General features: G+C 32.7%; 1 protein-coding gene and 3 pseudogenes across 2 annotated transcripts; 2 read left to right on the plus strand and 2 right to left on the minus strand.

Moving 5' to 3' along the window:
- Positions 1 to 70,213: 70,213 nt before the first annotated feature.
- On the minus strand, positions 70,214 to 71,659 carry LOC143049504 (uncharacterized; annotated as a pseudogene).
- A 2,038-nt stretch (positions 71,660 to 73,697) lies between these two features.
- LOC143049506 (uncharacterized) lies at positions 73,698 to 74,548 on the minus strand (annotated as a pseudogene).
- A 9,850-nt stretch (positions 74,549 to 84,398) lies between these two features.
- On the plus strand, positions 84,399 to 103,053 carry LOC143049507 (uncharacterized; annotated as a pseudogene).
- Positions 103,054 to 107,374: 4,321 nt separating this feature from the next.
- On the plus strand, positions 107,375 to 121,567 carry LOC143047717 (cysteine sulfinic acid decarboxylase-like). Of its 2 annotated transcripts, XM_076220929.1 has the most exons (15): positions 107,375 to 107,460; positions 108,830 to 108,923; positions 112,220 to 112,353; positions 112,969 to 113,062; positions 113,617 to 113,707; positions 115,199 to 115,305; positions 116,142 to 116,392; positions 116,777 to 116,893; positions 117,650 to 117,714; positions 117,956 to 118,034; positions 119,068 to 119,149; positions 119,439 to 119,556; positions 119,800 to 119,854; positions 120,483 to 120,572; positions 121,286 to 121,567. In XM_076220929.1, the coding sequence occupies exons 2-15, from the start codon at positions 108,899 to 108,901 to the stop codon at positions 121,463 to 121,465; spliced, it is 1,488 nt and encodes a 495-aa protein (XP_076077044.1). In that variant the 5' UTR covers positions 107,375 to 107,460; positions 108,830 to 108,898; the 3' UTR covers positions 121,466 to 121,567. The 2 variants fall into 2 exon arrangements, with proteins under 2 accessions (XP_076077044.1, XP_076077042.1); XM_076220927.1 differs by lacking the exons at positions 107,375 to 107,460; positions 108,830 to 108,923 and adding an exon at positions 109,771 to 109,891.
- Positions 121,568 to 121,896: the final 329 nt, after the last annotated feature.

Raw genomic sequence — 121,896 nt, forward strand, 5'->3', positions numbered from 1 at the left:
GCTCATCTGACACTGAACTTCAAAGACCTGCTCCTCTTCGCAATAGGTAACTTTATCATTATGTTTGAATATAATATATTTAATATAAACATTAAAGAGGATGATTTATTATATGCCATAAAAGATAAGTTGTTTACAAAACACATTATTTGCAAAATATTCGGCCCGGAACGGAGAAATAGCTCGGCACAGCCTCGCATTTCCCCGTTTCTAAGCCTCATCCTTATATCGTTGATATGTCAAGTCAATGCACTGACATTTTAACACAAAATTATAATGTTGTTAGCCATAGTAGTTCAAGAAAACGTTTTAAGCCTCAAATAAATAATTTGTATTGTAAATTTATAGTTGGAGTGTATAACATGTATACTGTTCACTTTTACAGTGTGCAAAATACAGTATTTTCCCATTAAATGTAAAGGAAAATAAGTTCATCATAGATACCATACTAAATTTTGTATATATGCCAGACGCGCAATTCGTCTACAAGAGACTCATCAGTGACTCTCGAATCCAAAAAAGTTAAAGTCATAAGAAACGAGTGACCGTTGAAAAATAATATTCTTCCAATTCTTGAACCAATGCATAAACATCATAAACTTAGTCTTCTGTGCACGATTTTTTTTTTTCAATCGGTCAGTGTTGTTGTGAAAATATGGCAGGTAATTAAAGTTCGTGTTGTGAAGCCGAAGTTTAACGATTGTCACCTGTTTGTCAACAATCGAATAATAATCAACAAAAAAGCATGGTAATTGAGCACGTGTTTAACTTGTAAATACAGATAATAGTTTATTTTAAGGACATCCATGCGTATTGTGATCAGCGGATTTTTACGAGAAGGGTCACACTGAGGTCACTTTGCATACGGAAAATATGTCGGGGGAATTGCTTCCTTTCCAGGAAGCAATTAAAATAAAGTAAACTTCTTCCAAATATGAATAAATTAAAGAATTTTCTTCAGAAAAAGTATATCTTATGAGTTTTACAATGAAAACTATCCATTGAGTTATAAAAAAACGTATGCATTATTTTTTTTTATTTGAGGTTTCATATGACTTTAAAAAGGCCAAAAAAAGTACGAAATTGGAGAGAATTTATTATTAAATGTCTCTACACACATTAATTTATGCTGTAAATATGCCATAAATGAGCATACCATTGATTTATACTAAATGGTCCAGTAATGTTATTTTCATTGAAGATGGGCTTCCATACTTTTGTAGGAAAGTAGCAAACTTAATTCACTTAAAACATACTGCGGGGTGTATTTTAATATCAACAGTAGCTTGTACCTCGTTAGTTTCTCCTCTCCCTTTTTAAATCTGTTTTTCAGGATTTTGGGAACTTGGAAAAACAGAAGATTTTTTTAAGCATAAGACTACTAATTGAAAGAATATTGGACCTTTTCTATATTTTATAATACTCATCACAAGGAAGATTTTGATGTATATCATGGTATGCTATATAAACTAAATATGAAGTTATTGAACTTTTTAGTTGATCTTAAATTTGACTTTTGCGGAACCTTAAAACAAGTATATAAATTTAGGTATTATTCATATAATCCTTCTAGGATGTGCTCGAACTTAATTGCTGAACACAGGTGTTTTAGGACTTTTTGTGAACAATGAATTATAGCTGATCATAGAAACAAGTGAGTAATCTATGTTAAAAAATTTATAACAAAAATCTCTGTATTTGAGTCTGTGTATTGTCTACAAAAATCTGTTCACCAATCTGGAATTACACTATTCATGATAATGCTTTGAACGAGGTTTCCCCTTAATATATATATATATATGCACACAATGGTCCATCTCTATTATTCTTCATCTTTGCTGTTTTGATAATATTGCAGTTTGAAAAAATTGTAATTGACAGGCCACAGAAGGAGTCGTAAACCTTTAGTGACTTTTTTTTAGAATTTAAAGGTTTTTAATGGTATCATAGAAAAGCAAGTGAGTAATCTATGTTTAAAATGTTATAACCATAAACCTGTAATAAACAGGTTGAGGATAACTTTACATTTGAAAGAATGTTACCCCATATAGTCCGTTGTTACTCATTTTGGGAAATTGAAGATGACCAATATAGGATCCAAAGATTTAGGCATTTATATATGATTTGTATAATTTTGTGCACCAACACTTACATAAAATTGTATTTCATGCAAAAGTAGACATAATGAGCCAGGCATCCCCGCTAGGTATAACTTTCTGTATAAACTACTGTTGTGTACGACGTCAACAGCTGATTTTGCATCAAGCAGTGCTACACATAAAGGTGTTTTCCTGTATACTGCATCGATAATCACTTCATTAAGCAGAAGAGCGCAAAATAACGATGACATTTTAGACGTGAATCCTCTCTGAAATTAGTTTTGGATGTGTTCCTTAAGGAATGTTTCTTTGATTTTGCCTATAACAGGAAGAACTGTAATTCCTCTGTGGGTAAACCTTTCATTTTGAAAATCGGTGATTAAATTCCCATCTTGATGTTATCTGGGATAACACATAATATACAGATGTTGTTCATTTTTTTTGTCTGGTCCACCATGGATGAAGTGTTCCAGTGTTATTAAATAAATGTCAGGAGCTTTATTTTTTAATGGCATTCTGACCTTTTAAAATTAAAAAAGAAATCGGAATAGAGTTATCGAGACATGATTCCATGATGAAATCAATGTTTGAATCCTTGTAGGTATAGTGATCTGAGTATTCATAATTTCAGCATACTTCTCACCCCTCTGTATAGCAATCTCATGCCACCTTGCTCTATGTAGTTCAGATATATGGTGTTTTACACATATCCTCAGTGACTGATATAATCTTGCATCCAGTTCATGTTAAGTTATGGGCATAGAAAAGGAAAGAACCGAATACAAGATAATATCTATACGTTATAGAAACCAAAATGTGGACTACTATGCACAATGCAATGCACAAGAGCTCACTGGATAAAGTGCGCAGTTGTTTCTTATACAACTACTCTGGAGCTCATAAAATGAATGTAATCAACATTATTGTCATCCGAGATATATAATCTTATTTTTACCATTGTAATGAAAAAGTAAGCACAAACATACCAACACACTTGATTGTTATACGATGATGACTGATGTACCCATATTTTGACTATTTTATTTATTGTGTCTGTTTAGTTTACGCATTAATGTAAATATAACGGAATTTGATGAGACTGTCATCAAAGTGAGAGGGTTAGCGCTATAAAATCAGGTTTAATCCACCGTTTTTTACAATTGAAAATGCCTGTACTAAGTCAGGAATATGACAGTTCTTGTCCATTCATTTTTGATGCGTTTTGTTTTTTGATTTTGCCATGTGATTATGGACTTGCCGAATTGATTTTCCTCTAAGTTCGGTATTTTTGTGATCTTACTTTTTGACCTATTTGACCTTTCCCTTGAAAATCGATAAAGCGAAGGAGTGTTCCATCAATATGATCCCATGGTAATGCTTATGTTTTTTTTTAATGTTTTCTCGTACTCAACAACCCAAAATGCATACATGTAATTCCAATATTAAAATATAAATATAAAAACAAATCCACATTTTGGTACTTATGGGTGGGAGAGGGGGAACTTATCAAGATCCTCATCAACCCAAACAGGCAATAGGCAATATGTATTGCCTGACCAAACATAGCCCTTAAACCAACCACCACTTGGATATAGAAAGAATGAGGATGTATCACATGTACTTCCGGCAAAGATATTAACCAATGAGGTTATACACATATCCTCAGTGATTGATATAATCTTGCAACCAGTTCATGTTAAGTTATGGGCATAGAAAACTCTATAGTCCATACAGCATATTTGCAGGCCAATCTTAAATTACACCACTAGCAAGGCTTTCCCCGAAGTAATAGTATTCATAATACTAACAAAAAAATATCTTTTAACACTTTTATTAAATATTATTCCTTAATTACTTTAAAACACTTGATACATGCACACAGTTCTGTATAAATACTTCATAATCCAATAAATTCTTATGAATTTGACCGCATAGACTTTTAAAAATTGAGTTAAGGCAATGACATCATATCAAAATGAACATTGTCATTATTTAATAACATCTTTGGCATATGGAAAGCTTGTAAGCAAAGGGACTTCACCTCCAAGTGTAAACTATGCTGGCTTGTCTCTTTCTTTACTGTTGTTGAATCAAACACACATTTTACTTCCTAATCAGGAACATTGACAATTGTATTTCCACTTAATTCTTGACAACTCTGCTGAAAATATATTAACCAATAACAAGCTGTTTATTGTACTTAAGACAGCATTAGTCACACTTCGAAAAGGAAAAATCCCTTTGCCTACAATCCACGTGGAAAAACCACTAGGGAATCAGTGTCCCTCGAACTGTAGACAAAGAAATTTAAATTAAAAAATTTAACCATAAATAAAATTTTATTCATTTGTACTAGTATACAAAATCATTCAACATTATATTTATTAAACAAAACAAAAAAAAAACAATCATTATTTAATCTGCTAAGACAACAGATTTATGTGACATATTTTAACACATCAATGCAATTATATACACATCCACATGAAATTACGGACAAATTATTAGAATTACTTAATAGGTTCATTTGACCATAAAGCTGCTTCCATCAATTATTATTATTATTATTATATTTTTTTTAATACCGTGCCATATTGACTTATTTTGCCTTTCTCAACACAGACATACATAATTTAGTGTTATATCCGTATTTTCCCCATTCATTAAATAATATCAAGTGACATGTCACACTTAATTATTTCACTTTCTCAATATTTCTTTTCTATTCTAACAAAGTCTTTAAAGAGCATTTTTATCAGTATGTCCGATGTAATTATCAATGAAAAGTGCACAACACTCAAAAGAAACAAAAGAAACTATTTACGCTATAAACAATTTATTATTCTCCTTTCAATTCAGGTTCCCAAAATGGCCAGAACCCCCACTTCCACATATATTTTATATAGCAATAGAACTTTGTCCTGCGTTTACGGCATAACAAATATCTGACCACCTGGGTTGATAATAACTACCGGCCAAGGTCCAAATCCCAAAACATTTTGCCACCAAGGTCAAACATTACTATCTAGTTCTATCAAGAAGCCGCCAAGGCAAATACAAATGACCACCAAGGTCTTGACGCCCCAAAGGCTAGTATTTTTAATCTAATATTGCCATCAAGGCAAATGTAAAAAATTATAAAAATGACCACCTAGGTCTATTGCCACCAAGGCATATATAAATGACCACCTAGGTCTATTGCCACCAAGGCATATATAAATGACCACCTAGGTCTTTTGCCACCAAGGCATATATTTATGACCACCAAGGTCTTAAAGCCACTAAGGCTATATTGCCACCAAGGTTATATTGCCACCAAGGCAAATGTAAGTAGTAAGTAAAAGTTAAAGAATATAGTTACTTTGCCGACAACACGTGGAGCAAGACCTTCCCACAGCTTGGATATTGAAAGAATGAGGATGTATCACATGTACTTCCACCAAAGATATCAACCAATAAGGTTATTTTCTTTGAGTTGCACTTTTACCAGATTTTGGTTTTCCATTTTCTGTCCATTCAAATAAGGCTTTTTTGTTGCTTAAAAGTGCAAGAGTTATCTCATCGTTCCAGATGCGAGTATTTTTCTGTGTGTATACGGTTTGGACTTTTTGGCAAATTTTTTTCTTGCACTATAGTTAAGGCATGAATGCGATTTTTGACGTCATTTTTCGTCTTTAGCTTCAGCTAATTGATTTTTTATTTTGTAATTTAAGTTTGATACTTTTCCAAATATATTTTAAACCAATTATGTTTGATATTTTCTCTCCAGAGTAAAGAAACTCAACCGTTTTAACGTGCATGCGTGGTCACTAAGTTGGTCTAATTCAGTTGAGGTCATCAACTGATTTTGCGGTCAAATCACACTCCTGAAATAATTCATCAAGGCTATTTTTCTCAAAATTAAAAAGCCTTGTATTGGCTGAGGGTCTATCTAAGGTTCTTCTGAATTATTCAATAGATATATAATACAACCATTTTATATCATTCTCGTCGTTTTCTCTGTTACATTGGTGAAACATGGGGTATATTCACGTTTACTTTTCTGCATTGGGTATAGGGGAGGGTTGAGATCTCACAAACATGTTTAACCCCGCCGCATGTTGGCGCCTGTCCCAAGTCAGGAGCCTCTGGCCTAACACTCTTGTATTTTAACTTTTAGTTTCTTGTGTACAATTTGGAGTTTAGTATAGCGTTCATTATCACTGAACTAGTATATATTTGTTTAGGGGCCAGCAGAAGGACGCCTCCGGGTGCGGGAATTTCTCGTTGCATTGAAGACCTGTTGGTGACTTTCTGCTGTTGTCTGCTCTATGGTCGGGTTGTTGTCTCTTTGGCACATTCCCCATTTCCATTCTCAATTTTACTAAACGTGCAACTTTTGTATTTTTCATAACTTCATATGAACAAATTTGCCTTTTTTATTGTTAAAGGGAGGGAAAAAAAAGAAAAAATCCACAATGAAGATAGTAAAGAAAAGAGACCACCAAATCTATTATAGGAAATAGAAGAATTAGCCAGTTCTTTTCTGTGAGAAAAGATACATTATGTGTCAAGGTACAAGATGAACTGTTTGCATACAAGTTTATTTAAGAAATGAATGCTTCTTTTTGTAAGTCATTGGGGTGTAAAAGCTTTGACCGAAGTACATTTTGTATGAAGCGCGGAAGCATTTTTTTTTTTTATTATTTATTTCACCTGTGCACTTTATTGTGGGACCACGTGTTATCATGAATGATAAGTTTTATTGAGTGATGCAATTGCTTGAGGAAAAACACGTGATGTGCCGTTAGCCAATCAGAATGTAGTTTTATAATGAAACATACATGTAATATAATTATTACATACATACATAGAGAAAAAAGAGTTATAAATGAATATTAAATATACATATAATATAAATAGTTAAAGCAGGTATCAAATTTTTCACATAAAACTTCAAAGGACTGAGACGCTTAAGAATCATAAATTACATTTAAAATTTCCGACAAATCATGATTTTTTTTTGCATTCATTATTTCCATCTATCGATCATTTCTGTGTCCTCGGAAGCGCTGAGGTTCCACTTAAATAGCACATGCAATTTCTGCTTTTGTCTTATTTGCAATAACTGCATTTGATGTTCGTTCAGTTTCTAAAATAAAAATTGGCTCATGCATTTTGTTTAATGTGCCATTTTTAACAAAACCACTAATGATATTTAGTCTATTTTCTTTGAATTTTGTTTCAAAATTTTGTAGTTCTTTATCTAATTTCTTCCCTCCTAATGTGATATGACTGGAATCGTTACACGTTTGTTATACTTTCGGTTTCTAATTATTCTTTTAAAAAGAATATATCTCATTTGTCAAGTCTGGACTATACGTATTGTCATCATAGATCTGCGCCGCTCAAATCCATTAATTGTGGCATACGTTTATTTATCTTAATAATAAAATAAAATTTTAGTAAGCCACTGGCTTGATTGTATGCACATGATCTCAAAATTGCAACGAGGGCAGATGTTTTCGTTACTAGAAAAGCTGCATATAGTAGTGGACCATTTGAACCATACGCGTATGGTCGGACAATATGAATATATATTCGTTGATTATAAGCGGGTCGGACCATATGAGTATTTGGACCATATAATTATGTTTTCAAATATGCATTAGAAAACTTTCACAAATTTAAATGCAATAAACTTAATCTTAAACAAGAGGCTCTCAAGAGCCTGAATCGCTCACTTTAATTCTTTTGGTTAAATCTCTCATCAATGATTATTTTGGCTTTTCAATTTATTTAAATGTTTTTTGGATCGTCCTATTTTCTTCAAAAGCCAAAAAAAAATAATCATTTTCTCCTATGTTCTATTTTAGCCATAGGAGCTATGTTTCTTGACATACAAGGAAATAAAATATAAAATTTATACTAGATACTCTGAAACTCATTTAGCCTAAGTTTGGCTGAAATTGATACAGCAGTTTCAAAGGAGAAGATTTTTAAAGTAAGTCAACATGATGGAACAAATTGTGAAAAAAGTCTTTAAAGGGAAATAACTCCTTAAGTTTGACAATTTTGGTAAATTTGACTTAATTGAGATCTTACTTTGCTGAACATTATTGCTGTTTACAGTTTATTATGGCACCCTCAACGGAGTTGGGGTGACATTTTGTTATTGTTCGTTTCTTTTTTTCTTATGATTTTTATTTTTATTCTTCCATACTTTTTTGTCCAAGCTTTTTCTCAGAATTATATAGACCAAACTTGGTGGAACTATGCTATAATGTTGACCACCATGTAAAGTTGTGCACCTGACTTTGGAATGTGCAAGATGGCTGCCGTTACCATGGAAACGGAAAAAATGTGAAAAAATCTTGTTTTTTGTTTTGGTGAATTATTTGGACATGCTTACACTTAGAATCATTATTATTTAATACAATGTATGTGCCCAGTAAATACTACTTTTGGATGATTTTGGCACTCATTGGAACTACTATGTTGCCATGGAAACTACTCCAAAAATTTCAAAAATCTCAAAATGCTCCAAACTTCATGAAACTTCACGGTAACGACGAGCAACATTGGAAGATGTGGAATTTGGCGTTGGAATTTCCAAAATATCTGTTGTTACCATGAAAACAATGCAAAAAGGTCAAAACTTTGAATTTTCACAGAACATTCCAGAACATCAATGTTAAATTTATTCTAGAGACATTAAATGGTATATGATGGTATATATGATTATGGAGGGAAAACATTGCAGCGGGGGTTGACTTTGGAATATTCAAAATGGCCGCCGTTACCATAGTAACAGCAAAATTATGAAAAACTTCAAAATGCTTTAAATTTAATGAAACTTATAACAAATTTTGCCTAGCTTATGTAGACTTAACTTTTGAGTTTCGAATTTTCAAAATGGCCGCCGTTGCCATGGAAACAGCAAAAATTTTCTAAATGGCTGCCGCTGGCCTGGCAATAGGGAAAGGGTGCCATCCGCTATTGCTTGCAATGGCAAATCTAGTTTCTATCTATAGTTATATTCAAGATAATAAACAAAAACAGCAAAATTTCCTTAAAATTATCAATTCAGGGGCAGCAACCCAACAACAGATAGATCTTGACCTGATAAACAATATTATCCCAACGTCAGATTTGCTCTAAATGCTTTGGTTTTTGAGTTATAAGCCAAAAACTGCATTTGACCCCTATGTTCTATTTTTAGCAATGGCGACCATGTTTGTTGATAGATCATAACTTCGGATACAATTTACAAACTAGATACCCTAAGGAACATTCAATTAAAGTTTGGAAGTATTTGGCCTAGTAGTTTCAGAGGAGAAGATTTTTGTAAAAGATTACTAAGATTTACGAAAAATGGTTAAAAATTGACTATAAAGGGCAATAACTCCTAAAGGGGTCAACTGACCATTTCCGTCATGTTGACTTATTTGTAAATCTTACTTTGCTGAACATTATTCCTGTTTACAGATTATCTCTATAATAATATTCAAGATAATAACCAAAAACAGCAAAATTTCCTTAAAATTACTAATTCAGGGGCAGCAACCCAACAACGGGTTATCTGATTCATCTGAAAATTTCAGGGCAGATAGATCTTGACCTGATTAACAATATTACCTCATGTCAGATTTGCTCTAAATGCTTTGGTTTTTGAGTTATAAGCCAAAAACTGCATTTGACCCCTATGTTCTATTTTTAGCAATGGCGACCATGTTTGTTGATAGATCAAAACTTCGGATACAATTTATAAATTAGATACCCTAAGGAACATTCAGTTAAAGTTTGAAAGTATTTGGCCCAGTAGTTTCAGAGGAGAAGATTCTTGAAATAGTTTACGACAACAGACGACGGACGACGACGGACGCCAAGTGATGGTATAAGCTCACTTGTCCCTTCGAGACAGGTGAGCTAACAAAATGATGGTTACATAGAAGTGTATTCATAAATTTGAAAGGCTACATAAACATTAAATATAGAACCAAGCTAAAACTAGCAAACAATAACTAGCAAATAATAAGCCAGCGAACAATAAGGCGATATATCGAGAAACAAAAACAAAAAAAAAAAAGAATAACAACGATCGTTAAATCAAAAAATCTTTAAAAGGCAGAAAATCCGTGAAAATATTGCAATTTCAACTCTATCTGGAAATAGTTTTTATCCCATCCATTGATAAAACAAGTCACATCTCGTTTTAGTGTAATATTCAGTACCACAGCAAGGATTTGTATAGTGGCATGGGGTTGGGTCCATTCTTGGGCTTCTAGACAAAAATAATGTGGGGTGTCACGGAGTATGACTATATACGTCTTGAAGAGGAGAAACAGACGCTTCTTTTGCGCCAGGTATCGAAAGGCACTATTCTCAAAAATCAGAAACTAGAGCTCAAAATAAAAAAAATGGTAAACAAACAGGGGGTCGGCTCCGCCTATTCCAGGGCTTCTAGAGAAAAATAATAAGGTGTGTCACGGGCATGACTATACACTTCTTAAAGAAGAGAAACAGGCTCTTCTTTTGCGTCAGTTATCGAAGGGCCCTATGTTCAATAATTTGAAACTAGAGCTCAAATTTGAAAAAATGGTAAAAAAACAGAGGGGTTAGCCTATTCAAAGGCTCCTTGAGAGAAACTAGATACCATTGAGATGGGAGCCATCTCTGTGGACCCCGCTGTCAATAACGTGGGGTAAATAAATTGTATGGATAATCTGATATGAAGCATTATTTTCATTCAATTTGATTGTTTATGATACTCCACATCCATTTTTGGGGTATCATGACACATCGACACACACTCTGGTGTCACACACACTCTTGTGTCATGTACAAACCGACAGACAGACGGTCAAGTATAAAGTATGAAATATTAACGGTTCTCGAGAGGTAGAGCGGACACAATTTGTTAAGAACAACAAACGGATGGACAGACCGACGGACGGACCTTTGACACACACTCTGGTAACACACACTCTGGTGTCATGTACAAACCGACAGACAGACGGTCAAGTATAAAGTATGAAATATTAACGTTCTCGAGAGGTAGAGCGGACACAATTTGTTAAGAACAACGAACGGATGGACAGACCGACGGACTGACCTTTGACCTAGGATGCATACATTATGACACATTCTCTGGTGTTGGTTAATATATATAACAGTTGAAAATTTTTGTCAGGTATAAAATATGGAATAATAACAGCTGTCCTCTCAAAATATAGTGTGGGTCAAATTTGTTAGCGACGGACAGACCACCAGACAGACATACCTTTGACCTAGGAAGTTGTACATACATCATGACACACCCTCTGGTGTTGGTTAAAATGGATGTCAAGTATAATATTTGAAATCATAACGGTTCTCAAGATATAGAGCGGACACGATCTTCACCACAGGACACGGGGTTGTCAACTGAAACCAAAGTTTTTTTTTACCTTGACCTTTGACCTAGGAAGTTGTACATACATCATGACACGCCCTCTGGTGGTGGTTAAAATGGATGTCAAGTATAAACTTTGAAATCATAACGGTTCTCAAGATATAGAGCGGACACAATCTTCACCACAGGACACAGGGTTGTCAACTGAAACCAAAGTTTTTTTACCTTGACCTTTGACCTAGGAAGTTGTACATACATCATGACACGCCCTCTGGTGGTGGTTAATAAACATGTAAAGTATAAAATATGAAATCATAATGGTTCTCTAGATATGGAGCGGACACAAAGTTAGTGTTACGGACGGACGGACAGACTGATCACTATAGGGCGACCCGCCTAAATGTGGGGCCCTAATAATGAGGGGTGTCACGGGGTATGACTATATAGGTCTTGAAGAAGAGAAACATGAATGCAATAATATGTGCAAAAGGAAACCTTTTATTTGTAGAGGACTCAAGAGTCGTACAAGAGTTGCCAAACACAGATGTAAAACAGTATATCAAAGGAAAGAGAGTAATAATATACTGTGATAAAAGAAAAGACAATCCCAACAGAACAAGTCAACAAGCACGAAGATAAATCTTTTTTCTAAATGTTTTTGTTGGAAAGTCCTCAACAAACCTTTTCTCCCGTATTATCCCAAGTTCAAACCTATGATTAAAAATATTTAGACCTGCTATCCCCCTTAATTTAACAAAAATAGTTCACTGTACAGCCTTTGACAATGAGCAAACACTTTACCCGACAGTGGTTTTAATAAAAGCACAACATTTGAACATATTGTAAACACTCAAAAGACTGCAATAAGGAACCAAAACAACAACTGGTAATATGTAATTCATAGATTGCCAATAAGACTTTTCTTCAATATTTTTTTTTTCATAACTAATTTTATCTTTAACTTTATTAGTTGTTACTTTATCGTTTGATACAAAACTCATTCAAAACAATCAATTTCTTTTGGCCCCAGATGACTTTTAAAACGTATATATCATTGAAAAAGCTCCAAATTATCTCCGTTCGGTGCAAAAATGCCATGTTTTGGCATTAGAATTGTAATATCTTATTTTAACTCATTGGTGACCTATATTTTTTATTATCATTTTCAAATACGCTGTACTTAAACTAAACTATTGTAAAATTTAATCGATTTCTGTAATTTAGTTCTTTTTTTCCGATATTACCTTTATTTCTCCTATTAGTTCAACAGGAAAAAAGTACCTTTACATATATGCTTTTTTCGAAGGCGGATTGTGAGCGCAAATGGTTATATATAGAAAATAAAATGATTTAGACATGAGAGCCCCTCAATTTAACAAAAACAAATCACTGTATACCCGACAGTGCTTTTCATAATAGCACAACGTTTGAATATATTGAGCATTTGGTAAACTCCAAAAGACTGCAACGACCGGTTATATGTTATTCATAATGAATATTCAAATGAAAGTTTATCTAAATGTTCATAAACATGATAAAATAGCAATTTTATTGTTGTATTTCTAGATCTCTTCACTGATAATTTTGAGTTTTCTGTATTTGTAGGTCAGACATTTCAGTTTTCATGGTCATCATGCAACAGACCAATAATGAACAGAAAACTTAAAGTTGATATTTTTCTCCATAGTTCGACTTTTATTTTTTTAATTAAAAATAAAATGTGTTTTTTTCCTTCATAAGAAAGAGTAAATTTCAACATAATGACTATAATCAAAAAGGAGTCAAATCATCACGATCACAGATGCACAAGTACTTGATCATGTAAATGCAACAATGTAATAATCAACTGAAAGAAGGAAAGAATGAAAACAATATTATTATGTTGTTGTCCGAATAAACTTGCTTTGTTTTTCTCATTTGAATCGCTCCGTCCAATAAAGATGAACGGAGGAAGATCTTCGAAGAACGTAATGCAAACATGTTTTGTCTAAGAATTCCAGGAATATTTTAGTGAATGAAATAATTTATTGACTTGACTCTTATATAGTGGACTGAATAATTGTACACAGCAAGCAGTGAGAACAAAAAACTAAAACTTTAACAGAAAAGGTGTTTATTTGATAAATTTGTAAATATAAGCATAATATTATGTACACCACAAAGGTATATCAGTGAAATTGTTTGCACATTCATGTATTGCAATTAAACTATAACAAAGAAAACCGTACCTCTTGAAAAGAGTAAACTATTCAGTCAGAATATGAAATATTTTTTGCAGTTCCATTTTTTATAATAAAATAAACAAACAAGATTTCAAAACAATATTTTTTTTTATTTAGACATGTCCTCATTTTGTTTCAGTGAAAGGACTTTACTCTTTGATCGTAAACAATTTTACCCCAGTCAGATTTGCTCTAAATGCTTTGGTTTTTGAGTTATAAGCCAAAAACCGCATTTTACCCCTATGTTCAATTTTTAGCGATGGCGGCCATCTTGGTTGGTTGGCCCGGTCACGCCACACATTTTTTAAACAAGATACCCCAAATGATGATTGTGGCCAAGTTTGGATTAATTTGGCCCAGTAGTTTCAGAGGAGAAGATTTTTGAAAAAAGATTACTAATCTTTCCGAAAATTGTTAAAAATTGACTATAAAGGTCAATAACTCCTTAAGGGGTCAACTGACCATTTTGGTCATGTTGACTTATTTGTAAATCTTACTTTGCTGAACATTATTGCTGTTTACAGTTTATCTCTATCTATAATAACATTCAAGATAATAACCAAAAACAGCAAAAATTCCCTAAAATTACCAATTCAGGGGCAGCAACCCAACAACGGGTTGTCGGATTCATCTGAGTTATAAACAAAAAACTGCATTTTACCCCTATGTTCTATTTTTAGCCATGGCGGCCATCTTGGTTGGTTGACTGGGTCACGCCACACATTTTTTAAACTAGATACCCCAATGATGATTGTGGCAAAGTTTAGTTTAATTTGGCCCAGTAGTTTCAGAGGAGAAGATTTTTGTAAAAGTTAACGACGACGGACGCCAAGTGATGAGAAAAGCTCACTTGGCCCTTTGGGCCAGGTGAGCTAAAAATGACAAAAATTGGGATACAGCAGTCAACATTATTTTATCTTACTACCTATACAAAAAAAAAATATGTAACAAAGAATCACAAAAAGATATATAGACAAAGCACATTTAGCAAATATGAAACACGAGAAACTTTTATCATAGCACAGTGATGGGGTGTATTATAAGTACAGAGCCACCTTATGTGTAACAAAGAAACACAGAAAAGGTAAATAGCCAACTTAATAATTGTCTGAGCTTGCTCACATATCCCAAATTGTCACTGGACAAACATCATGTCACAAGATTCCTAAGTTCAGACTCATAACTCCCCAAAATCAACTGATAACAAGAGCTGTCAAAATGACAGTAAACCGGATTCTTCAACATTTACTTGTGTTCTGGTATTTGTCAATATTACAAGGACCAAAACTCCTAATAGGAAATTTTAAAAGGTTTGGTTGAACGGTTCATCAGTAAATGCACGGAAACAACATTTCTTAAACTTTCAAGAACCGTAACTCCTGAACGGTAAAAGTCAAAATCGTCATTATTGAACTTGACCTCCATTTTGTTTTCAGTAACAACATATCAAAATTTTAAAAGGTTTGGTTGAACGCTTCATGAGTAAATGCACGGACAACATTTGGTTGCCGCCCGCCCGCCCGCCGTACATCCCCAAATCAATAACCGACATTTTTGACACAAAAATCCGGTTAAAAATGTTCTTCTGATTATGCACATTAACATAGTATGTCCTCATTAACTACAAAGTTAATTGTCTCTCTGGTATACTTCGTCTCTCCTTCTTAAAATTATTTTATTGGGTTTCAGGGAAGTTGCGATTGCAAACTGTTGCAGTAGTATATTTAAGTGAACATTCTTAAGTTCAAAGGGGCATATATCACTGCTAGAAAAATATGAATCATAATTTCCTTTCGATCTGCACATATTACATGCAAAGTTTCATGAAATTTTGTTGTGTGGTTTCAGAGAAGTTGCGATGACAGAACAGGACTGTCAGACGGACGGGACAAAAACATAACACACGACACAATAAATTGCGTGGGGTATATAAATGAAAGACTAAAATACAAAGATGGGATGTACAAGTACGTAGCCACGTCAAATGGATATTACGAGAAAAAGAGTAAACCGTAAAAGTTATATTCCAAAAGACAAAATAAAAGAATAGTAGATCACGTTAAATAAACAACTTCCTTACACATTTACATGTAGTATACTTCAAAACCATCGTGTATAATGCGTTAAGGTGATGCAGAATATTTCATTAACAAGGACTTGATGTTTTCCGATGAACTTTGTCAAGTAAGAAAATGTTTTTTTTGTCATACCAAGACTCAACAACTTTCAGTGAATTTTACTGAGTCTTGAGTAGCACCCCCAAGCTCTTTAATACCGAATAAGTGGTTTATTGCTACTAAGGTGGGGGATTAATAATTTCAAAATTTAAATCGTCTCGTTTGTCATAGATTCTGGTACTGAGATGACAAAAAAAAAAGACAGAAGAAGCAGTGTCTGATGTTTCAATAATTTCAAATTCTGGGGAATATAATAACGGTACCAAATCAGAAAAGTAGGGATAATTAATGTTATCTATATCTAGCACTGAATAGGGTGACGCGTTGTCGCTACACTCCTTTAAAAATACATATGGCATAATTACATTGGCCTGAGGGTACAATGTAACTTGATAATTAGAGGATCAAAGGAATTAATTAAGACAATCAAAGGAAGGTATCTCTATATTTTATTATTTTGTTGGTTTTATGATTAAAACGACGTTTTTTGTTAGCTTGATATGAAGAAAAATATTTTTTCACCCTATCTTATATAATTTTTTTTAGAAAAGCACACTTGCTGAATCTAAGGATATTGCTAACTTTATTTCCACATCTGTACCTAGTGCTCAAATGTATAGCATTCTAAATGAAAACTGGAATCTACCTTGTTCTTTTCCTTTTCATAAACGTGAAATGGACGGGTTAAAAAGATGCTTCTCATAACCGTGGCTGAACTATTTCCCATACATTGTCTATTCAACTTCAAAAGAAAATTTATTGCAAATTTAGCGTTTTGTTCGCTACTGACGATAACCCCGGACACTTTGTTAAAAAAACATGTTCAGAATTGGGTAAAGCAAATGGTGAATGTTATTCTCACAAACAAACAAAAATACAGCCGAATAGCCTTGTAAGATCACAAAACTTTACCAACACACATGATAAGACGCGGCTAGTGGAATAGATGCAAGGGGTGATACAGCAATTGCAAAACGGGTAGATACGATCTGAAATTAAATAGTTAAACTAATCAAAAGATTATTTAGAGTAACCATATGCCGGATGAACAAAAAGTTTGCCATGTTTTGAAAAACATATGGTTTGGTATAACAAGAAAACTTCTCTAGCATTCAAAAACGTTTCTCACAACGTGTCTGTGGCTGATTTGTTTTACTCCCTGTTAGATAAATTCAAATATCTTAAAAAACCGTAGCTTGCTAGGTTTATTTCGTGAATAACCGCTAGAAAAAAAAAACTGTTTAATTCTTCTAATTCTCAAACCCAACATTTGCCATTTTTAATTTACATGATTTTCTCGTAAGCTTCCGTCAAATCCTAAGTTGACATTTCGTTACTAAGGCGCCGCCATGTTGACTTGCTGGAATTAGTAAATATGCAAATAATGCAATAGAATAAAAAATGAAACAAAATCTACCTCAAAAATCTGTTTTAATTTATACAATATCAAACGAATTTCTATGGCTCACCCCGTACGAAATAAGTAGTAGGATTCCACCTAGACACTGGTGGGATTGAAGTAGCAATCTACGTGCTCAGAGTCCCAAGATTCTATATAGAAAGTAGGCGGAAATGGAAAATGAGCAAAACTCTGAATGAATTTTTTATTATTCCTACTACCAAAATCCTACAACCTAGGTTGAATTCTATAAGTCTGTATGGATACTTTTCTGTTTAGAAAATCTGATTTGATTATTTATTTTGCTACTACATGTTCAAGATTCCCAACAGAATTAATTTATAATTTCCTACCAGAAAATATTTCTACATGGAAGTTATCTAAAACTGGATTCTTGTTTGCTCATAACACACATTTTGAAGTGTTGAACGCAAGCAATATTCAGTTCACAAATTCAAAAGTTGGAGGGGAAAGAATGAAAAGTTGTGTTGGAACACAATGCTGCAAGCAAGGGTCACACAACTACAATATAGAAATATAACGGAAAATATGGCTTATGAAGACTGAAGGTAATTCTTATACATTCGAGATGAATTTTTTATCTGCCTGCAAGAACATATTTAGTAATCACTTAATTTAACAATAGTGCATAATCTAACTCATCGTTTGTTAAATCATATCTACATCTTTATGAATAACACAATTTCTAGCTTGCATTTATTGCAGTTTCCTTGTTCATTCATTCTATTAAAAATGAATTTATATATATTCCATAAATTTCCTTTGTTCTTTGTTGTTGAGATTCAAAATTAAATCCTTGACCCAGTTGTGTATTTGTGAATACACACTTACATTTGGTGTATTTTTAGATTCCTACCAGAAAATATTTTTTCTGGGTGGAATTTTGAAAAATTCCTACCAGGTTTTCTAGTAGGGGTTTTATTTTCCTACAAAATTATTCTTGCTAATTTGCATATTTCTAGTAGGAATATACAATATTTTTTCTAAGACGTAGTTATAGTTGCAAAAGCAATAAAACAAAGAGCAACTTCGAGGGGGATAGGACCTTTATCGAGACTCCGGGATCGGGTGTTTTTAAGATCGGGATTTTGGGTTTGACCCTTTCGGGATCCGGGAATTCTTGTTTTCGAATTTCGAGACCTCGAGATTTCGTGTTTTTAAGCCCGGGATTTCGGGAGAGGACCCCTCCCACCCCCTCTCAACTTTGTTTGTGTTTCACTTTTCCAACTATGCACATGACCCCGACACATATTTTGTTAGAGTTATATGACGTTATGCAGAAAAAGAAAACAATGTCACCGTCAATTTGTGTAGGGGATCAAAAGGAAAAGAGTTTTAATTATTTTAAAACGGAGGTATCGTATGGAATTGTGAAAAACAACTATTCTTATTCAAAATTTTATTCATATCTATAATAAAATCAGTATTTAAGAGCACTTTGGAAACAGGTACAATGAAAAGAAATTTTACTCAACTGTATGAAGTAGAAACGCAGCCAAAACCAGATACAATTGACATGACTGGTGGTCACTAAAATTGATGTATAACAGTAAAAAATTATGGCTTCAAAATTTTGTAGAAATATGAAATAGGAAACCCGATTTCATTTAAGATTATTACCGTTCGTTTCCGTATTTGGATACGCAAAAGTCAAGTTATGGAAAATCGATGTTTTCGGCGAACAAAAAAGATGGCTGATTTTGTTTTGAACGAGAAGGATAAAGAAATGGCAATTACAATCTATTTTTGATAATGTTTGTATGTACTATTGAAACTATATTGGTCGAAAAACCTACAAATTTTAAAATTCAATTATAATAAAAGTATGACAAGTTGAAAAAAAATGCTTTAAACGTCAATCTTCTAACCGATTGATTTGGCAGACTTTTTGACGTTACGGACGACTGTAGTGCTACCTAATTAATTCCCCTTGCGATTGTTGCTGATTGAGCTTGACGAAAACGGACGTTTCCAAGGACTTGCTTTCCAACTGAGAATCTCACTCTTTTTTGGTAGGAATTTAAAGCAATTTTCCTACTATATTCCTTGTTAAATCTTTATGAAAGATTTCATACAGGACGTAACAAAAACGTTCAACTGTAACGTTTTCATTTGTATGACGTCACGTTTTGAAATGACTTACATGCGTCAAAAACATTAAAACTTTTGCGGAATTTTATTTTATTTTCATTTTGTTGATTTCTTCGAGGTCTTGTGCATTACTTCTTTTTATATGGCATCCGAATAACAAATAAAAGTTATTTTGTGTTTTTTTAACTGCAACTTTTAAAACAATAAAACGGCAAAAGGTTTGCAAATAGGTTCCAATACATGTGGAAATATCTCTGAGTCTGCGCTAAGTATAGATATATGGAGAATTTTATCACGCTGATGTTTACAAAGCGAAATAATCACGTCATATAAGAAAGCACATTTGTCCTTTACTTCTGTTAAAGTTGCTCCCCAGTTATTGACAAATCTACTGTAACCCTCGACTATTAGTTTCACCTTATCTAAGATTTCTATAAGCATACTCCCGGCCATTGCTTGTAATCGAAGGTTATATGATACATATGTGTGCTTAACAATCGCACGATATCATGTAACCAACATTTAATATACACGTTGGCAAAAAGGTATGTCTGATTGATAAACAAATACAATGACCGAACAAAAAACATACTTTTTATGGTAATTTTAATTACTTATACGAGATATAAATCGCTTACAGTATTCCATTTCCACTGTTTAAAACTGATGATGATTAGTACTTTTCTTTTCGGCAGTACTTGACCATTGCCAGAAAACCACTCATTTTTTTTTAATTTATAAGACGTAGAACTTTAGATAAACACTGATGCAGACGAATTTATCGTAAATGTTTACGCCGTCGTTATTCGGCGACCATGTGCATATTGGATAATAACCGGAGATTCGACCGCTTTTATCCAGGACATCGTAATTTGGATTATTTTGTGGGTGATTTGTGCCCTTAAACGTTCGGTGTACAACTAGACAAGAGTGGCAGAGGAAAATGAACAGAGATGCCCAATGTGGTTGGCATGATTGATGGAATATCGCCCGAGATATTGATATCCTCAACAGAGTCACATCAAGATTTTGTAGTGGCCGCAGAAAATGCCACTGTATCATAGTCAGGTACTATGCTTGCAATATAGAAAGATTCCTCTCGGGCCTATCTAATATTTTTAAAAGGACGAATATTAATATCATTTACTGAAATACTGTTCACATACTTAAGCAGACCGTTAACCGTCAAATGCGTCCCAGCGAATGGAAACGAAAGTTTAAAGTCATAATTAAAAATTGATTTATTTAATATTTAATGTATATCGCTTAAATTACATGCCATATGATAAATTCGTTGTCCACTTCTAATGAAAAAATAAACTACATACATGTTTAACTTTTGCAGGTTATCTGTGACAACGACAAAAACATCTGTTATTTCTAATATGACGTCACTTGGCGTTGAGGTTTAAACTTATTAGAATGTGTTGCATTTTGTAGAGTTATGTAATGTATTTCGGTTGTTTCCTGTAATTATACTGAAATGCAGTGAAGTTTAGCATTTGAAAGTTCATTGATAACATTCTGGCGTATCATAAACAAACAACTTGTAACGTCTCATTTCATTGGCCGAAAGATTCAAATACAACAACAATGTAGTGTGCACGTGAATTGACACAGGTGACCGACAATGGAATGTACCATGTTACTACGAACGTTAAAACAAGGATTTGTTTAGTTTACAAACCTTTGGTCAAAAGAATTAAATAAATCTTTTGTTAACTTCAAATAGTGGGGTCGAAATATTATACTGATATTTTGTATTAAGTAATATTCTAAGTTCTTTATGCAAGCAGCAACTCAATTATAGTGTACCGCATAATGAGAAATATAAGGATAAAATAAAATGCATGTGCCGCTTTTATACGGATGAATATATGAACCACTTTTAATTTCTTTCATACTGACGATAGGACTAAGGTTATAATCCTAACAGTGTCGTAGTCACTTATAATAAGTATCTCATAATAGTAATAATAGTGATAATACTGATCCGTTACAATAATTAATGATGGGTTGCACTGACATTCCTCTTTTATTATTTTCATGCTATAAAACATACACACAGTAGCTAAGCGTACCATAAACGGAGGAAATTGTCCCACAAAATAGAAACAAAATAACTTTAATCGTTTCATTTGTGCACCTGAATGAATTCAGTGAAGGCATGTTGTTGTAATAAATTGAAATGTTACATCGGCGAAGATTATTTCTTTTGCATGTGTTGAACAAAATAATAAATTAATACTTGCGAGAAATGTCGTAGTTTATAAGGAACAATTTTCGTTTGAATTGTTTTACATTGTCATTTCGGGGCCTTTTATGGCTGACTTTGCGGTATGGGATTTGCTCATTATTGAAAGCCGTATGGTGATCTATAGTTGTTAATTTCTGTGTTATTTTAGTCTCTTGTGGAGAGTTGTCTCATTGGCAATCATACAACATCTTCTTTTTATATATGTCTTTATAGTATACAATTTAGGTATTATCCCGCAGTTAAGATTTGTCACTTTTTAAAAACACATCCGTAAAAAAACGGACGCCCACCGGACAGAAGGGCAATCATACCACATCTTCTTTTTTAAATATAAATGTACTGTTTTCGATTTTAAATGGATGAACATTTAATTTTTAATTTTATACTGTAAGAATAGAGCTGCATACCATTGTTGAACTATTCGCTCAAGTACATGTAGTAAGTATTCGTATTGAACATGAAATACAAAACGAAACATGTATGATAAAATGATAAACAAAATATCAAGAAATTAAGGATGACTAAATGCATGTAACCTTTGTACTTGCATGGCTTTATGAGAATAAACTATCTATCTATCTACAAGAAGAAACTCAACTTTTTATCAAAACATTTTATGAATAAACACTTTTTTAAAAAACTGATTGTTTCTATTTACATGTACATATTTACAATATACAATTTACGTTCGTTTTTCAACCGAGAATAGCAAAACCTCATGAAGTATATCGCTGGAGTTTATTAACTACATTTAATTCCCCTGTGCCATGGTTTGCCATCTCCGTTTTTTTTTTAACAAAGCATGGTTGCATGGTTACATGTTAAGAATTTACTTACAATTTTGGGATTTTTTTCTCAAGTAAACGGAATCAGAAAAAAAATCACCATCCTATGTCGAAATATCTAAAACTTGTCAAAGAATATGAAAAGTGTTTGTAGAAAAGTACGGTTTCATTTTTCAAGTACAACGCTAATTCATCGAGTCCATTGAGTGAAAAAAGGCAGGATCATCAATTTGGGGGGAAGGGGGGGGGGGGTCAATTAAAAAAATATGTGGATTGAGTTTTTTTTTAATTTTTCATTGAACTTTTGATGTCGTCCCTTGATCCAGAGGACAAATTTGAATTAAATATTTCGATGTGAAAACGGTTAAGATTTTAAAGTTTAAAATTTTACTATCAATTGCAGAAAATTATAAAACCTACATTTATAAAAGCTAGAATTGTGATTGCATACTCAAGAACACAAATCATGACTTTTTGTACGCAAATACGACGATGGAAGCTTTAAACGACCTTGACCAGCTACGTGAATATTGATCAGTCCATTCAACGTTATAGTACGCGTGTTCTATTTTCGCAGGTGCGAGGTCGAAGGTTTGAATTGACCAATGAAAACGATCGTTCCTTAAAGAGTTAATCTAATAAAGTTTGTTTGAGTGATTACGTCGCAATACCTTTCGCTTAGCTTTACCGCATATGAGTATAGCTAATACTTCAGTTTTATCATGTACATCTTTTGTATAGTCATTATATAAAATTTACTGTTTGTTAAAGTATAAATTATTCTAAATAATAGGGATGTTCTGATACCTAACAGAAAACCCTGGCCGTTTTTGGCAGAACTTTTTTGAACTTTTGGTCCTCGATGCTGTTCAACTTTGTACTTGTTTCGGGTTTCAAACTTTTGTATCTGGGCGTCACTAGTAAGTCTTGTGTGGACAAAACGCACTTCTGGCGTATTAAAAAATTCTAACTTGTTGCCTTCTGTTAGCTATTATTCGTGTGTTTCTTTGTCAATTGTGTTCTATTTTTATATATTGTAGTCCTGTAATGTTGTGTTGTCATTTTAATGTTATATTTCATATGGCCATAAAAGAGGGAGGTTTGGCATGCCACAAATTCCTTTAAACATGTCCTGTACCAAGTCAGGAATATGACCATTATCATATTATATAGTTCGTTTCTGTTTGTGTTACATGTTAACGTTGTGTCGTTTGTTTTCTCTTATTTTTGAGTGTGAATTCACATTACTATAAGACGTGTCACGGTACTTTAAGTTATCTATCCCAAATTCATGTATTTGGTTTTGATGTTACATTTTTTATTCTCATAGGATTAGTCCGTTTCTTTGTGTGTGTGTGTGTGTTACATTTCATTGTTGTGTCGTTGTTCTCTTATATTTAATGCGTTTCCCTCAGTTTTAGTTTGTTACCCCGATTTTTTTTTTGTCCAGGGATTTATAAGTTTTGAACAGCGGTAAACTACTGTTGGCTTTATTTGTTTCCACTCAGGATTTCTTGGACATGACATGTCATGCTATAGACACGATTGGACTAGGCAAGAACTTGATTTTAGACCACAGTGATACATTTTGACTGATAGTATTTATCGAAACGAATTTCCACGAGTGACAACTTTCAAATCTGCTGATCTTATTAGACAAACAAAGGCTGCGAAAAGATTGCGATTGAGATTTAATATTTTACACCGAAACAGAAGTGTGTTTGTGGAATATGTTATAAGGACATTGAATTGTTTAAAGTAATTGGCAGCCTGGTTCGTCATCAAAGATGGATACTCATTTCGTTCAATTGTTGTGAAGGATTGGTAAAGAGATGGGCAGATTTGTTGTCAGTCGAATTGGCATGTCCATAAACAAATAAAATTCACGGGGGGTCAACTTCCTATTATTGGGTATACGGGGATGTGCCAAAAATATGGGTCATAATTTTGCGAGATTTTATATAAAAATGACCCTCCTTTTTATTGACATCCTATATTAAAATGTATTTACGTTTGATAACTTCTGGATCCACCACTGTTGGACACAAGTGTAATGTTAATAATATTTATTTTTATTTCAGAAAAAACACGAGTTTTGTATTTGCGAAATGCTTCAATTGTTTAAGATACAATTCATCTAGAAAAAAAAATGCTTTAGTGTACAATATACCTTGTACATAACTCACAAAAAGTCAGAACAGAACAAAACAAGCAAACAACTGACACAAACTGCCTTTTTTTAAATTCATTTCCCTGTTTTTTAGATAACATCAAGAAGAAAATGCATAACATTTATGTAAAAATCATGTCCAATACTCCTCTGACAATACCTTTGAAATCATCACAACTATAAAACAGAAAACCATTTACACATCTATAATCCAAGACTTTGTGTGAACATAACACCTTACTCTAGTCCGATACTTCTCTGACTTCCAATGGCTGACTTGCCAGATAAGCTTGGGTCTAGGGATGTCAGAGCTCGCCTCATATAAAAACATGGATATCTGTCCAAAATGTATCCGCTCCAGAGTTTGTTACCTCTACAGCCTACTAACTGCATTTCATCCATATAAATCGGTGCCTCAATGTATTCCTTTTCGCATTTATTGCTTCATATATGCAATTAAGTTTACCAACCTGCCATTCTTTTATTTTCTCATAATAAATATGAAAATAACATATTGTGTGCAAGATCTTTGTTCCCTTTAAGCATCTTGATATGCCAGTTCAATCCTTCCCTCAATTTTTTTTTCAAGTTTTACTTTCTCATCTACATGTACAAATGTTAAGATATTATTCATTTAAAAGTTTTCACAAGTTTGAACGGTACAAGAAAGAGTACATTCATGCATTATTTTATTAATTTCGGAGTATTTCATTTTCAGTAATTCATGAAATAAGCAGGTATCAAATAAAAAAGTTCATGTCACAACGGACATTCATGAACACCAAGTTTGACATTTTGGTGACCTTCAATTTTAAGGTTATCTTGTGTAGCTATTTTGACAAAACACTTAATCTACATTGTGGAACAATGAAACATAAGGACGGATGCAGAGCAGAAATTATTTCTTTTCTATTCTTGCCATGACATTAGCGGTTAGCATAATTACTTAATATATAAATTGTAAAAATGCATTAACATATGTATGTATGTCTATGTGCAGAGCAGTGTGTGGAATAAACTGGTATATAAAGTCCTATCTTTTATTCTTTTCACAACTGCACTTGTATTCTCTAACATGACAGAGGCACCGTCTTTATCCATGGCTATATGTTGTTCCATCCAAGTCAAGCTCTTGAAACCTCTCTGTCATCGGGTTACTTACAGCTGTACTTATCTGTTCAATATCAGCTCTAAGAATAATCTTAACACAAATAAATATGTATAGCAGGTTTTCCATATGAAACATCCTCCCACCAAAAATAACCAAATAAATTTGTCTAAATTATTTTTCATTCCCTGTTCATGTCTTTTTACTGGCATGTAACTTTTAAAAAGACAGTGGCAATATCTCTTCGTGTTGATAAAATTATAAAATTTACAGGTTCGGACATATACTATCTCTGCTTTCGTTGGTGAAACATCAGTGGATCCGTCAGATATGATGGAAATAACACTGCTCTTGCTGTCTAGCCAAAGTAACACAACAAACAAATTTTTGACAAGATTTGTCAGTTATATAGGTATTACCAACATTTATGCTTTCAGCTTTGTATAGCAATCACAAACGAAAAAACACTGTAAGGACGGTCATTTTATGCAATGTTATGCACATTTCTAAACAGATATTGTCAATTTGGAGAATGCTGTCGCATGTGAAGCGCACGGACTAGAATGTAGATGAATTTAAAATTTCACTCTTCAGAACGTCCGCATGATATTACGACATTCCACACGGCTGCTTTGACGGCCGGTATAAGCTAAAATCGCTTTGAAAGTTCTTGAAGTCTATTCTTTATTCTGGATATAGGTTTTGTTATATACGCCTTTATTTATTTCTCAATTACTAGAAGATGCATGCGAAGTCGCCCGCAATTGGGCAAGTATTGAAACATAGTTTTAAATTTGGCGGACAGTACGTCGACTGAGCATGCGCGAAAGTGTATAAGACGAAGCGAGATAGTTTCTCAAAAATTGATGTTTCAAAGACAAATTTAGGAAGTACAAATCATTTCAAAGACAAATTTAGGAAGTACAAATCACTACATTTATACGTTAAGAAAATGTTTACGACTTTGTTTAGTTTCAGAAGAGTTCAATGGAATAGGTCTCTTCCTTTAGCAGTATAGATTTTCAAAATGTGACATTCGAATATACACAACAGCCAGAATCTTTATTAGATTTTCCCCGTTTACACCAATTTATTCAAAACGAGGAAAGATGTTTGCCTTGTTAATTTATTTGCTTGTTTTTTAGGGGATTTATTTGACGTGACTCCGTACTTGTACATCCCGTCATTATGTGCGCTATGCTAGATTTATGCATTCTGGTTTTTTCGTGTATGCATATGTTCTTTTTTCTATATCCCTTATTGTTCGTCTTAGTAGTGATTAAGATTATATCATATTGTTAGTTGACTGGTTTTTGAACAATTTTACATATTCTGTCTGTTTGAGTGATTAAGATTATATCATATTGTTAGTTGACTGATTTTTAAACAATTTTACATATTCTGTCTGTTTGTTTTTTGTTCACACATCGTTGTCAATCTCTAGGGGGAGTTGCTATATACAAGCTGATTATTATTATTAGTGACTTTATTTCCTCTTACATGTATACAGAGTTTTAGCCATAACATATATACACATTAGAACAAAACACAAAAAAAAACCATATTTAAGCAATTTTGATCGTCGCTAATGATCAGCAGTTTATCGATAAAAAAGTTTACATGTGCTGTAGACATGCTGGACACAAAGTTTTGAGAATACAATACTCTCGTCGTCATCAAGCTCGTATATAGTGTCACAGGATAGAAGAGTGGCTGTGAATTCTAAAGACAATAGGCTATCCATATAGACACTAAACTGGATTAGGTTTATGTTTATAATGTCTCTCCACATTTCATTTCTGTAATCAAGAACAAAATCACATGAGCATAGTATATGTTCTAAAACGTTTGTAAACAGTTTACCGCATTTTTCACATAGTTGTTCAGCTTCAATACGAACAATAGGCAACTTTTGAAGGAAAAGATCCGAGTTCAATGAGATTTACAACATATTGCAAGATATTGTACTTAATAAATAGTTTATAAATATCAGGAATGAAACCAAGCTGATTGTCCACACATGTATATTTAAACTCGAGCAGTCTGGCCATCATTATCTGCTTTGGTAGGTGAGCTGAGTTCAGTCTACATAATCTGCCGAAAAATAAAAGTTTGCATTTGTCAATATAGCACTCAATGCAGAGCCATCAAAGATGGCTGGTACACTTGTCTGATCTGGACCTTTTAGGTAATCCTTGTACTGCTTTGAATACGAGTCCGTGAGGTCTTTCGAGCAATAGTAATTCAGATTTGGTAAGAGTGTTCCAAAGTTCGCAACCATATATTACCCTCGTACAAGCTAATAGGTTTACAATTTGCAAACATGTAGATGTATTCAAGATAGCTGGATGGACACCAGAGTTCATAATGGAAATAGTAGTTGCACGTAACATATGACACGCATTCATCGTTTGTTCCGTATAATTTAAGCTACTCTCTAAGAGATTGCCGACATGTTTAGTAGATATGACGATTTGTATTTCTGAACCATATAGAAAAAAACTATCAATTGTGTTGCTTTAACACTTTCCATATAGTAATACATGACTCTTACCGGGTGAAAACTTGAAGGCCCACCGCTCACTAAGCAACTGGCAAATGTTTATTAGGGTTTGCATTCCTTGAGTTGTAGGAGACATCAGAGCTATATCATCCGCTTGTACAGAACATGCGACTCTTACGTCATAGAGAACTGTACCGTAACTCGTTTTATTCAATTTAAGAAGTAGGTTGTTGATAAAAACTAGGTAAAGAACGGCTGATAACACACCTCCTTTACACACTCCTCGTTGTAGTTGAAACCATCTCGTCAGTTTATTATTGAATAAGATTGAGCTATTCATGTCACGATACATTTCATCAATCAGAAGCCAAAAGTTTCCACTAACACCATATTCTTTTAATTTTATTAGGAGAGCGTCATGCCACAATGAATCAAATGCTTTCATACTGTCCATCAGAACAACATTGACTTTACTGTTGCGTTCGATATAGTGCCTTATTACCTCCTGCATAGTAAAAGATGCATGTGTACTGCATAACAATTTCTGATAAGCCATTTGTGTCGGAAGCGGAAAGTTTTGTTGAAGAGGTTCTAAATGAGGTACGAGTATTTTCTCGAAAATCTTAGATAAGCAGCTTGTAAGCGATATACCTTGGAATGAATTTGGGTCAGTTTTGTCTTTTTTCCCACCTTTGAACAGTGGAATTATAACACTTGATTTCCAATCAACAGGTATATAACAGTTTTGAATTATCAAATTGAATAAGGCGCACAAATATTTTTGTAGTTGGTTTCCACCATACTTCACGTGTTCGTATGAAACCTTATCCAAAGTCCAGACCAGTAGATTTATTATTTTTTAACCTTTTTACAAACATCATAGACTTCGTCGTATTCAGACTCCGTAATATTTTCACTGACTGCTCTAAAGCAGTTTCGAATATCAGCAATTGTTTGTTTCATATTTTGTTCTCTTTTTTAGCAAAGTTCTGTCAGTTTTGAATATAGATACAAAGTGGGCGACCCAAGCCTTACATATATCATTATCTTCTGTATACGTACGTCCATTCACGCGAAGTTCACGGCAAATAACCTTTTGTTTTCTTCGACTTTTAAGAACTGACCATACGTATTTCTGGTCCGAGTCTATAGATTCTTCGAGTTTTTGAGCACAGTCTTTCATATAACAATTACTAGAACACACTCGCGAAATCGCGGGCATGTACAGCTTGTGAACTATTGTAGGTTGATTTTTTGTCCAAGATATTATGTATGGAGAATTTCAAAAAAGGTATGATAAGCTCTCTCCCTTTTTCCAAAGTCCGATAATTGTTTCCTTTCTGTTAAATTCAATTATTTCGTGTTTCTGGCCTCAGACCACAATTATTCTTCTCCTTTGCTACAATGCTTCTTTTGGTAAAAGTCAAATCAAATTAAAAATTTGCACCGTTTAAAACATGAAATAATTGTAACTGCTTATATATAGACCATTATTAGTCTAATAAAATATGCTTCTAGGACAATCCATCAGTGCTTTTTTTTTTGAGAGAGCATTATTAACTGCCAATGGTAGGATATGACTCTTGTATAAATGACCAAGACCGACTAAGGCTAATGTGAGGGGTGGTCGGAGGGGTCCTGATCCCGAAATCCCGGGTTTAAAACCATGAAATCCCGATATCCAGAATTTAAAGAAACTTCATATCCCGTAATCGAAAAATATATTCCCGGATCACGTAAGGATCAATCCCAAAATCAGGATCTTAAAAACACCCGATCGTGACGCCCCAAAAAAGGTCATGCCTTCCTCTAATCTCTACCTTTCATTTTTGCCAAATCACTATTTTCCCGTTCAACAATAAATTTGTATGCCCCATTTATGGGCATTATGTTTTCTAGTCTGTGCATCCGTGCGTTCGTTCGGTCGGTCGCCCGTCCGTCGTCTGTCCCGCTTCAGATTAAAGTTTTTGGTCGAGGTAGTTTAAGATGAAGTTGAGCATGTTTTACTTATTTATGCAAGTGGTATGACCCCAAAGAAAACAGTAGACAGAATCAGGGACTTTCTATACTAACATAGAAAGTCCCTGACAGAATACAGAGAGTCTCTATATATTAAAGTAGTATAATCGTAGTTTACATGTAGATAAACGCGAAAAATAATTGTCCTCTCTAAGGAAGTATAATAGTTGTGATTCTTGCGATCTAAATACCATGATATGGAGAACGCTCTGAATGGCTTATTTATTTTTCATTTTTGTTATCTATCATACGATTGGTTGTACTTGTGTCACATGTTTTACTTATTTTGATATATATGCAACTGGTATGACCACTTAAATAGTAAACATTTCAAAGAAAACAGTAGACAGAATACAGAGAGTCTATCAAACGGGAATTATGCCGGGACCGAGAAATTACTTCGACTTATCCGAGTTTTCGACACATAATAGTTGTGATTCTTGCGATTTAAATACCATGATATGGAGAACGCTCTGATTGGCTTTTTTTATTTTTCATGTTAGTTATCTATCATGCGATTGGTTGTGTTTGTGAATGTTCAAACCGGAAGTGTTATCTATGACTAAAAGTTAGGTCTGATGACGGAATCATATCCAGACTCCTTTTTTGTCGTTTTTCTCCAAAAATAACTCTATCTGAATAATCGTAAGAATGAATGACAAATGCGACTATGCATGTTACCTATAGGACACAGAGGCATGATGATTTATTGTGGAAGGGAGAGAAGCGACACACAAAATGAGGTCTTCTCGTTTAATAGTATAGATATGCGAGTTCTAATTCCGTCCTGAAATCTCTTTTAGCGTCCTTGTATGCTCTGAAGAAAGAGTTGTTTCCATTGTGTATTTTGCCGTTTGCAATCCAATCTGCACGACGCTTTCTCATATGTGCATGATTAACTTTTACAGTGTTCGTCCAATACGGTTTAAGATGTTTGACGAAGCTTTTATGTGTTAATGTATCACTAGAACACACCCGCGAAATCGCGGGCATTCAGAGCGTAGTTTAAAGTATGTAAAATGTTGTTGGAAGAATTTTGTGAAATATTGAATGACTGGAGAATTTCAGCAAAAGTATCATGAATCATAGGTTATTGGGGACAGGAAAATGTTTTTTTTAATCCCTCCTCCTTATTTCCAAAATTCCCAATTTGTGGTTTTCTATCAATTTCAATATGAATATACATTTAGTATGATATGAACATTTACGTAAGGAGACTGTAATTCAGTGGTTGTCGTTTGTTTATGTGTTACATATTTGTTTTACGTTCATTTTTTGTACTGACATAAATAAGGCCGCTAGTTTTCTCGTTTGAATTGTTTTACATTGTCATTTCGGTGCCTTTTAAAGCTGAGTATGCGGTATGATCTTTTCTCGTTGTTTAAGGCCGTACGATGACCTATAGTTGTTAATTTCTGTGTCATTTTGGTCTCTTGTGGAGCCGGAGTTGTCAACATGGCAATCATACCACATCTTTTTTTTTTTTGTAATCAATAAATATTGTAAAAGATTTAATGACTGGAGAATTTCAGAAAAGGTATCAAAAGTGCACATGAATAATTTTAGCGCTTATATATCTGTATATTATGAACATTCACTATATAAATAAAGTGTATTTACTTTCAATTCTAAGTTTTCTAATCGATCCATGGTGGTCATTGATATAGTATACAGACCCTCTCTATTTAATAAACTCTGTGACCACCGTGGGTAGTAAACTTGAAAATGATAGCAGATAGAATTCTGAAAATACACTTTATTTGTAGTATATGTATGTTCAAAGTATACAGAAAAACGCAAACCGGAAGTATGATCTGACTTAAAATTTTGTCCAATGACGGGACAATATCCGGATGCCCTTTTTCTCGTTTTTCTCCCAAAATAACTCAATCTGAATAATCATATGAATGGATGACAAATGCGACTATGCACTGTACCTATAGGACACAGAGGCGTGTTGATTAATTTACGTGTTGATTAATTTATTGTGGAAGGAAGAGAAGCGACACCCAAAATGAGGTCTTCTCGTTTAATAGTATAGATGATCGGCAGTCATTATTGCATCGACAATACTTTTGTAGTATGTTTCAATAGTTTCTGCGGTTACAGGTGAGGATGGTGCACAGACACTCCAAAGATTTTGAGATACAGCAAAGGAATAGTCCGTGATTAAATCAAGTTCAATTACCTTCGTCCATGCAACTTTTTCACTTAACTGTGTTAAAAGTGGATTTTGATTTATACTGTCTGACCTACGGTAACCGTTAATTTACATCGTTCATATTATAGGTTTATGGTCCGACACGTTGAATATATCTTCATCAGGAATAAAAATTTCAGATATATAACAAATGTTCTCTCTTTGAGTTATTATGTGATGTATAGGACCATATTTTGACACTAAAAATGCAACTCCACCACGAAAGTTACAGTTGTACAATTCAGGATGATACTCATCTACACTTTTCCCGTACGCTCGATAATTCGAATCAACTGTGTTCAAAAAATGAAATTGCGATTTCCGCAGCCAATGTTCAGCTATTGCAATAACATCAATTTTCGATTCGCTCAAAATATTTGTTAAGTAAGGCACTGCGGATATAACACCGCGACAGTTCCAGCATGCAACTTTCAAATCCATGATTTAGTATGTGGGTCTTGAGTAATATCCTTTTCTGATCTGAACAAAGACCAAGGAAGCCAGTCTTTCATGAAAACTCCCGGTGGTCAAAAAGACGGATCACGAATCTTGCATTCATCTTGGGCGTCAATGTTCACTTGTGCTGAAGCAGTCCTCCGCGCCTACTGTTTGAAATGGGTAAAACGGGAAAAAGCTGACAAAAAATCTTTGGACTCTTTTTTTAATTCAGTAATGAAGATAGTTGATATTCGAATACAACATTTTAAAGAACATTTTACCCTCAACAAAAACTATAAAAACCCTATTTCGCGTATCAAAAATAAACTAACAGAACTAGCCAAGGAATTTGTTTTTGTCCCGGCTGATAAAGCTGCTAATAATATCATTATTGTTTGACGTAAATTTTATATAGAGGTTCTGCAAAAGGAAATCACGAATTCACCAACATTCCAACTGACTTCATTTTCAGAAAACGACATCTGTAACAAACATAAACTTTTAGCTACTTCTTTACAAGCAGAACCAAACACAATGAAAGTCCCAACTATGTACTGGCTTCCGAAGCTGCACAAAAAACCTTACAAATATAGATTTATTTCATCTTCCAGCCATTGTTCAACTACTAAATTGTCTGTTTTACTTACTAGTACACTTGGTACAATTAAAAACCTGATAATAAATTGTTCAAATAAGGCCTTTGAAAATAGTGGAATTAATTACTTTTGGAGTGTCAAAAACTCGTTGGAAGTACTTGATAAATTGCATGCATATATTGGTGATTTTGAATCTGTTCAAAGTTTTGATTTTTCTACCCTATATACCACTTTGCCTCATATTCTTATTAAGAAAAAATTCACATCCCTAATTAACTGGGCATTTAAAAAGTCGGAATGCGAGTACATATGTTCAAACTCTTTTAGATCATTTTTTAGTAGCAATAAACAAAAGAACTATGTCAATTGGACATGCTTTGATACTATTTATGCACTTGAATTTTTACTTGATAACATTTTTGTTCGTTTTGGAGATTCCGTATATCGTCAAGTTATTGGAATTCCAATGGGGACTAACTGTGCACCACTTATTGCGGACCTGTTTTTGTATTGTTATGAGTTACAATTTATGACTAAAATTAGCAAAGACCCATCAAAACAACATTTGATACAAAAATTTAACAATACTTTTAGATATTTGGATGATATATTGGCTCTAAATAATGACGACTTCAGTATGTATACTAAAGAAATTTATCCTGTAGAACTTACTTTAAATAAAGCTAATGATAATAATGACCACTGCCCTTTCCTCGATCTTGATATCTATATCATAAACGGGAAGCTTAATACAAAAATTTATGATAAAAGAGATGATTTTTCATTTCCTATTGTTAATTATCCATTTTTAGATGGTGACGTTCCCTTGTCACCATCTTATGGTGTTTATATATCTCAACTTGTACGATTCGCTCGTGTATGTAACAATGTATTAGATTTTAGCGAGAGAAATTTATGTATTACTGAAAAATTATTACACCAGGGTTTTCGATATCACAAACTGGTCAAAACATTTACTAAATTTTATCACCGGTATAAGGAAATAATTCGTAAATATAACTCAACATGCAGACATCTTATACGTTCAGGTATTTCACATCCAAAATTTTATGGAAATATTCTTTATAAAGCACAAAAATGTCAGTATTCTCCTCAGAAACTAACAAAACCTTTAAATAGACTTATTAAAAGGGGATATAGTTACGATACTGTTGTCAGGTCATTAAAGATTGCATATTTTGGCTTTAACATTGATTCACTGATAGGGTCTTTGCATCGGAACTAAACACATTTATTTCTAAAAAAACAGTTGTTGGCATGACACGGGTTATGTTCTTCTCATATATTTTATGATAGTATGATACTAAACCCCTAACGGGAGGGATTGTACCTGATATTCATATGATGAAGACATAATCTTTCAATCAGTTTAATTGAGGTCTGGAGCTGGCATGTCAGTTAACTGCTAGTAGTCTGTTGTTATTTATGTATTATTGTCATTTTATTTATTTTCTTTTGTTACATCTTTTGACATCAGACTCGGACTTCTCTTGAACTGAATTTAAATGTGCGTATTGTTATTCTTTTACTTTTCTACATTGGCTAGAGGTATAGGGGGAGGGTTGAGATCTCATAAACATGTTTAACCCCGCCGCAATTTTGCGCCTGTCCCAAGTCAGGAGCCTCTGGCCTTTGTTAGTCTTGTATGATTTTAAATTTTAGTTTCTTGTGTATAATTAGGAGTTTAGTATGACGTCCATTATCACTGTACTATTATGCATATTTTAGGGGCCAGCTGAAGGACACCTACGGGTGCGGGAATTCTCGCTACATTGAAGACCCATTGGTTGCCTTCGGCTGTTGTTTGCTCTATGGTCGGGTGGTTGTCGCTTTGACATATTCACCATTTCCTTTCTCAATTTTACTTCTCACTTGCTTATCAAAATAACGTAGATGAGTTACTCGAATGCCATTTAATGATAAATATGTCCTCATTCTGGTTACAGTAGACGATTTATTGATCCCACCTATATAAAAATTTATTTGACGTGACTCCGTACTTGTACATCCCGTCATTATGTGCGCTATGCTAGATTTATGCATTCTGGTTTTTCGTGTTTGCTTATGTTATTTTTTCTATATCCCTTATTGTTTGTCTTTGTAGTGATTAAGATTATATCATACTGTTTGTTGACTCATGTACCCCTATTTTGAACAATTTTACATATTCTGTCTGTTTGTTTTTTGTTCACACATCGTTGTCAATCTCTAGGGGGAGTTCCTATATACAAGCTGGTATGAAGTGCCGCTTGGATAGGTTTTCAAGCTTGCAAATATGTTAATAGGTTGGCGAAAACTACCAGAAATATATGATAAATTCAATAAAGTTCCCATGGTTATAACTTCATTGTCTGTCATTTTAAGTGTTCTAAGCTGTGTTAATCAACGAATTTTCTCTTATTTGCCATTTAATATTAAACATGTAGCAGTTCACACCACACGAAACCAATATGGAAAAAGGTACTATTCTTACGTTTTACATCAAAAGAATTGTTGTCTTGGCATTCGTATCCCAATTTGATTAAAACAAAAATATCCAGATCAAGCTTAAGCCGATGACAAAAAAGTATTTTGAATTCCCCCTATACCTCCCTTATTACTACCTCAAGGAAGCGGAGCCAGACTGTGCATTAACAACTTTTGAGATGGAAGTTAATGCACTTGTTTAAGCTTCTCCCGTTCTTTGCTATCCAAACGAGAAGTCTTCAAATGCGGGACTGGAGAGTGAAATAACTAAAAACAAGAGGCTGTCACAACGACAGCAAACCGGATTTATTAACATTTATTTGTGTCCTGGCAATATCACAAGAACCATTACTGATGAATGTGAAAGTTAAAATCGTCAATATCAAATTTGACCTCCATTTTGTCATCAGTATCAACATATTAAAATTTGAAAAGCTTAGATTGAATGGTTCATGAGTAAATGCAACAACGTGAATGGAAACGCCATTTTACGATCTTTCAAGAACCATAACTCCTGAACGGTAAAAGTCAAAATCGTCATTATTGAACTTGACCTCTATTTTGTCATCAGTAACAACATAAATAAATTTCAAAAGCTTTGGTTGAATGGTTCATGAGAAAATGCACGGACACGACTCGAAACACCATTTTTCAATCTTTCAAGAACCATAACTCCTGAACGGTAAAAATCAAAATCGCCATTATTGAACTTGACCTTCATTTAGTTGTCAGTAACAACATATTAAAATTTTAAAAGCTTTGGTTGAACGGTTCCTGAGTTAATGCACGGACACGACTGGAAACTCCATTTTTCAATCTTTCAAGAACCATAACTCCTGAACGGTAAAAGTCAAACTCGCCATTATTGAACTTGACCTTCATTTAGTTGTCAGTAACAACATATTAAAATTTTAAAAGCTTTGGTTGAACGGTTCATGAGTTAATGCACGGACACGACTGGAAACTCCATTTTTCAATCTTTCAAGAACCATAACTCCTGAACGGTAAAAGTCAAAATCGCCATTATTGAACTTGACCTTCATTTAGTTGTCAGTAACAACATATTAAAATTTTAAAAGCTTCGGTTGAACGGTTCATGAGTTAATGCACGGACAACATTTGATTCCCGACCGCCCGCCCGCCGTACATCCCCAAATCAATAACCGACATTTTTGTCACAAAAATCCGGTTAAAAATCATTCAGTTAACGAACTAGAACAAAGGAAAATGTACCATTAATGTTACCACTTTTAGTTACATATCTCACATGGATAGATGTGTTCACTACCATTTCATTTCAGTTTGACACTTTATAATCTAAAGAAAATAGATTCACTAGCCTGACAGTGTTTAACCAAAGCAAACCCACAGGTTCTACATTCATCGTCATATAGAATTCTGTCTCAACTTTCCATCCTTTTAATAAGAAATTTCAATGAGTTTCAAGATTATTCAATTGTAACTTTACCTTTTCCACAAAAATGTTTAATTTGTATGATTTTCAAGATTCGTTTACATAATCTCTTTTGAGTGACGCCATTTGATACGGGGCTATTCATGCCGATGATGATAAGTTGTACGGAATATTAATGGAATATGGTGTTTTATTCTTCATCATTGTTCTTGAATTGTACTTTTTAGCCGTCTATATGTGAAAGGGACTTAAAGTCAATATTTACTTTTATTAAAGTATTAAATCGATAGCATGGTGAGCATATTGTAAACGCGTCCGCATGAGTGATTAGGAAATAACTAGGTCCTCTCCCTTGATATTAAAACCTTGCCAAATTGCGTCCGTTTACCTATGCTGGATATTTAAAGTACACAGCCACATCCGGTCAGAATGAAGACGAAATTAATTTAAGAACGAAACAATGCAAACCGAAAGAAATGAAATGAACATATTATTTTACTGCAGTAAATGTAAATATAAATAAAAAAAATAGGTGTAAGCGGTGAAAAATTATTGAATATTTCTCAATGTGGAGAAAATAATTTTGAAATAAGAAACACGGCTCTTTTTATGACCATTCGTAGTAACTAGTATAAAATAATTATAAAATATCATGTGTATCATAACATCAGATGTCGGAATAACATACGTCACCAAACAATAGTTTTCCACAATTGAAATGTAAAATAGTCATTAGTTGTTGATTAATTATTGTTCTTTGAAAGTGGTAATAAAGTTCAACGTTATATACAAAAACGAATGAAGCATCAGCATGATTAGGCTACATTGTTATATACAAAAGGTATAGGTGTTTCGTTCATTTCGATATAAAGTTAATTAGAAATCGCGGGCATTAGACATGTTAGAGCTTGTGAGATTCTGTGTCTGGAGAATTTCAGTAAAAGATTTCATATGTGGAGAATTTCAGAATAGCTATCAAAGTTCATGGAAACAGTTTTAAGTCCTCTCCCTTGTTTCCAATGTCCGTTATTTTTTTCTGCTATATTATTTGGAGAGTCTATCAACGCAAAAATTATTGTCCTGTCCTCGAGTACTCTTTTGATATCAAAGGTCATATAGATACATGGAGACAGGACAATATTTCTAAGCCCTCTCAGTTTTTTCAAAGTCCGTTATTATTTTGTTTTCTGTTATATTCCATTATTTTCGCGTTTCTGTATACTTTGAACATTCGTATCTATTTCATAAATATTAAAATGTATTTAATTTTCTATTAACTATTAATTCTATACAATTTCTTCTCCATGGAGATCACTGCTATACTATATTGGCTAATTTGATGGGTGGTCGGAGAGGTCGTGATTCCGAAATCCCGGGCTTAAAACATGAAATCCCGAGATGCAAAATTTAAAGAAATTCATACCCCGAAATTGCAAAATATATTCCCGGATCCTGTAATGATCAACCCCCAAATCCCGAGCTTAAACGCACCCGATCCCGACGCGTGCTGAAAAAGGTCCTGCCTTTTGTGCCCAATTTAAGGGCGTTATATTTTCTAGTATGTGCGTTCGTTTGTTCCTGTTCCGCTTCAGGTTAAAGTTTTTTGTCGATGTAGTTATTGATGAAGTTGAAGTCCAATCAACTCGAAACGTAGAAAATATAGTGCCGATGTGGCATTCGTGTACTATGGACACATTCTTGTTTCCACATGTTTTACTTATTTAATATATATGCAACTGGTATGACCCCTTAAATAGTAAACGTTTCAAAGAAAACAATAGACAGAATACAGAGTCTCTATATGTTAAAGTAGTGTAATCTTAGTTCACATGCAGATAGATAAATAAAGACAACCGTAGTATACCGCTGTTCAAAACTCGTAAATCTATGGACAAAATATTAAATCGGGGTAACAAACTAAAACTGAGGGGAACGCATTAAATATCAGAGGAGAACAACGACACAACATTAAAATGTAACACACACAGCAACGGACTAAGCATTAGACAAAATCCGATGAGAATAACAAATATAACATCAAAACCAAACACATGAATTTGGGATAGAAAAGTACCGTGACACGTCTTATAGTAATGTGAATTCACAAAACGACCTATGATATAACAATGGCCATTTTCCTGACTTGGTACAGGGCATTTTTAAAGAAGTAAATGATCGGTTGAATCTGGTTTTGTGGCATGCCAAACCGCGCACCTTAATGGTATTGTTAAATATAACATTAAAATAACTAAATAATATTACAGGACTACAATGAAAATGAATGGGAGAACGTATTAGGCAAACAAACACATGAATAATAGATAACAAAAGGCATCAGGTTTAAAATACAATACGTCACAAGCGCGCCTCGTCCACACAAGACGTCCCAGTGTCGCCCAGATATAAAAGTTCGAAAGTTCGATAATCGCGAAAAATGATTGTCCTCTCTATGAAGGTTTAATAGTTGTGGTTCTTGTGATATAAACACCATGATATGGAGAACGCTCTAATTGGCTCATTTATTTTTCATGATTTGTTATCTATCATACGATGGTTATACTTGTGCATGTTTCAAACCGGAAGTCTTATCTATGATTAAAAGTCAGTCTGATGACGGAATGGATATTCGAACTCCTATTTTGTCGTTTTTCTAAAAAAATAACTCAATCTGAATAATCATAAGAACAAATCAAATCCAAACAAAGCCATTCGTTATTTTCTTGGCGTCCATACATTTGCACGAACATTGTCAATAAACGGTGAAGTTGGTTGGGTGAATGAAAAGTATCGTTTGGTTCAATATGATAAGGTATTGGAACAAATTTATATCAATGGACGACACTCGTATATGTAAACGCGTCTTCAATTGGGACTACGAAAAAATGCACGAACAATTGGTCATTCGAAGTGAAAAACATTATGTCAGTTATAGGACTAGAGAGCAATTTTATTACAAAAAAACTGCGATTTATTGATGTGTAAAACATTACTCAAAGATAAATGCTCCGCAGATTGGCAGAAAGGTTTAACAAACTTTCCGAAACTACGAACATGCAAGCTCATAAAATCTGAATACTGCTGTGAACAATACATTGAACTTAATCGTAACCGTACTGAATGATCCATAATAGCGCAACTCAGGTGTGGCATTCTTCCTCTCAGGTTAGAAACTGGTCGTTTTGTAGGTGAAGACGAATGTGACCGTTTGTGTAAAATGTGTAGCAATAACTGTGTGGAAAACGAATTTCATTTCCTTATCAACTGTAATTTTTGTAACAATCTGCGACTGCAACATTTCTCACAAATAGACAATTTATGTTTACTATCAGATGGATAACAGTTTAAATATTTACTATGTCGACATCCGCTTTCAGTAAGAGAAAAAACTTTTTATATGAAAATTTTCGATAACATTTATTTATTTTTGTTCGTCGTACCATTTAAATTTATGTTTAAAGTGACTTATAGACCCAAAGGGTCGGGTGTTCTAATTATTGTTTATATATTTCACTGTATTATATAATATTTTCTGAAAAACACATGTCACTATAATAAATAATTTACTTACTTGCTTACTTGCATAATAATGGATGACAAATGCGACTATGCACTTTACCTATAGAACACAGAGGTATGATGATTAATTTATCGTGGAAGGAAGAGAAGCGACACACAAAATGAGGTATTCTCGTTTAATAGTATATATGTTATTCTCTGAAACTGATATTATCAAGATGCTTGATTTCTTGATTGACAACATATTTGTTACGTTCGGATGACGTGTTTTTCAACAGACTGTCGGCATTCCAATGGAAACAAACTGTGCCCCTCTACTTGCAAACTTGTTTCTTTATTATTATGAGGCTGATGTCATGCAAGAAGTTCTGATGAAGAACGATAAGAAGTTAGAAATATCCTTTAACTCTACTTTTCGCTACATAGATGATGTTCTTTCACTAAATAATTCAAAATTTGGTGACTGTAGAACGCATCTATCCCATCGAGCTAGAGATAAAGGATACTACAGATACAGTTAAGTAGGCCTCATATCTTGACCTACATCTGAAATTGACAATGAGGGTCGGTTAAAAACAAAACTTTACTACAAAAGAGATGATTTCAGCTTTCCAATTGTGAACTTTCCATTTCTAAGTAGAACATTCCAGCAGCACCTGCATACGGGGTATATATCTCCCAACTGATACGATATTCCCGTGCTTGCATTTCCTATTATGATTTTCTTGATAGAAGGTTGCTGCTCACAGGGAAGCTATTAAACCAAGAATTCCAAATGGTGAAGTTGAAATCATCCCTTCGTAAATTTTACGGACACTATCACGAGTTGGTTGACCGTTATGGAATAACCGTTTCACAAATGATATCGGATATGTTCCTTACGTCGTAACTAAAATCCCCTTCCCTTTCATGAATGTGACCTACCGAATTAGACTATTTACCGGATTTATTATCACATAAGCAACACGACGGGTGCCACATGTTGAGCAGGATCTGCTTACCCTTCCGGAGCACCCGAGAGCACCCCAAGTTTTTTGGTGGGGTTCGTGTTGTTTATTTTTTAGTTTTCTATGTTGTGTCGTGTGCGCTGTTGTTTGATTGTCCTTTTCATTTTTAGCCATGGCGTTGTCAGTTTGTTTTAGATTTATGAGTTTGACTGTCCCTTTGGTATCTTTCGTCCCTCTTTTATAAAGTGTATATTCCTTTCTTTCTTTTTTGACGTCATGAACGAATTCTGTTCACCAGTGTTCTTATGCAGTCATAAGATCAAATTCTGTTGAATTTCTTCAAACAAAATCGTGAATATGATTGATCTTTAAAAATTAAATACATTTGTATTATATCTATACTATTAAACGAGAAGACCTCATTTTGGGTGTCGCTTCTCTTATTTCCACAATAAATTAATCAACACGCCTCTGTGTCCTATAGGTACAGTGCATAGTCGCATTTGTCATCCATTCATATGATTATTCAGATTGAGTTATTTTGGGAGAAAAACGAGAAAAAAGGCATCCGGATATTGTCCCGTCATTTGACGAAATTTTAAGTCAGATTAAACTTCCGGTTTGCGTTTTTCTGTATACTTTGAACATACATATACAAAGAATAAAGTGTATTTTCAGAATTCTATCTGCTATCATTTTCAAGTTTACTATCTACGGCGGTCACAGATTTTATTATATAGAGAGAGTCTGTATACCATATCAATGACCACCATGGATCGATTAGTAAACTTAGAATTTACTATCTACGGCGGTCACAGAGTTTATTAAATAGAGAGAGTGTCTGTATACTCACGTGTGTATACTATACCAATGACCACCATGAATCGATTAGTAAACTTAGAATTGAAAGTAAATACACTATATTTATATAGTTACTGTAATGAATGTTCATAGTATACAGATAAGCGCTAAAATATTCATGTGAACTTTTGATACCTTTTCTAAAATTTTCCAGTCATTAAATCTTTTACAAAATTCATTGATTACAAAAAAAAGAAGATGTGGTATGATTGCCATGTTAAGACAACTCTAGATAAGCGCTATAAATATTCATGTGAACTTTTGATACCTTTTCTAAAATTCTTCTGAATAACACATTTATAATATTGTTTTCCAATTTACCCACTCATTGTATATATTCGTACATTAAATCTTTTACAAAAAAAAGAAGTTGTGGTATGATTGCCATGTTGAGACAACTCTCCACAAGAGACCAATATGACACAGAAATTAACAACTATAGGTCACTGTACGACCTTCAAAAACGAGCAAAGCCCATACCCCATACTCAGCTTTAAAAGGCCCTGAACTGACAAACGACAACCACTGAATTACAGGCTCCTTACTTAAATGTTCATAACATACTAAATGTATGTTCATATTGAAATTGATAGAAAACCAAAAATTGGGAATTTTGGAAATAATGACCTATGACTTATGATACTTTTGCTGAAATTCTCCAGTCATTCAATATTTTACAAAATTCTTCCAACAACACTTTACATACTTTAAACTACGCTCTGAATGACCGCGATTTCGCGGGTGTGTTCTAGTAATAAGTTAATGTAAGAAAAAAGTAAAATCACAAAAATACTGAACTCCGAGGAAAATTCAATCGTAAAGTCCCTAATAAAATGGCAAAATCAAATGACAAAACGAATGGACTACAACTGTCATATTCCTGATTTGGTACAGGCATTTTTCAAATGGTGGATTGAATCTGATTTTTTTAGCGCTAATCCTCTCACTTGTACGACAGTCGTATCAAATTCATTATATTGACAATGATGCGTGAACAAAATGTCACAAATAGGGGCACAACAACAATACGAACCACACCAAGAAAACTAGGGGTGATTTCATGTGCTGCTTCACATGTGGCACCCGTTGTGTTGCTCATGTTATTACAAATTCGGTAAATAGTCTCATTCCGTAGATCATAATCGTGAAAAGGGAACGTGATTTAGATGTTTTAGTAAAGCTTTTGGCCAATTATCAACAAGAGAGTTGGCAATTAGGCAATTCTATAACGCAAAGTAAGCTATGAACGGAATTAAAACGTTAAGAAAGATAAAATGTAAAGCATTTCTAACAAAAACAAATTAATTAAGGATGTACTTAGGTGAGGTTTTGGAATTTGTGTAAAATGTTCGGACTCCTTGGTATTTTTCCATACAATACAATGTAAAATATTTTGCCCCATGACACCCATTTTTTTTTTCATATAAGGCTTAATAGCTCATGAAAGGTCATTTACCAAAATTTTAGAAGATTCGTGATTTTCTTTCTTCTGTTTTAAGACACAAATAATACCAATGCAAATGTAAGGTAAAAGTCCGAGTCAGCCTTTTCCCGCCTTATTTTAAATCTCAAATATCTCGAAAAGGAGGTCCATGACCTATCAATATTTTTAGCTTATTTTTATCCTTAATTGATGCTCTACCAGCTTATAGTATCAATTTTAATTTCTTTTTAATTTCTTAATTTTCACCTAACCTCACCTAAGTACATCCTTAATGTAATTAAAACACAATAAACGTAAAACAAATATTAATGACAATTGTAAACAACAACATTAGAATTACTGACTCCTGATTTGGAACTTGCACATTCAAAGGGAACCTGGGTTAACATGTTAGCAAGCACTGAATCCTACCATCACCTGGACATTTGTGTAACAACAGCACAAAACGACATACTATTAACATATGTGACTCTTCAGGTCGCCACACAGCCACCCCATCCCCCCTTTCCCCCCAAAAAAAAATAATAAAAAGACAAAAGTCACAAGGTCAGGTCTTAGAGTAGTAGCAGTATCTATGATGAGTTTTAAACTTTGTTACGGTCAGAAATCACCTTTAAATTGTAGCCAACAAAAGACACAAATCAATAATAAAATTTAACGAGATTTATTACACAAATATTACTGTCACCTTAACTGTCAAAATACAAGTCCAATCTTTCTTTATCTGTATATGGAAATCTTCGCGGAATCCAATCTGAATATAACGTTTACTTCCAAGGTCACAATCCCGTATGATGTGGTTTGTAGAAAAAATGTGTCAATCCAAATGCTGTGACAACTGATGTCTATAAATGTCTTAGTCTGAAAGTTTAACTTTAGTGTCTGTATATATATATAGTTGTCAAGGTAATTTCTAGAAGACTGTGGAAAAGGAATGTCCTAGTGAATTACAACGGAAGTTTCTGGAAAAATGTAGAAGTTTAAATAACGCATCCCTTATTAGGATCATTCTGGAATCATTATGTTAGTCAAAAGTGAAAGTTCCAATCATTCCATCAGTATCTGTGATTGTTCCAGTAATTTCTAAACTGCACAGTTATGAGATTATTTTGTAAACAACTATCAAGCCATACAACACAAATTAGGCCAACATAAATAAATAAAATGATAACAATATCATAACAACTTTAAATACGTTTCAATAACAAAAGTGGACATAGTATGTATTTATGAAAACAACATCAATAGTTCTTTAACAAGAACAGAGAGGGGGAGATACCAAAGGGAGTTAAGTCAATAGAAAACAAAGTACAAAGTTACAATTGTGACTAGAAAAACCTATAGCTATGTGTAACAACGATATGTATCAACAAGGCGTTAATTTATCTCCTGTAAAACACCGTCCATACACCTTTTAAATGTTTACAATTAAAACAAAAGATGCTGTAGTATTGTTTACTAATTGTACAAAAGTGACAACTCCTATTGGAAATCTGTAAAAAAAATCTTTTCTTCAGGAAATAAAATGTTCTGAAGACTTTTTCACTGTAACTGGTCAGCCCTTTAGTTGCAATAGTTGCAATAATATTTTGTAAAACTTTCCATCTAATATTAGGGCTAATTATTTCTTTTATATTATATTCCATTTTAGTTGAATTGATGGTCCCGAATCGTTGCGTTATGTTGTCTCTATTACTTTTGATTAACGATTACTTTTGATTAACGATTACTGTTGATTAACGATTACGATTTCCAATATCTGTTCCCCTTTTTCAGATGATAGACGAAGAACAATTAGTTTACACTCTTATTTTATTTTTAAATTTAAAAAAATCAATACAGTGGACGATTTCTAAAAGTAAATTTCGATATACAGTTTCTTGTATCTAACTACATTTATTTATTGAACACCAAAGCACGGGTTTTGATCTATTCTCCTTTTTTCTCCCGCAAGTCCCCGATATATTTATCACATTTTTTGAAAGCTACAGAATGTTTTTTTTTTATTCTGAGCATAAACACTTGATCAGTTGATGTGCTCTTAATTGTATTGTAATTCCATGGGAGACCTCCACATTTTCTCTATGGGTTCCACGTATCAATATCGGAATTGACGAACATACTGTTAATTTCATTAGATTATATAAAATCAATATAGTTATTCTTGTTCATGCCACCCGTTTATAAAGACAAACAGAAAGTGTTTAGAGAAACTTGATTTCTTTTTCCCTTCTATTCAAACTCCCTCATAATATTTATTTGTTGCGTATCATCATTTCTATTTCATATCCAATAACTTGTTGTATATTATTTATCTATTGTTAAACATCTTTATTGAACTAAAACACATCTATTTATTACAAAACAGTTACGTTTTTTAACCTTTAATAGTCATATGCCTAACATCTATGCATTATACAGTCATTAATTCCATATACAAATACAAATATTTTATTAGCACAAACTCATCAACAATAAATGGTTAAGGCTCATGGTATATCAATAACATAGTTGGTCAAACATAATAAGTATTGAAAATAATGACTATATTAATATGTAATATTATAAACAATGATTATGAATTAAACATATTGACAATTTTATAGAGTTTGTTTTGCTTTACGCAGGTTCAAACTGTCCGAGATGAAAGAGGAAGTCAATTTTAGGATTGTGTATGAATTATTATTTAATAAAAAGATTATATTATTGTCATGTTTTTGAAATTTTGTAGGATGAACGATTATATTTGAAACTTTATGGTAAAATATGTCCCTTTTAGTTGAGTATTTTTCACAATGTAAAAGAAAATGTTTTTCATTTTCATTTTGACCAGAATTACATACAGAGCAGTATCTCTCATTTCTGGGAATATTTAGATGTCTCCCTCTTTCAATCATCAGTATATGAGCGCTTATACGGATCTTACATATTGCAGCTTTGTCATTTCTGTTTTTCAATATATCAACATAGGGTGGTCTTCTGCCCATTATGTAGACACTCTGGAAAAAGTCTAATTTTTTGGATTCAAATATATTTGCATTTTGAACTTGCAAACATTATAAATGTACACTCAACCGAAAGTAAAGTTCATTAATTGTAAACTGACGCCAAATGTTAACTTCATTTCTTGTCAATTATTACAAATAAAAAAGACATTACTCATATATACATACATATTTATGAATATAAACAAGTCTAAATTGAAAACAAGGTTCAAAACTATGATTGCGTTGGATAAAAAATCGCAATTTTTATACGTTTTCAAGTAACACATACCGTTTTGGAAGGGTCTAAATACAGCAAAAGCAACATTTTTCAAAATAATAAAAGCGTGATCAAATATGTTTTTACAAAACGAATTTGGCTAGCAGGTCGAACAACTGATGTTTTTAAACCCTCCTGACTGCCATTGACGATTGCTAAATAAATTGATCACAAAGTGTAACAAAATGAATATCTTTATTAACTTAATAGTTATAAGTTGTGTTTCTTTCCTATATAAAAACCATACGACATTCAGAAAAAAATTGAAACGTTTCGCCCGGACAACAGACGAAGACATTCATGAGCGATTGTAATTGCCAAAAACACATTAAAAGCTTACAAGTTGCTCATGATGTTATTGTTGGCATTTGTTTTATATAAACCAATGGATTCAGGTTTTTTATATTGAAGACTTTGTCTCTTTGATAGATAAAGGCAACAGTAGTATAACATTGGCCATTTTCCTGATTTGGTACAGGACATTTTAAAGAATAAAATGGTGGGTTGAACCTGGTTTTGTGGCATGCCAAACCTCGCACTTTAATGGCAATGTTAAATATAACATTAAAATGACAACATAACATTACAGGACTACAATACAAATAAGTAGGAGAACGTATGAATAATGAATAATAGATAACAAAAGGCATCAGGTTTAAAATCCAATACGCCAAAAAACGCGACTCGTCCACACAAGACTTACCAGTGACGCCCAGATATAAAAGTTCGAAAGTCAAAAAAAGTACAAAGTTGTACAACATTGAGGATCAAAAGTTGAAAAAGGTTGTGCCAAATACGGCTAGGGTTTTCTGCTTGTGATAAGAACATCCTTATTATTTAGAACAATTTATGCTATTGCAAACAGTAAATTTTGTCAAATGAATTTAAAAAATATACATGATAAAACTGAAGTCTGAACTAATTACAGAAAACAAAACCCGAATACATAATACAAAGACCAACACAGAAAATAGACACACCCGACTTAGTCCAGGCCTCAACGCAAAGTCATAAAAATGACGTCACATACGAAGTTGTGAAAAGGCACAAAAATTACGTCACATTTGAATTTCTGAAACAGCTAAAAAATGACGTCACATTTGAAAAGCTATATCTCAAAAATAAGATAGAATTAGGATTGATTTAAGATTATAATAGAACTAAATACTGATATAACATTTAAACACAATGCACATTGCAATACTTATTAAGAGCAATTCACTATATTATATATATGTCCGGTTTGTTTTGAATCTAACTTCAAACGTAAAACATCGTACAGATTACGGTGAACAAAATGAAATCTGATAAATGAAGGCGGTGATTAATTTTCTTTACCATAACACATGAATATAATGGAAAAGACGTCAACAAATTTGACAAAATCCGATGAGAACTACAAATTTAACATCAAACTAAATACATGAATTTGGGATAGATAAGTACCGTAACACGTCTTATAGTAATCGGGAATAAGTCACGATCGGTAATTAAAATATTAGACGACGTAATGACAAACCACAATCTACCATGTGGTAAAAATGTTCTTAGCTAGTTTGGTCAACGACACATCGTATGAATCAACTAATTCATGATGGTGTCCATTAAATTTACGGAGTGTCAATTTTAATATGTCCTCATCATAACTTTGTTGAAGCAGTTTAAGGAGCACACTCCTGTATATGAAGTCCGTATAGTGTGAACACGCACGAGAATAACGTATCAATTGTGATATGTAAACCCCATACGAAGGATTGGGAAGTTGAAATCGTCCCGTTTATCATAGATTTTCGTGTGAAGTCGTCCATCTGCGTCAATATTGAGGAAAAGATCAAGGTATGAAGCAGTCCTTCTAGTATCAGTAGTATCCTTAATTTCAAGTTCGCTGGGATATATGAGATGCATATATTGGCTGAAATATGGGTTATTCAATGATAGAACATCATCAATATATCGGACAGTAAAATTAAAGAATTTCGCAGGGTGCTTTTTCTTTTTGTCTTTTAGAAGGTTCTGAATGAATTCTGCTTTATACGAGTACAAAAACAAATCGGCCAGCAGGGGTGCACAATTAGTACCCATTGGAATACCAACTGTCTGTTGAAATATAAATCCTCCAGACTCAACAAATATATTGTCGATCAAAAAGTCCAGCATTTTGATAATATCATCTTCAGTATATTTCCTGGAAGATTCAGTATGATTCTTCACAAAATATGAATTATTGGTACCCAAAACTTTGTATCTACAATTCCCATTTTTATAGAAAAAGCTCTGTTTTATGAGATGGTGAAGTCGATCTTTCAACTGAGCATGGGGAATAGTAGTGTATATCGTAGAAAAATCAAAAGTCTTTATATTGCTGCAAAATTGCAAAGATTGTGATCGAAGATTAAGCAGTAGATCTTTCGAATTTTTTGAGATTCCACATCTGATTAACACCACTGGTAGAATATATCTCATAATATTTTTGAAGCCCATCATTATCTGTAGAAAGAATAGTAGTCAGTACTTTAGAAAGATGTTTAGTCGAACATTTTGAAGAACCAGCTATGTATCGTTCTTTAGATGAAGTTTTGTGTAATTTAGGTATATAGTATAATGAAGGTAAATTTTCTTCGTTTTCTTTGATGTTGATACCAAAAGAGAGGACAGATTTATGATTTTTTAAATTTCGTCCTTGGTAAATGCTGTTAAAGAATATATAGGGTTACCAGTAGTTTTATTTATTCCAAGCTCTGTTGTGAGACATTGCAAATAATGTTTTTTTTTATATATGAAGACAATATTATTGGACGCTTTATCTGCTGAAACAACGACATATTTGTCATACAAAGAGGATAAAGTATCCACAACATCCGGATTCTTGAAAGGGTTAGTAACTCTTGTATTCGTATTACATAGATAACTAGTAAGATAGATTACTAGTTTTCATGGCTCTTGCTACGATCGTCGGTTAAGACAAATTCGTTATACAGTTTGCTAGCTACCTAATTATATGTCTACGGTATACGATATATATTTCATGAGAACGATAAATATCGGTTCAGTAAATTATATCAGGTCACTAGCACACTGTGTAACTAATGTTATTTGAGAATGATCAGAAGGAACATGATAATGGGCGGAAAATATTTCAAACATACCCGTTCCTACGCATAGCTGTATCTTTAAATTTATATACGACATGAAGTAAAAGCATAAAGACCTAGTATAACAGTTGAACCCATATTGCCTGTTTATTTTGAATAACAAACAAGTTGTATAATAATGAAATAATCAGGCATATTTTGTCAGTTTCTCAGACCAGAATGGCCTTTTTATTTTGTACCTCCTGATTTCTGAGAACCAGTGCGCACCTATGTAAAATTAAAGACACGTTTAAATCTTCAGCACAAGCAAGGATAATGTAAAGTTTTGACTGTCACTTTATCTTAACTGACTGCAAAGTGGTCATCAAAGCCCGAAATTGATGAATTTAGCATGGAAAGAAATATAGCGATATATTTGCGGTTTGATATATTAAATGGAAAGTTAACAAGTTTCGAGATATTGCTCTTGATTTCCGTGTGATACAATAGAAGTACTGTAGGATTAAAATAAAAATAGCCCTTTTTAAACGTGCAGAACAAAGGAGAACAAAGTTCGCATTTTAATGTATATTTAGATACATATTACTGAAACACATTAGAAAGTTAAATATCAGTAGGCAGATTTGTTATAATAACAATGGGTCACTTTTATGTTAATACATGTAATAAATCCATTTGTTATTAGTTTTCATGTTTTAAAGTATACTATTTATGACTATGATCAAGTAGAACATATTTTACTCAAAATAGTTCCTACGCTCTTTCAAAAGATATTTGGGTAATTTTTGTATGAAATGAAAGCTTAGATGTAAGTACCTGAAATTACGGTAGAATCTTCGTTGAATATTTTTTTTTAAATAATAAAAAGGCATAGTTCGCCTGTCTCTTATGTCAGTAAAACCTGTTTTTGTACTTCGTGACTTTCGAAAACCAGTGCGGTGATATATGCAATTACAGATATATTGAATAGTTCAGTCCAATTCAAGGTATTGGTTTGACATATAAAATGTGTGTACCTGTATGTAAATAATGACAAAATGGTTATGACTGGCCGCAATTGCTGAAGTTAACTTAGAAAGAATAGGAAGCATTCATTGGTGGCTAGATCAATGTAGTTTCATGCTTAAAAAAATCTAAAGACACGCGCATATCATCATTTCATTCGACAGTCACGTGTACTAATGCGTTTCATCTACATAAGATTCATCAGTGACGCTTAGATCAAAACAGTTATAAAGTTAATCAAGTACAAAGTTGAAGAGCATTGAGGACATCACTTTACATGACGGTCATGTTTACAACAATGGAATATATATATATACTACACCATGACAATAACATTATTTTATAATAAACGTCTGATTCGTTGCCCTAATTTTTATGTCTTTGTTAATATTTTTTTCATTTGCGCACTGTTAGAAACACTAAACCGTTCATTATACCTCCGGTTGCGCCAATAAATATTGTTGCATATCGGACACTCATTGGTGGTTCTTCAATCGAAATCCATAATCCCTCGACTGCATTCCCGCCAAACTGAATAACATGTACTAGCACGAACAGCGACAGTTTCATAGCAAGACGTCTCGAGTTGACCGCTGATTGGTGTCCAAACGATGAACTCATCACCATTGTCTGTCTTTTAATATAACACCACATGATCAAATAAAGAACTATAATAGTGACGAGTGACAGAAATATACCAAGACATATAAGTAGAAAATGAAAGGTCACGAATCCACGTTCTTCTTTTAATGAACAGCTGAAAAATGAAACGGATAACATAAGTAAAACGTTTTCAGTAGAAAAAGTTTATTTATTGTACTTAACTAAAAGACAGTAAGGAAACTAACAATTAACATAAGTCTAAAAAGAAAAGAGAGACAAAATATGTCAAAAAGAAAAGTTGCGAAAAGCCTAATCATTTTCGCTTCCAATTTTCATCTATTGACAAATTACGCAAATACCTTTGATATATCAGACATGCATGTAAAAGGACGAATTTCTCTTTACAATACAAAAAAAAACCTACAAGTAGATGTAATTTGATTCTTGCCTTATTTTTACATCTAATTGTCCGAAAAAGTAATGGAAATCACTTAGACAGAACAAATGATCGTTCCATGTCCTTATAATGTAATCATAAAATAAAATTGAGAATGGAAATGGGGAATGTGTCAAAGAGACAACAACCCGACCAAATAAAAAACAACAGCAGAAGGTCACCAACAGGTCTTCAATGTAGCGAGAAATTCCCGCACCCGGAGGCGTCCTTCAGCTGGCCCCTAAACAAATATATATACTAGTTCAGTGATAATGAACGCCATACTAATTTCCAAATTGTACACAAGAAACTAAACTTAAAATAATACAAGACTAACAAAGGCCAGAGGCTCCTGACTTGGGACAGGCGCAAAAATGCGGCGGGGTTAAACATGTTTGTGAGATCTCAACCCTCCCCCTATACCTCTAACCAATGTAGAAAAGTAAACGCATAACAATAAACATGCATTTCACACCTTCAGATAGCGCAACTCTCTTTATTTTGCGTGAGGATGCGATCGGAGCTTTTTAAAATAGTTACTTTTTATACTTGAATTTATTGACATAATGCATTGTTTAGCACTTCATTTAATTGTTCGATAATTTTAATGAATAATTGATTATGATAAGAAAACAAATTGTTAGTACCAAAACCTTTTTTTCCTCTTTTTTTAATGTCTTTATTAATGTATCAAGTATAAAGATTGTGTTACTGTTTTCAATTAACCAATGTATTTCAATGTAGTTCTTCAAAATTATTTGTTCTGTTGTTTTTAATAACAAAACCTGCGGTTTCTTCATTTCAATTATTTATAAAGCATTATAGATTTCGAAAAAAAAGATACTTACAATACTGGGTTTGCTGTAAAATTGTCAAAGAATGCTGAAGTTATCAACACAATTAGTGAAGCTCCAACGGCGGGAAAAAGAACAAAAATATCCCACTTTCCTAACGACAAATTTTTATTTCTCATCACAAGGTTGAAAGCATAAACAGCCATCGTGGTGCTAAGAATAACTTGTGAAATTGCAAACTCCAATATTAAAACTCCGTAAATTGAGCATGCTAATTTGTTAATTCTGGTATTATTTCCAAATCGTTGATGAATACCATATGTTGTTTGAGAGACATAAAAAGAGATATCAAGTAATACCGTATACAGGCTGAATCTATCGATGACTTTCCATGTAAAGAAATTTCCAGTTTTTGACTTAATGAGGGAAATAAAGACAATTAAGGAAACGCAGATGCTGCAGAATGTTATAAGAATGATGGGTACACCAACTGATAGTGGTAATACTTTAAAGTCATCTGATGCTCTTGTAGTTGTGTGGTATAATGTGTCATTTACAGGTTGATCCGTCATTCTTCAACGCTACACAGAAATTGATCTGTCAACTTAATTCGTATCGTTATATATCAGATATTCTGTGATAGTTCACATTTATATGTGAATGTGTGATAAACATATAAATGAGTTAAGGGAAGTAAAACGCTTTTGATGCAAAAAATTTACAGCTCTGGGCACATGGACTATTACTACCCAAAGGTATCAGCAGCCCCGTAGTCCGTACTTTCTACTGACATTATTTTTAACAATTGTTTCTAAAATTGTTAGATAATAAATGTCAAAATTATGGAACTTTATGCCCTATTTATGGGCATTATGTTTTTTGGTCAGATCGTTCGTTCGTCTGTCCCGCGTCAGATTATATTTTTTTGGGGGGGGGGAGGGGTTGATGAAGTAGAAGTCCAATCTACTTGAAAGTTAGTATAAAAGTACCTTAAAATATGATTTTTCTAATTTTAATGTCAAATTCAGAGTTCTTACCCTAAATTTTCACGGTTCACTGAAAATGATAATGCGGATGGGGCAATCCGTGTACTAGGGACACATTCTTGTTTTTTGTTGTTTTTTTAGGGGGTCCAAGTTGGTGTTATAGCTCTTTAAATGTTTTTGTTCCTTCTGTTTTGACTTTCACATATTCGGCATTGAACGTTCCTGATGATAGTAAATCCAGAAAAGCGAATACAATTTATGAAGTGTTGTTTTATTTTTTTTTATTTTTTTTTTTTATTTTTTGCTTCGAGTGGATTAGATTATTCAATATCAGTAGCGATTAACATTTTTACTTAAACAAAAATGAAAAAAAATCAAAACATAATGATAATAAAATAAATATCGAATTCCAAGAAAAATTCACATCGGAAAGGTCCGTTAAAAATTGACAAAATCAAATGAAATGATGATTGGACTTTCCACTTTGTAGATATCAATACTTAAGTTAAAGTTCTTTCTGCGTTTTATGATATACGTTTTTATTTAACACCTCAATACATAAGGTTTCTTTTGATTTTTAACAGTGTAAGCATAACTCCCTTTGAGAAAAAAGATACCGAGTTACAGAATATAAATGCTCCTAAGGTAACTATTACCTAAGAAAAATTATTTTTTTCGAATATCAAAAATGAAAGTTTTAAAATTGCATTTTTGGGGGGATGTGATATGGCCTGTCACGCAACAGATATTTAATTACAATGATTATGTGTATAACATTTTCAAAGGGAAATTCTTTGTTAGCAACTGTTGGAACAAGCATATTTGGACTCATTATGTGGCGGAATCAGGTTCATTCGCCTTGATAACATGCACTGGGTCTGTTCGCCCATAGAGTCCATTCACACTGGGTGACTTCTCCCTACTTTTATTAAAAATATTTGTATTAGGGTATTGAAGTTTTGAATACACTTATTCATAATTCCGATATTTATATCGTATATAAATTCATAAAAATATATGAAAATACTTAAAATTAATGGTGTGTTTTTTAGCATTAATTGATCTTAACAATACATTTCTCGTTTATTTGTCTTTAATCGAATAATAATGAAAACAACATTTTGTTTTGATGAGAAAAAAAAAACAGGTACAAAGGAGAACGTGAATCAGCGCGAACCGACCCAAACTCATATGTGGGCATCACACATACATAATATTTCTTAACTTCGTTATGTTGATATTTGAGCATACAACTCTGAGCTATCATATGTGTACATAATATTTACTTGTACTGGTATAATTCTGGTTTCGATTTTATTTTATTTTGAATCATAATATTATAATTACTTTTATTCAACGAGACTCATTTCATGTAGCACATTCACATCTACCATCATGACTATGCAGCCAACTTTAAAAAGAAATAACATAAAACATACAGGATAAAGACCTACATTTTTTTATTACTCACATCATGTTGATATAAATAAGGCAGTACAATCATCCATAAATTTAGATAAATAAACATGTTCCTAAATATCAAGATTTATTTTAATTGAATAGTTATATATATTAAAGGGGCACTAGCTGCCAAATTCATGGTCACCGATGGGACTCAAATTCTCATATTGTATTTATATCACTGTAAAACATTTTTCCAATCTATCAAAAGTATAAAATAAACAATTACCAGGACATGATCTCAATCAGATGTAGCTTCGTTTCGTGTGAGTTTTAGCCAAGACGCCATCTAATTAACTCTCGAGTTGACCTTCTATGACCATATAAGCGATGTAAACATAAACATTGATATGAATAGATTAAGCAACTCGTGCAATTGTATTTTTATAGGTACGTTAAATTTTGTATTGTAGATTAGCGTTAAATTTTGTATTGTAGATTAGCGTTAAATTTTTTATTGTAGATTTAACATTTATGTTTATCGTCGTTTTGACCTTTGTAAGAATGATTTTGTGAGGATCGAATCAGTTAATCAAATAATTTACCTAGTTTCACTTTCAATGTTAACATTCTTTTCCTTTAAAATACCCGTACACGGACAATGGATGCGTTATTCTATATCTTTCCCTGGGGTTAAATAGGAGTTCACATGAATACGGATTTAATGAGATCGATTTAATCACTTTCATGTAAATAACATGAATAAGTCATTATCAATGTTTATTAGCTTAATTTGACAAAATTGAACCATTTTAGCTGATAAAAGCAAATTATTATTTCACTATTTCACTTTCATTAATGATTGAACAAAACAAATCATACTTTTAATTTTTTATATATCTCGTAGCTAGTGCCCCTTTAAACATACATGTAATAGAGCAGAAAAAACTAACTGAAAATTTAGTACAATAAAATTAATAATCTTATTTGTTTCAAATTGTCAGTACAAGTCTATATAACAGTTTTTGAACACTTAATATATTTTTTTCAAAATTTATTTAAATTAGTAAGAATTTGGAAGGAAGAAATGGATCATTATTTTAGAATTTCAGTCTAAAGTTGGAAAAAAAACAAAGTTGAAGTTCATCTTGCGATTTTTTTTTATTATAAATAAATAAATTTTTAACAAGAAGAAATGTTTTGTTAATTTGACAACTCCATCGGAGACTAAATGACATTAAATGTCTATATTATTATTTCTGATAGATATATCTACTAAAAATAAGTTATGCTCACTTCTGATATAAATGCTTCTAAAAGAGGGACGAAAGATACCAAGGGACAGTCAAACTCATAAATCTAAAACAACTGACAACGCCATGGCTAAAAATGAAAAAAAAAAAAAAAAACAAACAACAGCACATACGACACAACATAGAAAACTAAAGAATAAACAACACGAACCCCACCAAAAAACTAGGGGTGATATCAGGTGCTCCGGAAGGGTTAGCAGATCCTGCTCCACATGTGGCACCCGTCGTGTTGTTTATGTGATAACAAATCCGGTAAATAGTCTAATTCGGTAAGTCTCATTCACGAAAGGGAAGGGGATTGTAGTTACGACGTAAGGAACATATCCGATATCGTTTGTGAAACGGTTATTCCATAACAGTCAACCAACTCGCGATGGCGTCCGTAAAATTTACGAAGGGATGATTTCAACTTATCCATTTTGAACTCTTGGCCAAATAGCTTCCTTGTGAGCAGCATAGTTTTGGGTTGTAACAGTTAATAATCAACTGTCCCAACTCTTAACACGTTGCGCCAGTCATAATGGGACTGTTTAAACGCTGAAAAGGTCACAGCTAAAAGAGGACTGTTGCAACCATTCTAAAGTTGTTACAGTTTATTCACAACTGCCTCAACGCGAAAATCGTTGCTACAGTCAATAAGACTGTACCAACGCCAAAAAGGTTGTCATAGTTATAATACGTCTGATAAAACTATAAAAGTGTTGTAACAGTCAATTAATAACTGTTCAAACTTTCTAAAACGTTGATACAGTCAGTAAAAGAGTGTTAAATCGATGATAAATTGTGACAGATACAAAATGACTTTGACAGTCCTTGAAAGACCGGTATGATTATAAAACAATCAAAAACATTTACAGGAGTTTATAAACAAAATATATCACAACCAATTTTAATATTAACTGCTTGTAAAGATACTATATTTAAATATTTGCCACTGGACGTTTGCAATTCAACACTTTATCAATTAATTTATTTATTTATTTGTGCGTTTCATTATTTACTAATTTTATAGTACCCAATTACCTAGTGCCTCTCTTTTGAACTATGTCTGAGCGAGAATTAGATAGATGCAATAATTAAATATATTTCAAATTCACTGGGGTAAAGCTGATGACCGTAACTGCATTCACGGTCATCCCAAGATGTCGGATGAAAAATTAGGTCAGTTTCTGTATTGTCTGTTAAAGTGTTTCTATATCATTTTCTTTACAAATCATACATTGAAACGATGTAAATTTATAAAAGAATCACTCGGAAATCACTAATTACTTATGAGAAATGTGCATGAAACGGGAAATTCGATTTGAAAAAATCGCCAAGATGACCGTAAATCACAATCGAGATGACCGTAACAGAATCAGCGATTCATAACAAGGCTGACCGTAACTGCTTTTAAGATGACCGTAATTTGTAAATGATGAGTGTAACTTTTAAAGGATGACCCTCAATTCTAAGAAATATCCGTATTTATATAACTATCTTTTTGTATCAAATGATTAATCGTGTTGGTATACACATATTAATATGAGAGTTTTATCCTATAGGTAGAAGAAAATAAGACGTGCTTCAAATGCAAAGATTACCATATGTATCTTTTTTACAGTAGAGTGTTTAATTTTTAAAATGAATTTGCCAAAAGACATGCAAATGAACAGGATGGGAAAACATGCTACAAAAGCGCGATAAAATGACACCTTACAAGCATAATGAAAAAAATGCGGTGCACAGTTCAACTGCTCGACATAAGATTTTTTTTTTGTTTCGGGGATTCCTTTTAATGACATATAATAAATACACATTTTTAAAAATGCCAAAAAAAATGCATGTACACCCATTGATATTATATCGTCTTTCATTTTGTCGTGCAAATAAAATAACAGAAATATTTTGAAAATATCATTCGAATAAACTAGTGAAGGTGAGCTCCAGCAAAGTAGATCCTTAAAATAGTATTGTACGAAAAGCGTATCACAAGGCGGAACGTTGTCAATTTGTATATACAATGTATACAGAAATGTTAGTCATACAGTCAGGATTCTACTTCTTCAAAATTATCTCCCCATTACGCCAGTTCATGCTCACAATCATAGAAATGGAAGCCATTGTAGGGATGACGCTCTGCCAATTTTGCTCTTGAAAACTGATAAATTCAGGGGCGGATACAGGATTTGACGTTAGGGGGGCGCAGAATAAAGTTTCGCCGAGCGGACGAGGCGAAAATTTTTTGAGGTTAAAATGATAGATATCTTGCCAAGCGAAGTGTGGCGAGAAACATTTGTGGTAAAATGAGCGAGAAATTAAAGTTTCAATCTAAAACCGCATAATTTAAATTACAATCTACATTAACCATGCAGCTTACTGTTCCGTTCATTAAAAAGTCATTTGCACTGAGGGGAGTGGACACAACGCCTGCATAAATATTACTGTTTTATCATTTATATATGATGTTTAATATGTTCATTTTTCCATTGTGTATATTGTATTGTATTGTTTGTATATGCCTTCAACCCCCAGGGGTATAAATGTGCATTTCATGAATAAAGATTAACCACTAGCCCTGCCAAACTTGGTTAAGACGAAGGAAATGCGAAGAGTTGACAGATAGACAGGCGGACCAACAGACGCAAAGTGAGACGAAGCAAATAACGATAGCTCACCTGACCAATATAAGATATTGAAAACGAAAATTATTACTGGTGCAATTTATTTGTCAATTCATAATACGTGTTTTTATTTTTGTTCTTTTTTCGGAGGTCGTGCTAGACTATTTACATACTGTAAAACAAAACAAAAATGGCCGCTAACCACTAAAATCAAAATGAGATCCTTAAAAACTTGTGCTTATTTTCTTGGGATCCCATGTAATACGGTAGTACCTACCTACGGGTTTGGGCCTTGACCGTTTATGCATGCTTCGGCAAAATTTACATGTTGCAAGTGAGAATCATATATTGTCACAGAGATATTAAATAATGAGTCAAATTAAAAAACTAACCTCTCGCTTGAACCATAATCTTTATCTTTCCTTAAGAAAAAATCTAACTTAGACTGCTTTCTTGGTCGTGCCATGATGAAATAACCCAAATAGCGGGTAGGGCACTTCCACCTTCTTCGTGGGAAAGTGATGTAGGGATGTTTTTGAACTTCGATTATCAAAGAAATTGTTTATTAAAACTGCAACTACAATGTCACAATTGTTTTATTCTAACTGCTAAAAGCCTATGATATAATTTATCCACATAGCACCATTACGATCGATCGTTATATGTCAGTTATATTTTAAAAGACAAATGTATCTACTAGCTAATGAGCATTAGTTAATGATCTTGTCTGCATTGATTCAACTTAAAAATATTGTCTGTTCGGATGTCAGATGGAATTTTTGAAAATTCTTAAGCATTTAAAAAAATTCTAATTAAATATTTCGTGGAAGGGCAGACTAAACAATTTTAGTGGTTGAAGATTATAAAACCTAGTTATCACACACAAGAAAATCATATTTTTTCGAAGATATCCATTTTCATCATCCAAATTAAAAGACTGTCGTCAAGTACTTTTAGAAAAAAAATAGCTATTCGAACACACCTACTCTGTTTTTGTGATTCATTAGATAGGTATCTCACTTGACCCATATATTTCATCTTTTCGTACTGTCATTTTGTTCCGTTATAAAGTCAACCTGTAGCTTTGATATATAATAATGATAGAATCTGAAGCGAGATGCTATATAAAATACTCTTGCTTTGTATGTTTTAAAGACAAAATATACACCCAAACATGCCCTAACATAAAAAGTTGCACTCGATTTTTCTCTTTTCGATACAATCGTTACCTGTTTTGGGGAATTTTTTCTTGATTCACATAATGGAAGGGCAGACACGAAAATTTCTGAACTATAAGATTGATATGTTCTCCGTCCGTGATAAAAAAAATCGGAGGTTATGCATTTTCTACATCCAACTTATAGATACTATATATAAAAAAGAAAATGTGGTATTATTGCCAATGAGACAACTATCCAGAAAAGACCATAATGACACAAACATTAACAATTATAGGTAACCGTAAGGCCTTCAACAATGAGCAAAGCCCATACCGCATAGTCAGATATAAAAGGCCCCGATAAGAACCATGTCGTCGACTTGATATCTTATTGTTTTGCATTACTATGTAATAGATACATTGAAAACTTATGCAAATGGTGTTTTTAAAATAAGAAAATTGTCGTTTTATTTGTTTCTATTATCTTTTTAGAATTTTGTTACTATATCAAACATTACAGTTAACATTTATCGCTTTCTCGATACACACAGAGCTTCGATTCTTTTGTTCTATTTCAAAAGTGTTTCCGCCTGCATATACCAAGACAAATTAAGATTTTAATCTGCTTCCTCTGGAACCATACACATGGGCTCGATTACCAAATATTCGTATGTATTATTAATGTTTTTAATGCTCCATTTATTGGCATTATGTTTTTCTGGTCTGTGCGTACGTTCGTCCGTTCGTCTGTTTGTTTGTCCAGCTTCAAGTTAAATAAAATTGAAACTTAGTACACATTTTCCCTATAGTATGATCTTTTTAATTCTAATGCCAAATTACAGTTTTATCCCATTTTCATAGTCCACTAAACATAGAAAATGATAGTGTAGATGAGGCATCCGTGTACTAGGGACACATTCATGTTTCTTGAAATTTTCGTCGTATCGCTGTCAATTTGTGTTAAAATTTTAACGTCGATATCAATAAATATTTCATTGTTTACGAGAAATATGCAATTTACTATCATTGTTATAAATCCTAAATATGGCCAATTATATTATAGTTTTAAAAAAGAAATTTATGAAACATATTTATATCCGCTAACTGTGCCCCTATTGAGATCGACAAACTCAACAAAAAAGCTTTGAATACAATACGGATATTTCTTAGAATTGATGGTCATCCTATAAAAGTTACGGTCGTCCTATATAAATTACAGTCAGTCTTTACAAATTACGGTCATCCTTTACAAGTTACGGTCATCTTTTTACCAATCACGGTCATCCTTGTTTTATGTTACGGTCATCTTGAAAATATTTTGATTATGATTTACGGTCATCTTAACGATTTTTTCAAATCGAATTTCCCGTTTCATGCACATTTCTCGGAAGTAATTAGTGATTTTCGAGTGATTCTTTTATAAATTTACATCGTTTCAATGTATGATTTGTAAAGAAAATGATATAGAAACACTTAAACAGACAATACAGAAACTGACCTAATTTTTCATCCGACATCTTGGGATGACCGTGAATGCAGTTACGGTCATCAGCTTTACCCCAGTGAAATTAGTCCCTGTTAGTGCTAAGATGAATAAATAATTCATGTGAAAAAAAGTCCCACCTATAATTCAGTGTATATAATGTGCGAATCCAGTCAGTTCATTTTCACTGTTGTATGCGAGTATGTTCATTGTAGAATAAAGGATCATGGGAAAACTTTTTGATTTGAAACTAAATTTTAACATATTTTATTATGATGTGTCTTCAATGTAAAATAACAAGTATTAAAGTTCAAATATGTGTTATAAAAGCAACATAACATAGAATATCAGTTTTTAAAAGCGATCCATTTTCACTATCGATACGATGAATTATCACTGTATGGTATTCATTTCTGATATAGAATTTTCGAAAATGCGATGAATTTTTATTGTAGATTAATGTTGTAATTAGACTTGCAACAAATGAAAAACTTATTCGATTACTATGATATTTATATCTATTTATAACTTGTATATGTCTATAGAAACTGGCTGGCCATTTATACGTTTTCCCACAGTATTGACATGTGTGAACTGTAAACTGAAATGTTTCCCCGCAATGTTCTTTTTTCTGTTCGTATATTGTTATGATGTCGTTATTGTCTGCGTCGTCCGAAGACCCATTTGGTTTCCAGACAACTTTAATTAAGTGAATGGATCTATATAAATTTTAAAGAAGGTTCAATACCACAAAAGGAAGGTTGGGATAATGTTGGGGATGATGGTTCCAACCGTTTACGAAAAAGTGGCATAAAAAAAGCATGTTTTTAGTTTCAGGATAATTACTTGTGTATAAGAATTTTGATTGTTCTGAAATGTACCACAGTGTTCAATACCACAAGTAGAATGTTAGCAATACCACAAAAGGAAGGTTGGGATAATGTTGGGGATGATGGTTCCAACCGTTTACGAAAAAGTGGCATAAAAAAAGCATGTTTTTAGTTTCAGGATAATTACTTGTGTATAAGAATTTTGATTGTTCTGAAATGTACCACAGTGTTCAATACCACAAGTAGAATGTTAGGTTTCATTTTAGGGTTATGGCACTAACAGTTTAGGAATGAAGGAACAAAAAGGGACAAAAACAATCATGTTTGTAGTTTTCGGATAATTACTTGTATGTACGTTTTTTGATCTTTTTCACATTATCACAAAGGGAAGACTGGGATTCTGTTCGGGGATAATTGCCCAAAACATGCAGAAATTAGGGACAAAAGAAATGGCAAAAAAAACATTTTTCTAGTTTCCAGACAATATCTTGTGTTCAATTGTATGGACCTCTCTAAAATTGTACTACAAGGTTCATTACCAGAAAGGAAAGACTTGGATTTGGTTTGATGGTTATTTATCCTAGAAGGAAAACAAAATGGTATGGGCGGGAAGAAAAATTGCGCATACAATTAAAGATCTTCGACCAAATTAACCTCGTGTCAGAAACCTATATAGCCTCATAAAGGAGTAGTCCGGTAAGGGCCAATTTTGGCCTCTAATTTCAGGTTCATCTAACGAAATATTTTGAACACTTTTTAAACACTTAAGTGTGTCAATTTCAATTGATTCAATTAGTTTATAAGAAAGATTTTAACTGATTGAGTCATTAAAAACGCTCCGATTCAAGCTTAAATATGAAAAATCTATAAAATATGCAAAAAATCGTCACTTTTCAGATGTTTTTTGTCAAAAATGAAAGTGGCCGCATCCGTGTTCATCCTCAACCTTTATATATGTTATGTATTATCATTAAATACAACTTACATTTCAATATTATGAATGAACACGAATGCGGCCACTTTCATTTAAGACGGAAATCGTCTAAAACTTAACTAAAATGCTAAAATTGTGAAGATTTCAGTAATTTAGCATGACTCAATGATGGTAGTACCCGATATATGTGCATTGTATTGTCAAAAACAGCCCATATTTGTGTAGCAGAAGCATTCCACATTCCAATAAAAAGGTAAAATATTACATTTTCACAATTTTGTAAAACTGCTATATTTTGGTGCCAAAAAGGGGTCTTACTGAACCTACTTCTTTGATCACAATCCAAATACAGATAGAATCAAGCTTTGATATTATGTTCAAATTTGCCCCAACTGTTCATGGTTCGATCTCTGTGGTCAGCGAAGCATTTTTAATGTTTTACTATAAAACGAGCAGATGTGATTAAAAGTTCCTGCTGCTTTCTTCATATGGTAAGCTATGCCAGCATAGGCGTATCCAGGGGGCCTTTGAAAAAATTGGTTGATAATATAAGGAATCACTGAAGAATGACTTGAGCCCCCCCCCCCCCTTTTAAGGTCAGCCATCGGGCCCGCCTAGCAAAAAGTTCTGGATCCGCCGCTGCCCAGTTCTGCTTTCAAAGTGTTTGGAACAATGAGTACAAATCAGGCTTTCTCCATGCTATCAGTTGTTATGCTTATTGAGAAGTCTTAAAATTTTAATTCACACTGGTCACATTTTTTTAACCCATTAGAGTGGATCTTCTTAAGCCTGGAAAAACTAACTACCCATTTTGTCTTGAAAGGACAATACGTGCATTGGTATGAAGACCCCTCCTTAACTTTAGTTCTTTTTTCTGTGATTCATCTTCACCTGCCTCCCCTATGGTTGAGCCCCCGAATGCTTCAACATCCATATTCTGAAGTAAAGATAGTGTTTAGCTCGATTGTTGCTTGCATGTTCTTTACTGTATAAAATAAAACGACAATGTGACATATTATTATCCAAAGTCATTAAAGCTTGAAATGCAAGTCAAGTTGTGTAGGGCACACTTTATTTGTCAAAAACGTATACTGATAAAGTTGCATTGGAACATGATGTACGTGTTGTAGAGCACCCTTGATACTACCGCAGAGGTCGAACCCTGAACAGTTTGGGGTAAGCATGTACACAACATTCAAGCTAGAACTCATTTTTGATGAAATAAAAAAAATGTTGAATTTCGGTCCCTTTGGGCCTCAATGTGGACCATTTCGATAACTTGGCCTAAACCACCAAAATCCCAAATTTAAAAACACGGTAAGATTCAGCATTCCAACGTACCCCAAATATTCAACTGTTGTTGAAATCCACAAGATGTTATTTCTTGACAGTTTGGACCCCACAGACTTGGTAAATGAGCCAAAAATTGAAAAAATAATGATAAACACAATCATGTATGGATTCAGCCTACCAAAGAACCTCAAATTTTATTTTGGACCCTGTGGGCCAATTTAAAACCGGACCTACAATCAAAAATCTTACTTCAAAACCTCATTGAAATTGGTCAAGAAGTGATTTATAAAAAATATTAGAAAGTATTGTTGTTTTTATCCCATTCTATTTCGATAGACATGCGAGATGTACGTATTCAGTAACCTTTTTTTGTCTTGCCCAAAAGGAAATTGAAACCCTGTACCAAAGGGTTTGTTTGATACCGCGCAGTATCAAAGACGTACAAAGTAACTGATTTATTAATCGAAGGTAAACCGAGTTGCGTTTTAGATTCTAGCAATTGCACAGAGCACGTACTTTTGCGAGAATAATACTGAAATGCTGACATTTACTTTATACTAAACATAAAAGTTGAATGACTTCAGTCAGCTTGGTAGAGCAAAGGAAATGCACACTCTATAAAATTGAAACAAAAACAAAAAAAGGTCAACTTTCCTTTGAAGGATTGATTGAAACAAAAACATGAAATATAATTTCCTTTCTAACAGTATAATTTATTGTTCTTGATAGGAACAACATTAGATGTGGCTTCACCCTAAGGTAATAACAGTACACACAATGTGGAACATCAAATGAGATTAACGAGGCGCGTGTCCCCGGTTTTATTGCTACAATAACATCCAATTAACACCTTCAACTTTGTACACGCGTCAGACTATACAATTACACGCGCCAGAATATACAATCATTGTAAATAGTGAACACCTGTTGAAAAATCAAGATTGTCATTAATTTCCTTTCATCTTCTATCAATATGCATAAACATGATAAATATCGTTTAATGAGGCAATAAGCAAATAATAAGATGAAAACATTCACATTTCAATTTTCTTTTCCTCTTGTTTGATTTCAGTTCTTTGTATTTCACAGTTTGTGTCAATATTTTCAGGACAATGATGCACAAATAATTCATTTTGCGAGCTTAATATATATTGCACGAAAAGAGTTTTATAAAAAAAACAAATTATAAGATAAATAATATGTTCTAAAACACAAGGAAAAGTAATCTCATAATACAATAATTAAACGTAATACTGGCTGTTATACATAATAGATGATAAAATATTATGTAAATAATGTTTCATTTTTTTTTTATCAATTTTAACTTTCTTGTCGCTAAAATTATTTTCTTTTGCATATTCTTTTAATATTTATTGCAATAATTACTTTCAATTAAAAAAAATATGTTTTCTTGTCGCTTCTTGTCGCTAAAATAATTCTTGTTGACGCTTCTTGTCACTAAAATTCTTGTTGTCGCTAATTAGTGAGACCGCACAGATGTTGTTCAGAGTTCGAACGGGTTTTGCTTAATTTTTTATTAAAATGATTAACGTATTTCCTCTCAGAGTAATTCTTTTCAGGTTCTAAATATGCATGGACTTATATTTAAATACTATTTGACTGTCCGCATACTACTGTCAACCACTGTTATCAATATTACGGGGAATTAAAAGACTGAATTGTTGAGATGAAATGACAGCAACGATCGATAGGACACCCTCAGAATGCTAGTTTCGAAATATTTTTTTTTTTTTTTTACTTGTACAGTTTAGAAAGTTTTCTGTATATTCCTCCTTTAGTTGTGGAGTTCTGTTCCTAGGCAGTTATATATTCTCCTGTGTGAATTAGATTGGTACTAAAATACTTTGTTTTCGAAATAGTTGTGTTTGGGGTCGTCAGTGAGGTGCGCGTTTAACCCTGTCAATTTCTATGAATAAGCATGTACAAAGATAATTAATTGTAAAAAAACTACTTCTTGGAACTAACATGAGCAACACAAGGGGTGCCACCTTTGGAACAAGATATGGTTAACCTTAAGGAGCACCTGAGATCACACACAGTTATTGATGGGGTTATTCTTTAGTTAATAATGTTGAGTCATGTGTACTATTGTTTGTTGGTCTTTTTTTGCTATTTACCCATGGCATTGTCAGTTTATTTACGAATAATGAGTTTGAAGTCTTTCCCCTTTGTGTGCTATGGATTTGAATACAGCAAATCAGAATAAACCTGTTACAAGCCTTATTAAAAGATTTGGTATGATTGCCAACTCTCCACAAGAGACCAAGATGACACAGTTTAATCTAACAATTATAGGTATCCATAAGGTTTTCAACAATGAACAAAGCCCATGCCGCATAGTCAGCTATAAAAGGCCCCGAAATGAAAATGTAAAACAATTCAAACGAGAAAACTAACAGCTTTATTTATATTTAAAAAATATTGAATGAAAAACATATGTAGCACCTAAACAAACGACACTACAAGCCTTGTATACAAGTTGTTTATTTTTTAATAAAATGAGACGTGAGTATACTCTACTAAAATAAATGTGCAACATAAAAAAACAATAATTTAAATTTGAAATTTATGCAACATTGAAGACAAATAACTTCTGCTGCCTACTAGAAAATGTTCAAATCAAAACAGATTACATTTTCCAATCCAAAGTACAGCATATGATTTAAATTGGGTTTTATTTTTGTAATTACACGCAGTGACGTCTTCCTAGAATGTTTATTCACTAAATACCTCGGTTGTGTTATGGATGATGTTTTGTAATGAAAAAAATATTTTCAAGTTGATAAATGCTTTGAACTAGCATTCGGTTACCATGATTACTGTGAGCACTTTCAGATCTGTACTTTGCATCTTCATACATTTTGTTATAATTTTTTTGTTAGTTGTTAAGTACGTTGTATCAATATTGTGAGTTGACCCATTTTCAACTGAATTTTGGGTGTGTCAGGTGCATACAAATGCCCCCTTTTTTCTTTCTGTATCTGCAGTAGTTGCTATATCATGATTATTGACTGGAAACACAACTTAACCATCTTTTAAGAAACATAACTCCTGAAAGAAAAAGTGAAATCGCCATTATTGAACTTGACCTCAATTTTTTCATCAGTAACAGCAATAAAAAGGCAGCATTTTTAAATTTAAACTTAGTGGTGTTCTTGTTTTATATTCAAATACGGAATGTTCATAATTACATGAATTGGTATTCTTGGCATTTTGAATTCTGTTCATAAATAATAACATAAACAAAGACTCATTGATGCTATTGTTTATTATACATTAGGATAATGTAGATATAAAAATATGAAATAATCATCTTTTTTTTCAATATATACATTTGTACATACCAACACAATCTTGCTAATTATCAAAATTAATTACAAGGAATCATCCCTGATATGACTATAAACATGATAAATCATTCATAAGACAGAAAAGAAGGAAAGAAAAAAAAAGCAAAAAGTTCAACTTCAATAAAGCACAGCAGTTTTGTTTTACTTTACAATCTCCAAAACAAACATTATAGTACACAATCCCCCTCAATATAATAGGTTTTTTTTAAATTAGTTTCAATGAAGTTTTCCCAATAGATAGACTCCTAATTAAAGTTTTACAAACCTTGACTGTTGGGATAATTTTGAAGGAAATTTATAATTTACGTTTTATTAACCACCATATTCATGTTATTCAAAGACAATTACAATCTGGATCAAGATTTATGGGTAATCTCCCTTTTATCTTAATAAACCTGTTTTAAGGAAAAATAATCCCTTACACATTTTTTTCACAAAATCTTACAATTTATATAAAAATATATTGTAACAATCTATTCAAGAGCCTACAACATATACAGATTGAAATCTTTTTTTTATTTTTAAAAAGATTGAAACATATTCTATTAAATATACACATGATTATGATGATATATATACAACAAGAATGTGTCCAAAGTACACGGATGCCCCACTCACACTATCATTTTCCATGTTCAATGGAGCATGAAATTGGATAAAAAATATAATTTGGAATTAAATTAGAAAGATCATATCATAAGGAACATGTGTACTAAGTTTCAAGTTGATTGGACTTCAACTTCATCAAAAACTACCTTGACCAAAAACTTTAACCTGAAACATGCACTTTCATTTTCTATGTTCAGTGGACCGTGAAATTGGGGTCAAAAGTTTAATTTGGCTTTAAAATTAGAAAGATCATATCATAAGGAACATGTGTACTAAGTTTCAAGTTGATTGGACTTCAACTTCATCAAAAACTACCTTGACCAAAACTTTAACCTGAAAAACTTTAACCTGAAACATGCACTTTCATTTTCTATGTTCAGTGGACCGTGAAATTGGGGTCAAAAGTTTAATTTGGCTTTAAAATTAGAAAGATCATATCATAAGGAACATGTGTACTAAGTTTCAAGTTGATTGGACTTCAACTTCATCAAAAACTACCTTGACCAAAAACTTTAACCTGAAGCGGGACAGACGGACGAACGAACGGACGAACGAACGAACAGACGGACGGACGAACGAACGAACGGACGCACAGACCAGAAAACATAATGCCCCTCTACTATCGTAGGTGGGGCATAAAAATTAAAATAAGGATAAAACCTACTTAAAATAAGGCAATGCATAACTTTGTATCACAGTCAACACAATAATAAGTGAGTGCAATGTTAGTCAACAAACAGGCTATTTTTGTACTTTTCTTTGAAGTATTATCATGGTTATAATATTCCATAAACAGAATTCATAATATATAGTTTTAGACCATGTATGATGACTCGACTGGTCTCTTAAAATATGTTAAATAAATAATTATCATGATTATATGTAATCAAATTTAACATAACATTTTTTTTTAATCTGTACATACCTGTAATTTTGAATTCATAGTCCGTAATGTCCATGGTTTTGTGAAATGTAGTCCTGGAGAGATTTCTACACCAGCTGGATATTCGATTGCTGTTGCACGTCTGTCTGCTTCCTTCACAGAATCAGTTGATAAACTCCAGGGTGCTGGTGTAAGAGTCTCGCTACTCATAGTTTTTCTTTTTTTTGATGGTGGTTCAATTGCAACCTGCTCTGCTGCTGTCTCTTGTTGCCATGTCTGTGGAAACCGCTTGTGATGTTTTTCGCAGAGACGAACTTTTTTGGTGTCAGATTTCCCAACCAGCAGGTCCATTACATGACTTATGAAATCTGCTATGGTATGCATTCCGTCTGGTTGCATCTGCTGGTTTCTGTCATGATAGGGTAACTTCATAATACTGTATTTTCCTTTCAGTCCAGTGGCCTTCTGAAAATTATTTTGTTGATTTCTGTTTGGTTTATTGTCAAATATTTCTCTCAAATGTCGTTCGTCTTCATTGGTGAATGTGACTGGCTACTTTTTCAGTTCCACTGATCCATTTGAGAAGCGGTTACTACTACGCAAAGGATGGTTTTCGGGAAGAAACTGTCTATTTGAAAAATGAATAGTCTTACTTAAGATGTTTGCAATAAATACCAGTTTCTTTGCAATAGCCACACGATCTTAATCCACTATGTCCACTTATATGTAACAGTTTTGTCAGGCAGGAATGTCACATAAAAATTGCAAAAGGACAACTTTCACTTTTACTGGTGCTTTGCGGTAGCTGTTGTATGTAGGGAATTCCGTTAACTGAAGTATTTCATCAACCAGCAAATCTATGTAGGGTTCCAGTGACTTTAGTTCTGATCCATTTCTTCCACTTGGTATTATCCTTACTAAAAGCATTGGACCAAGAAGTTGACGGATTTGAACTGGTAAGTTTATCCATGTTAACAAGAGTGGCCACATAGACTTTTGTGTTGATAAATGTTTATTTGGGTTAACCCCATCTTTAAAGAGTGCTAGTGGTACAGTTTGTTGTTCCTCATGATCACCAAATACACCTTGGGCTGTATACCAGTTTTTGTAGACATTGCTATCTGTAAAGTCACATAACTTTCCATTTGAATACACTTTATTTGCGTAAAGAAGTTTACACATATTTGACGTAACAAACTATCTGTTTAGTCTCGGTGCAATTGGCATGTAATGAAAAACTTTCTGACTGGAATTTTTTACTTTGCGTGGTTCTTGACAGATAGGACAAGACGCTAAGTCACTATAATTTCCATTGTCACACGACCTGAACAAAATGCAGTCATTAATGCAGGCATCATACTTTTGTAACGGAATTAATAATGGCTTTATCAAACTTTTACCTTCTTTAAATGTTGGAGGTAAAGAATTGGGTTGTGGCAAATGAGACTTCTCTGTCTGGAGAGCATTTGACATCGCTGACAAAAATATGTCGGCATTTGTCATGTTTGTATCTATGACAATTTGTGTATGTCTCATTGTTGTGAACTAATTGGAAATTTAACAGTTTTTAACCCTTAATTAAACCTGTTTCTCTTTCCCATCAGGACATGCAAAATTAAAAAAAAAACCTTTGCATAACGTACATGTACATGCTGCAATAACATGAATAATGTGAAGTTGCATGAGCCCAGTTTCTCTTGTCGTTGTGATTTATTTCCTGATTAATCTGATTTTATAAATTGTTCATACATGTATAGACTTTATATAAATTGATCTATGCATAAACATATGACTTATTCACTTGATATTTTTTTTTTCTTTTTATCAAATACATTTTTGTTTACAACACTGGCATTAGACTGGAGTTGACTGACTCAGAGTTCTAATTAATTAGCCATAAAAAATAAGACAAAACTTTTATATTTATAATATTGACTTGTCATCCATCTTGGAAATTCCCATCACCACATATACAAATTTTGAAAATGAAGCATCATCTAGTGATCATACTAAATGTACTTCATCATTAAATATCTTATTTCTTTCATTTAAAGTATCAAGAGATAATAAAAGAAGTCAAAAACAATACAAGATATAATTAGGATGCTTATTATTACAAATGACAGGCATCAATGTAAAAGATCTAATTAGCAAATAAAATATCAAAGGAATTTACTCACCAATCACCTATCAAATTTGACCTCCATTTTTCATCAGTAACAAAATATTAAAATATAAAAAGCTTTGGTTGAACAGTTCATGAGTAATTGCAACAACATGACTGGAAACACAACTTTACCATCTTTTAAGAATCATAACTCCTGATAGAAAAAGTGAAATCGCCATTATTGAACTTGACCTCAATTTTTTCATCAGTAACAGCAATAAAAAGGCAGCATTTTTAAATTTAAACTTAGTGGTGTTCTTGTTTTATGTTCAAATACGGAATGTTCATAATTACATGAATTGGTATTCTTGGCATCTTTGATTCTGTTCATAAATAATAACATAAACAAAGACTCATTGGTGCTATTGTTTATTATACATTAGGATAATGTTGATATAAAAATATGAAATAGTCATCTTTATCAATATATACATTTGTACATACCAACACAATCTTGCTAATTATCAACATTAATTACAATGAATAATCCCTGACTATAAACATGATAAATCATTCATAAGACAGAAAAGAAGGAAAGAAAAATAAAGCCAAAAGTTCAACTTCAAAAAAGCACAGCAGGTTTTTTTTACTTTACAATCTCCAAAACAAACATTATGGTACACAATCCTCCTCAAAGCAATATTTTTTTTTAATTAGTTTCAATGAGGTTTTCCCAATAGATAGACTCCTAATTAAAGTTTTACAAACCTTGACTGTTGGGATAATTTTGAAGGAAATTTATAATTTACGTTTTATTAACCACCATATTCATGTTATTCACAGACAATTACAATCTGGATCAAGATTTATGGGTAATCTCCCTTTTATCTTAATAAACCTGTTTTAAGGAAAAATAATCCCTTACACATTTTTTTCACAAAATCTTACAATTTATATAAAAATATATTGTAACAGTCTATTCAAGAGCCCACAACATATACAGATTGAAATCTTTTTTTTTTTTTATTTTTAAAAAGATTGAAACATATTCTATTAAATATACAAATGATCATGATGATATATATACAAAAATGAAAATAAGAAAAAAACCTAATTAAAATAAGTCAATGCCTAACTTTGTATCACAGTCAACACAATAATAAGTGAGTTCAATGTTAGTCAACAAACAGGCTATTTTTGTACTTTTCTTTGAAGTGTTATCATGGTTATAATATTCCATAAACAGAATTCATAATATATAGTTTTAGACCATGTATGATGACTCGACTGGTCTCTTAAAATATGTTAAATAAATAATTATGTTGCACGTCTGTCTGTTTCCTTCACAGAATCAGTTGATAAACTCCAGGGTGCTGGTGGAAGAGTATCGCTACTCATAGTTTTTCATTTCTTTGATGGTGGTTCAATTGCAACCTGCTCTGCTGCTGTCTCTTGTTGCCATGTCTGTGGAAACCGCTTGTGATGTTTTTCGCAGAGACGAACTTTTTTGGTGTCAGATTTCCCAACCAGCAGGTCCATTACATGACTTATGAAATCTGCTATGGTATGCATTCCGTCTGGTTGCATCTGCTGGTTTCTGTCATGATAGGGTAACTTCATAATACTGTATTTTCCTTTCAGTCCAGTGGCCTTCTGAAAATTATTTTGTTGATTTCTGTTTGGTTTATTGTCAACTATTTCTCTCAAATGTCGTTCTTCTTCATTGGTGAATGTGACTGGCTACTTTTTCAGTTCCACTGATCCATTTGAGAAGCAGTTACTACTACGCAAAGGATGGTTTTCGGGAAGAAACTGTCTATTTGACAAATGAATAGTCTTACTTAGATGTTTACAATAAATACCAGTTTCTTTGCAATAGCCACACGATCTTAATCCACTATGTCCACTTATATGTAACAGTTTTGCCAGGCAGGAATGTCACATAAAAATTGCAAAAGGGCAACTTTCACTTTTACTGGTGATTTGCGGTAGCTGTTGTATGTAGGGAATTCCGTTAATTGAAGTATTTCATCAACCAGCAAATCTATGTAGGGTTCCAGTGACTTTAGTTCTGATCCATTTCTTCCACTTGGTATTATACCTACTAAAAGCATTGGACCACGAAGTTGACGGATTTGACTTGGTAAGTTTATCCATGTTAACAAGAGTGGCCACATAGACTTTTGTGTTGATAAATGTTTATTTGGGTTAACCCCATCTTTAAAGAGTGCTAGTGGTAGTTTGTTGTTCCTCATGATCACCAACTACACCTTGGTCTGTATACCAGTTTTTGTAGACATTGCTATCTGTATTAAAAGTCACATAACTTTCCATTTGAATACACTTTATTTGCGTAAAGAAGTTTACACATATTTGACGTAACAAACCATCTGTTTAGTCTCGGTGCAATTGGCATATAATGAAAAACTTTCTGACTGGAATTTTTTACTTTGCGTGGTTCTAGACAGATAGGACAAGAAGCTAAGTCACTATAATTTCCATTGTCACACGACCTGAACAAAATGCAGTTATTAATGCAGGCATCATACTTTTGTAACGGAATTAATAATGGCTTTATCAAATTTAAACTTTTACCTTCTTAAAATGTTGGAGGCAAAGAATTGGGTTGTGGCAAATGAGACTTCTCTGTCTGGAGAGCATTTGACATAGTTGACTTAGACATTCCATTGTTTTTAATGTAACACTTGAACTTTCATATAAATTCTGGCTAAAGTTTTCCTTGAGATAGAGATTTTCATCAAATAATATATCTGGTATGATCTGGCTTTCATCAAACTTAAAAACCTTCTGCTTGTGTGCGTAATAAGTCTTTATATTGACATTTGATCCTCTGCATAACATACAGAAGCACTGCTTGTAACATGAACCTAAAAGAAAAACAATATTTATCAGGCATTGTATTTGTATACTTTAAACATATCTGAATATTCGTGGTCTCATTATCAGAACAAACAAACATGTTTTATACTTTAAATACTTGTTGATTTATTCATTTGTACTTAATAAATTGTCCCATTAGCACATTATCTATACTTACTGTATTCCTTTTCCTGTTGACATATTTGCAACCCCAGATTATTTTGAATGTGTTGTTGTTTTCATTTATTCTATGACAACCTGTGTATATACATGTACATTAACAGATCTAAATGAAAGAAGTGTTTTATACATACAATAGCAAATTATGTACATGTAATATTATTCATATACATGACTTCTTGTGTACAATGTATGTATAAGACCTGTTGGTGACCTTCTGCTGTTCTTTGCTCTATGGTCGGGTTGTTGTCTTTTGGCACATTCCCCATTTCCATTCTAATTTTATAGATTGAAAACCCAATTTTATAAAACAAATTAAATACTTTAGTTGCTCCAATTCTGAGAGTTTGTACACAGGACCTATAGTCGAATATTTTCCTAGTTACTATATAGCTAGTATACCCCTTTGCAGATGTCTTGCCTATTTGTTTAAGGTGGTATAGGTCTCTTTCATCTTGGATTGGAAATTACAGAGAACCTTATGGTCAAGATTTACATGTACAATAAAAATGGCAAAATTTGCTGAGGAATCTAGATAAAGAATCTGATTTTTCATTTAAAGGAATGAATTTATAAGATTTTAATATTTTTACAAGCACATATTTTTGATTGATTGTTATAATTTTCCTTTTAAAAATTAGCATTATACGGGGAGATTACTCTGGAATTGTTTATTTCTTTAGGAAACTAAATGCCATTTTCGTATTTTATATTTTAGTCAGAAAAAAAAACAAATCTATTGATTTTAATTTAGAACTACCATCTTCCTGAAGTGTAATTCATTGACAATGAAAGTCTCATTTGTCTGTTATCTTCAAAACACTGCCCATTTGCAAGGCCCCAAAAGGGCAATATATATGAAGGCCTTGACCAATTAGTTTTGTGCATTTTTTTATTGTTCTTTCTGAATTTAATTTTTTTGTTGAATTCATGAGATGAAAGATTGGATTTAGGGATTGTAAAAAAAATTAAAAATTATAAAGTAATTAAGGGGAGATTATTCAAACCTTACAAGAAAAAATGAACCTAAAAAAATTACTATATATATATGAGTACATTATTATTTACTTCACCAAGTGAATACAACATTTAAATCACTAGTACAAGTAGTACCCTTCACTGCTGGTGAAATTTAGATTTCTAATTTTCATATAATTACAGCTTTTACATTAATGCTAGCAAGACAATTATTTGTTTGGCTTGCTTGCTTTGTTTGTGTAAAAGTTTGCTCAACCATTGGAATTAAGATTGACATTTGCAACCAACAGAGGGGCGGAGTTTCAGCTTGTGTATAGTATACACTGGAATATGATGCGCCCCGGGCACTGAATGACATCGAAAATTACTACCAAAACAATACACACTCTGTAATGAATGGGAGGTAAAGTTCCTTCACATATTTACTTTAAGCATATTAGAACAAATTCGGTAAAATGATTATGTGGAGAATATTTGTCTGATTTTAAATAAATACACATTTTTGAAAGCACTAAATACTAAAAATATTTTTGAAAATAAAATTAACAAGAAATTGAAGTGAATTCGTGGTACCAGTAATTGATGCGAGAATTGATGATAGAACGGACTGGACATCAAAGAATCTTCACCAGACACAAGTTGTTTCCTTTTTCCTTTTTCGATATTCAAATTTTGAAAAAAAAAAGTCCAAACTGAATTTATTTTTTCCCTCAAAATTTTTTTTCACAATTTTTTTCCCTCAAAATTTGTTTTCCTCAAAATGTTTTCCCCAAAAATTTTTTCTCAAATTTTTTTTTTTTTTACAAATTTTTTTTTCCTCAAAATTTTTTTTTTAACTACAGTCTTCAAAAGTTTAAGTGCATAAAATTATTAAAATGAAGCACAAGTTATAATCAAAATTCTTGACTATATAATTGCACGTCTTATTTCAATTTGAATTTTCCCAGATTGGTAAAAACGTTCAGCCTTTGACCTTTTCACTTTATCGAATTCCCTCACTTATTGTAATCACACACATCATATTTTTTTACTGCACTAGTTGTGGTTATTTCCTAAATATAGTAACATAGCTATATTTTGTGAAATGTCAGTTTCATCATGGAACACTTTCTCTACAACCAGGGGTTCATTAAGGGATAAAAATAAGTTTGACAATTGTGTTACTATTTAAAAAGCTATCAATGTATTTGTTAAAGTTGCGTATAAAAACAATATTTATAGGTCAATGTCATAAAAATATAAACTTTTTTTAACTCGGCGCAAAACTGTGGAAGGGCTCGGTAGAACCTCGCCCTTCCCAGTTGCATTTGTTCACGCATCGGTGACAATATAATGGAATTTGATGCGACTGTCATACAAGTGAGAGGTTTAGCTAGCTATAAAACCAGGTTCAATCCACCATTTTCTACATTTGAAAATGCCTGTACCAAGTCAGGAATATGACAGTTCTTGTCCATTCATTTTTGATGCGTTTTGTTATTTGATTTTGCCATGTGATTATGGACTTTCCGAATTGATTTTCCTCTGAGTTCAGTATTTTTGTGATTTTACTTTTTTCATTTGAGAATAATATTTGTCATGTGATGTCTTAAAGTTTAGTGTCATTATCCTCAAACATAACTTGATAACGTCCAATAAGATTTAAGTATGATGTATACGAGCTGCAGCCCGCCTATCTTAATTGCTATGTTTGAGCAAACATTAATACAAACAAAGCAAGCAAGCCAAGCAAAGATTTGTTTTGCTAGCATTAATGTAAAAGCTGTAAGTAACACTATTTGCTCACTTCTCATGGAGAAGTCACAGGACAAAAATCAGTTTTATGATAAGTTTTAAAATATTTTTTGTTTTTTTCTAGACCTCTTATTTATATGTCAGCTTTGTAATTACAATGTATTCAATAAATATCAAAAATGGTAAAATAATTGTTATGAAAACAAAATGTCAAAGAGGCATATTGCCTAAATGGCTTTATTGTGCCTAGAAATATATCATTTACATGATTAAAATTTAATAAATTCTCAATTAACAAGGCTTATGAACAATATTCTAAACTTAAAATAGAATTCATGTAATAACAAGAAAATAATTCAAAATCCTTTTAGAACAACTATTTTATATAAAATTATATTTTATTTTAAAGATCCTAATCTTTATATACACATCAATTTAAATTCTACAGAATAATTTTATTCTCAGCAATCAAAAATTAAGGTTCAGTTCAATAAGTCTGAGTTTTCATCTAGTTATAATTTTAATAACTTATACCCACAAGCTTATACACAGTAAAGATGACATCCTGTTTATTCTTGTTTCTATCAGAGTCCTGTGTATTTCCTATTCAAATTTCACTGCATGAGATGATAATTCATCATGTCCATGTTCAACTGATTACACACGATAAAAAAATTAAACTGTGGATCAAAAGCATCAGCTTTAAAGAATGAAAAAATACTTTCCCATGGACATGATGGATGTCTTTACTAGAAATAAATTTTAAAAAATGGCAATAGACTAAGAGTTATATAGCAAAATGGCTAAACTGGCCAAAGTTAAAAAAAATGCTTTCAGAATGATAAAGTTTCTTAGCTATACAGTATTCATACATTTTACACAGACTGTCCATTTGAAGAATCACTGACTTTGCCAAATGATTTTTTTAACAAGACCGGAAGTACATAAAGTACATGAACTTAAATTTGAATCTAGAATAATTTTCAGTTTTGAGAAATTGATAAAAATATATACTTATGTCACTTTCATAGCAATCAATATTCAAATATACATGCTTTCAGTTATTAAAAAAGTTTAGCATTACCTATTTCTGAAGTGATATTTTAAATAATTATTATATATTTCTACAGAGGCTGATGCAAGGTGGGGCGGGGGATTGTTTTATTATATAATTATAAGGAATCACTGAAACATGACCCTTGGGTCAGTAAGCGTGCCTCCCCCTTATGAAGAGTTCTGGAACCGCCACTGGCACTGTTCCCAACCATGTTAACCTTGTTAACACCAACAATAAAATGCATAGCTGACACAATACATCATAAATATTCAAGATTCAAATACCTGTACTGCATTTACTGTCTTGATTTGGATTGTAATTAAATGATATATGTTTGTGACACAAAATTAATGTGGTCAAAGATCTTAAAAATCAATTGTGCAATACTGTGCTGAATATTTCTTCTTTTAAACTTTTCAAAATATACATATAAAAAACATAAACCCACCAATAAATTGTGGACCCCCCCTTTTTTTACTGTTATTACCACCAACCTAAATACAAGCCTCGAGATCCCCTTTGTAGCATGGAATCTTGTACAAATGTAGTACAATTTTAGAGAGATCCATACACTTAAAGGACACATTAGTAATAGATTGTCTTGAAACTACAAAAATGTTTGTTTTTGGCCCCTCTTTTGCCAAGTATTCCTGCATGTTTAAATAGGGACAACTACCCCAAAATCAATCCCAGTCTTCCCTTTGTGATATGAAAACTTATCATGCTTATGGTACAATTTCAGTGAGAGCCATAATGCTTGTGCTTGTTTTTGATTTTGAACATTCTTGTAAAATTTGTTTCAGCTGGCGTTGGTGTAAATACATGAAATACTACATGAATTTAGCTTGGTATGAGTAAAATATTCAAAAATTTTAAATGAACCTGATGAAGGAAAATTGTTTTAAACAGCCTTGCCAATTTGATCAGCTTTATTTTAAAACAGTGTCAAAAAAATAAACATTTATAGCAATACACTGTTACCTAATCATAAACAAAGTTTAAGATTTATTAAGCACAAAAAATGTCAAAAGTGCACTTTATTTTGAAACAATAAACAGGAAACCAATAACAGGATACTTAGTAGGGTTTTTAAAAAGTAAGGGGCTGGGGCAATCATGATTTTGGGAAAAGGGACCCATATTTGGGTTCAGTAATACAATGTAGCTTATCTCCTGTACATCATGTACATGTACGTGTACATCACTTGAATAAAACTTCTATATATCATACCGTAAACAGACAGATAGTCACAGCACATAATTAAGTCACAAATTTCATAGACCAAAAAATAATTTGATGTCAATAATTTAAATATATATTAACAGAAATATCTTCAAACTTTTACCTCTTAATACATTTATATAATTACTTAATCATGAAAGTATGTGTAATAATACATGTAATTTTCTCTAATAACAGAATATAAAATGAATTTAAAAAAACCAAAACCACTACGGTCACACAGTATGGGTTTTTCTCATTGTTGAAATCAGTACAGTTCATGTCAGTTCCTATAGTCTGCACCAAAAACTTTTTCAACTACCAGACCGAAGACCAATATTCTGACATTTTTCTTATTGGTCCCAACAAAGTTTTGCAAAAACTTACTAGTCCGAATGAAATATTACTAGTCTGAGGCATCGGACTAGTGGCTATAACCGTGCAGACTAGATACATGTAATTGCTTACATCCTTCTCATTCAAACTTTGGTGAATAGTTGTCTTATTGACAATTATACTGCGTCCTCATTTTTTCTTATTATAAATTTAACTTATAAATGTGACTTTGTAAATTGTTGTTTCAAAGTTGTTTTTATTTAGGTTTCTGTTTTAAACTAAACTATATATTGTTTTACATTTTTAACAGAGTATATACATGTATATATAAACCAAATACTTACAAGTTTATTCTCCCTACATTCAAAGATTTGTATAGTAAATACAAATCTTTGATAGTCATATTACATTTATTTTTTGGGATGAATTAATTAACAGATTCACTGCACTTCTTAGTTAATGACTTTTGAAAATAAAAGGAATATTCACACTGTACATTTACTGATTTCTTGCTATAAAAAAACATGAAAAATTTCGGTATAAATAATAATATTAAACATCTACACACGTCAAAAACACATGTCTTTAGAGTCGCCTTCGATGACAACGTACATGTAACAGTGCCACTATTTAAGTTATATCTCAATATAGAAGATGTGGTCAACTGGTCTAAAGCCCTTGACATGAAGATAAGCAATTGGTGTTGTAGTGTATCAAAGGTGTGACTTTGAAGTCCACTAAGGGACAGACAAAAATATGTCAGCATTTGTCATGTTTGTATCTATGACAATTTGTGTATGTCTCATTGTTGTGAACTAATTGGAAATTTAACAATTTTTAACCCTTAATTAAATCTGTTTCTCTTTCCCATCAGGACATGCAAAATTTAAAAAAAAACCTTTGCATAACGTACATGTACATGCTGCAATAACATGAATAATGTGAAGTTGTATGAGCCCAGTTTCTCTTGTCGTTGTGATTTATTTCCTGTTTAATCTGTCTTTATAAATTATTCATACATGTATAGACTTTATATAAATTTATCTATGCATGAACATATGACTTATTCCGTTTATATATTTCTTTTCTTTTTATCAAATACATTTTTGTTTTCAACACTGGCATTAGGCAGCAACCATTTGATTTTCTGTGGGGGGGGGGGGGGGTGGGGGGTGGGGGCTATGTTTTTTTTTTGAAAAAAAAGTTTGTTTCCAGTTTTTGGAGAAAAAAATAATTTGTTTTTGATTCTGAGAAAAAAAAAATGTTTGTTTCATCCTCAGCTGCCACTATATGTAATGCTAAAACTGAAAGAAAAAAATTGTTTTTGACTTGTTGCGAAAAAAATAGAACATAGCCCCTTCCCCCTTCCCCCCCCCCCCCCCCCCCCCCCCAGAAAATCAAATGGTTGCTGCCTTAGACTGGAGTTGACTGACTCAGAGTTCTAATTAATTAGCCATAAAAAAATAAGACAAAACTTTTATATTTATAATATTGACTTGTCAGCCATCTTGGAAATTCCCATCACCACATACACAAATTTTGAAAATGAAGCATCATCTAGTGATCATACTAAATGTACTACCTCATTAAATATCTTATTTCTTTCATTTAAAGTATCAACAGATTATAAAAGAAGTCAAAAACAATACAAGATATAATTAGGATGCTTATTATTACCAATGACAGGCATCAATGTAAAAGATCTAATTAGCAAATAAAATATCAAAGGAATTTACTCACCAATGTTTTCTTTTTCAAAGTCCATCATCAAAGACAAAGTTGATACAACAACACAAATTATAAAGTACTGTCTAAACATCACACTTTAATCATCACATATCGTCTACATCACTTATTATTTCTTTTCAAATTCTTAATTAAACAAAAACAACTCAAATTACATTTTATGGTTTCGATCACACTAATCACCTACTAACACTTCAAAATTTAAAACAATACATTTGAAATATGCATAATTCTGATTGGTTAATGTTAATCTAATATGATTGGACCACCAATCATATGATTTGTAACTGATCAATGACTTGAATGAGGCTTCCTGATTAAATTTTAATTAGTTTAATCAAAATGGCTTCAAAAACAAATTTAAAATAAAAATAAAATACTTCAAAAAAATTTTACTATGAACACCACTTTCACCACTAACATGAGTAATCAGCAGGGTATGTGGACCCCTAACCAGTATGTGATGCCAAATAGTTACCAACCAACTTACACCTGACTAAATACATCAATAGAGTGCCCAGTTAAAGACTGTTCATGTGAGTGCTGCAAGGACTCACAGAGAGGTGCACCTTGTGTTCGTCAAGCCAATACCCTTAAGACAGATGCATCATCCCAGACAGAAGGTGTGGACTTCCTAACACAAAAGCCATCAGACAACAAGGCTTACTTCAAAAGAGGAACATTTCACCATATCCTTGTACAAGTAAGACAGGTTTTTACCTTATAAACAGTATCCCTTCAAAAAAAATTAGTGTAGTGTCACATTAACTTAAATGGTAATATTCATAAAAGTACAGTTCAGATTTGATGGATTTAATTCTTAATACTTTATAAATATTTTTGGCTTAATGCAAGGAGAAATTCTTTTCCCTATATTATTCTTTTTTCATGTTAATCACTTTGAATTAAAGTGCATTCAGCATTAATGGAAACTATATACATTGGTCCCATGTACAAAATGATGTATAGATCTTTACTTTTAACATGTTTAATATTTCAATTTACATGCATTATTTACTTTTACCTTACAACCTACCCATTAAATCATGTTAAATTTTTAATTGACAACCAGCTAATTATATAATTCACCATCCTCTTATATAATTAATTTGTATATTATAGAAATTTCTATGCATTAAAAGATATTAAAAGAACAAATAACATTATTCATGATATTTTTTCAACTCAAATACTTTTTAAAATGCTATCCCTGAACATGCTAAATGCATTAGTTACAATTTGATAATCATAATAATCACTGTATAACCTTGTGATGTTTTCTAATTTATTTTTGTTAAAATTTGGAAGTTTAAAATCCAACATTTCATCATTTTATTCTTCTGTAGAGAAAAATCAGTGACGTTATTAGCAAGTATGAATTGACCAGCAAAAAGAATCTGTTTTTTGGCAAAGCAGTTATTGAGGTCCTGACTTCTTTTCCTGGCCTGGACTTTTCCACAGAAAACAGAGACAAAGTGTGTGAACGTGTTGCAAAGGCCATTAGATGAAAAAAGTTCTCAATCAAAAGGTAAGTGTACTTTTTATGACATTCTGACTAGTAATGCAAATTTTACTTCTGATGAAAGGGATTGCAAATTTCAAAATTTATTTATGTTCAAAAGCTGTGGAGTAAATGTAAATGTCAGAGACAGCAAGCCAACAACACATGTTTTACATAAGAACATCTTACTTTAGTTTTACTAACAAACATGTGTTTATATCATATATATAATGAACTAAGTTTAATATTATCTGTCATTTGCTTGAGAAGTGTTGTAGTATTTATTCAACTATATCATACATGTATATTATTGCCTCTTGGCTGTCAATATTTTGTTTATTTACCATTTACAGTGAATTGTTTTAATAATTAAAAATAGTGATGGTGAGTTTAAAAACATTTTTTATCAAACAATGTCACAAAAAAAGCAGTAAGCAATATATTTATATCATTGTTTTTCAGAAAACTCAAAATGCAGGCAGTACACAATGAAGCAAGACCTGATGTGCCAGAATTACCAGAGATTGTTCCAGAACCCAGAGCTGACAGTCCACAACCAGCAAGTCCATTGGCAGGCCCTTCTGTGCCACCTATACCTCCAACTGTCCAATCAAGCCAAAGGTATATTTGAAGCCATTAAGGCTGCATCACACTTATGATCAATTATTCTAATACGATTTTAACTTTTTTTCTTATTTAAATGTTTAGCAAAAAAATCCACAAATATTAATACAATGACATCATATTAAATGAGAATGGAATCAATTAAGTGATGAATGGGAATAGTATTTTCTAGTAAGTAATCATGGTAATTTAAGAATAAACATTTTAATTTTTTTTATTTCCAGTGATCTAAAGTGAATGAAAAAATATAGCAAAGTAAAAATGCATACCAATTATGATAATGTAACAACATGAAAGGCTCTGATGAGAAGCATTGAGTTTCCTTATCCAAATACACTGTATAAAGAAAATATTTGCAACTACATGTATGTAGTCGAATATAGACACATGATACAAGGGTGATCAAACTGTGTAATTCTGTAATTTTATTAATTGTAAATTATTACAAATTATTTTCAATTTACTTTCAGTGACTTAGATTCAGATGATGACATCCTTCTGATCGATCTCCCTCCAAAAGAACCAGCAAGACAAGGCAACAGTATAAATATTATTAAAAATACGTTTTATTTATTGTGTGTTTTTATTTATGTTAGTAGAAATCTTAATCATGTATCTTTTGGTGAAATTCATCAAATTTGTTTTTCTTTTGATTTATATATGAAGCTGTGTTTAATTTGAAGAAAGTAACTATATATATGTTATATATTTCATGTCATGTACATTAAGCATATGATGTCAAATTAAACTATGAAAAAGATGACTTTATGATTTTATTGTATAATTATAGTGTGGTTCAGAAGTGTTGTGTGCACCAATGTATCCTTTCTGCTGTTAAGACATATGAAATTGACAGCATTATACAATCATCTTGTATCTCAATACCCCTGATAGTTTCATTTTCAACCCTCAAGGCCGTAGTGTTATAATCCTTTAATACCTAAGGATGCATATAAAAATTTCAGATTAGTACCTTTATAATGTTAAAATCCTGTTTGTTACCTATTCAAAATTCATTTCTGTATGGTGATGATGGAAGTGTTTAACGACCTTGACTGGCTTTTCTGTCTGTATGTGAATATTTCTTGCTCAGAATTAAATTAATTATTTTCAATATCATGTGACAATTTACTTAACTGTTTAACAAAAATTTATTTATTCTAAACTTCTCACAATACTTTACTATCATTCATAAAGAGTGAGGCTTAATGAGATACTTATTCAGGTTTGTTTTTACTCATATGCAGAGTTAAAATAAAACAAGCTAAACCTGACAGAAGTGAATGAATATGATGAAATGAAAAAAATAATTGAGTTAAATACAGTATATCAATAATACTTGCAATGACTTGTACATGAACCAAACAAAAAAAGTTACCAATAACACATGTATAAGTATATATACTATTAAACGAGAAGACCTCATTTTGTGTGTCGCTCCTCCTCCTTCCACGATAAATTAATCATCAAGCCTCTGTGTCCTATAGGTAACATGTATAGTCGCATTTGTCATCCAGTCTTATGATCATTCAGTTTGGGTTATTTTGGGAGAAAAACGAAAAAAAAAATGCGTCCAGATATTTTCCCGTCATTGGACAAAACTTCAAGTCAGATTAGACTTCCGGTTTGTGTTTTTCTGTACTTTGAACATACAAAGACTATGAATAAAGTGTATACATTTGCTTTCTGCTATCATTTTGAGTTCTAGCATTTATCATCTTTGCTTAAAGTGTTTTAATTTGGATTATTTTGGGAGAAAAACGAAAATAAATAATATTTGCTATTTACTATCACTTCCAATAGTTTACTATCCACGGATATATTTCTGTATACTTACATACATTTACTATGAATAATTATATTTGTTATAATTTATTATTAATTTCGATGGTTTACTGGGGGAGGGGGCTCTTTACTATTCATGGCGTTCACTGGTGTATATATATTACTATTATTACTATCAATTTCCCCGCGATTTCGCGGGTGTGTTCTAGTAACTTTAATGAAAAGACCGCCTCTTACATCTTATAATTACATTTTGTACATGTACATGATGTATATATAAAAAAAATCACATATTTGTTGTTGTGGTGGACCACACATGTCAATATTGAAATGTGAATAAAAGGAGATGTTAGGTTTATATGCAAAAGACAGCAGTCCAAAAACAAGACGAAAAAAGTGCATTAGATTTTTGACTTAGAGGGAACAATCTATATAAAATATATTGCAAACATCTTTTCTTCTATACATGTATGTCACACAAGATTGTCAGCATTACTTCAAACGTTTTGAGGACAAACATTTATTGTTCAGATTTTCAGCGTTTTCTTTATTTTTTTTTTATAAATTTTGTCCATTAGTCTCTATACTTCATGTACTTTAGGCTTTATCACGCAGTGAGTTCATATCTTTTCTTCAGTTTTTAGCAAATGTTCCTCTTTGACATTTATTCATTTATTCTGTACTTTTAATTAATGTCCCATTATTCTCTATCCTGTTAACCCAACCAAGACCCTCATAAGAATGTAATGACATGAAAGTCAGGAGTGCATTGAAATGATGAAGTGACTAACAGAGGGGGCATGCGGCTAGATAATGCATTTACTTTAAAGAAGTCCCCTCCTTGGGTTGCCTAGTTACATGCTATTAAGCAGGAGTGCGCCTATAAGAACGGTGATTGATGGATACTGTAGAAAGAAATATATATGTGCACAAAAACAGTTTTAATCCTGGTTCCTCATAACTCGTTATTTAAATTTTGTAACATGATAGATGATAGCCTGTTGGCTATCAATATGGTTTATTATACTCACCAAATACAATTCCCGGCTCAGCTTGAATTTGGGTTCAATGATCTGAACATGTTTCAAAAAAAAAACAAAAAAATGCAAAAATTCTTCTAGTAAATGTTACCAACTATCCTTGCAGGACATAAATCTGGACCAACAGCTTAAAACTTTAAAATGTCAACAACAAAAAAATATAATATGTAAGACTGAGGTTGATAGGTAATGTGGTCAATTTGATTGGCAGTTTAGGAGGTGGGGCATTGTAATTAAAGGTCCACCTTGTCTCTGATTGTTTTGTGATAATGACAGTAGTCAATCATACTAGTTGAATCAATACCCAGTTACATAATCAAAATGTTTTTTTATAAAAAGCCTACACATCAACAAACCTTAATGACATGCATTCTTGAATGAACTGCTCCAATAATATACCCAGTTTTTTAGTTTATATGTGTATTATGTGCACATACATGAGAACCATAGGGAACTATATTTCAGTGTGAATACATTTAGTAACAGTAGCTAACCTGTCCTGTTGTTAGGGAGGCCAGTGGCTAAGTAAAGATTGAGAACAAGTTCTAATGTAGACTTTCCAAAAAGGCTAGTCGTCTCTTAGCTGATGAAAATTGAAAGTGTTTTCGCTTTGTAGATTAATTCATTTAGAATAGCCTTGTATATCAATCAACAAATTTTACTACACACGTTATGACGCAGCTTATCGTTTTACGTTGTGTGTGTTTACAAAACTGCAGGAGATGCGGCTATTTATAGATAAAAGTTACCTGTGCACCAATATCCATGACTAATGGCCACAAACCACAATTAATTCCTCTATCAGTTCTTTATAAAGTTTTGTCTCATTAAAAAAAATTGCACCATGCACTTTTGTCAATTTTTTGTGTGTGTTATGTATAGTCAAAATATATATCCGAAACTCAGAAAGATTGAAGCAATCACTTTTACAAATTTTACCAATACACATCCATACCCCTATGCTTCGAAATCTGTAAATACTTCCTTTTTGCACTTGGCCTAATCACTCTTTCCATATCAAAATCAGTTTAAATTTAAATACAGCATCCAAAAATTTATTTCACCTCTCTTCTTTCATTTCCACCCAAAATAATCTAAGAAATGAGTGAGGAATGCCTAGGCGAAGAAAAAAATAAGGCAAAATACACTCTAATTAAAAGGAACTATATTCGTGGACAACGAAAAGCGGGATCAACAATTGTAGTCTTGGGCCTAGTAATGACCAGGCAAATTATAATTGCTTAAATAGAGAGGACAAATCCGATACTCTACGGGATTAAAAGACATTAACTAGGTTCGGATTGTCCTAACCAATCAACAAATTTTAATTATTCACGTCTCGTAATATCTTCCAATCAGGTAGTAAGAAGCATTCATCCACGGGGGGGTAACTTCGATATTTTTTTGGTAGGGGTGTGCCATTTTTGCCTCAAAAAACGTACCCATTTTAATATAACATTCACTCAAATTCAGTACCTATAGTTATATAAATGTTTAAGAAAGAATGACCTATACTAATATACAATATTACATATTATGAAAATCATACAGTTAATACTGCAAAGTCTTGTTTATAAGTTATAATCGTTTTGGAATAGCTGTTCTGCAAGATTCTCAATAGCATATTTATATATGATATGTAGATCATACCCCAAATCAATATACAGTTATCAAACGTAAATGCATTTTAATATAGGATGTCATTAAAAAGGAGGGTCATTTTTATATAAAATCACGCAAAATTATGACCCATATTTTTGGCACATCCCCGTATACCCAATAATAGGAAGTTACCCCCCGTGCATTCATCCCACATACTGTCCACCGTTCAATTCTTAATAACGTCTCCAAAGAGACGTTAATTATCAGAATAACATGTATATGTTTTTGAAAATTACACATTTTCCCAGTATCAATTCCTGCAATATAGAATCAAGAAGTGTAACACAAGTAAACAAGAAAGTGGTTAGATTTACAGAGTGAGGCTAGAAGAAAAGAGGCCACACGGAGGAGAGAGAGTTAAATGGCTGGAGATTGGCCAACCCTCCTGAGATTGATTCTAATGATTTAGATGTGATTGTTCAATTTTTTCTTAGTTTTAAGGCTTTCTTGTGTTTTTTTTTTATGGTGAAAATTCCATAAGCAATTAAACCTTTACTGCCTCATATGCATAAGTTGTGGATTATATCATGTATATACAAACCAAATTTTAAACCCTTCTAAATTGACTTAGGACAGGAATAGATATGATGTGTTAGGGCTTCACCAATAAGCTCATATGTACCTCCTGTCCTCTAACCCAATGAATGTTTCGCACTGTATTTTGACTGGAAAAAATAACACAATTATACAGTACATCTTATATTTTTTTCGGATTATTAGTGTTATATCAGATGCTGCCATTTCAGGGTTGCAGACAGGCTATGATTCTCTAGGCTAGAACATTACTTAATAACTATACAGTTATTCTTGTTTGAAGAATATTATTATATTTCATGCAACAAAGTTAATTCTATGATTCTCTAGGTAGGAAGATTACTTAATAACTATACAATTATTCTTGTTTTAAGAATATTATTATATTTCATGCAACAAAGTAAATTGTTTCACCTATCTGTCAATGTTTGTCGTTTAATTCACAATTAATGAAAAAGGACCATAGTTTGTGCAAAAGGTGGATTCTGGTGGATACAAAATAAAGTGCTTGAGCTACATTATGATTAAAGATTGGTCCTAATAGTAATGGACCAAAATGATTTCTGATAGGAGTTATTGGCTTTATATGACAATTACAAATGTACCTTTTAACTGTTTTCCAGTTACAGCTATTTAATTTTGTTTTATTTTGTAAAATAAAATATAGAGATACATTATTTTACGCTAAAATAAACAGCATCACAAAATCTACTAAAAGGTTAATAGCCAGAATATTTTGTTAATTTATTAGATGAGTTGCACTGAAATTATGTTTTTACCCTTTTTAATGTTTGAAAAAAAATATAGAAAAATATATGAAAAAGACCAGAAATAAAAAAAAACAAGTGAATCTGTGATTGCTCACTAATGTTTATACTTACCCAAGCTTAAGGAATAGTGTAAACAGCTACAGGAAGTTGTTAATTGGTGAATATGAAAACGTATCATATGTACCTTACCTAGAATTACTAGGGTATTTGAAATTATGTTCAATAGGGTTAAAATCAATATATATGTAAGAATCTGAAGCGCAATGGTACTCGTGACTGAAATTGTCTCGTTTTCATATTCACCAGATAACAACCCCCCTCCCCCCCCCCCCACCCCAACCCTTTCACCCTTTTTAACTTATATTAGTTTTGGAACAAAATAATTGGCCAATAAGGATATATACAAATCGATGTCAATGAAACAAAAATAATGCAAAGGATAGAATGCTTACACCTTCATCACCAGGTTCAAACAACAAATCATCGCATGTTAGCCCAAAAGAAAATATAAGTTTAAACATTACAAATGGACCATCACACTTCAGCGTAAATACCAACACACTTCAGCGTTACTATCAATAATTAGTGTCACAATGTTACCATCACACTTCAACCTGGATCATCGCACTTCAGTAGTCAGCACTTTTTTTTGTGCTGACATGAATTATCATTGATATGGTTATATTTATAAGTTGACTGTTCACAAAAATTAAAATTTTTGAAATACTAAGGCTTTTCTACCTCAGGCATAGATTACCTTAGCTGGATTTGGCAAAACTTTTTGGAATTTTGGTCCTCGGTGCTCTTCGGCTTCGTGCTTTGTTTGGCCTTTTAAACTTTTTTGGATTCGAGCGTCACTGATGAGTCTTTAGTAGACGAGGCGCGCGTCTGGCGTATATACAAAGTTTGGTCCTGGGTATCTATGATGTGTTTATTCAGTGAGACCATTGTAGTCACGAGTACCATTGGGATTCAGGTTCTTAGATATATATTGACTTTGTAACATAAATTGTATTTTTTCTTTTGATGTTTTAATGAAATAATTTGTTTAAAAAGTGTGTTGAGGGAAAACCATGGTATATTATCTGCAATTTGATGTTAAGGTGGTATTGGTGTCTTTCGACATCTTCGATTGTAAAAAAAAGAACCTTAAGTCCAGCTTTTCTATCAAGTTAGCAAAATTTAATTCAGGATTGCAGATATTTAATGTGAATTTTTGTTTAAAAGAACCAATTTATAACAATTTAACTTATAAATATTAATATTTTTACAAGTGTAGATTATTTTTGGATGTTTTTAAATTGGCATTTAAAGGGAAGTTAACTCTAAAGCAGTGCATTTTCTAAAGGAGTCTATATGGAATTTTCCTATTTTGTATTTTAGCCGGAAAAAACGTACGGTGACCCTATCTTTTCTTTTGATATTCTAAAAGCATTGTCTAAAGGCTATCTTTTACTCATTTATTTTACAATTCTATCATTTTGTTTAGGTTCTAATCACAAAATGGTGTTTTCCTGTATAATCAATACAAAATGTGTCATTTTGTCACAACCTATAGCTTGAGAAAATGCGCGGTGACCTATCATTTTTATTATATTTGTGACCATCTATCAATAGATACTACCCTTTGGCTAAGTATGAACAAATTCTATCATTTTTATTTTAGACCCCCATACCCCCTTAAACCATACTTTGCTAATTAAATACGTAACTCAACAAGAATCTAATAGGAAGAAGGCGGAGCTTAGCATTGATACAACATATTTATCTTCATGTTATTCCATGGTTGAAGCTCCGCCCCATTTTTTGAAAGATATCCGCAGGTGAAATATTCAATTGTTTTCATTTTATAACACAAAACACCATCTTCAACCATATTTTTATCATAAAATTGAGAATGGAAATGGGGAACGTGTCAAAGAGACAACAACCCGACCATCAAGAAGACAACAGCAGAAGGTTACCAACAGATCGTCAATGCAGCGAGAAATTCCCCCACCCGGAGGCGTCCTTCAGCTGGCCCCTAAACAAATATTAATAGATATACAAAATCTACCGGTTTCATTGTAAAGGCATTGTGCAGACAATCTATGTCTGCTAATATATGGCTTTAACACATAGTTTACATGTTTTTTTTAGGTAAAATTGTAGAGTATCTGGATCGTGTATATACATGTATCTATAAAAATTACACTTTGATGACTCATTGAAAAAAGCATTCATTTCACTGACAAAACTACATTTCATTCTATTAACAATTTCTAGCAAAAACAGATTAACATAAATAACATTTTGGTGTAACCATACATCTTGACAACCATAACGAAAAAATAAGTTTCTTATTTCACATGCCCAATTTTGTTTGTCACGAGGTTTTAATATTTCTTGGTAGCAAGATTGTAAAATACAGTTATCTGTTTTCAATAATTTACAGCAATATCTAAGCATTCTACAACATATCTCTATGTACAACGGATATCTACCAAACTCACTATATACCATATAATTAAAAGTAGTTGTTTTGACTTTCAATATACGTTTTACCTTAGCCGTTTTTGGCACAACTTTTTGGAATTTCAGACCATCAATGCTCTTCAACTTTGTACTTGTTTGGCTTTATAAATATTTTGATTTGAGCGTCATTGATGAGTCTTATGTAGACGAAACGCGCGTCTGGCGTACTAAATTATATTCCTGGTACCTTTGATAACTATTAAAAACTTCGACTACGACTAAACAGCTAATTTTATATACTAGATACATATGTGTCAAAAACAGATAACATAGTTTCATGGTTAAAACGGTCATCATATATTTTACTATATTAACTAAATACTGATTTTCTACCCTGATTTGTTAACATTTTCTTTGTATGTACAAAGTTACCATTGTATTTTAAACAAGAAGACTAAGATATGTAAATTCATCACATAATTCAATAGCAACACCATAGAAGTACCATGTTTCAGTAGCTTGAACGAGGACTCTATTTCTAAACACAACAATTTTGGTTTTAGACAAGTTTATATCCAAATCATACTCTCTAGAATATATGACTACACTGTCTATCATCTTTTGTAAACCATCAATAGTTTCACTAAAAAGAACTGCATCATCTGCATACATTAATAAATTTAAATTGAGCATCTTTAACTCATATAACTGACAACCTTGACTAATAGGTTCATTTTCAATGTCATTAATATACAATGAATATAAAAAAGGAGATAATGATTCTCCTTGCATCAATCCAACATTACTTTGGAAGAAATTTGAAAAATGTTTCCACTTATACCACATCTGATATATCTTAACCACAATTTGAAATGAGACACACTATCAAATGCTTTTGAATAGTCTATGACACAGCAATAAAAATCGTTTCCCACTACACAAAGACTTAGAAATTGGAGAATGGAGTGCAAAGATGGCATCAGTTGTTCTATAACCTGGTTTAAATTCAAACTGTGTATCGGTTATTTATATTGTGTTTTTCGCTCCATTTGGTAAACCTGGTGTTAATAATTGATGTGAACAGTTTACCCACATGTGATACGAGAGAATATCCACGATAATTTCCAGGGTCGTCTACTGGTCCTTTTTTAAAAACTGGTATTATAATGTTGTTAACCCATATTTCTGGAAAATCGCTAGCACTCAATATACGGTTCAACAGTTTACATAATACTGGTTTGATCACGTTTCTGCTCGTTAATATATATTCGTTCATAATATTGTCATACCCAGTGGATTTATCACGTTTTAGATATTTAATAGAAGTGTCAAGTTCCAAGTCTGCAAAAGGAGAGTCTTATTCTTCATATACGGCATCTGTGATAGAATCACGGTGCTGATCTTGTGGTGACATCTTTTGAAATCAGGTTTTTAAAATTTTTTTTTCAAATACCTCTACAGTAAGCGTATGGGTAACAGTTTTTTGCGCTTTTTAAATTTCCTGTAAAATTGTTTAGGGTTATTGTACGTAATATAGATAACATATCCCCTTTTGGTTTTTATATTGTCTTTTCAGTTGAGGTTCCAATCGTTTGTATCTTTGTTCAAACGTAGTCTATTTTCAATCGACCGGTATCTATTAAACTTCATCATAGTTCATAGATAGTGCTCATGGATAGTCTTTGTATAAACTTTTACATTCGTCTGAAAACAATGGTTTATCATCTTTTTTGTCACGTGTTTAACTACTTGTAGGGCATTTTGTATTTTACCTCTGACTGTGTATTGCTCAAATATATCTTTCAAAAGTTTATTCAATTCATCAATATCGCTAATTTCGTCTATACTTGTGAGTAAGTGTTCAAATTGCTGAGCGTTCAACAATAAACTGTCTCTGATTTGATCTTCGCACCCCTCGTTCCATTAAAAAATATCACAAACATGGTTAATACAATTACACTGGTTTTTAGTTACAACATTATCAGTAAAATTAAAATCAACTTCTAGTGGTGCATGACAAGAGAAATGATTAAACGATCCAACAGAAAAACTATTACACCCAATTTACAATAACCTTGACAAATATCACTACTAGCCTTGTTAATAGACTGTTCGACTATCTTCTCTACTACTTGATTGTCTATTATTGTCATTTGTGTCCCAATGAGTTCTTTACAAAACTATTTAGTAACGCTTCGAATACCAGATAATTAGTTGGCTTGGTCGTCATTGAGTTGATAAGTCATTGTTATATCATAAAAAGCCTACAGTTAAATTTCATTTGTCCAACTGGACAGGGCATGATATTGGTATTCATCGTATGTCCGAATTATAAATAAACAATCATTTTAATAAAATGAGGAAGATGTGGTATGATTGCTAACGAGATAACTCTTCACAAGAGACAAAATGACACAGAAATTAATAACTATAGGTCACCATACGGCCCTCAACAATGAACAATTTCTATACCGCATAGTCAGCTATAATAAGTGTTTTTACAAATAACCACATCCACGAAATATAGAAATAGACTTTGAAGCATAAACTTGTCCTAGACCGTCACATATAGCCATCTCAGTCAATTCACGTGCGTAAATCGTATGTTTACGCAAATAGTCTTTCATTACTTTAAAGCATACTTCACACGTATTCAAGTCTGGGTGATATGGAGGTTGATATAATAAGTCTATGTGACGGTGTCCCAAAATAAATCTAAGTGTATTTTCGGCGAATCTACCGTGGTGGAAGCCACAATTGTCCATAACAACAGTGTCCCCGGGACGTAAGCAATAATTTCCAAATCGATCTTATTCTTGTAAAGCATAACAAAAGTCAACGAGATGAAATCCATTTGAAGGGCCTTCTAAAACATTAAAATAATCCATTCCAAATGGCCCATGAAGGCGGTTTACCGTGTTGGTAGTATTGGAGGCATAGTTTTGTTCCTCTATAGCCTTTTCCCCTACTGTTGCATGTATATAAAGTCTATTTCCAGTTGTTTTTATGACAGATGATTCGTCAAAGAAATGTTAAGAATAAGGATTAATTGCAAAGATAGTATTTATATATTCGTCAAATCGTCGTTGGTTCTCAGCACTTAACGCTTCCTTAGCACATACATTTAACTTTTTGTGTGACATTAGGCAGTCATTTCTCAAAATTTTTGAAATTGTAGAAAGACTTGGCAAACGATCATTTGTCGTTTCTCCACCAGACAATAACTTACTTTGAAGTTCTTTCCCATAAATCGATGGCTGGCGAAATTTATAGTATCTTATAGCCTGAACAATGTCTTCGGAACTTTTAAGCCTTGATTTTCTACCCTGATTTGTTAACATTTTCTTTGTATGTACAAAGTTACCATTGTATTTTAAACAAGAAGACTAAGATATGTAAATTCATCACATAATTCAATAGCAACACCATAGAAGTACCATGTTTCAGTAGCTTGAACGAGGACTCTATTTCTAAACACAACAATTTTGGTTTTAGACAAGTTTATATCCAAATCATACTCTCTAGAATATATGACTACACTGTCTATCATCTTTTGTAAACCATCAATAGTTTCACTAAAAAGAACTGCATCATCTGCATACATTAATAAATTTAAATTGAGCATCTTTAACTCATATAACTGACAACCTTGACTAATAGGTTCATTTTCAATGTCATTAATATACAATGAATATAAAAAAGGAGATAATGATTCTCCTTGCATCAATCCAACATTACTTTGGAAGAAATTTGAAAAATGTTTCCACTTTTACCACATCTGATATATCTTAACCACAATTTGAAATGAGACACACTATCAAATGCTTTTGAATAGTCTATGACACAGCAATAAAAATCGTTTCCCACTACACAAAGACTTAGAAATTGGAGAATGGAGTGCAAAGATGGCATCAGTTGTTCTATAACCTGGTTTAAATTCAAACTGTGTATCGGTTATTTATATTGTGTTTTTCGCTCCATTTGGTAAACCTGGTGTTAATAATTGATGTGAACAGTTTACCCACATGTGATACGAGAGAATATCCACGATAATTTCCAGGGTCGTCTACTGGTCCTTTTTTAAAAACTGGTATTATAATGTTGTTAACCCATATTTCTGGAAAATCGCTAGCACTCAATATACGGTTCAACAGTTTACATAATACTGGTTTGATCACTTTTCTGCTCGTTAATATATATTCGTTCATAATATTGTCATACCCAGTGGATTTATCACGTTTTAGATATTTAATAGAAGTGTCAAGTTCCAAGTCTGCAAAAGGAGAGTCTTATTCTTCATATACGGCATCTGTGATAGAATCACGGTGCTGATCTTGTTGCACCATGTTGATATTTTACGGGAGATACAGAACCATATAATTGATATTTATCAATGACATTGCAAACCGTATTGTGGGAAACGGCATAGTGTTTTTAAAAAATGTATGGTTTCCTGAATATACATGTCTAGAATACTCTTTATTTTTACAACATTAGTAGCCTTTCCAACTTCATAGTATCTTCCAAATGAATTTTGGTTGATCATATTACATGTACTGTGATGGAATACATGTATGTACAACTGTTCAGCTTTTTACTTTGAGGACCGTTATATTTGAAAACAGTTATTTTTCAACTTATAAGTACATTTTGTACAAGGTATATACATACATGTATTCATCATTACAAGTACAAGTACATGTATATAATCTATAGATTTATTTTAAAAAGCACTCACATGCCATCCTTTCTACTATTAATGAACTATAATTTAATCTTATTCATTTCTATACTTCCAAAATGGATGATATGACAGTGACTGAATTTCTTTCTCAAATTGGGTAGAAATTTGTACAATATTCGGATTATTTCGTTCAACAGGAATTTCTGAATGTCTCTTCGCTACGCTGTAATCACATTCCGGATGACATTAATTCATTATTGGAACTGTATTTACATTAGGAGAATGAGACAAATTGAAAATGCCCTCATGGAATTAAAAAAATGTCGCCGTAAATGAAAAAGAAATTGGAAAATTTGAACCTGAATCTTCGACACTTAACAAAATTCCCGGAAAGCTTGAAGACAGACTATCACTGAAAAAAATAGAACTGTCAAATAAAGAACACCAACTAAGACCCCGTTTACACTGACAAAAAAGATCGATCTTTACTAAGATCGATCTTAAGATCGATCTTTGGTCCAGTGTAAACGGGTTAGATCGATCTTCAATCGGACTTAAAAAGTCTGCCCCTAGAGGTGGTTTTAAAAAGATCGATCTTTTTGTTGGTGTAAACGCTTAGGTCGATTGCGATCGATCTTTTTTCGGGTGAATGTTATATTTAGATACAAAATAAAGGTCAGACCGGTTATTTTTATGTTGTAGTGTAAATGCACTGGATTAAATAAGATCGATCGCGATCGATCTTCCGTGAGCAATGTAAACGCAACCTGAGTTTTTTAAGATCGATTCAAATAAAGATATCGATTCAATTAATTTGTGGTGTAAACAGCGTCTTAGACAACTGGAAATGCCTATAGAAGAACCACCACCACAAGGAAATTGGAATTATAGGTAAATGTTTCTGGATTTACCTTCATCAGGAACGCTCAAAGCTAAACATTTGAAATCTGAAGATGTATAAGTACCGAAACCGTTGAAGAGCTATATGTCAAAAAACCTTAAATAGATAGCCAAATTCACCCCCCCCCTTTTCCCGCCCCACCTGAATATAAAGTGGTCGTCCAAAGACAAACCGAGTCAAAATAAAACTGATTACTATAGATAAAAACTATAGATAATCATACCGTTTCATACGACCTTCAACTTAACAAGTTATTCCGATACCGTGTAGACTAGTTCACGGCCGACACTCGGCTAACCGAGAGTTTGGTCGGTTAATCTATATTGAGTATGCGGCTATATGGGCGGTTGGTCTGTTAATCGGGTTGGTTATACGTCTGTTAAGAGTAAAATGCACAATTTAATGTTAAACTCTGTTAAATATACAGATTTTTTGGCAAATTATAAGAACCAAATCAAAAAAAGAAAAGTGTCTGACAAAATGATATATATCATAGAACATTTTCCACCTGTAAACAAATTTCATAGTCTGCGCAGTTTTCAGTAAAACTAAAAGGCGTCGCGCAAGTATGCAGTATTTATGCTTATACGCATAGCAATATTTTTAATAAAAGGCGAAACAAACAATTTTAGATATGACCTTTTAAAGGACACAAAATAGTACTTTGGTTCTAAAAAAAAATTGGCAGTAGTAAATATTTCATAATTGTAAAATAACGTGAATAATAGCACGTTTTAGGGGAAAATATGGGAATGAATGTTAATGGGTTGGACAATTAAAATTGTGTCAGTTAAGAGTTATTTAGCCACGACAATAGTTTTGCTACCTTTATATTTTCCCATTGAAGTTAAGAATGAGATGTTCTAACTTGAGTAAAAAAAAATGACAATACGGTGCAACAGTATCCTTTTAGTAAAAGATTTTTATTTTGATTTTCTTTGCATTTTATTGAAGGGTGTGTCACTTCAATATAGCGTGAATATGGCCACTGGAATATGCATGAATTTATGTGTCTGTTCAAAGTAGCACGTTCTAAAATCCGACTGAAAGTGTCTATGCACATGCTATTTGTCACTGGACGTTAAACCCTAATTCGTCAGTATCATCCAATTGATTCTTTTCTTCTATTACTTCATCATAAGTTTTTTTTACAAATCATTCTAAAGAAGTAAATGGAAAGGAGCGAATACAGCTATATTTGGTTATCTTAAATTTTAATTCATTTTATTCCGTTTAGTTCCTTTCTACATAAGTACAGAGGAACTGTAGTTGTCCGCATGTAAACGTCTAGCATTTATCACCAATTTGAAAACATTGCAATCCGTTACTGTTTCAACACCCAGGAATGTTTCATGTCTGTATTCTTAAACAATAATATTTTTTTCTCTCTTTTTTTAGCAATGCATCACTCTCTACTGTCCTTATATATTATTCTATAGTATGCGTCTCCATCCAGATTCTCGTGTATACCATGAGGGCCTAGATTTTAGGTGTTGTTTATTTCTGTATTCTTTAAATTTGTATGTCACTTTTCCCTAGATTTTATTTATTTTACTCATTATTCTTTCTCTATTCTTTATATTTTAGAATCTCAATATATTTTACTTACTGTTGTTTGGTTACATTACGACGTTTATCTCTGATTTATATACTAGTTACCAATGTAGATGACGAATGGGTGTCATTCATGACAATTAAACAGAATCCACATGATATATGCGACTATTCTTGGATGAAATTTATATTACTTTAATATTACACTTTTTGAAACCATTTTTATCAAAATTTCCATTGTCTAAATTGTTTATTGTTCATGTGTTGTTTCCGTTTATTTATGTTTCGTTGTTTATGTGTTGTTTCCGTATATTTTAGCCACTCGTCTTGAGCCTACCCATTTGATCCGATAACACCCCATATAGCAATAAAATTATACTTTTATTGTCATTCATAACTCTTAACAGACCAATTAACAGACCGGGTTTTATACATCCGACCCATTAATAGACCAGGTTTCTACATAAAAATTGATTAATGTCACCAAAATACAGATTTTCGTGTAGATTTTTCACACAATGATATTAATATGGTTAACACACATAATGCCTGTCTTTTTTCGACGTTCAAAATATTGCATACAAGCAAATTCAACCAACGTGTCATTTTGTGTACATTTTGTGTGTGTAAAATGTGTATAAATTTATTGATGAGTAACCCGCCTTTTCATTTTATAGATCGTTTATCGAAGCTAGAAAAAAAAATAATTACACCACTGGATTCAGTACATTGAATTGTTTTGTCAGACGTAAATAATTTTTATGATAAAAGTATATTTAAAAAGTTATACAATGAAACATACTGAACGTGCACTGATTTTCTCGATAACACCTGATTAACAGACTTTAGCCAACCCGATTAACAGACCAACCGCCGATATAGCCCATACTCAATATAGATTAACCGACCAAACTCTCGGTTAGCCGAGTGCCGGCCGTGAGTTCAAACGAAAAGATCAACACGAAACAAACATGCCTTTTGAGTTACGTGTTATTCATTAGCAAACTAGATTAGACAACAAAGAGTAATCAAGTAATTGAAAAACTTGAAACACCAAGCCAACTAATTATCTGGTATTCGAAGCGTTATTAAACAGTTTTCTAAAGAACTCATTGGGACACAAATGACAATAATAGACAATCAAGTAGTAGAGAAGATAGTCGAGCAGTCTATTAACAAAGCTAGTAGTGAGATTTGTCAAGGTTATTGTAAATTGGGTGTAATAACAGTGAACATAATATTCTGTGAAATTAACATATAGTCTATTACACTACACCCATTCTTATTGTTGAATGTCATTTTCTTACTTTCTTTACCAAATCTTCCGTTACAAATACGTAGCCCAGAGTTTTACATAGCTGCAAGATCCGTTGGTCAAAATTATTAGGTGGTTTGATATCTTCCGAGTGTCTGTCTAAAAATACATCATCATTTACATAATTAAGGAAAGAAATGTTGTCTTGTAATTGTTTGTCTATAACATCACCTGTTATGTTGCCGGGTATTATTATAATATTTATCATTTCTTCTACTTTTAATCTTTTTTACACAGAATTCAATTCATGTCCAACTTGTCAATTTATTAGAGATAATCAGTTTCCCATACCTTTTAATCATGTTTTGAAGATATTTATTTGATGTTTGGTATTTCCAGTGTTACTGATGAATGTTTTGTTTTGTGTATTATGCCTACTCATAATGTGAATTATGCCAAATAATAATATAATTTACAGGAAAAAATGACACTGAAAAGAAAATAATGGTATATATTTTCTGTAAGCAAAGAAACCAAAAAGTATCCTGTTCATTCTACTTCAGGTTTGTAAATTAGAACAATAATTAAGGAATTACTGTAATATTTTTTCTATGAAGAAATAACATAAAAATGTGGTGCACACTGAATAACCCGCGTAGGTGCTAGATTGATGCAACAAGCCATATCAAATATGGTTGAATTTCACACAAGAGCTATCAATAATGAATAAACATTTCAAGGAAAAAGTGAACAATATTACTTCAATGAATCCATCTATTTTAGAATTCATGTACAAAGAGCTCACACTGAAACTAATCTAGATAGCAAGATAGGTTAAGAATCATATCTTTAGGCAACACCAACCTTTTAGCAGACCTACGCCATGCCAATTCTGGAAGGCCTAACACCGAATTTGACACTTTCTTTGAGAAATTAGGTGGAATTATTGAAGACTTATCAGCTGCTGATGATATAAGGCATGGCCATACTCACTTAAGCGAATTTATTTCCTAAAGAGACATGATAGACCAAGCAACAGCTTAATGTCCACACAATACACCGATTCCGTCAGCTAGTCTCGCACGCCTCCAGTTTTCTCCGAAGAATCCGTATTGTAAAGGTGCTTCCAATTTTACTAGTAGGCTTGATGTGCAATTCAAGATTCAGCGTAGACAATTACGGGCTGCACACATGGATAGTCACTTTTGTAATGCTCAATTCAAGTACTTGAAAGCATTTGCAATAGAAGAGAAAGAAAAATGCACTCTGACTTGTGCTGATGACAAGGCAAAGGTTCCAATAGGAGAGCCAGGGTTATCTGTTTCAACAGGAGTGCGAGGGTAGCGATTGATAGTACCAACTATTAGTACACTTGTTGCTCTGGGTCACGACATGAAAAAAGTAGCTTGACGCCATCTGTCGTTTTAAAGTGCAACGCACCTAGCAGTCTTGACAAGTTTTTTGTTCAAGGAAAAGTCGTCACCATTTTGAACGACTGTATTTCAGCTTGCCTCTCCTTTTCCTCATGTAACAGTCATTTCGAAAATAATGGAGAACAGCATAGAAACCCGTTCTTTTTAAAGTTTACTGATGATAGGACAGACCAGCGAAACACCCTAGAGTCTGTAAAATTGGCCAACATATGATGTTCAAAGAACATAATTAAGACTTTCTTGCTCATTTTAGATGCGCCCCATGCCAAAGCTATACAAACCCGGCGGAAAGGGTTATGAGTTTGTTGAATCTCGGACTGCACAATGTTTCTCTCGAAAGGAATAAATATGCAAAAAAGATTTAGAATATACTAAAAAGCAAGAATAGTATGTCAGAAATTTGTACAGCTCATGAAACGACACATTCGTGAATTGTTTCCAGAAATGAACATCAATAAACTTCAGAAGGCACACACAAAGAAAGTAAAATCTTATAAGACATGGCTCGGTAAACATTCAAAGATGACAAACTATGTATTTCAGGTTAGGAAATGTGATGACATTAATTGCTGTTTGTCCCCAGCGAACAACCTTCTGTCAGAATGGCTTCCTGATCCAATCTTAGATTACACCGGGGAGCATTATCTCCCATATGCTGAAATCAGAGGCAAAGATACAATAGAGAAACATAGACCTTCCTTGGTGAAAAAATAACTGAAAAAAGGTGAATAAACAATTAAAAATACCAGAAGAACCAGTAACTGCTGAGACCATTGACAACAATGTTGAAGTCGATTACATGGCTACCGAGTTAAGAGATGAAAATGTGGAGACAACAACCATGACAAATGAAGACAAGGGATACGTTGATATCCCGGATTCTCCGGCTAGCTACAGCACGCTAGATCAATGGCCGAGTTTGTGGAGTGCAGAAAACCCTGTGTCATTTATTCATATCGAAAAATGACTGAAAGACAACAATACAGGTTGGCTCTGGGCTTAAGTGATTGGGAGTACTCATGCGGTTGTATTGTTCACTTCTATATTTTGATATGTTCTTGCATTTCTGATATTCAATTTGAAAAACAAAACATTAGATAACATTGAGTATTTATTTGAACAACAGTCAGGTAGCACATGTTTGCCCTATCTTTTTGGGAAGAAAGAAATACACGGAACACTTAAAACTGAAGTATGGGCAATACAAACTCTAACAACAAAACCTTGAGTGATATCAGGTGCTCCAGAAGGGAATGCATATCCTGTTCGCATGCTATATCTATCTTATTGCTAAATAGTCAATGCTGATAATAGGTCTATATCGTTAAAATGTCAAAATCAGTAAAAGAGAACTGGAACCACACAGGGTATATGTCAATGATCGTGTGTGACACGCTCACCTAATAGCAATTTACCAGATCATGATGTCGACCGTAAAACTGTTTAAGCGATGATGTCCCGGCATCCCTATTTTTGTATTCTGGCCTGTGGTCACTATGTTGGTGATCATACTGTATGGGTTTTATTGTGTGTTAAAAGTCCAGAGGGTCAGGATCGATAAAAGGAAGATTGGTGTACCCATAAGCAACCAAACATGACATTGAAACGACTGCAAATCTGACACTGAGTGCATGTTAAAAACGTGCAAAATAAAAAGGTAAAAAAAAAAAAAACAAAAACAACTACCTACCTACCCTGATTTATTTGCCTTGGCAGCAGGAAACAAACATATTTTTGTTGGCCTTGTGTGATTAAGGGTACCTTTGATAACTATTAGTCTTGATAAAAAAAATGGCCTTGATTGATTAGGGTAGAAAGTGACATGACATTTTTAACAAGAAAGAAACAAATAAATACAATAAGAAAGGCACGATGTAAAGCTTTAGATAGCATACCACTTTGCCAATGTTGGTCGTCCAATCATGTGGGAAAAGGACCAACCACATGATTCCAATTCATCCATTTCATTCGCAGTGCTTGTATATATAACAGATGCAGTTATTAATAAAACATTACCACATATATATGTGTGTTTCTCTGTGAAACATGTCGGAAAGCATAACATACAATTATAACATACAATATATAATTATTTGCTTTTATTACTGATGGATTTATCTGGTTCAGATTTCTAAGACAAGATGTGCTGCTGAAGTCTTTTCAAGAGTCACAGAAAAACAACAAAGTTTCTGAAATAAATTGTTTTCTACGTTATTTTTTAAGCTTTCACTTGTCATCTATTTATTATAATGTATAAGGTATGAAAAATACGATTTTCAAGTTTTCAAATTGTCTATCCACATACATGTATGTATACATTTGTATTTACATTCAATGTTGAGTTCTAGCTATCCGTTGAAATGTTACAAGCATAATTTTCCTACATGTACTTCTTTTGCTAGCAGAATTTCCTTTGGACTGTTTGAAAAGTTTCTATTGGCATGCATCTATGTGTTCTTGTCGGCACCTTCCACCTACAGCAAATATGTTTTGACAGCCTAAGGGTCTACATGTTATTCTGTTTTTTCCTACTAATTTTTGCCAAGCTGGTCAAACAACATCTTATTTGCAAGCTTACCAAACTAAATGTCCTATGTATGTGTCTCTTTCGTGGCAAAAGTCGTCTATTGATGTCAGTCAATGAATCTGCAGTGCTGATAAAATAATGTGACCTTTTTGTCGCAAATCTCAAAATCATGCGAAATCATTACTGCATTCTTCACATACAAATAAAAAAAAAACTTTTGCAGTGATTGCGAATTAAGATATGTTGTTTAGTGTGAACAATAGCTACGAATTGTTAATGAATACAATGTCTCTTTTAGAGAAAATTTAAAGATACCCATCACTTACAAGTTTGTCTTGAAAATGAATGAAATATTTGCCACAGGACAAATCTTGACTTTCATCAAAGGTTTGATGATAACTCCGTTTTGTTAATTGGAAGATCAAAGGATAAAAACAGTTTATTTTAAAGGCAGGCTAAGTAATTAGTTGATATTTTTACCTTACGTCCAGGACCAAATATTCCATGCATATTCAAGACGAGGAAAATTCATTTACAATTGATATTTACAGCTGGGGAACCAAAATGAGGTCTGAAAATAATTACTGTAATATTTTTATAATAACAGTATATATCAAATTTAATAACGGACCCCTTAAAAAGTTTATCCAGTGCAGATTTTTTCACTTCACGAGGTACAAGATTTAACATCCCCATCTCGACTGAACGTGGGGCAGTATTTATACATCCCCCATAGGTCTACGGTCGCACATTTTTAGAATGAGCCTTATTGTCGTACGAGAGAAGTCCTGGTGACTACATGTATATACCCAAGTCTATCCTTATAGTATGGAATGAATTGAATTCATCTTATTTAAGATAATCGCTAAAATGTCCGAAAATTAATCTATTATTCTAGGACTTGTTCGCCTATGCGTGATCAAAATCAAATACATGTAAAATTTCAAATTAGTATTTTGTTGTTTGAATGTAGCCGAAACTTTTACCATTGTATAATATTTTTATTTGATGGAATAATTTATAAATATAGATTAAAAAAAAGTGTTTAATATTTCAATTCGAAGATTTTTAGATTTTAAATCTTTGAGGGAAACGGAAAATTGGCCATACGTCGTCTACTCATTTTGAAGATCAGAGGATAATAATAGTAACATGTTAATAGCATGGATACATTCATTGATGGATTGTTTTTACTTTTCACCCATTTGCAAATATCCCATGCACATTCAGGGTAAGAACTACAGGACGTATACAAGTCTTCGATTAATATAAAAAGAAAAGTTTGTAAACCGGGAGAAGAATTAAGAACCCTTCGTAGACATTGTGCAAGAGATATTTGAAGTGCAAAGAGTGTTGCTTTTTCCCTTCACGAGGCAGTAAATATAGATTAAAGGTAATATACCCTTTTCGATCGAACGTGTCTGCGTATTTTTACATCCCACAAAACCAAACGGTCGCACATCTTCAGAATGGGAAGTCATGCTAACAGTGTTTCGTTGAATTTGTCTTATTTAGAATGTCTATAGGGTCAAAACGAATTTTAGTACTTAAAGAATTATTAAAATTTTGTCTACCCATTGGTTTGAAAGTTAGAAAAAAATAATGCGACTGTAGATTCCATTTGTTTGAAAATGCCCTTAAAAATTAAGTTGCTGGCGCAAGATAAATAAAAACAATCTGCCAAACTTAAAAGTCGCCTAATTAAACCAGATTTAATATCGCTTGATTGATAAGAATACCAAGTATAAACAACACTATTTGTTTATGACTTTAGATACTTCTATGTAAAAAAAAGACACGACCAGTAACATATTGACTATCATAGTTATATATATGCCAAACAAAACGATTCTTTGACATACTTGTATAACATTGATGTATCTTTAAATGTATTCTTATCCAACTGTTACTGTTTAAACATGACATATTTATTGTATATATTTTTCATATAATTGTAGGGTATTTTGTAATTGCTGTCATCATGGTCATCTAGAAATTTGGTATAGTGTACAATTTGGAGAGGATTATTTAAAGTTAATATAACTTGTATCTAATCCAGACAATAAAATTTGTTTTAGCTAAACGATCATTCTTCTAAACTTGTATCTTCTGATTATCTATTACTTGTTCACGTGTGTTTTTCCACTTTGATTTAAATATATGCACTGAGAAAATGAACTGGATTAAGGACAAACTATTTGAATCTACCCTTTAATATCTACATGTATGTTATATATTCAAGGTCTTAACGTATGTCAGCAAATATGATAACAGTATGTGTCCTTTACTTAAGCAAAGATTACATCTTAAGGTAAGTGTACTTTATTTTTTGAACGATATATTGTATGGTATGTGTCGCTTGAAGGGTTTAACAACGATTAACATACAACAAAATGTGAAGAAAATATGTTTCTGACCAATTGATGTATAGTTATGCTAAATGCATAACACTAACAGTATGCGGTGAGGCAGATTTCCACCTTCGAACAATCATGGTGACATGAAGTTGGAAGATGTCATGCCGCACAGGGGCTAGGTTATCAGTTCACGGACTTGAATTTACATTTATTGTATACCGGCTTGGTTTAAATCGATCTATATTAGGATTATAAGGTCAAAATTAGGAGTTGAGAAATTCCAAATGCATTTTAGTAATACACGTAACTATAAATCTAGATAAATTAATGGTCATCCAGTGGCAAATATTTCATGCATGTTCAGGACGATCTATACATGTATACCTGTAGAGCATTATTATTCATTACGGAAGCGAAGTAGTTGTTTCGTGTTCGCGTGCAGCATTATGATCTGACTTGATGTTTGCATTTCACTCAAACATTATGAAATCACACTCGTTTATATCAAGATAATTTTACTGTGACCAATGTGCATAGCATAAATGTTTGAAATTCTCATTAGATTTAAAAGTACTAAGAATTGAATCACGAAAAAGGTGTATTTGGTAAAATAGCGATACACACAGCGCGCAGTGATTTCATTTGAGTGGACAACAGGCTCTATTTTCTAATAAATTTTCAGGTGTGTGACATCAGTTAGGTTATGTACATAAATGCATGATACGTGAGACATTTTACTCAAAATTAGAATATATAATGCATTTTATCAACGTGAGCTAAAAACAAAATAATTACGAATTCAGAGAAGGGATTAAATCTTGTGAAAGTACATTGTAGGACAAACAGACGAACAAAGCCCTCTAAACGTCTTGTCGTTTTTTTTTTTATAAATAGGTTGCTGTCTCATTGACAAATATATCAAGGCTCAGCAATTTGTAACTAATAAAACAATTACTGAAATTGAACTAATGAAGTGCTTCGAAAGAGTTATCTGTATTCCTTCTAAGATATTTGCCGTGTTGAAAACTATTAATTATTGTCGTTTTCTAAACGTACAGCAGACAGTATATTTCAGGCATATTTGTAGTACGAAACCTTTGGTTAATTAGTTTTCTTGTAAGCAGCCGCTTTTTATCATGCTTGTGTAGAAAAATCCGAAGGTTTAAATTAAACCACAAGCTCTGAAACATCTGTATTGAGCAGTATACTTTACAAAAACACATGTATGTAAGGTACAATAAAACCAAAAAACTTAAGTAGCATGTACATTGTTACAGTAATAGTAATATGGGCGTGCAAAAAAAATATATTGTTTTTATTTAGCTTATAAATCTTCAAATAAGACGTGTGTATACAAGGCACATCATCTGAACTCTGACCAATCACAGAAATATGGCCAGTCAGTCGACATCTCAAGGTATTTCTTATTCAATATTATTTTATATGTACTCAAATAATTTTTATGGAACAATAAAATAAAAAACACAAAATTAGTTAATGCAAAATGATATACACGCATTTCAAGAATACAGAAAAATTGGTAAAAAAATAAAGAATAGAGGATAATGGAAATCAATGCTAAAATATAAAGAAAAGGAAATGATAGCTTCAATAAACATGATAAGGCAGCAACCATTTGATTTTCTGGGGGGGGGGGGGGGGGGTATGGTTTTTTTTTGGAAAAAACAGTTTGTTTCCAGTTTTTGGAGAAAAAAATAATTTGTTTTTGATTCTGAGAAAAAAAAATTGTTTGTTTCACCCTCAGCTGCCACTATATGTAATGCTAAAATTGAAAGAAAAAAATTTGTCCAGAAAAAAAACCATAGCAGCCCCCCCCCCCCCCCCCCCCCCCCCCCCCCCCCCCCCCCAGAAAATCAAATGGTTGCTGCCTAAACAAAGAATAGAAACCATTCAGACTAATTAATACAGAATAAAGAAGGCAAGACAATTCCATCCAAACCCAAACCCCGATATCAACTTTGTTTCATATCAAAAGTCACTTATAATAATAATTAATGTACTTTAATGTATGTACAAGATATTTATAAATCATTATAGTTTCTATATCATGTATATATAACGTACAATATTGAAAATGAAATAGCATCTATAACTTCATGGCTCATGCCTTATCAAGCTAGTTTAACGTACTTTTAACATATATGTTTATTAAAATATTATTAGTTATGAATATTGCAAATATATAAACAGAAAAGCAGTCAACAGTATCTTTTTAATTTGCTATGATTTGTGACATATAACACAAATCATGTTGACATGGTTGAAACTCGTGTATGTTTTCACAAAATATACTATTAAAGTTATAAATAGATTCAGTCGACAAATGTGTAATGGCTGAATACGACAACAGCAACCGTCTGAAAGGTAAGCTGCAAAAGTTTCAAAATCTGCTATAGTAATGATATTTTTTTTTAAATTGTACATGAAAAAAAAAACAATGTTATTCTGCCATCAAATGTGGAAACGAATAATGCTGAAACAAAATAGCCAACATGTACGTTGTATAACCTTTACATTGCTCTGAACTTAATTAACCTTCAAGTTGGTTTCTATAATCAATCAAAAGGTCAACCAGAATTAACTACATTTAAATATTTACAAAAAATGAAGATGGTATCAAAGTCTTTAACATTCGAATATTGAATACACCTGATGTGATGATCTAACAGGACAATGCAATCTCTATACGGAAACATATGAGTGACATGTTATTAGAATTATTTTTTCCCCATAGATATTGCATTTTCTTGGAGGAGGCGATGATAGTATTATATCTCCTTGAAATTTTTCAGTATGAATGTTAAATATCAAAAATGGATTGTTTTTACACGAAAAAAAAAAGGAATTTCCAAAATTTAAGTTGATAATTCGAAGATTTTAATCGATAATTCTGAGAATAGCTTGCATAATATTAAGATTTTAGTCGGAATTTCCCCGGTTAATGGCAGTAGTTCCGTAAACATAATACACTTCTGAGATTAATTTTAATACAAGCATTAGCTTTTCAAAAAGGGCTAAGTCGACTCTTAGCTGATGAAAATTGAAAGTGCTCTCGCTTTGTTGATTTATTCATATACTAGAATAGCCACGTGCATCAATCAACAAATTTTACCACACATGTGAGGTCACACGTTATGAAGTATTGTTGTTTACGAAACTCCAGAAAATTCGACTATTTATAGATAAAAGTTACCTGTTTACAAATATCATGAATATGCATGAGTAATGACCAGGCAAATGATCTAATTGCTAAAATAGAGAGGACAAATCCGATACTCTACGGGATTGAAGGACATTTACTAGAATTGGATTGTCCTAACCAATCAATAAACTTTCATTATTCACGTCTCGTAATATCTTCCAATCAGGTAGCAAGAAAAATTCACGCACTGAGTGTCCATCGTTTAATTCTTAATATCGACTCCTAGGAGTCGATAATTACAAATTATCACGAATGTATCAAGTTAAATACATTCCCTAATTTCGAATGGCATCTCACGGAATAAACTGATATACGTTTATTAAGTGTGGGTGGAACTCTTGCCTTCTTTTCGACGGTACTTTTTTAAATTTTGAATATACTACATTTATGTCTAGTTCGATGCCATGCTTGATTCCTGTCAAGTCGTTTAACTATCATTAACAAGTCTTATGCCATTGGTTTCGTACTGTTACACACAATTACTTCAGACATTTTAAAAGTGAAATATTTAGGTAAATGTATACATTTCCAATAGATGAATACGCTGTGTTTGCGTTCATTTTCCCAATCCTCTGGGTGCCGGTTTTATACTTGCATGAGCAGCACTACGGTTGGAGCTTTTCAATTCATAAAGATAACTCTTCAAAAGACAGTTTATAATCTTTGTGTTGTACAAGGGTTATTATACTGTGATACCAATTTGTTGTAATTTTTGTACAAATAACATTCGAGTTGTCAAAATATTACGAAATCTATTTGTTTTGTGTTTGTGACATGTATCTTGTCATGTTTATATAGCATGTCGAGCCTTTACAAGTTCAACATTATTCATATAGAACAAAATGCATTTATGCATACACATACATTGTATATAGATAAAATAACTCTAAAAATTAACAAAATGCATGTATGCATACACATACATTGTATATGGATAAAATGTAAAACGTTACCTGTGCCATTTGAGGGGGGACGTCGGGATCGGGTGTTTGTAAGCTCGGGATTTCGGGATTGATCCTTACGGATTCCGGGAATTCTTTTTTCGAATTTCGGGATGTCGGGATTTAAATTCGGAACCTCGGGATTTCTGGATCAGGACCCCTCCAACCCCTCTCCCCTCATTGGACGTTGTCAACAATTTCTATCGACTCGGGTCAGTGTTTTTGGGGTTTTCAGGATCATTTGCCACATAGTTTTACTACACAGTTATTTTCAAGAGGTTTTTTTTATAAAAAAATTGAATTAACAACAGGATGGGTTGTGATAAAAATTGATTGGTTTCATGCCAATGAAAAACTTCTTTCATACAAAATACAGAAATTTAATAGAAACCTTCATACCGAACTAGATCTGAATGATACGACTGATTTTATTTCGAGCAGCATAACAAAAATAACAATCAAAACCAGGCAATGAGAGTCATATGGAATTGCACTTGTGTAATATTCTAGTCAAAACATTGACGCACATGTTTCCTTCTTTATCTTCAGGTTATTCTTATGCTGAACCAGAAATCCAACAATTTGTTAAAGATTTTAGTAAACTAATACTAAATGAAGCTCTTATACCACAAACTGATCCAAATACTAAAGTTCTTAATTTTAGGCAACCGTTAGACTTGCAAGTAAGTAAATAATAATGGATATATTTGAGGTGTATTCTCGTTTAGTTAAATGTTACTGTTCAGGCTTGTTGTACGGTAGGCGACAGAATATCTTATAGTGCAAGGAAAGGTGTTTGGTAACATTTGAGTCCTTCAAGATCTCTTTTTTCATAATCGCCCGCTTTAAAATGTTCATACGTTATAATGAACGGGGGTCTTGGTTGGTTTTACAAAACAGAGAAAAATGGGTCATTACTGCAGAAATATTGTAAAAAATAGAGAACTTTCGGACGCTTAAATATAAAGAATAGAGGAAAATGGACAAAAACTGAAATGGATGACCCCCGTCCCTATCCAATTCAGACCATCAGGAAGGTGCAGATTAGGTGCAGATTAAATCAATTCAAAAGGGTAGTCCGCTTAGTCCCATAATCATTAACGGATACGGCTAAGTATTTTCTCATTAGGTCTTAAATGAAATTTTCAGATTTAAATGGTTTTATCTAGTATAACTATGATTCCAAGGCAATCCCATTACTAGAATATAAATATCATGCCCAGCATACACATAATAAAAAAGCGATAACTTTGTCAAGGTTTTTTTTATACACATCGTCTTATTAATTTTTCACACAGAAATTTTTAGATCTGGAAATTTACGAAGAACCCGTACCACGTGAGAAATTGTTGGAACTAGGAAGGAAAGTTATAGATGGTAGTATTGTACCAGGTATGATCACCGTATATTGAAAGTTTTAATGATACGTTACTTTTTATAGAATGCTATACGGGAAAATTAACAGGGATCGTGGCAATCTTTTTTCATAGATTGATTGATGGTTGCGTACTGTTCAGTATCAACTATTCTATAGATAAGTAAGACGAGAACATATTAACGAAAGTTTTGCAGTTTATCGACCGGAATATAGGGTGACATGATTACTATCACTACAATGATTTGCCAAAAATGTAGCCAGCGTACATGTACATGTAGCACACGACATCTCCCTACACCAGACATCTCGTTTAATGTTCCAGTTCCGACCAAACGTGGCAGAGTATTTATACATCCTGCTCACTAATACGGACGCATCTCTGTGGCATGGTTTAATTGATGACTGAGAGTCCAGATGACAACATATCAATACCCCAGAAATCTTGTGTCTTTTGTGTATATATTAAGATACATGCTTGCACTTAAAATTGAAATAAGTTTTACGGATTTTTCAGTGTTCCTGTTTCACCTTTTTATTCAAATACTTTAGTTTAAAAATGTTTTTGTAGGTCATCCCCGTTTCCTCAACCAACTGTATACCGGAGTTGATCCATACAGTTTATTTGGGGCATGGTTGACCGAAGTCCTGAATTGTAATGTGTAAGTGAGTTTTACTAATGTAGCAAATTCTAAAAAATATAAAAAAAAAATTATGAGTAAAAAAAGTAATGGCAAATGAAATGACAATTGTAATACAATTTATTACAGAGAGTGTATCAAGATATATTTTTAAGTCTCCCAAACAAAGTTTGGAGACTTATTGTTTTTGCTCAGTTCTTCTTATTTTTATTATTCTTCTTCTTCTTCTTCCTCTTCCGCCACTTTAAAAAATGAACTTGTCCGCAGCGTTTCTCCAAAACCGCTTGTCAGATTGACTTAGAATTTCATAAAATGGTAGACTAATATGTCTAGGTGAGCCATCAATCTTTCGTTTGTGCATTGGGGTCTATTAAGGGGTATTTGGGGGGTAGAAAGGAGGAAGGGGTTTACTATAGAACCCTATGGGATTTTATTTTCTAAAATTTTCAAATGAATATAACTTGAAAACTGTAAGTGATAGATACATGCAGTCTTCAGAATTGATTATAGGACAATAAAACAAATCACATGAAATATAGGGGGAGTCCCTGGGAGTTCATCCCCACCCCCTTCAATTTGAGAATATGCTTATATTTTGTAAACGGTCCAGATCCCCACCCCTAAACCATATATTTAGGGGCCTCCGGGTGCGGGAAATTCTCGCTACATTGAAGACCTGTTGGTGACCCTCTGCTGTTGTTTTTTATTTGGTCGGGTTGTTGTCTCTTTGACACATTCCCCATTTCCATTCTCAATTTTATTTATATTCTCGAATGGGACGATAAAACATATCAAATGAAATTAATGGGAGGTCTCAGGGGGTAATCCCCACCCCAGTCAATTTGAGAATGTGCTATTATTTTGTAAACGGTCAACATCCCCACCCCTAAACCATATATATTCTTGTAGGGACAATAAAACAAATGAAATGAAATAAAAGGGAATTCCGTAGGGGGTTACCCCATCCCCTCTTGTTTGAAAACTTGTAAACGGTCAACATCCCCACCCCTAAACCATATATATTCTTGTAGGGGACAATAAAACAAATGAAATGAAAGAAGAGGGAAGTCCCTAGGGGGTCACCCCACCCCCTCTTGTTTGAAAACTTGTAAACGGTCAACATCCCCACCCCTAAACCATATATATTCTTGTATGGGACAATAAAGCTAATCAAATGAAATGCCCCACCCTGTTCAATTTGAGAATGTGCTATTATCTTGTAAACGGTCCAGATCCCTATCCTTAAACCATATACATTCTTGTAGGGGACAATAAAACAAATGAAATGAAATGTAGGTAAATTCCCTGGGGGTCACCACCACCCCCTCCTGTTTGAATACTTGTAAATGGTGGAGATCCCTACTCATAAGCCATATATATTCTTGTATGGGACAAAAAATCAAATCAAATAAACATGGGACCATATGAATGGCGAGTTATGGGAGCTTTGTTTGGGAGACTTCGTAACATCATCCTGTTACAATTACTTCTTGTTTAACTATATATTTTCAGGCACACATATGAAGTGTCACCCGCCATGGTGACGCTAGAAAACTATATTTTCAAAAAGATATCATCACTAATTGGATATCCAGACGGTGAAGGCATTTTCTGTCCAGGTATTTATCGAAATAAAACTATATTGTCTTGTAGAGTTTTGGGTAAACATTCTATCATTTAAATCGGAGATACATGTGCATTTATGTTGTGTTACCGTTGTGTTGCTTTTTTTTACAAAATTTATCAATGTTATAAACTATATAAATTCACCCACAACTATCTAAATACGTTATTGTAAAAACTTTAAGCATGTCACTAATTCAGTTTGCTCCGTTCTTTTACGCCAATTCAATAGCGCGTTTATTTATGGGAACGGCAAATATTTTCCTCCACTTAGAGCGCTTCGATCCAAAACAATAGCCGTATTTGTCCTATTAGAATCGAAATAATTCATGGGGCTTGAATGAGGGTCTGGATGGGGGGTCTTTTATTCTGTAAACATTTAATTTTCACCCCTTCTTTCTCTAATCTTCAAAAATTTAACCCCTTTTTTTCTCTAATCTTCCAAAAAATTAACCCCTTTTTTCTCTAATCTTCATTTTTTGGCCCATTATTCTCTAATCTTCATTTTTTAAGGGCATTATTCTTTAATCATTAACCCCATCCAAATCCTCTTGAATATATCGTGATTTTACCACGGATTGCCCCTTTATGCCGATATTTTACACCTCGCTATCGCTCAGGGTAAAATACATGTCATAAAGGGCCAACCCGTGGTAAAATCACGATATATTCCATCCCCCATGAATTGAGAATAATGGACAATACAGATAAAGAATTGAGAGAAAAAAAGAAATAAAACCCCCACTAAGTGTCTCATAAACATACCTGTAATTCTGTTTTTAAAATATCTGTTTACTGAAATGGTTCAATACATTATAATTGCTCTTTGCAGGTAGTTCCTTCTCAAATCTTATAGCTATACATTTAGCTAGATTTAGACACAATCCCACTTTAAAGGAAAAAGGTCTGTTTTCGTGTGAACCAATGGTCATTTTAAAGTCTGAGGACGCACATTATTCTGTTGAGAAAGGTGCAAACTTTCTAGGATTCGGGACGGAAAGTGTTGTTAAAGTCAAATCCGATGATAGAGGTAGAGTTATTCCGGAAGATTTAGAAATCAAGATTCAACAATGCAAACAAAAAGTAGGTATGATGAACGTCTTAAATGTTTGTTCACAACAAATCTATAGACAAACTTTGTTTAAAAGATAAGATAAGACTCCGTGATGAAGTTTGTATTTTAACCTATAATTGGATGGAGAGTTGTCTCATTGGCACATACCACATCTTCTTATATCTATTTTAAACCATAACTTCTTATATATTTCTTAGATAAAATTAAGGGTACATGATCATTTTTTGTATTCAACAACATTAATTTCAAAAAACAACAACTTTGAAAGATTGTAGATTTTTTTTGGTAAATCTCAATTGTTTCAGTACTAGTATTTGAAAGTTTATACAGCTCATCATTTGCTAATACAGATGACTTTCTTTTGTTGATTACTAAAATTGCTCGCATTTCAGAAATGTGCTCCCATAATGTTTATGGCATCTTGTGGGACAACGGTGTTAGGATCTTTTGATGATCTCGAGTCTGTGGCTGATATTTGTAAACGATATAACGTCTGGATGCACGTTGATGTACGTATTGTTTTGCAAATTTATTTTTATAACGCAGACACTTCATAAAATATATCCGCATTTGAAACAAATATGACATGTGCGTACCTTTGCATCATGTCAACACAACGGTGTTAAATCCATTTCCACGTGTAGACTGCCCATACAACAAATAAACAAAAACACTTTCCGTTAATTGATTGAAATACATACAAATTGTATACAAACATTGAAAATGTGTCGTTGCAATGTTATATTAGTACTACTGTCATCGCCATTGTTAGGAGCTCAAACTATGTTTCACTGTAAGTATTTTTTGCTTTTTATCTTTTGACACTATCACCATTGGCAATGAAAACAATAGCTCGTGAAGCAATTATTTTTCTAACAACGCTTGTTATTGATACATACATGTACATATGTCTCGCCTGTGTTTTATTCCAAAGTTATAATTCAAATGTTTAAAGTGTTTTTACTTGCATGTAAACTATGCAAACGTCTTCAGGCAATTCGTCATGATTGAGTTATATCCCTGAAAATGGCACAGTCTATTAAATTGCTAACACAGAGATACGAATCGACTGTTTTAAAACGTATAAGGCCATAATGTGAACAGAACTTTGTGAAATATTTTGAATGAATGGAAGAGGATGCAATGCATCAATGAGACAGCTACTCGGAACAATTAAAAAAAAAAACAAATACTAAGAGATCAACAGGTACATGTATGTAAAATGTTTTTTTATTCCTTTTAGATATTACTCTTGTTATTTTTAGGCAGCATGGGGAGGTGGTGTCATGTTGTCTGATAAGTTGAAGTATCTTACAAAGGGCATTGAAAGGTTCGTACAAACTACTACGTATACTGTACATCTTATATTCTGCAACTTCAATCGTGTTGGTTCATACTTTGCACGTGTTAAACTATTAAAATTCTGTTTTTGCGAATGATTGTAATGTCGAAAGGTTTGTAAAACTAATACATGCTATATACTGCAACTTAAAACAGATTTATTCATATTTCGCACGTGTTAAACTTCAAAAAAAAATTCGAATGACGGTAACGTTAATTTTATTTTGTAGGTCTGATTCTGTAGCATGGAATATACACAAAATGTCTGGGGCAGGTATTCAGTGTTCAGCTTTTGTTGTAAAAGAAAAGGTGAATATTACATTAATTGATTTATATCGATTTTATATGATTTCTTTGAAAGACGGTATACTTTTTCTTCAAATCATTAAAATTGTACACTTTGATGATACAAACATGCATCGTAGTCACTACTTAATATTGCGCTTGGTATATTTTTTAAAACATGCATTATCTTTATGTCTCAGACTTAAATATTTGAAAGAAAGATGATACAAGCATTAGCCTTTCAAAAAGGGCTAGTCGACTCTTAGCTGATGAAAATGGAAAGTGCTCTCGCTTTGTAGATTAATTCATTTACTAGAATAGCCACGTGCATCAATCAACAAATTTTACCACACACGTGAGGTCACACGTTAGGAAGTAGTATATATCGTTTAACGTTGTTGTCTACGAAACTCCAGAAGATTCGACTATTTATAGATTAAAGTTACATGTGTACCAATATCATGAATATGCATGATTAATGACCAGGCAAAATCTAATTGCTAAAATAGAGAGGACAAATCCGATACTCTACGGGATTGAAGGACATTTACTAGGTTTGGATTGACCTAACCAATCAATAAACTTTGATTATTCAGTCTCGTAATATCTTCCAATCAGGTAGCAAGAAAAATTCACGCACTCACTGGCCATCGTTCAATTCTTAATATCGACTCCTAGGAGTAGATACCAACTACATCTTATTTTTGTATCAACTAAAACAAACCATAGAAAAGAACCATTAATTACAGGTTGTAGGAGTGATGCTCACGAAAATGTTAGACCCCACAATATTCTGTATACCTAGGAGATCAGTGGTTGTCTCTCCTTGTTGTTTGTCGCATATATTTCAGTTATTGTTCTCTTTTGAATTGATTCACAGTTTGGCAGGCGACCGGGCTTTTTAGAGCGTACTATACGGTATTGATATGATCGTTGTTGAAGGCCATGTATATGTTTATATTGTTGTCCTTTAGTCATTGGAAAATGAACGCACACATAAGATCAAAGATGTATAAAATGAGTTAAATAACTTCTAATACAATTGATATTTTTACAGGGATTTTTGGAAAAGTGTAATGCATATAGAGCAGAATATTTGTTTCAACCAGACAAAATTTACGACACTTCTTTTGATATAGGTAAAAAGAATTCTTGTCATATTAAGGCGTGCTGTGTTAAAACACAGATACAATTAAGGTTTAATGAAAAATATACATATTAAAGAGATAATGTTCTCTTCAAACAGCAAGATTAACATGGAAAACTAAAACTGTACTAAAGATTATATTATAACTTTCTAAATAACTGCTTTAAATTTAATTAAAATGATACAAATATTCATTTTTTGTAAAGACAATAATAATTCGGTATTTTATAGATAGTTGCTCTAAATATCAGATTATCACTGATCGCTCTGTATTTAATTAGGGGACAGAACAATCCAATGTGGTCGTAAAAATGATGTCCTTAAATTGTGGTTGATGTGGAAAGGTCGTGGTGATAAAGCTATGGGCGCTAGGATAGAGAAAGCATTTGATCTAGCAGCGTAAGTAAAACAAATCGTTAACATTCACTTTGTATTGATGAATGAGAATTGGAATTATGAAAAAAAAATATAGAGATGGTCGTAGTTAGTTATTAAGTTTGTTTTTCATGAATGAGAAATATGTAGTTTTAAGGGTAAATTTTCGTTAGCAAATGGAAAAGTTAAAATTGACAATTGCGATTATTTCTATTTTTCAAACGTTTAAAAGGAATTATGCAGTCTGTTTATATTTGAATTTTGCAGTTACCTTACAGAAAAACTAAAATCAACAGAAGGATTTCGATTAGTTTTACCGGAGGTATGAAACATATATTAATAAGATACAATATCAATAAAAAAAAGTCTCTTTTAGTTTATTTTATAAATCATGACAGTAACGAAGTACTGATGATAACATCTTTGACTTGCAACCCATTAGAAGATGCATCGACCATTTTTGTGTAAATAAACTACTAGTTAAAACGCATGTTCACGTTCCCATATACATGTATAATGAAGGAAAAATTATACCACCTTTTGCCTTGAATTTGTATGAAATATTTACCACTGGGCGTTAAGCAAAGCATAACCGATCAACATATTCACAATTAAAGGAAGTAGTTTATAATTAGCTACATTTGTATCATAATACGAGTCAAAATATCTACTCCAAAAGGACTTACTTAAAGTTTCCAGTGAACACTAATGCTACCAAAAAAACCCTCTAGTGTCAATTGACTCAAACATGGCCTAGTAAAGTCAATCTAATATTTATTTAAGTGACAACGTGAAACAAAGTAAGGAAGTTCCTGCATACAAACGATTGATATTGATGACTATCTCATTAATACTTAGCCCCAAATTCGTCTTTTATATTTCAAATAATAGGCTACGCACATTAATATTTAATATTTAAGTCTATTTTTACGTAAATTTGTAATTTTCAGTTCCAATGTACCAACATTTCCTTTTGGTATATTCCACCACGTCTCAGAGGTAAACAAGAAACTACAGAATGGTGGGAGGAAGTTGGGAAGGTAAATTACATGTAATGTTAATATGTTTTATACTTTTAAATCCACGGATGGCTTAGCACATGAGCGTTCCCCAATAATGTATAATGCATGCTCCAAATGTTTCATCAATATTTGAAAAGTTTTATAACTATTTTTAGTGTAGGCAAAATTTAAGAATGTCATTAAACATGGAGTGCATTTCTTACTAAGACAAACGATACCAACGGTTCAGCGAACACACGCTTAGACCATTTGTTTCTAACATACGTTTGCAAAGTTTGCATGCATAAATGTTGACAAAATATACACTTGCTACAAATGCGTCTACAGTTTGTCGTTCGTCGTTTGTTTGTACATACTCTGCATTTCTTTCTTACTTTAATATCAATTATATTTTCATATTTTTCTCACTTAAAAAAAAGATTGGTTCTAACAAAAGAAAATGAGATATAAATCTGATTGTCATAACTTAAAACAATGTCAACAATTACTCAAATAGGTATAATAGGTACATGTATATGCACTTCTTACTTTCAGTGCTGCTATTTTACATTCATCAGATGAAGACGAAGAACTGACAATAAATTTAGATATGAACAGAAGTCATGTGTGTCTACAACATCTTCTTTGTTGACATCTGCTCACAGTAAAATTCATACCAATTGCAGAATTTTAAATGACCATATGTATGCTTAAAATTATTAATTCATATATTTATTGTATTTATTTTACAGGTAGCTCCAGCTATAAAGGGTCGGATGATGCTTAAAGGTTCTATAATGATTAGCTATCAACCCTTATCTTCAAAGGGATTGGTCAACTTCTTCAGAGTCATTATAGCAAACCCTGTGTGTGAAAGATCTGATATGGATTTTATTGTTGACGAGATTATAAATCTTGGACAAGATTTGTAAAATATTTTGATTTAAATGATAATTTATGCAGATTAGATCTTCAGACTTTCTCTTCAAAAATGTCAATAATGTGTTGATAAAATAAAATATTATTCAACCATGCAGGACGTAACGGTTCTATAAAACATGTTCACAACCATTTTGATCTGTAAAATAAATCTTATGACATGAAGTCATGACTGAAATTTTATGAATTTCAAGGCTTGCTTAAAATCTTGTACATGAATAGTTATCAAAGGTACCAGGATTATAATTTAGTACGCCAGACGCGCGATTCGTCTGCATAAGACTCATCAGTGACGCTCATATCAAAATATTTATAAAGCCAAACAGGTACAAAGTTGAAGAGCATTGAGGATCCAAAATTCTAAAAAGCTATCTGATAGATAAATCACAGTCAACAATTTTTTTCATTTTTTTTGTGTAATCTA

This window comes from Mytilus galloprovincialis, chromosome 10, assembly GCF_965363235.1.
Source record: "Mytilus galloprovincialis chromosome 10, xbMytGall1.hap1.1, whole genome shotgun sequence".
NCBI classification, from domain to species: Eukaryota; Metazoa; Mollusca; class Bivalvia; order Mytilida; family Mytilidae; genus Mytilus; species Mytilus galloprovincialis.

Coding starts and splice junctions, on each gene's coding strand:
- LOC143047717 (XM_076220927.1), top strand. CDS start 109,858: ATGGCTGAATACGACAACAGCAACCGTCTGAAAG. Junction 118,035..119,067: donor CTTTTGTTGTAAAAGAAAAG/GTGAATATTACA, acceptor ATATTTTTACAG/GGATTTTTGGAAAAGTGTAA. Junction 119,150..119,438: donor CGACACTTCTTTTGATATAG/GTAAAAAGAATT, acceptor GTATTTAATTAG/GGGACAGAACAATCCAATGT.